Genomic DNA, 136,162 nt, shown 5'->3' with positions numbered 1-136,162 from the left:
ATCATACTGGGCAAGGTGACAAAACATCCCACAACATTTATTTTGAAAATCTGGATGGAAATGGAAGTTATTGAGAGATTTTATTGTCCTTTAATTGGACAGGAAAAAGAAGATGGGTAATGTTTCCACGTATCTAACCTCCCTGCATAGCAAACCAACACACCTCATCAACATTATTTCACTTTATTATTGGAAAACAATTGTATTTGGATCGTGAAGCCCATAATAAGTATCTCTGAAGGACTAACTACTATTCTTCAGTTTCTTGCAGCCATCTTTACCACTCTCATATATTTGTTGAATTCCAACGTGCTTAGAGTTGTAAAGAATGTGAAATAGACTTGATCCCTGCCCCAAGGAGCTTACAATGTAAAATGGCTAACAACAGACCACATGTAATACAGACAACATGTAATCTTTAGGTGACCAGGTGATGACTCCTTATACAGAGGTGAAGAATATATATATATATATATATTATAGGGGAGAGCCAGCTCCACTGTAATTTTGATTGAGCAGCACTTTATGTTTAAAGGAAGACTCATTTAAATGCTCTAAAATCTACATGCTTATTTAGATTATTTTGAAATTTACTGTACCTCATGGGGGAGATGGGCAGTGTCGGGGGTAATTCGAACAATGGGTCTTGAGTTACAACCTACCCCCCAAAAAGCGTTTTACAGACTCAACTATGTTTATAATTATATAAAATAGGTATGTGCCAAACACTCACATGCCAAAGAGATTGAAACATGCATGTTCAGCAGACTAGGGCAAGCAATTCCAGGCAGCCTGTTATCACATTACAAGGGTGACTCAAGGGAACATGCTGGGCCCATTGAAACCTGAGCTAAACCCATGCACTGTAAATCTGAACAACCCTACCTTTGACAGAAGTCTGCAGGCATGTTGGTACTATCTGCCTCTGTTAAGGAGTTATGGTTTGTGAAATGTGTGCTACTAATTTGTACAGTGAATTTAGAAGGAGCTCTAAGTATTTTCTGAAAGATCATAAATTACACATGTTCTATGCACATGAGAGAATGATTGCTCGGCATTTGGCTACTTTTCCCACCTGTCGGATTATTACAGCGGAGCATCAGCACTAGGATTGCCAACTTTCTGATTGCAGAAAACCAAACACTCATGCCCCACCCCTAGTCCAAGACACTGCCCCTGCCCCTCCCCTTCTCCAATGCCCCGCCCCCACTCACTCCATCCCCCTCCCGCTGTCACTCACTCTCCCCCTCTTGCTCACTCACTCATTTTCAAAGGGCTGGGACAAGGGGTTGGGGTGCGGAAGAGGGTGAGGCCTTCAGCTGGGAGCACAGGCTCTGCGGTGGTGCCAGGGATGAAGGCTTTGGGGTGCAGGAGGGGGCTATGGGGCCAAGGGGTTTGGCATGTGGGAGGGGGTGCGGGCTCTGGGAGGGAATTTGGGTGTGGGAGGGGGCTCAGGGCTGGGGCAGGGGGTTGGGGTGTAGGAGGGGGTTCGGGCTCTGGGCAGTGCTTACCATAGGCGGCTCCTGGAAGCGGCCGGCATTTCCCTCTGGCTTCTAGGTGCAGGAGCGGGAAGGACTCTGCACGCTGCCCACGCAAGGAGGTCCCATCCCTGCAGCTCCCATTGGCCACAGTTCCCGGTTAATGGGAGTTGTGGAGATGGCGTTCAGGGTGTGGGCAGCGCACGGAGCTTCCGTGATCACATCTGCACCTAGGAGCCGCAGGGACATGCTGTCCGCTTCTGGAAGCTGCACGGAGCTGGGGCAGGGAGGGAGTCTGCCTTAGCCCTGCTGTGCCGCTGAGCGGACTTTTAACAGCCCAGTCAGCAGGGTTGACCAGAGCTGAAAGGGTCCCTTTTTGACCTGGTGTTCCGGTCAAAAACCGGATGCCTGGCAACCCTAATCAGCATTGATTAACTAGAGGGAAGCTGAAAGTCCCTTTCCCCATATACTAGACCCAGATCTGGGGTAGGGACTCTGCCTCTCCACTCTCCTACCCTTCCTGCCTCCAGCTGGTATACACACTCCTCCCAGTGCCGCCACCTTAACAGTGCATGGGGCAGGGCAGAGGTGAGGAGGGGACTTGGGGCAACGGGCACGATGGAGGAATTGGAGCAGTAGTATGGGAGTCTGAATAATTTGGGAGGATATGGGGGTTGGAGCAGCAAGGGGGAGTGTTGGAACAGCACAGGGGAAAGTGGGATGGAAAGGACAGTACAGTGGGGGATGTTGAGGAGGCTTCATCTGCCCCCCTAAAACTCTCACAGCCATCAAATCAATCAGTGATAGATACTTATATGGCACACATTACAGTAGTGCCCGAGCACCTCACAATCTTTAATGTATTTATCCTCATAACACCCTTGTGAGGCAGGGCAGTGCTATTATCCATGTTTACAGATGGGGAACTGAGGCACAAAGAGACTATGTGACTTGCCCATGGTCACACAGGAAGTCTGCTGCAGATCAGGAAACTGAATCCAGGTTTCCCAAGCCCTGGTCCTATCCACAGGATCACCCTTCTTCTCATGCTACCCCATATCAATGCCCCCCTTCAAAAATGTCCCCACTGACCCATGCTAGTCTCTGCAATATTCATACATTCTCTCCCCAGTTTCTCAACCTGTGGGTCCCATGCTGATGCCTGCCTCTCCCTGGGGTGAACAGCTGGGGAGAGAGAACGAGGCTGTGCTGGACCAGCAGAGAAAAGGCAGTGAGAAGATGATGCAGAGGCAGCAAAGTGGCCATTATATAGCCAGTCCCTTTGGTGGTTAATCATTGCGAAGGAGCAAGGGGCAGCAGAGGGGGAGAATTGGGCTGTGGTACATAGGGGTGCTGAAAATTAAAAAAAAAAAAAAATCAAGGAAATTAAATGCCCCCAAAATTTAATTAACACAGAGTTGAGGTTGCCTAGTGGCCTTCCAGAATGTGGAGAGTAGCTAAACTTCAACCTCTGAAAGCCAAGAAATACAATGTTAAAGTACACATCATCCCCATGTGGGGTTAGGGCAAGCCAGAATGGAGAATGGAGGGAGCCAGCTTGGAGCAGGGTTAGATTGGGTGAACCAGGAACATGACTGGGGAGGTCTGGCCAGAGTGAGGACAAGGGGCCAACTGGGGGTGGATAGTAGGGGAGTGGTGCTTGGCATGGTGTACAGGCCAGCCTACATAACCTTCAGCAAGCTGCTACCTGTGACATGTGTACACAGCAACAGTGGGTGCCAAACAGAGAGAGCAACTTTATACATGCTAATGGCTTCTCAAGTGATAGTGACTTAATGAGGTGGGAAGAGGAAGGTTAACAAGAAATGTTGGAACGGGGGCTCTATGTTGCAGGGGATGGTGGAAGAGGAAGGTGGAGAGAGAGACCCGTCTTCTCTCACATGCTTGGTTACTGTAACTAACAGGGAATAAAAATGTCAAGATTTTGGGACATAGGCCATAGCTGAGATTTCTCTTCCTGCCATCAGTAACTTCAGCTTCCAAACATTTCAAAGCATGACCATTATCATAGGCACCGACTTCCCCTCTTTCATGTGGGTGCTTGACCCCCATTCTGCCCCTGTCCCTGCCCCCGCTCCACCCCTTCCATGAGGCCCCACCTCTGCCCCACCTCTTCCCACCCCTTCCCTGCCCCCATTCCAACCCCTTCCCCAAAGTCTCCGCCCCAACTCCACCCCCTCCCTGCCCCTATTCCAACTCCTTCCCCAAATCCCCGCCCCAGCCCCGCCTCTTCCCCGCCTCCTCCCCTGAGCGCGCCACATTCCCACTCCTCCCCCACTCCCGGAGCATGCTAATGCTGCCAAACAGTTGTGTGGCGGCAGCCAGGCGGGAAGCGCTGGGAGGTAGGCGGAGGAGCAGGGATGTAGCACGCTCAGGGGGGGAGGAGGAGGAGGTGGGGTGAGCGGAGCTTGGCTGCTGGTGGGTGCAGAGCACCCACTAATTTTTCCCCGTGGGTGCTCCAGCCCTGGAGCACCCACAGAGTCAGTGCCTATGACCATTATATGCATAGTGTACAGGAGGGGGGGGGAATCACATAGCATCCTTTACCTTTAGCTAACCACATCAGTGCCTCAGTGTAAACCTATGTGATAACGACGGCTGCCTAAATAAAGACTGTATCCAGTTTAGGTTAATCTGATTTTAAGTGAACTAAGCTAAACTGTATGAAGGCACTCTTAGTGTGGAATACAAATGACCACAGGGAGTTAGTGCTGAATAGCCATTGCACTTGTTATTCTGGATTAACTTGCCTTTGTAGACAAGCCTTAACTCCTACAAAAAACGTTTCTGTTGAAAATACTGGGAAATTCACTGACAAAAAACTTCATTAATGTAAGAACTCAAGTGGCCTCGTGCTCCTTCCAGAATGTCAAGTTCAGCAAAATTCAGACATCAGGAAATCAGGAAATACAGGAGCTAAGGTACATACCAAGGCAACCTTAACTCTGCCTTCTTTGAGTGATGCCCTGTAACACCCAGACTCATACTCCGCCTTTGCAGACAGTGCAGAACACGCAGTGAAAGAGCACATGATAACTTTGGCACCGAGTGTAATGCCTTCTCTTTGCTAAGGCAACACTTGTGTTTAGGTGTTCAGCTGTACTGAACAGGAGCTACCTATGTGTGCCCTACACTCAAATACTTAGCCCACTCTCCAGAAACACCACCACGCCTGCTACATTTTATGATACCTTCATCTTCTTTTACAACCCCTTCACCCTTAGGCACAAGTTGCCATCTAACACTCTACTTTCACTTAGCCATCATTACACCTACAGATCATTCTTACATTCCACCTTGCTGCTGACAATCCTCATGGTAAGAAGACCCCTGTGCACTGCTTCTGACACAACCTACAAAACTCAGCGCCAAGATAAGGTCTACAGGACCCTTCAAGGTACATGTGTATGTCTTTCCTTTGAACACACAAACAAGGGGAGGGGAGGGAATGGGGCTCAGACCCCCCAAAGGGCAGGGCCCCCCAGATAATTTCAAATCACAATCACAGCTCCTGCCAAGCTGCTCCACTAATCCCTCCACCATTCAATACAGCTACACCTACCATAGTGACTGCAGCTGGAGTGCATGTAGATAATTCCTAGCGGTTATTGCCAGTTCCAAGGAGCAGAGTTAAGGTTGCATTGATGTGTACCTTAAAACTGCATTTCTAGCTGTGAATGGAAGCCCAGGACTTTGAAATCGTCTCTCTCTGCCACTTCATCTGACCTTAATTTGGTTAGCTTCAGGGTAAGCTAGAAAGTCTGTGGGTCACCTCCTCAGTTGATGAGTCAGAGTAGCTCTCTGAAGTTAATGGTTCTATGTGAATTTACAGCAGCTGAGGATCTGGCTCTATTTGTTTAGAGACATTTGATGGTTTTATAATTAGAGTCAGAGATGGGTTTTTTTAATTATATCCCATTAATTCGCAATGGATTGCATTTAACCCACCTTTCCTGGTAATGGGAACCAATATAAAAATCTACATACAGTTACAAAGGAAAATGTGCATGTTTGTTGCATGTTTGGGCTGAAATGCCTTTGAGAGTTCAGTTTTCAGCTCGTCACTGTCTTCTTTTGTATATTTTGAAGAATCTTGTCACAGTACTAAACACTCTATTTATCATTACAATGGGCTGACATTAACCAGTGTGTCTTTTTCTTCTTCACGCATGGTACATTAGCTGACTCATAGTCCCTTAGTCCCAATGACAACGCTGCATGGCATGACATGGGAGGTCTGGTTCAGGAATCACTTCTGGTGTGTCTGTCTGTATCCAGGTTGTGGAGGGTGTCTGCTCCTCACTCAAGCCCTTCCTACATTTGCTGAAGTGGGAATTGTATTAGTGTCGGCATAGGGGATGCTCTTTTCCTGCCCTTCAGCTTTTGGGGCATTTGAAACTAAAGGATCTTTGGATTTTGGCCAAACATCTTATTTGATCTGGTTAGGTGGAGACAAAGTTTGTAGAAGAGTCCTAAATATAATAGAAGATGGTGCGGTCTGTTGCTCTCTGGGTGCATTGATCAGCACTGTAGTAACTGGGCCTAGTCTGAGCAGAGCCAAGCTAGAAGTGATTGTTAGGGTCCTCTCTGATAGCTCCCTCTGGTAAGGGATCCCGCTGGCATGACTTCTCCTTCCTTCTGACCAATGGGGGAGAAGAGGGGCCAGGAAGGAAAGCTAGCTCATCCCTGCTGTCTTCCCAGCCATATTGAAGGTACAGGATCAGTAGAGGAAAAGGAGGAGAGGTTTCCACAAAGTTGATTGGTTTGAATAAAAGTGAGTGGCCAATGGACTGTAGAATTTTATTTAAATTAAACATAGCTGGTTTGAGTTAGAAATGCAAAAGAGCAACTGAAACATAATATCTACTCATGTCTTCCACACTCTTAACTACAGTCTGGACACACCTTTTTTTTTTTTTTAATAGTCCCAGGGCTGAGATAGTTAGCAAAATGTTATGCCTAGTTTATAAAAGTTTACCAGGTGAGCAGCACTGCTAGGCACTGTTGAAATGAGGGTGACTTTTATGACACTGTCTCTGATAAGAGCGTCCTGCACCTGCACACCTAACTAGAATACATCCATTATACGTGTCTTTTGTATCATACTTAGAACATCCAGGTTGTATGGCCCCAAGGTGAATGCTAGAATGAACAATGAAATGTATTTGCTATAATATTTTAAGAATGAAGAGATACCAGGCTATGATTATCTTCCATTAAGATATAAGCAGATGAAACACTTTATAATTTATGGTTTCTGTATTAAAATTATATTTTGTACAAGTTGCTGTGCTAGATGTTTTAAGATCAGGTGTCAGGCAGCAGCATGCAAAACAGTTTATAGCAGGCATCAGAGATAAGATCTTCCAGGAATGCTTACAGGCAGGAATGCCTCCTTCCTTTCCTTTCCCCCTAGTTTTGGATGAAGTTTGGTGTAGTGTAGTGCTCTTCTGCAAAATCCTGGCCCAATGAAGACAAAGGGAGCTTTGCCATTGACATCAATGGTGCTGGAATGTCACTCCCATGACCAGATTTGCCCATTACTTTGGGGTATGCTCATTTATTAGGGTTACTCTTCTGGGGTGTGTGTGTGTATGTTCTGTAATTCTATCAATGTACTGCTTGTGTCACTTGTGTTTTCATATGGAGCTCTACTTCTCCCTGCTGCAAGTTCCCTCCCAATGGACCAAGTTCCCTCCCTGCAGGACCTAGGTTTCCCGGGGCTGGGTTACTCCAGTCCAGAATCAGATGAGAACACACACCAGTCTGAGAGGACCGGGTTAATCAGCACTCCCAAGCTGAGCCCTTTGGACTCAGCAGGCTGGGTCGAATAGCACTTCCAAACTGCCACCTTCATATGCCACAGGCACCGCACTGGAATAGAGTATGCCTGAGGAGGCTGGGTCAAGCAGCACTTTCAAGCTGCCACCCTCCTATGTCACAGGTTCAGCATGTCCCTATCCCCTTTCAGCATGTCCCTTTCACGTTACAGTTGTTCTGGTAGTAACCCACTTGATGAGCAAACCCTACAAGATTTTTGGGCGCTACAGGGATCTTTAGCTTAGGTAAGAGGACCGTTGCTGCAGAGCAAATACAGAAGCCAAAAACACACACACAAAAAGAGGAGACAAAGAGAGAGAGAGGGAGGGTAGTAACCACCTTAACCATAAAAGTTATTTATTGCCACGTAATAACCATGGAAGCAGAGCTGAACAAACAAAACAGTTACAATATTAAATCTAGCTTAAATTTGATTACAAAAGTCAGGTTTAGAAAACTATAACTGATCACACAGGTCAGGGCACAGCATTCTACTTGTCCCTGTAGTCTGTCAATTTGCAAGGGAACATCCTGCCAGACTGGAGCTTCCTGGATATCTCCCCCATACCCTCTGAGCTGAACCTGTTTAGCAGTGGGTCTCCCTCCAGAGAGCCACCGGGGACTTAGAATATTTACTGATGCTCCGATGTCCACTAGCAATTGGGCTAACATCCCTGGGTTCCCCACTGTAGCTCTCACAGTGGGTCTCCCCCATACATTGCACTGAAGTCTTGTGGTCAGCTGGGGAGGCCCACGGGAAACTGGGCGTCCCTACTGACTGGCCGACTCCACCGAGAACCTCCACTCAGAAGAGAGGGCAGGGATCTGGTTTTGACATGGAGTGGGCGTAGGGAACACACTCCGTACCAGGGCAGTGGGCTGAGGGGGGGCTCCCTGCATTAACTCTGTTCTCCGCATGACCTGAGACAAAGCATTAGTCAGGATGCTGAGAGGCTGGCGATCATATTTTCCTATATCCTCCTCTAAGTTCACCAGTTCCTTCCAAATCATGTTCTTAGGGGTCTCCTTGTGTCGGCGCTGCCCAGGGTTGTGGAAGGTAGGGGGATTAGAATTGGGATGGTGCCGGGCTGTTCCTAGCTTCTCTGGGGCTCTACGCAGCACCCCCATGGGGTGTGTGTGTGTGGGGCCCCAGGCCTCTGCTGGGTGGGGGGTGGGGCTGGCTTGGGGAGTAGGGGGAGAACTGCCCCCAAGCACTCACTAGTGGCGTGGCTGGGGCCAGGTCGCTACACTTCCCGCCGACGGTGAATGCAGACCCAGCCCTGCTGCAGTCCTCAGGGGACTGTGGGTGGGGCTGGGGCGGAGCAGGGCGGGAAAAGGCGGGGCTGGGGTGGAGCAGGGCAGGAGCTTTGGGGAAGGGCTGGAGTAGGGGCAAGGCTGGGGCAGGGCAGAGGTGGGGCAGGGTGGAGCAGGGGTGGGGCTTTGAGGAAGGGGTGGAGTGGGGGCAGAGCAGGGGTTGGAAGAGGCGAGGCTGGGACTGGAACAGCACGCAGCTGCACAGGGCACCAGGAAATTTGGTGCCCCAGATTTCCTGGTGCCTTACGCAGCTGCGTACTTTGCGTATGGGTAGGGACAGCCCTGGGAGGGCGACTGGCAGAGTGAGGTCCATTATTCGCAAATATGATAGCCTACACGGGCTCTGAGGTAGTCTTTTTGCTGATTTGTCTTTTTAAGACACCAGTCTCTCGCAGCAAATCCCCTGCCTGTTTGATTTTTGCCACTAGTTCATTCCAGGTTAGGTGTTCTATAGCCACAGCCCCCATGATCATTTTTGCTGAGAATTTTGTCCTACCTAAGTGCTCTGTACTAATTTGGGTCCCTGATAATGGGAAGTGATAACCCCATTTTCTTCTGTCTGGGGTAATGAATCAGACAGAGCTGCCAGCATCTTCTTTCAAATTAGGTAAGCTTCAGGGGCCTCTCCTGGTTTCTGCTTTTCCATTATATATAGTTTTTTAAGGGAAGAAGCAGGCAGTAATATTTTAAGAGCACTTATCCATTCCTAGGGTCTAGCAGCAGTCTGCTCCCAAGAACCTATACCTATGTCCAGAGCATCTGAATTACAAGGAGAGGCGCATAACTGAACCAATGGGTTAAGTCCATGCCGTCAGCAGAGGGATACATTTGCCAAATGCGAGCCATTGCACGCAACGATGGTGTCACAGTTTAGTGGCCCCAGTCTCTCAGCAATAGCCTTGGCCTGACTAGGAGACCATCTTACTATGTCCGTGACCAGCTCTGTTGTGGGAAGATCGACTCCTGCAACTATGTCTTTAACCTCCCTGGTGGAAACAGGGGCAACATGATGCATGTGTGGCCAATCGGGGACAGCATCAGGGGTCTCTATTTTCCTAGGGGGCTCCAAATCACAATCCTCTCTCAATCTTATAGCTGCTACCACCCCCTTATGGGCACTAAGTTGGGCATGCAATTTACTAATCTTTGCCTCACACTCCTGATGGCCTACTGCTGCCTTGGCTGCCTTATTTTCATCTGCCAGGAAGCGAGTTGCTGCTCTCGCTTCTTCTAAAACAATTTTTGTGTGGGTTAACTCTTTCCTATACTGTTCTGCATTTCTGCTTGCCTTGTCTCTCTCCTCTTGCATATTTCTAAGTACAGTCACCATTTTAAGCTTTTCTGCTATAAATTCACACCCGTCTGTCTCACATTTGTACAAACGCTGTTGTAACTGCTTTTTTCCAGCTCCAGTTCCTGCCTTCCCTTTACCATTTCAACCATTTGCAGACATGCATAAAATAATGCCGATGTAACAGCCGCAACTATGTGGTTTAATAGTTGTGCAATATTGTTCAAAACTCAGACTCGCTTCAATCAGGGGATTCTCACCCTTAAAGCACCCCCTTTCTCAGGAGCATTTCCCCTTCTTCATTACCCATCTCTCTAACTTGTTGGTTTTCTCCTCTCTCAAGCGAGCAGCCAAGGTTTTTTTTTCAGCCATCTCTACTTCCCTTTTCTCACTAATGATCCCAACCAAAAACCCTTTCATGCAGTCACAGTATTGCGCTGTAGTCCACGAAAGCTTATGCTCTAATAAATTTGTTAGTCTCTAAGGTGCCACAAGTACTTCTGTTCTTTTTGCAGTATTGCCCTAAAATCTTTACTTTTAAGGCACAACTCTTTAACTCCTTATTGCATGGTCCTACAGTTATTCTAAGCACGATTCTTAACTTAAAAGTTACAGGACGTTACCAAATATTCTATGAGAGAGGGACCTCGCTAAAGGAGCTTAGTCTGAAAAAGGAAGAGAGAGTTTGCTCAGGTCCATGCCTCAGTTTTCCCACTCTGCAGCAACTACTGAACAATTATCACGTGATTAGGGTCACATGCTCCCTGCATTCTCCACCATTTATTACCAGATTTGCCCGTTACTTTGGGGTATGCTCATTTATTAGGGTTACACTTCTGGGGGCGGGGGGAGGGAAGAGGGATTTTGTGACACAAGCAGTACTATCAATGTACTGCTTGTGTCACTTGTATTTTCATACGAAGCTCTACTCTCTTTTCTGCAAGTTCCCTCCCAGTGGAGCTATCTTGCATGACCTAAGGTCCCCAGGGCTGGGTTCCTCCTGCCCCAGAATCAGATGAACACACACACACATTAATAGAGCGTGTCTAAGCAGACTGGGTCAATCAGCACTCCCAAGCTGACCCTTTATACGCCCCTGGACTCCGCAGGTTGCGTCGAACAGCACTTCCAAGCTGCCACCCTCCTATGCCACAGGTTCAGCATGTCCCTATCCCCACTTTCATGTTACAGTTGTTCTGGTAGTAACCCACTTGATGAGCAAACCCCACAGGATTTTTAGCTTAGGGATCTGTAGCTTAGGTAAGAGAAGCGTTGCTGCAGAGCAAATAGGGAAGCCAGACACGCACACGCACACACACACACGTACACACGCACACACACTAGTAACCAGTTATTTATTCCCATGTAATAACCACACAAAGAAAGCCAAACAAAAACAGTTGCAATATTAAGTCTACCTTAAATATGATGACAAAAGTCAGGTTTAGAAAACTATACCTGATAACACAAGTCAGGGTTAGAAAGCTATACCTAGAGTAGGAAAAATAAAAAAACAGAGAGAGAGATGGATTCTCACCACTCTGTGAAGCTTCAACCGGTTGGGGTTCCCATGTGGTGGTGGTAGCTGAGGGTCTAGAGTGCTGGAGACAGGCAGAGCCCCCAGCACGATCAGTCAGGAGAAGATGAAGTCCCAATGGAACTGATGCAGATTTTGGATCCAGGCATCAGAACACTTACTTGAGCATGGGTAGGGAGTTTTGGTAGGGAAACAACAGTGGTTCAAGGGAGAACACTAGATTTGTTTGTGGGTAAACTGATGGCTCAAGGGAGTATACCAAAGTTGTTTTGTTCAGGCTAGACAATAGGAACTGATCATTCCTGGCTATGGGCGGTGTTCCTTCAAGAGAGCTCACAATGCAATTAGGCAGCTTCAGTATTTTGGATACCAATAAAGGATTTATTACTAGAATTGGTCTGATAACTACTGAGCTGGTTATGTGCAGGCGTGGGTTCATTAACATCTGGAGCAGCGATCCCCCATCATGCAGTGCTTCCCTGCTTTTCTGGTCCCAGAGTTCCGTGCGGTTCTTGTCTTGGAATCTCTGTTCTCCATTCTGTATGCTGATGGAGATGCCTCCCTGTCCCATCTTCAATGCAAATGAGGCTAGGGGAATTGCCTTAATCCTGTCACCCTTGTTCAGAGAGGTTTAGGTGTGTCTCCCACTGCCTTTTCATTGATTTTTGTAGGTCTTTCTTCTGATCGGTTTTAGTTCAAGCAGAGGCTAAAGGGCGGGGGGGGGGGGGTCCTTTGTGAGTCAGACTGGCTGGATACTGTGCCCTGGTTCCCCAAGAACACAGAGCTAACAGGTAACACCCTTTTATCTTCAAGGGACTCAATGGTTCAGGATACTTAAAAGATCGCCTGAAACTCCAGGATGAGGACCATGTCAACAACTCTGTTTCTTAGGTACAATGAAGCTGTCCACGACCAGCGTAAATCTCTCTGAATAGGAGACAGCTTTCTTTGGGTCTGTTCCAGGCTGTGGAATGTACTCCCACAGGATAGAAGAACCGTATCAAACACCAACACTTACCATTCTAAGGGTAAGAAGTACTTTGACATGACCTTCGATAACTGAGATTCACAGCACGGCTGACATAAAAAACCAAACAACTTCTCAATTTTCCCCTTGGTGAGAAAAAGGGAGGAGAGAATCACACATGACAGATGTTAGCCACAGTGTTTAATACACTACTGGAAGGCTCTCAGGTACTTTGGTTATTAGGGTGTCATCAGAACCTGAATAGAATAGTGTGCAGGATAATCACATAAAAGCAGAAAGCTATGACACTTCGTATGAAGATACAGCAGGGAGGCATGGCAACCATTCTACTTAGTTATTTCATTAGCAAATAGTGAAGCTGAACACACATTAAGATGAACAAATGGAACTTTATTAAACCCTTTGCTCTACTCTGTCCATGTGGCCAAGTTGTTTCCAGCCTAATTCCATGTGTTCCCCTGGTGTCCCCTCAACAACAGTCCCTCCAGGGAACATAGGCCCTCTGATTCCCATTCCACTGCTCATGAGACACACGGGGAAAAACACACATTAGCTTCTAGTCCACATATAAGGTATGTTAGTAGGTACATTATAATGGAACATTCGTGTTTCAAAGGAATGCCACTATACTGCTTTGTAGCAAGGAACGGGTTAAAATTCCTATGGGGGGAATGATAACAAATATAGAGAATGTAGTTCTTGCAGCACTGTATACATAATTGTCAGCCTAATTAAAGCCTGGTGATTAGAAATGTTATTCTCTTTATTCTTTAATTATGAGGTAGCACTTTATTTCTGAGGGCAGAAATAACCCTGGAATTACCTTTTAAAATTACTCAGTTATTATATATTGATGCTGCAGATGCAGCTGAAAATCTGGCTAGAGCCTTTGAGAACTGACTCTCTAGCTTGTCAGAAGGGGATGCAAGAGGCAGTGTGGAACACTCAGGAAGAAGCAGGCTACTTCCCATCTCTACCACTTGCAAGTACCATGACAATGACATAAGACAGTGTAGTGTAAATCTGTAGATGAATTTTCACATCTTTGATTTTATGAGCTCCAGGAAAGCATTAGGAAAATGTATTGCCTTATTAAATGAAAAAAAATAGGCATGATTTTCAAATGAAGGCAGATTCAGAAACTGATAAGCCAGGTCTGTTATACATAGCAACCTTAGGACTGAGGATATATATAGTCTTTCAGTGTAAAGTTACTCGGCCTAATGATCTCCATAGATTCCAGCTCTCACTATGGAACACTGGGAAAGCTACTCTGAATATACACTACAGTCAGGTTCCTTCCTGTGTCAGATTAGCAACTATATGGCCACTTACCCAATGGGGTTTAGGTATCTGTGGCTCTGCAGCTGCACTGGGTCCAAAGTAAAGAACCGAATCTTATTGGTAAAGACTTAGGGGAGGCTGCCAAAGAGTTCTCAAGCAGCCATCCTGCTGTGTCCTAGGAGTTCAGATTCCTCTATGGTGAGAGGGGGTGTAGGGGCCTTCCCTTTAGCTTCACTTCTCAGTCTCCTGCAGAGGCTCCTTAGGGCCTCAGTAAGTTCACTCTTCTTGGAGGGGAAGATTTCAACTCAGACACTATTTGGCCCCCCAAACTCCCCTCTCCAGACAGCTATTGCAGATGCTGCCTCCTCTACAGGCCACCTGTGTACAGATCTTTAAACCAGTTTGGGAACAGGGTATAAACACCCTTCAATGTGAACCAGTTTCTAATGTGGTTTGGCCAGCCAGTATGCATGGGGGGACTGAACCATGTTAGAGCTCTTTTAAATCCCTAAATCCATATTGCAGCCTACCTGATTAGGAATCGAGACTGAGGCCTGGTCTACACTAGGCGTTTATGTCGAAGTTAGCGCCGTTACATCGAATTAACCCTGCACCCGTCCACACCGCGAAGGTATTTAGTTCGACATAGAGGTCTCTTTAATTCGACTTCTGTACTCCTCCCCGACGAGGGGAGTAGCACTAAATTCGACATGGCCATGTCGAATTAGGCTAGGTGTGGATGGAAATCGACGCTAATAGCTCCGGGAGCTATCCCACAGTGCACCACTCTGTTGACGCTCTGGACAGCAGTACGAGCTCGGATGCTCTGAACTGCCACACAGGAAAAGCCCCGGGAAAATTTGAATTTGAATTCCTTTTCCTGTCTGGCCAGTTTGAATCTCATTTCCTGTCTGGACATCGTGGCGAGCTCAGCAGCACTGGCAACGATGCAGAGCTCTCCAGCAGTGATGGCCGTGCAATCTCAGAATAGAAAGAGGGCCCCAGCATGGACTGATCGGGAAGTCTTGGATCTCATCGCTGTGTGGGGCGATGAGTCCGTGCTTTCCGAGCTGCGATCCAAAAGACGGAATGCAAAGATCTACGAGAAGATCTCTAAAGACATGGCAGAGAGAGGATACAGCCGGGATGTAACGCAGTGCCGCGTGAAAATCAAGGAGCTGAGACAAGGCTACCAGAAGACCAAAGAGGCAAACGGACGCTCCGGATCCCATCCCCAGACATCCCGTTTCTACGAGGCACTGCATTCCATCCTCGGTGCGGCCGCCACCACTACCCCACCAGTGACCGTGGACTCTGAGGATGGGATAGTGTCCACGGCTGGATCCTCGGACATGTTAGCGGACGGGGAAGATGAGGAAGGAGATGAGGAGGACGAGGCAGTCGACAGCGCTCACAACGCTGATTTCCCCGACAGCCAGGATCTCTTCATCACCCTTACAGAGATCCCCTACCAACCCTCCCCAGCCGTTACCCCGGACACAGAATCTGGGGAAGGATCAGCCAGTAAGTGTTGTAAAAATCTAAACATTTATTTGTAACAGAACAGGAATATTAACAATTTAAAAAATGGGTTTCTCATGATTAGTTTGATTAGCTTAACGGTTCAGTCATGGGCAGTGCAACTATTGAAAAAAAATCTAGCAATGTCCGGTTTTGCATGATTGTCCTGCCCAAGCCGCTCTACTGGTTAGTCACTGCTACAGCAGCTACAGTAAAATGCGGTCTATATGTCCGGGGATGGAGCAGAAATCCTCCTGTGACATCTCGAGGAAGCTCTCCTGGAGGTAATTGGAAATCCGCTGCATTAGGTTCTTGGGGAGAGCGGCCTTATTGGGTCCTCCGTAGTAGGACACGTTGCCACGCCACGAGACTATCAAGTACTCTGGAATCATTGCTCTGCACAGCATGGCGGCATACGGCCCTGGTCTTTGCAGGCTTTCCCGGAGCATTCTCTCTTTCTCGCTGTCAGAGATCCTCATGAGGGTGATGTCGCTCATGATGACCTGCTTTGAATGAGGTAGGGGAATGTTAGTGTTGGGACTGCTTTGCCGTTCCTTTACAGAACTGTAACCGCTGGTTTGCAGCCACGCGGTGGAGGCGGGAGAGGGGCAGCCGAAAGGGATCGTTCCCGGGGACAGCCGCGAGGGTGTGGGACAGGAGCAGACTTCCTGCTTGCCGAATTGCTGGCAGCAGGGACCGACATTGATTTCAATGTGAAATGAGGCCATTGCTAATATTAAAGTTTTAAGCTGCCACAAGTCTACGGCTTACCATGTCTGCCTGCAACAGAAATTCCGTTCTCCTGAGAGGCTTCTCAAATGTGCTGTAGAAGACCCCAGGCACTGAATGCGAAGGCCGAGAATTCGACCTTGTGCTGAGTGCGCATGTGATAGGTGCTGTGCATGGTCTTGTTAACAGAGAAAGACTATGTTCTTTGTTCACAACTACATTTATCTTTCTGAGGAATTCACTCCCTTTTTCCCATTCCCACAGCCCCATCTGCGACTGTCTCACAACCTAGCCTGTCATCACACTCCCAGAGGCTAGCGCGGATTAGGCATAAGAAGAAGAGGACACGGGAGGACATGTTCTCGGAGCTTATAGCCTGCTCCAGAGCCCAGGCAGCACAGCAGACCCAGTGGCGGGAGAACTTGACCCGAATGCACCAAGCCAACATGGATCGGGAGGAGAGGTGGCGTCAGGAAGACCAGCAGGCGACTCAAACCCTGCTTGGACTAATGAGGGAGCAAACGGACACGCTCCGGCGCCTTGTGGATGTTCTGCAGGAACGGAGGCAGGAGGACAGAGCCCCGCTGCAGTCCATCTCTAACCGCCCTCCCCCGCCACCAAGTCCCATACTCCCCTCACCCAAAGTGCACAGAAGGAGAGGCGGCAGAGTCCCTGCTAACTCTCACTCCACCCCTGCAGAGAGCTCGAGCAGCAGAAGGCTCTCATTCCCCAAAATTTGACAAGTTCTTTCCTTCCCGCCTGACACAAGCCCCCATCCAAGTTTCACTTTCCCAGTTCCATGTTTGGTTGATAATAAAAAATACGTTTCTGTTAACTACTGTTTCCATCATGTTCTTTTGGAGGAGGGGGGGATAGGGGGTTGGTAATTCGACAGGACAGTCACCTTTGGCAGGGTATATAGTCGGGGGCAGGCACAGCAGCAGGGCACATACATAGTGCAGTGATGCAGTGACTAGTTACCCTGGTTAGTCTGGGAGGTTGTTTTCATGTTATGTGGGGGGGGGTGGGTTGCTCTGTGACTTTGTGGCAGGGGAGGGCAGTTACAGATCTTAAGCGGCGGTCCTTAGGCAGGATCACAGAGCCACACAGCAGGGGATCTGTAACCGTCCTCCCCCTGCCACAAAGTCACATAGACCCCCCCATACACACAGTCCCTATCAGGAGGGGTGACAGGCTCCGTTGAAACAACCATCCCACCGCAGCGGAGCCTGTCAATCCTTGAGTTTAGAAGCTGCATTCGCGCCACTACAGTACACCCGCTCCGCACCACAGTCTGCGTCCCAGTTTTAAAAAATTCCCGCGAATACAGTATTAAAGAAAACGGTGTGCTTTAACAAAGTAGAACTATTTTTATTTTGAAACGTGTGTTGGAAGTGGGGTGAAGGGGGTATGTAACTGGATAGGATAGTCAACATTAACTGGGCAAAGAAACGGGGGCAGGTTTAGCTTCTCAATACACAAACTTTAAAGTCACAGGTTACCCTGCTCACTCAGGAACTTTGCTTTCAAAGCCTTCCGGATGCACAGCGCTTCCCGCTGGTCTCTTCTAATCGCCCGGCTGTCTGGCTGTGAGTAATCAGCAGCCAGGCTATTTTCCTCAACCTCCCACCCCACCATAAAGGTCTCCCCCTTGCTCTCACAGAGATTGTGGAGCACACAGCAAGCTGCAATAACAATGGGGATATTGGTTTCGCTGAGATCACAGCGAGTCAGTAAGCTTCTCCATCTCCCCTTGAGACGGCCAAAAGCACACTCCACCACCATTCTGCTCTTGCTCAGCCGGTAGTTGAAGAGTTCTTTTTCAGTGTCCAGGGCGCCAGTATAGGGCTTCATGAGCCAGGGCATTAGCGGGTAGGCTGGGTCCCCGAGGATGACTATAGGCATCTCCACATCCCCAAGAGTTATTTTGTGGTCCGGGAAGTAAATACCTTGCTGCAGCCGTCTAAACAGACCAGAGTTCCTGAAAACACGAGCGTCATGAACCTTGCCCGGCCATCCCACGTAGATGTTGGTAAAACGTCCCCTGTGGTCCACCAGTGCTTGAAGCACCATGGAAAAGTAGCCCTTTCTGTTAATGTACTGGCTGGCCTGGTGTTCCGGTGCCAGGATAGGGATGTGAGTTCCATCTATGGCCCCACCGCAGTTTGGGAATCCCATCGCTGCGAAGCCATCTATGATCGCCTCCACGTTTCCCAGGGTGACTACCTTTGGCAGCAGTACATCAACGATTGCCTTGGCTACTTGCATCACAACAACCCCCACGGTAGATTTGCCCACCCCAAACTGGTTCGCGACTGACCGGTAGCTGTCTGGCGTTGCAAGCTTCCACAGGGCTATGGCCACTCGCTTCTGGACAGTCAGGGCTGCTCGCATCCGGGTGTCATTGCGCTTCAGGGCAGGGGACAGCAACTCACAAAGTTCCAGGAAAGTTCCCTTCCGCATGCGAAAGTTTCGCAGCCACTGGGATTCATCCCAGACCTGCAGCACTATGCGGTCCCACCACTCAGTGCTTGTTTCCCGTGCCCAGAATCTCCTTTCCACGGCATCAACATGACCCATTGCCACCGTGATGTTGAGAGCCTACAAGTCCACTCAGTCCTATTTCTTGTGCAGCCAATTGCTAAGAGAAACAAGTTTGTTTACATTTACGTGAGATAATGTTGTCCCTTCTTATTTACAGTGTCACCTGAAATAGACCAGACGTTTGCATGGCACTTTTGTAGCTGGCATTTCAAGATATTTACGTGCCAGATATGCTAAACATTGGTATGCCCCTTCATGCTTGGCCACCATTGGTTACACAAGTCAAACTGTTGTGTTTATTTACTGATTTTGATTTATAAAACAAATAAAATAAAAATGTATCTGTCACAGTTATGGGGCTACTTGCACCTCAGTTCCCTTCCTGGTGTCTCCGAGTGCCACCCCCCCTCCTTGGGTGTCAGGCCTTGTGCCTTTACCTGTTTGGTGAAATTTTGCAGTTCTCTCACTCTTAGACTGGGATGTGTGTACATCACCCCACCTATGTCAATAGCTTATTAACACACAGGTCCAACTGGACACTTCCCTTTCAGAGCCTGTGACCAATGCTGTAGTGAAAAGCAGCCCACCTAAAACAAATATGTTTATTAGCAAATAGAACAAAGTATAAGATTTTTTTTTAAATGCCAGCCTATGTGCATGTTTAGCCTCATCTAATTGGATGCCTCGCTACAAGGTATGTTAGGTGGGCTTCCCTCGAGTTACAGGAATGGAACAGACTTAACTTATGTTCTTTTTGGAAGCCAAGGAGCTCTTGGGATCCAGTCTGGTCTCTGTTTACCTTTCTTAGAGAGATGTTCCCAGACTGCTCTCTCCTCTCAGGGAAACACCCTGTTCTCAGAATCCCACCCTCCCTGGTTGTGCCTGAGCCCATTTATCCTATTGATCAACTATTTTTGTTTGAGGGGCTCTCTCTGAAGTCTCTCTTTTGCCTCAGCTGGATTTTTCCCGGTTGGTCAGCCAGGTCACCTAAGATGGTAGTTCCATTGTTTGGCAGTTAAACCCATCCAGCCTTACTGGCCTCCAGCCTCTGGTCTTGTGATGGTGGGAGGAGTGCGCTGAAACTTTGCTGCCCCTGACATTCCATCCCTCCATCTCAGGAGACATATATCCTAAAGCACAGTTTGGGCTCCAGATCAACATTCATTTCCATTCACTACAGCACCTCTCCTAAGTGCTCAACACCTTTACCAGATATTTGAAATCAAGTTCTTATAAACAGTAGCCCTGGGTTTTCACTGCCTAGAGAATGTGTTCATTCTGTGTTACTTGGGTGGCATAAAATAGATGGGTTCTGACTGTAGCTGGCCAGGGGAAACTTACCCTGATGAAGGGCAGCTTTCTATTGATAAAGGGCCCGCAGAGGCAGCAGAACCAGCTCCTGTGCAGTCACCCTTCTGGTGTGCAGGGAGGGATCAGACATGGCAGGATTGTTTTGGGGGGTGTGTGTGTGTGAAGGAGTGGAGTTCTGCTGTACCAATCCTTCGCTGGTTAAGTTAAGTTAGCTGGAGACCTACTCTAATGTACTCTATGACTGTGCAACACAGGTCCCTGCTGTGACGGTGTACCCCAGGTGTAGGCAACCTAAGGCACGCGTGCTGAAGGTGGCACGTGAGCAGATTTTCAGTGGCACTCACACTGTCCGGGTTCTGGCCACCAGTCCGGGGGGCTCTGCATTTTAATTTAATTTGAAATGAAGCTTCTTAAACATTTTAAATACCTTATTTACTTTATATACAACAATAGTTTAGTTATATATTATAGACTTATAGAAAGAGACCTTCTAAAAACGTTAAAATGTATTACTGGCATGTGAAACCTTAAATTAGAGTGAATAAATGAAGACTCGGCACACCACTTCTGAAAGGTTGCCTACACCTGCTGTACCCCATAATGCTTTATGGGAGTATGACATAACTGGAATATGTTTTGTGCTGCCTGTGCCATGTAACATCTCTCTGTAAAGGTTATGGTCTACTATATCTATTCATCCTATTTGTACACATATATCATTTTTGTACTTGAGGTTAAGAATATTGGCTATATACTTGCTTGATTTCTAAGTAAGCTTTGTGAGGCATTTGGTCAACTTCTTTAGAAAGGAATTTGCAAGGTTAAATGCCCAATCAGGAAGCACTTGGGGAACAATACATCTTGGAATGCGCCAGGCCACATAAGAAGTCTTCCTGGAGACATACAAGATACCATGTGGGCAAGGGGGGAAGGAGAGCTCAGTGGTTTGCACACTGGCCTGCTAAACCCAGAGTTGTGAGCTCAATCCTTGAGGGGATGATTTGGGGCAAAAATCTGTCTGGGGATTGGTCCTGTTTTGAGTAGGGGGTTGGACTAGATGACCTCCTGAGGTCCCTTCCAGCCCTGATATTCTGTGATTCTAATGGCTTCTGCCTGTAAAGACTGAGTCATGCATGGACATGTGACTTGCCCAGGTGACTCCAAAACTCCATCTTGGAGCTGGACTTTGCATAGGAGAGAGGAGGGGGTCTCCACCCACAAGAGAAAGTCTATTTAAGACTGTGGGAGACCCCTCCAAAGGTCTTCAGCTGGCTAAAGAGAGGGCCTCTCCACCCCCAAAGATACCTGAAAGAAACTGGAACAAAGGGCAGTGACTTGCAAGGGGTGTGAGTGATTGCGGGACCCAGACGAAAAGGAGATTAGTTTGTAACAGGAAGCATTCTGGAACTGGTGAGGATCTTAACTGTATTCAGTTTCTTACTGTATTATACATAGATTTGAATGTTCTATTTTATTTTACTTGGTAGTCCACTTTGTTCTGTCTGTTACTACTTGGAACCACTTAAATCCTAATTTCTGTATTTAATAAAATCACTTTTTACTTATTAATTAACCCAGAGTATGTATTAATACCTAGGGGGCGGGACAAACAGCTGTGCATATCTCTCTATCCGTGTTATAGAGGGCAAACAATTAGGAGTTTACTTTTTATAAGCTTTATACAGGGTAAAATGGATTTATTTGGGTTTAGACCCCACTGAAAGTTGGGCAGCTGAATGTTAAAGATAAGAACACTTCTGTAAGTTGCTTTCAGTTAAGCCTGCAGCTGTATGGGGCAAGTAATTCAGACCCTGGGTCTGTGTTGGAACAGATGGGCGTGTCTGGCTCAGTAAGACAGGGTGCTGGGACCCGAGTGGACAGGGAAAGCAGGGGCAGAAGTAGTCTTGGCACATCAGTTGGCAGCTCCCAAGGGGGGTTCTTTGATCCAACCCATCACACCTGCTGTGCCACTTTAACTTTCCTGCAGAGTTTGAACGTGATGGAGAATAGAGCCTCTGGTGAGACATTTACACCAGTGCAAGTGAGTTGTGCTTTGGGTATAAAACTCCACCCATCTGATTTAGTAGCATTTGGCACCCACTTTGCACAAGGCATAGAACACCTAGCTTCACTCACATTACTAGAAATAACCAACTGAAAGCTATGCCATCCTCCTTCAAAGATCCACCCTCACCACACACCTCCTTCCCCCAAAGATGGGGGAAATAGATTGGCTCTGCAATACTTATGCCTAATTTCAACATAAACAATGGCCAAAACACATTATACCAGTGTAGTGCATCTGCTAAACAGGGGACTACTATTCCCATCAGAACTCCTCTCCCCACTACACACCTCTCTTCCTCCTGGCCAGGCAAGGGGAAAGGTCCTGACCCAGGAAAGGATTATGCCCTGTGATAGAGCCTTTGGTGGCCAAGTGTCCAGATGGTTGGTCAGAGAAGATAGTAGGGGGACCTGGGCCCTCCCTCTCCACCAGGTCTCAGCCCAAGGCCCTGTGTCGTTCAATCCCTAAGCAGGGGAGATGGGTCTTCCTCCTGGCAGGGGTGAGAAGTCAAGACCAGTTTCTCTGGGCTTCTTCCTACTAAAGTCTCTTTAGTTTGGGGCATGGCCCTGATAGTCCAGTTGCCCCATAGTTGGGACTTATCTACAGACTCCCCTTGGCAGGGGAAGGCTTACTTGCCTCCAGTGGCTGCATTGGCTGGCAGTCACTGACCCATCTCTTCAGGCAGGCCAACAGAGAGCTCCTGCTTCCACACCAGTCAGTCTCCAACTGAGCCAGGCTCCCTTCTTTTCTCCCCATTCCAGGCCCAGCATTGGCCGTAGGTATAGTGGGACAGGGCTAGCTGAACCCAAAGATTTCTTTAACTCCTGCTGTGCCAGGCAGCAGTTTCCCTGCTCCATCGCAGGCTCTTTTGGGAAGTAGCAGCTGCATGGTGAGCTAGGAGCTGCAGAGAAGCCAGAGGCAGAGAGGAACTCTTGGAACTGTATGTAGAGCTGCTTGTAGAACTGTCTGTGAGTGCCAGACATCACAGCTAGGTGCAGATCAGTGTGGGACTTATAGGGGAGCAGCAGCAGCTGGGCAGTGAGCCAGTGCAGAGGGCCCCCAATGAGAGACCCTAACTGAGTGTGGCCTGGAAAACCACAAGCTCCTATTTGCTTGACTAGAGACTGGACTGGAGCGACACCCCTAGCACTAGGCCTAAAGAGCCATGACTCTGGATTAGACTTCCCTAGGGGCCCATACAAGAGCAACTATTGCCCCTTTGAATTGTAACTGTTGAAGCCTCTGTACCTCAGGTCTTTGCAACCTTTTCCTTTTCTGCCAGCCCTAGTAAAATACCCTTTCCGTTAGCCATACGTCTGAGTGGCTATTGTGACCCATCAGGGCTAATGTCTACAAAGCCTTGCTGCTGAAACACCTACAGTGCTTGCCTCCGAATTGTGGAACAAGAGGCATATTTCTGGCACTCTGTGCATTTCAGGTACTCCAGCAGGAAGCAGCCCAGTAATTACATCAGGTTAAAGAAGAAAGAAATCATGCTCTAGCCCAGGAAGAAATCTAAGGCAAAGTCAACTACAAACCATGGTCTGGCCTCTCCATACCGTCTGGTCAAATCTTGTCATAGTGCCGTTGAGCTACAGCCATGTTTAAATTCTCCAGCACAGGGATTAAACGTGATTTTTTGTCTTATGACAACAGGTTCCTAATTGGTAGAAATTCTGTTCTTTAAATCAGCTGGAGCTGCAGTTGGGACAGGGCCTTGGTCACCAACCAAGCTTCTCCCAGCAAGATGAATTTTGTTGAGACCTGGTCAAGACCTCCTCTGATTCCTGGATGCTCACAGTGACCAGTGAGAATAGCACCAGCACCTGGAGTGCCTTTTGGGCCCCAGGCTCTCAGCTCATAAATTCTCCTTCCATTCCCCTGAAGGCTGTTACCTGAGGTGAAACTCCTGATATCTGCTGTGCACCAGCAAGGACCTGAGACAACTGTATCCTCTGCACAGCCTCTCCAAGGCTGTGAAAGTCACCAGCCCCACAATTCCAGCAACTTTTGTATGCGCCACCGCTTTTGTTTTTAAATTAAGGCATTTACCAAGTTAGTGGCTATTAAATATGGTCATTAATTGTTCATAAAAAAATAGTCATTTGATCTTCACTTACGAGTCATTCACTACATAGGCACGGGGCTTTCCTGCAGTATATCATTTGTTACGTTCATTTATTATGCAGTGCCCCGAGCCATTGAAGAAATTAGTGAATGATTTATGGAACAGTTTAAGTGATTGAGGTTTTTTTCCACTGACATGGCTGCAAACTTGGTCTGCCCAACTCACTTGTGCTGTGACTGGGTAAGTGACAGAAACCTGGGCCATTATAAAATCACCACTTTGTAAACTGTGGAAATCAAATTGTTGGGCCAAATTCTGCTCTGGGTTACATCATTGTAAATCTGGATTGACTCCTCTGATTTCTACAGAATCACTCCAGATTTACATTGGTGTGATCCAGAGCTGAATTTGGCTCACTGTATATAAAGTGAGCTAAACTTCCCCAGTTTCCTTCCTCCCCCCAGTTCTAGTGAATGGTCTCCCTCTCCAGTTCTTAGGATGCTCATGCACAGGCCTGGCTTTTGACTGTGCACTGGTAAGGTAAGTAAAGGGATTTCTTGAAACATTGTATTAGATATTGAAGGGAGGTGTATGTCTTTTAGAGAAAAAAATGCTAGTAGGGGAAAAGCATTTCTATGCCATTCACCTTTGAGGAAACGGCGTATGAAAATAGCAAAGCCAAAGAACACCAAACTGTCCACTATCATACAGGCATCTACTCACACTGCCCTTCAGAGCTGATGGATTGTGGGGAAAGTGAAAAACCTCCCTGGGGCTTCCATGTTCTTGCTTTCAAAGCCCTTTCCAGCTCTGCCCTAACCCTCATCTTAGATCTGATCTCCTGTTGTGCATCCCCCCTCAATGCCTCCACTCTGCATTTGATGCCAGTTTCATTGCCTCATGTGAGTGCGGGGAATGACCCCATACATTGCTGGGGGAGTAGGGTGACCAGACAGCAAGTGTGAAAAATCAGGACAGGGGGTGTGGGGGGTAATAGAAGCCTATATAAGAAAAAGCCCCCAAAATCAGGACTGTCCCCATAAAATTGGGACATCTGGTCACTATATGGTGGAATGGCTGCTTATATACTGTGTGCCAAGAAAAAACCCTGCTTTTAATATGTAAGCAGAGTCAGGATGAGCTCTACACTGACATCTGGTGGTGAATTATGGCGAGTATAGAAAAGAACTCCAGGGGCTGATCTTGTTTGCATAGGCACACCCACTCGCCTGGCATGAAACAACAGCAACTCAAAGTGGTTACTTTGGCTGGTGTGGGATCCCCAGTTTTCTCTGTTATTGGGGCAGGAAAAATAAAGTTTTGTTACCCTGATTCTGTGAATCAAGGCCAGTGGAACTGTTGTATGACAGAAGGACTGAGTGAGTCCTTCACCATTACCTAAGTAGCACTTGCTTGACAAGGGGCATGGGTTACAAAACCCAGTGAATTGAGAGAGGGAGGATAGAGATGGGGTCTTTGTACTTGATGGTATGGGCCCCTCTGAGGGTTTGAAACACCAATTGTACTATTGCCTCTCCCCACTGTTGAATGTCAGAGCTAATTTTGATTCCTTTAGGAGTCTAGTTACAGACTGCTGTGCTGAATTCACTTTGGGCTGATGGTGCACTAGCACTGGGGCTCCCTTACTATGAGCTGAAATTGCTAAGAGCTGAAGTTATTAAGAGCTGAGATTACTGAGTGCTGTGTTAACTAGTGGGGGAGCCTGAACCTATATTGCTAAGCAGCTGGCAGAGCAATTTGTGGGGCCAGTTGGAGCGGCCCAAGGAACGGCGAGCAGAGCTGTTTGTGGGAATGACTGGAGCGGCTCACAGGTCGGTGAGCGGAGCAGAGAAGCTTGTAGAGTGGAGCAGTTTGTGGGACGGCAGGAAGTGGACTGGCTCGTGGTGAAGGCTGTGGCGGAACCCCACGGAGAGACGGCCGGCCGGCCTTGGATCACGTAAGGTGTCCCTTAACACCCTGTGTGTTCCCCCTCCCCCCTTTTACTCTGGGGCTGCACTGACCAGGACAGAGTCTTTGGGGTCTGTTGGACTTTTGGGACTTTGGGTGGTTGCTGGACCCAAGAGATTTTGGGGGTGTAGGACTTTGGGGACTCTGGGTGATTTTTGGGTTGCTGGATTCAAGAACCAAAGGGAAAGGACACAGTCCAATTTGCTGGGGTGGGTTTTTTGTTCATGATTTGTGTTATGAATCCTGTTTGTGGTGTTTTTCCAATTTAATGCTGATGTCGTTTACCTCATGTTATTAAACATTTTCTGTTACACTCAGACTCCGTGCTTGCGAGAGGGGAAGTATTGCCTCTTAGAGGCACCCAGGGGGTGGTATGTAATTGTCCCAGGTCACTGGATGGGGGCTCGAGCTGCTTTTGCATTGCGTTATTGAAACGGAACCCCTAGATACAGAACCTGGCCCTTGTTGCTGCCAATTTAGATGGGCAGAAGGGTTACAAATAAATTGGGCCAAACTCAGGTTTGTTGACAGCAGGTGCCACTCCAACACTGGGTCTGCACTGGGCCCTGTGTGTTTTCCTTTAGAAACAGAAAGGTTCCAATTTCTGAGGCAACTGAAAAGCTAGGAAGTAACCATACCCAAAGCCCTTTGGTGCTGTTGTGTAGCATTATCTTTCATTTCTTCTGTCCACACCTTCACAATCACCAATAATTGGCAGCCCTGTCAGAAAGATCAAGAAGTGAATGGGCATGAAGACTGAATTGCCGTCTCATCCACAGATGTGGCTAGTCCTTTCAAATCAGAATTTAGGTATATTGACAGGGCAGAGGTGAACATGTTACCTCTGCATGTTCTGTAGCTAAACAGAGGACTTCATTTTCTGGGGCTGTCAACCAGCTGCTTGTATCAACATTACATTTATTTCTTATGGCTGGGATTTCCAAAGAAGCCTAAGGGAGCTAAGTGCCTGACTCCTATTGACTTTTAATGAGGGAGGGGTGCCTAAGACCCAGAGATCCCTTCTTGAATCCCAGTGAAAAGCATTTGTGATTCTTTTTTATATCAAGCCTTTAACATTTAAGAGGTGGCAGGGGAGTCTCACTCCGTGGCATGTGAGGATGAGCATTTTCAGAGCAGTGCATGGAATTTTAGTTCCATGACTCCCAGTGACTTCTTTTAATAGGGAGTCATGTGGCTCAAATTCTGTGCACAGCTTTGGAAATTCAGGGGGGGCGGGAGTTGTTACAGATTGCAGAGTCACATGTCAATGTACAGAAATGGAAATACTAATAGTTTAGCATCAGTAGGTGGCAAACCTGAATCACAGTATTAGATTCCTTGCCAACTGCAATAATGTAGCAGTGATTTCTGAGCAAGAAATAACAAAAAGTACTTGCAAAACTGAAAAGCTTTTGTGGCGAATGAAAATGTTTATTATAATTTAGAAGGATTGTTATATAGATTAGGCTTAGAAAACTCTTAGTGTCAAAATTACATGCAGCAAGCTGTAATAGGCATAAAGATTGCAGAATAAAAGAAACAGAAGCAGTTCACTTGACAAATGTGAAAGCTTTCTTGGTATTATAGAAAGGCTAAATGATCTTAATCATATCAACTACTGGCTTGCAGCCAGAATCTTTGTGAAAGGTATGAACAATGTACTAAATTATCCACAACTTTAAAAACCTCCATAAGACTAAATAGGGTTCAGATAGTCTTTTTATTTTTTTAAGAGATGAAAGTTATCACCAGCATATTGTTGCCACGTTCGATTTAGTTTCAAATATGAAACACTCGTTAGGTTGAAAATGTATCCAGGTTGTAAAAATTACTAGTAGGTAATTCGTTTATGGTTAATAATGATTTCAAATACATGCCATACTTCTTTTGCCTAGTCTTATCCATCCTAAGAAACGTATTTCAATTCTTCATATATAATTAGTTTATGGGATCTATGACAAATCATGCCTACGAGGGAAAAAATGGTTTAGTGGGAGAAGGATACACAGTGGTATGGTGTATAGTGTGGGCGGGGCCAAGGTTTTCAGAAGTGGCTACTGGTTGGGTGTGTGGCCTGAGACGTATTGGGCTTGCATGTCTGAATTGCTGAGCACCTACCACTCCAGTTTAGGTCAATAGAAGCTGTGAGTGCTCAGCACTTCTGAAAATCTGGCCCATGCTATTACCAACTGAGCTCTCAGAATTACAATCTGCTTTTGAAAATGTTACCCTAGGGTAGTAGGCAGTTCATACCAATATACAGCAAGACTTATTTGCGCATGTTAATGTTGGTTGGAGATGAAAGTAGTGATCTTATGTTGCTAGAGGGTGGGGCTGTTGTTGTTTTTTTCTTTCCACAAGCCAAAACCCAAAGTATTTTATCCAAATAAAGGTACTAGGCCAGAAACTGATTTTTAAAACCAGATAAGTGTCAGATTACATTAGTGGGTTTGTATATATGAAAAACAAACACCCAACCGTATAATGGATCAAATAAACTTAACTAAAAATGTCAGGCAGGAGTTTCCAGTTCTAAGCAGTAACAGGAATCACAAGCATATGTCACTTAATGTCTTCTTCTGAGTCCCTTGTTGTAGCTCTGCAGACTGGTGAGAGTCTGTAAGTCTGCGTTGGCCGCTATAATGGCCAACACTAGAAACTGGACCAGGACCTTCTGAACTAAAAGCGTGAATTGCTACAGCTTGAGCTAAAGAGGTAGGCAGTCAAGCCGAGAGCTGTACCAGCCCCATATCCTGTGGGGATCAGGCACAGAGCTGGGGGGCAGAGGAGCTGGGAGCATAGGGAAGGGTCCTCCAGAAGCTGGGGCATGGGGTCAGGACCCTGTAAGACAGTAGTTCTCAAATTTTTGTACTGGTGACCCCTTTCACATAGCAAGCCTCTGAGTGCAACCCCCCTTATAAATTAAAGACACTTTTTATATTTTGTGGCAGAGCTCCGACCTCGTCCCCATGGGTCCCGCGCTTCTAGGTGGTTTATGCTAGCCTTGGAGGCTCACTGCAACCCTTCACATAGACCTTCTGTCTCTAGGGCCAGGGTACAGTCTACTGAGCCCTTTTCATCATAAGCCAGCAAGGAGGTTGGTGAGAGAACTCCCAGTCTCTGTTGTCCCTACACGCTTATTCAAGAACAGTTGAGTCCCGTCCTGACAGGGGCCTGTCTTCCCTTCCCAGGGCACGTTTCTGTAGTGGCAGGTTGGGGGGACGACGCAGGCCTGCCCTGTACTCCGGGTTCCAGCCCAGGAACCTTAATGGCAGCAGCTATTGGCAGCTGACCTTTCACTGCCAGAGTTGCTACATTTCCCTGGGACACTTCCCCACAGCTCCCCGACTTCTCTCTATCAACACCTTCTTCACCCTTATTTTAGGGCTCCCTTTCCAGTGGTTTCAAGGTGTCTTCATTGCCCAGCCCTTCAGTCACACTTCCTCTCCCCTGGCTCTCTTTGGCCTGACTGGAGTGAGCCCTTTTATAGCATCAAAGGGGCCTTAATTAGAGTCAGGTGCTTAACAGCCTCACCTGACTCTTTGCAGGTTAATTGGAGTCAGGTGTTCTCATTAGCCTGGAGCAGCCCCTGCTCTGGTCAGTCAGGGAACAGAAAACTGCTTATCCAGTGGCCAGTATATCTGCCTTCGATTACTCTGCTGTTTTTTTTTTTTTTTAAATTACTCTGCTGTTCCCAACTGGCGTGGGTCTATCACATAATTTAACACCGCTATAAATTGTAGAGATGCATAGCTCCCGAATCGCCAGTCCACAGGCGCGGCAAACTGCTCCCATGGCTACGAGGCAGGAGTGACCTTCAATCCAGCGTTTGTGTTTGGGAAACTTATTTGGCTGATTTGATTGTACCCTCGCAGCTGGTGTTCACGCGCTCAAGAGATGGGTTCGTTATCTTATGTGCATGTATACTGCCTGGCTCTTCTATGCGCAAGAATGTAACCACTAAGAAGAGTTGTAAACAAAGTAAGGAGAGAAATAAAAACCCCAGGAAAAGTTTTCCTGGGAGGCTTTTTGCAAGAGGCTTGTAAAGCTCTCTAGCTACCACAGACCTGGCGTTCTGTTTCCTTTCCTGCGTCGTCACCACAGCTGGTGACCCCGACGTGATACCCCTCTACTCACCGGCTGGATACGCCGAGCGCGCCCGCGGCTGTTTGCCGCCCCTTATTCGTGAGTATGGGGGGGAAACTTTCCAGTGCCCAGAAGGAGCACGCAAGAGAGTTACAAGAGATTATACGACAGCGATCATGTGTCGCTGTCCCGGTCGCTCATATTGAGGACCTCCTAAGGGAAATAGATCGCCAGTGCCCCTGGTATCCAGACTGCGGGTCATTGCAGCTTTTTGATTGGATACAGATTGGGATCACCTTGTATAGTAAACCCCGTGCCCCAGTTCAGTGCCTGCTGCTCTGGCAGCGTTGTAAGGAGGCACTGGAGGGGATCGGCCCCAACAGCCCCAAGCCGGTCCCCCTTTTGCCCCCAGGTGATGGGCCACCCCCCTCCTGCCCACAGCTGACCCTCCCTGCGCCGCCGCCCGTGGCGGCGCCCCCCTGCCTACCGGTCGGGCAGGGGGGCGCTGTCGCCGCGGCGGTGCGGCAAGCGCGTGAGGCCGGTCTCTTGACCGATGAGGAATCCAAGTGTGGGTTCGAGGCGTTTCCCGTCTCTTGGCGGGATAATGGAAATGGGGGGCAGATAGTGGACTGGGAGGCTCTCCCCTACTCAGTTCTGCGCGAGCTCCGCAAGGCAGTTCGTGAGACCGGGGTGCGGTCCACTTTCACCCTGGGGATCTTGGAAGGTGTGTCAAACGGTTACTTCTTGCTCCCCCAAGATTGGAAAGACATGTGTCGCATGGTGCTGTCTCCCGCGCAATACGTTGTGTGGGATAGCGAGTACCAGCGAGAGGCGCTTGCAGCAGCAGCGCAAGGTGGGGGGGCTTATCTTGCTGAGCAGTTATATGGCACAGGGCAGTTTTCGAGCATCCCCGAGCAGGCGGCGGGCACGCCCCGGGTAGCTTTTCCCATCATTGGCCAGTGTGTCCGTCGCGCGTTCCGCAGGGTCCCCGCTGCAGGCGAGTCCTCTAAGTCCTTTGCGGTTACTCGGCAGGGTGCCACCGAACCATTCCACCAGTTTATTGACCGCCTCCAAGAGGCAGTCCAGAGGCAGATTGATAACCCGCAAGCCCAGACTGAACTAATGATAAAATTGGCTTACGAAAATGCCAATGCAGACTGCCGCCGTGCCATGCAGGCAGTGGTCGGGCGCCCCGGGTATACCCTGGCAGAATTGCTGCAGGCGTGTGCTGACGTAGGCACTCAGACCCATCAGATGGCCCTGCTGGCAGCTGCCCTGCACAAGGGGCAGAAGCCTCAGGGGAACTGCTTTAACTGCCAGAAGCCCGGACATTTTTGGCGGGAGTGTCGGGCCCCTGCGGGGGGCATGTGTAAAAACAAACCCAAGCCCCGGACAGACCAGAGGCCCCGCACGCTGTGTCCGAAATGCAAAAAGGGCTACCATTGGGCTGCGCAGTGTCGCTTGGCCGGGGGTGACAGCCGGGTCTTGGCTGCTAACCGAGACAACCCCCCGGGAAACTAGTAGGCGGGCCTGCGACCAGCCCGAGACCCAAGGCCGCGCCCCTCTCCGTGCACGCCGCCCCCGCCGCCACAAGGGGCAGTGCGGGGATTGACCTTGTTAATCAGGAAAATATGGATATCACTCTCCCCGGGGAGGTCCTCCTCATGCCGTCCCAGATTCAGGGCCCGCTGCCGGAGGGCATGGTGGGCCTTGTCCTACCCCGCTCGTCCGCCAGCAAGCAGGGCCTGTTTGTGGTGCCTGGGGTGGTGGATTCGGACTATGGTGGAATTATCCATGTTCAACTGTGGAGTCATCTCCCGAAACGGCTGTTTCAGGGAGATGCCTGGGCGCAACTCATACTTGTGCCCTACTCCCTTCCGGCAGGGGGAAGAAACGTTCCCCGAACCGGAGGCTTCGGGTCCACCGACCAGCGCACTATTCACCCACAAGTGGCAGCAGTTGTTAAAGACATTGGAGCACCCCAACCCAAACGCATTTACTGCCTCAACGATCAGCCGTTCGAGGGTGTTATCGACTCTGGGGCAGACATTACCGTCATTGCCGCTGCGCAGTGGCCCGCCCATTGGCCCACAGAGCAGGCTCCGGCAGTTTGGGGTGTGGGCGGGGCACAGGACTCACAACGAAGTGCCCGATGGTTGGAGGTTAGGGCGCCCCAAGGCATCCGCCGCGCCCGTATCCGGCCTATCATTCTCCCCATCCACCTCAACCTGTGGGGCCGTGATTTATTGACACAGTTCACTGCCACCATCCATATCAATGATTAGGCATACGGCCCTCCCCCTCCGTTGGCTCACTGACGAACCCGTATGGGTTGCGCAGTGGCCGCTTCCTTTAGAAAAGCTGGAGGCCCTCCAGCACTTGGTTAATGACCAGCTGAAGGCAGGACGTTTGGAGGAGTCCACTAGCCCCTTTAATACCCCCGTGTTTGTGATTAAAAAGAAATCTGGCAAGTGGCGCCTCCTGCAGGACCTTCGCGCCATTAACAAAATTATACAGCCTATGGGTCCCCTGCAGTGTGGTACCCCTAATCCCAACCTTATTCCCTGTGATTACCGGTTATTTGTAATAGATTTAAAGGATTGTTTTTTTACCATCCCCTTGCACCCTGAGGACCGGGTGCACTTTGCCTTCACTGTTCCGGTTTTGAATCACTCCCAGCCCACTCCACGCTATCAGTGGAATGTGCTCCCTCAAGGCATGTTGAATAGCCCCACCTTGTGTCAGCATTTTGTTGCGCAGGCCCTACGGCCCTTCCGCGCAGCACACCCAGATGCCTTAATTTACCACTACATGGATGACATCCTGGTGGCTCACCTCCCTGATGACTGGCTGGACGAACTGCGCCACCAGCTTGCGGCGTGTGGCCTGGTTGTGGCACCGGACAAGATCCAGCGTCAGCCACCCTTTTTGTATCTTGGTCACCGCATGCTCCAGTCATATGCCCGTCCAGTTTGTCCCGAGTTGGTATTGCCCAACCCTCTTACGTTTGTACAGCTTCAACAGTTATTGGGGTCCCTTAATTGGATTCGTCCTTTTTGCCCTCTGACTACCTCCATGCTGTCCCCTCTTTTTTCTGGCCTTCGGCAGGGCCGTCTCCCCGGAGATATCATTCCCGTTTCCCAGGAACAGCGCCAAGCGGTCACCCTCATTAACCAGACCCTGGCCCAGGTGTGGGTCGACCGCCGAGAAAGGGAACAGCCCCTTTTTGCCATTTTGCTTCCCACACTCTCACAACCGACAGCTGTCCTCGCCCAGGAGGGGGCGGCAGCGCGTCTTCGTTTAATTGAATGGATTTATTTGACCCACTCCCCTCCGCATACTATTTAGACACTCCCTCAACAGGCCGCAGAGCTGATTTTTAAAGTGCGAGAACGGTCCCGTACCCTCTTGGGTTGGGACCCCGTTGCCATTATTGTCCCCATCCCGGCTAAAGACTGGGAACGCACTGTCTCTTGCAGTGCCACCCTCCAATTGTCTCTTGCTGACTATGTTGGGGAAGTTAAATATCACATTCCCCCTGACCCCCGTCTTTCATTCCTACAACAACGTTGCCTTCACCTCCGGCCGTCCTTGTCAACCGTCCCCATTAAGGATGCACTTACCCTTTTTACGGACGGCGGCCCAACACGAGGTGCGGTCAGCTGGCAGGTGCAAGGCACTTGGCAAGTCCGCTTTACCCTGCCTCAGCGCTCCCCACAGCGCGCAGAGTTGGCTGCTGTCATCCTGGCCTGCTGATGCTTCCAGGATGACCCTTTTAATTTGATTACTGACAGTCTTTATGTTACTAATGTTCTTAAGTCTCTTCCAGGTTCCTATGTGTCGCCCTCCTGTGATGACAATTTGTTGGCCCTTTTTCTTACCCTGCAACAGCTCCTTTCCTCCCGCTCTAGCCCACTGTTTGTGGCACACATTCGCAGTCACACCACACTACCGGGCCTATTAACAGAAGGCAACACGGTGGCCGACCAGGCGGTCAAATCGGTGGCCTCAATTTTTTCCTCCCCAATCGAAAGCCACGCCTTTTTTCATCAATCCGCCAAGGCCCTTGCCAAGCAGTTCACTCTCCCATTGTATCAGGCGCAGGCCATTGTTCGCCAGTGTGACCTTTGCGCTTCTCTCTCCAATAGCCCGGAGGTAGGGGTTAACCCTCGTGGAACCTCGGCCAACCAGCTCTGGCAAATGGATGTTACACATTTCCCTCCCTTTGCCCCCTGGCAGTATCTTCACGTGTGTGTAGATACCTTTTCCCATTATGTGTGGGTCACCCCCCAGAAGGGTGAGGCCTCTCGTCATGTTATTAATCACATGATTCGCGCTATGGCAATCATGGGTCACCCATCCCATCTTAAGACCGACAACGGCCCCGCCTACTGTAGCTCGGCCTTTGCCTCCTTCTGTACCACGTGGGACATTGTCCACACGTTTGGTATCCCGTATAACCCCACAGGCCAGGCCATTGTGGAACGAGCCAATCGTGCGCTCAAACAAGCCCTGGTCCGCCAAAAACAGAAAGGGGGGATTCCCGTAGGCCTTCCTCCCTGCCAGGAATGGCTGGCTGCAGTGCTTTTTACCCTGAATCATTTGAATTTGACTGACAACTACTCTGCAGCAGAATGTCATTTTCGCAGCTACCAGGCCTTGCCCCGCCCCTTTGTTAAATATCGCAAGGCCCCAGACCCTCAGTGGCATGGCCCAGTGCCCCTTATAACGTGGGGACGAGGGCATGCTGCCGTTTCTCTTCCTACAGGTCCGTTGTGGGTCCCGGCGCGTAACGTCCGCCCGTGGCACGGCGATGGCCTGGCACCAGGGACTATCGAACCCCATTCCACAGTTCAACCTACATCTGCAGGATCCCGAGCGTCCTCGCCAGCGCCCCCCGCGGGGGCCCCCGCAGCGCATAACCTGGGGACAGGTTAAAGCCCTTTCATTGCAGGCCGAGCAGCTGCGAGTGCAGCAGCAGCTAGAACCTACCGCAGAAAATTACCTTGTGACATTGTTAGCTTGCCTTAATGCTAATTCACTCCTTATTTTGTGTGTATTGGGGAGTTTCCTGTTGGCCCCTAGCTGCCAAGGCGAACCCCAGATGGAGCAGCGGCTGCAGTTTAACACCTGGGTCCACCTGGCAGAAGTATTAAATCAATTTGATTTCTGCCTGGCCGTTGCCCCGGAAATGCAAGGTCTGTTAAGTACCTGCCTTGTTCCTGTCTGTAAACCACCCAGCAACATCTGGGGTGTGAGACAGTGAAAGAAATGTGCTGTTTTAAGCTTGCTGATAATAGTTTTGTATGCAATAGCAAATTGATATGCTGAAATGCTATGCTTAAGTCATCCGCCAAGACGTTTTTCTTTCTTGGTAGGATTATATTTAGTTATAGCCACCCTTAGAGTGGATGAAGACCCTTTTATAGTATGGGGTCCTAGTTTTGATGTTTGACGTTTTACTTTGCTGCTTTGTTTAATGTATACCCAATCTAGTGGCATTGTGTATGCTACCCTGCGAGAGTGTTTTGTTTAAACACCGCATTTATAAAATAAAACAGGGGGAGATGTAGAGATGCATAGCTCCCGAATCGCCAGTCCACAGGCGCGGCAAACTGCTCCCATGGCTACGAGGCAGGAGTGACCTTCAATCCAGCGTTTGTGTTTGGGAAACTTATTTGGCTGATTTGATTGTACCCTCGCAGCTGGTGTTCACGCGCTCAAGAGATGGGTTCGTTATCTTATGTGCATGTATACTGCCTGGCTCTTCTATGCGCAAGAATGTAACCACTAAGAAGAGTTGTAAACAAAGTAAGGAGAGAAATAAAAACCCCAGGAAAAGTTTTCCTGGGAGGCTTTTTGCAAGAGGCTTGTAAAGCTCTCTAGCTACCACAGACCTGGCGTTCTGTTTCCTTTCCTGCGTCGTCACCACAATAAATGTTAGAGGCAAAGCGGAGTTTGGGGTGGAGGCTGACAGCTCATGACCTCCCCTGTAATAACCTCATGAGCACCTGAGGGGTCCCAACCCCCAGTTTGACAACTCCTGCTCAATTATTGGTCTCTCTACCCAGCAGTTTTAGTTCCCAGTACTTTCCCTTTCCGACCTGGAAGAGGCCAGCAACTTCCAGTTCCCATTGGCTGTCTAAGACACAACACACACCTTCCATTGGGAGGAATGGCTTTCATTCAGCCACCCATTAAAAGAGGAATGGGAGGGCTGGGCCAGTCTGGGGGGAAAAGGAGAGGAAGAGCCCACTGACTCACAGTCACAGAGTGCAGAGGCAGGACTTGGAGCCGGGCTGGGACACAAGGTGAGGGGGCGAGAAGGTGGCTTCTGTGAAGGAGCAGAGAAGCGAATGCTCCTGCCATGACAGGTTACACCCTGCAGGCAGAGAGGGGAAGCCAGAGACTCTGGCCTCTGCATGACATTGCCCACTGGAAACAGCATCTTGGATGGGTGCCCTGATTGCCCTCTCCGAAGACCAGATCTGGGCTTAACCGACTGCGTGCGCTGCTGACTATGGGCTATTATGCTCATCGTTGTAGCAACGGGTGCGTTTCAATGGTTTGCTCTCTCTTTGTCCATCTTTCCTCCGCGTCATAGAGCTCAGTTTATGGAGTAGGGTGAGGGTGCGGCTCCATTTCTTTCCTTTTTAGGCTTTTGTCCATCACATTTGTAGAGCTGGGATTTCTTCTTGGGCAACCGTGATTGCACAGAGTGTGTAAAAGGCTTCTGGCGGAGAATGGCTACAAACCCGATCGCGCGGAATTTCTGTCAAGGAGCTGCCGGGCTATCCGTAGATAATCTGAAGCTTTGCTGTCCTTGGCCTGTGCACCGAATAGGCGCCGTGAGGCAAGGAGGCAACTCGACCCCTTTCTTTTTCTGTTTTTGCTCTTCTTGTTGTCATGAACGGAGGCGTTAGATACGTGTGGGTGTGCAAGGCATGGGCGTGTGTGAGTTTCTCTGATGGTCTCTGGAAAGGTGTATTTTGTTGAAAGGCAAGAAAGGGGAGCAGCGTTTTTTGCTCTGTCCCGTGTCCTTGTTGAGTGGAGGTCCTTTCCCAGGTGCTGGTCAAGCGTAAAGGTAATTTGCTTTGCGGTGTGAAGAGATCTCTGGATGGAGTTTGCGCTGAGTTGACAGTGGGTGGTGGAGGGGGTGGGGCACCTTGTGGTTGCAGGGGGAATTAGCTCAAGTGGTAGAGTGCTCGCTTAGCATGTGAGAGGTAGCGGGATCGATACCCGCATTCTCCAAGCTGCTGCTCTTTCCTGCCTCTCTATTTCTCTCTCTGGCTTTTTTTACCACTCATCCCCACCCGCTTGCATCCACATACAGCCTTGAAGTCTGCGCAGAAAGGAGCGTTCCGGTCCACTCTTAGCTTTGGGGCAAGCCTTTTGTCCTCAGGCAGCCAAAGGGGCAGCTTCTTTTTAAGAAACCTGCGTGTCTGAGTTCTTTTCTTTTGCGAGTCTCTTTGTGTTTGTTTTTCCTGAGGTAGGCGTGGGAGGCCGCGTCGGGTGTGAAAGGGTGGGAGTGGGAATGTGTCAATTATTGACGAAGGGGAAGGGAAACGGGCTGAGAACATGTAGTGTTTGCAAAGGCCCCTTTCGAGCCAGGCAGGAGGCTCCGGCGTCGGACCGGTTTCCCGTTGCACCACCGTCCCTATTCTGGGTGCGTTCCGTTCTTCCCTTGCGGCGTTGTCTTCGTGCCATGCCTGTTAGGGAGCCTTTGAGCGGTATATGTGTGCGGGCTTCCCGTTGGGTGAATTGAGAGTAGACTAGGCGGCCACCCGGGGCAGCCCTGAGGATGAAGGGATAGGTGTGTGTGGCTTAATCCTTTGAAGGGCTGGGCACGGGCAAGCCTATAATTAGCAGTTAGTGCCAGTGGCGCTTCTGCCTGACTCCTTGAGTCACTCTGGGCCCTTTGTTCCTGTCTTCCTTCGATAGCTCAGTTGGTAGAGCGGAGGACTGTAGGCTTAATTCTCGGGGGAATCCTTAGGTCGCTGGTTCAACTCCGGCTCGAAGGAAGTGGCTTTTGTTTCCTTCGTTACACGCTCTTCTTTTGAGCTCCCACTCTGGCCATTGCCGTGTTTTACTCCATTCGTGCGAGACCGGCCGTTGTAAATCTGCGCGCTGCATTTAAAGCACCGCTTGCCGCTACTTTCATCTACCACACCTGCTTCCAAGGACCTAGGCCACAGTTTACGCCTTTATAGGCCGAGTTCCTTTTTCTTCGCCCTCCCGCACTCACAGCGTAGACATCTAGCTATCGATGTCAGGCTTCAGAAGAGCCATTCATCACCCTGGTAGCGGGGCGCCTTTGTCATAAAATAGCCTGGCCGTAGCTATGACCCCAAGCTGTCTTCGGTGTTTTTCGCATGGGGCAGAGGTGCCGGGGGGACTGAGTTTCTGGTGGCAGAGAGGAGGGGAACGTAAGGGGAAAAGAAAAGGCCCTTTAGTCGCTGAGAGTTCCTTGTCCTTCAGGCTCAACCGATTGCGTGAGCTGCTGAGGGCGGGCTATTATGCTCATCGTTGTAGCAACGGGTGCGTTTCAATGGTTTGCTCTCTCTTTGTCCATCTTTCCTCCGCGTCATAGAGCTCAGTTTATGGAGTAGGGTGAGGACGCGGCTCCATTTCTTTCCTTTTTAGGCTTTTGTCCATCACATTTGTAGAGCTGGGATTTCTTCTTGGGCAACCGTGATTGCACAGAGTGTGTAAAAGGCTTCTGGCGGAGAATGGCTACAAACCCGATCGCGCGGAATTTCTGTCAAGGAGCTGCCGGGCTATCCGTAGATAATCTGAAGCTTTGCTGTCCTTGGCCTGTGCACCGAATAGGCGCCGTGAGGCAAGGAGGCAACTCGACCCCTTTCTTTTTCTGTTTTTGCTCTTCTTGTTGTCATGAACGGAGGCGTTAGATACGTGTGGGTGTGCAAGGCATGGGCGTGTGTGAGTTTCTCTGATGGTCTCTGGAAAGGTGTATTTTGTTGAAAGGCAAGAAAGGGGAGCAGCGTTGTTTGCTCTGTCCCGTGTCCTTGTTGAGTGGAGGTCCTTTCCCAGGTGCTGGGCAAGCGTAAAGGTAATTTGCTTTGCGGTGTGAAGAGATCTCTGGATGGAGTTTGCGCTGAGTTGACAGTGGGTGGCGGAGGGGGTGGGGCACCTTGTGGTTGCAGGGGGAATTAGCTCAAGTGGTAGAGCGCTCGCTTAGCATGTGAGAGGTAGCGGGATCGATACCCGCATTCTCCAAGCTGCTGCTCTTTCCTGCCTCTCTATTTCTCTCTCTGGCTTTTTTTACCACTCATCCCCACCCGCTTGCATCCACATACAGCCTTGAAGTCTGCGCAGAAAGGAGCGTTCCGGTCCACTCTTAGCTTTGGGGCAAGCCTTTTGTCCTCAGGCAGCCAAAGGGGCAGCTTCTTTTTCAGAAGCCTGCGTGTCTGAGTTCTTTTCTTTTGCGAGTCTCTTTGTGTTTGTTTTTCCTGAGGTAGGCGTGGGAGGCCGAGTCGGGTGTGAAAGGGTGGGAGTGGAAATGTGTCAATTATTGACGAAGGGGAAGGGAAACGGGCTGAGAACATGTACTGTTTGCAAAGGCCCCTTTCGAGCCAGGCAGGAGGCTCCGGCGTCGGACCGGTTTCCCGTTGCACCACCGTCCCTATTCTGGGTGCGTTCCGTTCTTCCCTTGCGGCGTTGTCTTCGTGCCATGCCTGTTAGGGAGCCTTTGAGCGGTATATGTGTGCGGGCTTCCCGTTGGGTGAATTGAGAGTAGACTAGGCGGCCACCCGGGGCAGCCCTGAGGATGAAGGGATAGGTGTGTGTGGCTTAATCCTTTGAAGGGCTGGGCACGGGCAAGCCTATAATTAGCAGTTAGTGCCAGTGGCGCTTCTGCCTGACTCCTTGAGTCACTCTGGGCCCTTTGTTCCTGTCTTCCTTCGATAGCTCAGTTGGTAGAGCGGAGGACTGTAGGCTTAATTCTCGGGGGAATCCTTAGGTCGCTGGTTCAACTCCGGCTCGAAGGAAGTGGCTTTTGTTTCCTTCGTTACACGCTCTTCTTTTGAGCTCCCACTCTGGCCATTGCCGTGTTTTACTCCATTCGTGCGAGACCGGCCGTTGTAAATCTGCGCGCTGCATTTAAAGCACCGCTTGCCGCTACTTTCATCTACCACACCTGCTTCCAAGGACCTAGGCCACAGTTTACGCCTTTATAGGCCGAGTTCCTTTTTCTTCGCCCTCCCGCACTCACAGCGTAGACATCTAGCTATCGATGTCAGGCTTCAGAAGAGCCATTCATCACCCTGGTAGCGGGGCGCCTTTGTCATAAAATAGCCTGGCCGTAGCTATGACCCCAAGCTGTCTTCGGTGTTTTTCGCATGGGGCAGAGGTGCCGGGGGGACTGAGTTTCTGGTGGCAGAGAGGAGGGGAACGTAAGGGGAAAAGAAAAGGCCCTTTAGTCGCTGAGAGTTCCTTGTCCTTCAGGCTCAACCGATTGCGTGAGCTGCTGAGGGCGGGCTATTATGCTCATCGTTGTAGCAACGGGTGCGTTTCAATGGTTTGCTCTCTCTTTGTCCATCTTTCCTCCGCGTCATAGAGCTCAGTTTATGGAGTAGGGTGAGGACGCGGCTCCATTTCTTTCCTTTTTAGGCTTTTGTCCATCACATTTGTAGAGCTGGGATTTCTTCTTGGGCAACCGTGATTGCACAGAGTGTGTAAAAGGCTTCTGGCGGAGAATGGCTACAAACCCGATCGCGCGGAATTTCTGTCAAGGAGCTGCCGGGCTATCCGTAGATAATCTGAAGCTTTGCTGTCCTTGGCCTGTGCACCGAATAGGCGCCGTGAGGCAAGGAGGCAACTCGACCCCTTTCTTTTTCTGTTTTTGCTCTTCTTGTTGTCATGAACGGAGGCGTTAGATACGTGTGGGTGTGCAAGGCATGGGCGTGTGTGAGTTTCTCTGATGGTCTCTGGAAAGGTGTATTTTGTTGAAAGGCAAGAAAGGGGAGCAGCGTTGTTTGCTCTGTCCCGTGTCCTTGTTGAGTGGAGGTCCTTTCCCAGGTGCTGGGCAAGCGTAAAGGTAATTTGCTTTGCGGTGTGAAGAGATCTCTGGATGGAGTTTGCGCTGAGTTGACAGTGGGTGGCGGAGGGGGTGGGGCACCTTGTGGTTGCAGGGGGAATTAGCTCAAGTGGTAGAGCGCTCGCTTAGCATGTGAGAGGTAGCGGGATCGATACCCGCATTCTCCAAGCTGCTGCTCTTTCCTGCCTCTCTATTTCTCTCTCTGGCTTTTTTTACCACTCATCCCCACCCGCTTGCATCCACATACAGCCTTGAAGTCTGCGCAGAAAGGAGCGTTCCGGTCCACTCTTAGCTTTGGGGCAAGCCTTTTGTCCTCAGGCAGCCAAAGGGGCAGCTTCTTTTTCAGAAGCCTGCGTGTCTGAGTTCTTTTCTTTTGCGAGTCTCTTTGTGTTTGTTTTTCCTGAGGTAGGCGTGGGAGGCCGCGTCGGGTGTGAAAGGGTGGGAGTGGGAATGTGTCAATTATTGACGAAGGGGAAGGGAAACGGGCTGAGAACATGTAGTGTTTGCAAAGGCCCCTTTCGAGCCAGGCAGGAGGCTCCGGCGTCGGACCGGTTTCCCGTTGCACCACCGTCCCTATTCTGGGTGCGTTCCGTTCTTCCCTTGCGGCGTTGTCTTCGTGCCATGCCTGTTAGGGAGCCTTTGAGCGGTATATGTGTGCGGGCTTCCCGTTGGGTGAATTGAGAGTAGACTAGGCAGCCACCCGGGGCAGCCCTGAGGATGAAGGGATAGGTGTGTGTGGCTTAATCCTTTGAAGGGCTGGGCACGGGCAAGCCTATAATTAGCAGTTAGTGCCAGTGGCGCTTCTGCCTGACTCCTTGAGTCACTCTGGGCCCTTTGTTCCTGTCTTCCTTCGATAGCTCAGTTGGTAGAGCGGAGGACTGTAGGCTTAATTCTCGGGGGAATCCTTAGGTCGCTGGTTCAACTCCGGCTCGAAGGAAGTGGCTTTTGTTTCCTTCGTTACACGCTCTTCTTTTGAGCTCCCACTCTGGCCATTGCCGTGTTTTACTCCATTCGTGCGAGACCGGCCGTTGTAAATCTGCGCGCTGCATTTAAAGCACCGCTTGCCGCTACTTTCATCTACCACACCTGCTTCCAAGGACCTAGGCCACAGTTTACGCCTTTATAGGCCGAGTTCCTTTTTCTTCGCCCTCCCGCACTCACAGCGTAGACATCTAGCTATCGATGTCAGGCTTCAGAAGAGCCATTCATCACCCTGGTAGCGGGGCGCCTTTGTCATAAAATAGCCTGGCCGTAGCTATGACCCCAAGCTGTCTTCGGTGTTTTTCGCATGGGGCAGAGGTGCCGGGGGGACTGAGTTTCTGGTGGCAGAGAGGAGGGGAACGTAAGGGGAAAAGAAAAGGCCCTTTAGTCGCTGAGAGTTCCTTGTCCTTCAGGCTCAACCGATTGCGTGAGCTGCTGAGGGCGGGCTATTATGCTCATCGTTGTAGCAACGGGTGCGTTTCAATGGTTTGCTCTCTCTTTGTCCATCTTTCCTCCGCGTCATAGAGCTCAGTTTATGGAGTAGGGTGAGGACGCGGCTCCATTTCTTCCCTTTTTAGGCTTTTGTCCATCACATTTGTAGAGCTGGGATTTCTTCTTGGGCAACCGTGATTGCACAGAGTGTGTAAAAGGCTTCTGGCGGAGAATGGCTACAAACCCGATCGCGCGGAATTTCTGTCAAGGAGCTGCCGGGCTATCCGTAGATAATCTGAAGCTTTGCTGTCCTTGGCCTGTGCACCGAATAGGCGCCGTGAGGCAAGGAGGCAACTCGACCCCTTTCTTTTTCTGTTTTTGCTCTTCTTGTTGTCATGAACGGAGGCGTTAGATACGTGTGGGTGTGCAAGGCATGGGCGTGTGTGAGTTTCTCTGATGGTCTCTGGAAAGGTGTATTTTGTTGAAAGGCAAGAAAGGGGAGCAGCGTTGTTTGCTCTGTCCCGTGTCCTTGTTGAGTGGAGGTCCTTTCCCAGGTGCTGGTCAAGCGTAAAGGTAATTTGCTTTGCGGTGTGAAGAGATCTCTGGATGGAGTTTGCGCTGAGTTGACAGTGGGTGGCGGAGGGGGTGGGGCACCTTGTGGTTGCAGGGGGAATTAGCTCAAGTGGTAGAGCGCTCGCTTAGCATGTGAGAGGTAGCGGGATTGATACCCGCATTCTCCAAGCTGCTGCTCTTTCCTGCCTCTCTATTTCTCTCTCTGGCTTTTTTTACCACTCATCCCCACCCGCTTGCATCCACATACAGCCTTGAAGTCTGCGCAGAAAGGAGCGTTCCGGTCCACTCTTAGCTTTGGGGCAAGCCTTTTGTCCTCAGGCAGCCAAAGGGGCAGCTTCTTTTTCAGAAGCCTGCGTGTCTGAGTTCTTTTCTTTTGCGAGTCTCTTTGTGTTTGTTTTTCCTGAGGTAGGCGTGGGAGGCCGAGTCGGGTGTGAAAGGGTGGGAGTGGGAATGTGTCAATTATTGACGAAGGGGAAGGGAAACGGGCTGAGAACATGTAGTGTTTGCAAAGGCCCCTTTCGAGCCAGGCAGGAGGCTCCGGCGTCGGACCGGTTTCCCGTTGCACCACCGTCCCTATTCTGGGTGCGTTCCGTTCTTCCCTTGCGGCGTTGTCTTCGTGCCATGCCTGTTAGGGAGCCTTTGAGCGGTATATGTGTGCGGGCTTCCCGTTGGGTGAATTGAGAGTAGACTAGGCGGCCACCCGGGGCAGCCCTGAGGATGAAGGGATAGGTGTGTGTGGCTTAATCCTTTGAAGGGCTGGGCACGGGCAAGCCTATAATTAGCAGTTAGTGCCAGTGGCGCTTCTGCCTGACTCCTTGAGTCACTCTGGGCCCTTTGTTCCTGTCTTCCTTCGATAGCTCAGTTGGTAGAGCGGAGGACTGTAGGCTTAATTCTCGGGGGAATCCTTAGGTCGCTGGTTCAACTCCGGCTCGAAGGAAGTGGCTTTTGTTTCCTTCGTTACACGCTCTTCTTTTGAGCTCCCACTCTGGCCATTGCCGTGTTTTACTCCATTCGTGCGAGACCGGCCGTTGTAAATCTGCGCGCTGCATTTAAAGCACCGCTTGCCGCTACTTTCATCTACCACACCTGCTTCCAAGGACCTAGGCCACAGTTTACGCCTTTATAGGCCGAGTTCCTTTTTCTTCGCCCTCCCGCACTCACAGCGTAGACATCTAGCTATCGATGTCAGGCTTCAGAAGAGCCATTCATCACCCTGGTAGCGGGGCGCCTTTGTCATAAAATAGCCTGGCCGTAGCTATGACCCCAAGCTGTCTTCGGTGTTTTTCGCATGGGGCAGAGGTGCCGGGGGGACTGAGTTTCTGGTGGCAGAGAGGAGGGGAACGTAAGGGGAAAAGAAAAGGCCCTTTAGTCGCTGAGAGTTCCTTGTCCTTCAGGCTCAACCGATTGCGTGAGCTGCTGAGGGCGGGCTATTATGCTCATCGTTGTAGCAACGGGTGCGTTTCAATGGTTTGCTCTCTCTTTGTCCATCTTTCCTCCGCGTCATAGAGCTCAGTTTATGGAGTAGGGTGAGGACGCGGCTCCATTTCTTTCCTTTTTAGGCTTTTGTCCATCACATTTGTAGAGCTGGGATTTCTTCTTGGGCAACCGTGATTGCACAGAGTGTGTAAAAGGCTTCTGGCGGAGAATGGCTACAAACCCGATCGCGCGGAATTTCTGTCAAGGAGCTGCCGGGCTATCCGTAGATAATCTGAAGCTTTGCTGTCCTTGGCCTGTGCACCGAATAGGCGCCGTGAGGCAAGGAGGCAACTCGACCCCTTTCTTTTTCTGTTTTTGCTCTTCTTGTTGTCATGAACGGAGGCGTTAGATACGTGTGGGTGTGCAAGGCATGGGCGTGTGTGAGTTTCTCTGATGGTCTCTGGAAAGGTGTATTTTGTTGAAAGGCAAGAAAGGGGAGCAGCGTTGTTTGCTCTGTCCCGTGTCCTTGTTGAGTGGAGGTCCTTTCCCAGGTGCTGGGCAAGCGTAAAGGTAATTTGCTTTGCGGTGTGAAGAGATCTCTGGATGGAGTTTGCGCTGAGTTGACAGTGGGTGGTGGAGGGGGTGGGGCACCTTGTGGTTGCAGAGGGAATTAGCTCAAGTGGTAGAGCGCTCGCTTAGCATGTGAGAGGTAGCGGGATCGATACCCGCATTCTCCAAGCTGCTGCTCTTTCCTGCCTCTCTATTTCTCTCTCTGGCTTTTTTTACCACTCATCCCCACCCGCTTGCATCCACATACAGCCTTGAAGTCTGCGCAGAAAGGAGCGTTCCGGTCCACTCTTAGCTTTGGGGCAAGCCTTTTGTCCTCAGGCAGCCAAAGGGGCAGCTTCTTTTTCAGAAACCTGCGTGTCTGAGTTCTTTTCTTTTGCGAGTCTCTTTGTGTTTGTTTTTCCTGAGGTAGGCGTGGGAGGCCGCGTCGGGTGTGAAAGGGTGGGAGTGGGAATGTGTCAATTATTGACGAAGGGGAAGGGAAACGGGCTGAGAACATGTAGTGTTTGCAAAGGCCCCTTTCGAGCCAGGCAGGAGGCTCCGGCGTCGGACCGGTTTCCCGTTGAACCACCGTCCCTATTCTGGGTGCGTTCCGTTCTTCCCTTGCGGCGTTGTCTTCGTGCCATGCCTGTTAGGGAGCCTTTGAGTGGTATATGTGTGCGGGCTTCCCGTTGGGTGAATTGAGAGTAGACTAGGCGGCCACCCGGGGCAGCCCTGAGGATGAAGGGATAGGTGTGTGTGGCTTAATCCTTTGAAGGGCTGGGCACGGGCAAGCCTATAATTAGCAGTTAGTGCCAGTGGCGCTTCTGCCTGACTCCTTGAGTCACTCTGGGCCCTTTGTTCCTGTCTTCCTTCGATAGCTCAGTTGGTAGAGCGGAGGACTGTAGGCTTAATTCTCGGGGGAATCCTTAGGTCGCTGGTTCAACTCCGGCTCGAAGGAAGTGGCTTTTGTTTCCTTCGTTACACGCTCTTCTTTTGAGCTCCCACTCTGGCCATTGCCGTGTTTTACTCCATTCGTGCGAGACCGGCCGTTGTAAATCTGCGCACTGCATTTAAAGCACCGCTTGCCGCTACTTTCATCTACCACACCTGCTTCCAAGGACCTAGGCCACAGTTTACGCCTTTATAGGCCGAGTTCCTTTTTCTTCGCCCTCCCGCACTCACAGCGTAGACATCTAGCTATCGATGTCAGGCTTCAGAAGAGCCATTCATCACCCTGGTAGCGGGGCGCCTTTGTCATAAAATAGCCTGGCCGTAGCTATGACCCCAAGCTGTCTTCGGTGTTTTTCGCATGGGGCAGAGGTGCCGGGGGGACTGAGTTTCTGGTGGCAGAGAGGAGGGGAACGTAAGGGGAAAAGAAAAGGCCCTTTAGTCGCTGAGAGTTCCTTGTCCTTCAGGCTCAACCGATTGCGTGAGCTGCTGAGGGCGGGCTATTATGCTCATCGTTGTAGCAACGGGTGCGTTTCAATGGTTTGCTCTCTCTTTGTCCATCTTTCCTCCGCGTCATAGAGCTCAGTTTATGGAGTAGGGTGAGGACGCGGCTCCATTTCTTTCCTTTTTAGGCTTTTGTCCATCACATTTGTAGAGCTGGGATTTCTTCTTGGGCAACCGTGATTGCACAGAGTGTGTAAAAGGCTTCTGGCGGAGAATGGCTACAAACCCGATCGCGCGGAATTTCTGTCAAGGAGCTGCCGGGCTATCCGTAGATAATCTGAAGCTTTGCTGTCCTTGGCCTGTGCACCGAATAGGCGCCGTGAGGCAAGGAGGCAACTCGACCCCTTTCTTTTTCTGTTTTTGCTCTTCTTGTTGTCATGAACGGAGGCGTTAGATACGTGTGGGTGTGCAAGGCATGGGCGTGTGTGAGTTTCTCTGATGGTCTCTGGAAAGGTGTATTTTGTTGAAAGGCAAGAAAGGGGAGCAGCGTTGTTTGCTCTGTCCCGTGTCCTTGTTGAGTGGAGGTCCTTTCCCAGGTGCTGGGCAAGCGTAAAGGTAATTTGCTTTGCGGTGTGAAGAGATCTCTGGATGGAGTTTGCGCTGAGTTGACAGTGGGTGGCGGAGGGGGTGGGGTACCTTGTGGTTGCAGGGGGAATTAGCTCAAGTGGTAGAGCGCTCGCTTAGCATGTGAGAGGTAGCGGGATCGATACCCGCATTCTCCAAGCTGCTGCTCTTTCCTGCCTCTCTATTTCTCTCTCTGGCTTTTTTTACCACTCATCCCCACCCGCTTGCATCCACATACAGCCTTGAAGTCTGCGCAGAAAGGAGCGTTCCGGTCCACTCTTAGCTTTGGGGCAAGCCTTTTGTCCTCAGGCAGCCAAAGGGGCAGCTTCTTTTTCAGAAGCCTGCGTGTCTGAGTTCTTTTCTTTTGCGAGTCTCTTTGTGTTTGTTTTTCCTGAGGTAGGCGTGGGAGGCCGAGTCGGGTGTGAAAGGGTGGGAGTGGAAATGTGTCAATTATTGACGAAGGGGAAGGGAAACGGGCTGAGAACATGTACTGTTTGCAAAGGCCCCTTTCGAGCCAGGCAGGAGGCTCCGGCGTCGGACCGGTTTCCCGTTGCACCACCGTCCCTATTCTGGGTGCGTTCCGTTCTTCCCTTGCGGCGTTGTCTTCGTGCCATGCCTGTTAGGGAGCCTTTGAGCGGTATATGTGTGCGGGCTTCCCGTTGGGTGAATTGAGAGTAGACTAGGCGGCCACCCGGGGCAGCCCTGAGGATGAAGGGATAGGTGTGTGTGGCTTAATCCTTTGAAGGGCTGGGCACGGGCAAGCCTATAATTAGCAGTTAGTGCCAGTGGCGCTTCTGCCTGACTCCTTGAGTCACTCTGGGCCCTTTGTTCCTGTCTTCCTTCGATAGCTCAGTTGGTAGAGCGGAGGACTGTAGGCTTAATTCTCGGGGGAATCCTTAGGTCGCTGGTTCAACTCCGGCTCGAAGGAAGTGGCTTTTGTTTCCTTCGTTACACGCTCTTCTTTTGAGCTCCCACTCTGGCCATTGCCGTGTTTTACTCCATTCGTGCGAGACCGGCCGTTGTAAATCTGCGCGCTGCATTTAAAGCACCGCTTGCCGCTACTTTCATCTACCACACCTGCTTCCAAGGACCTAGGCCACAGTTTACGCCTTTATAGGCCGAGTTCCTTTTTCTTCGCCCTCCCGCACTCACAGCGTAGACATCTAGCTATCGATGTCAGGCTTCAGAAGAGCCATTCATCACCCTGGTAGCGGGGCGCCTTTGTCATAAAATAGCCTGGCCGTAGCTATGACCCCAAGCTGTCTTCGGTGTTTTTCGCATGGGGCAGAGGTGCCGGGGGGACTGAGTTTCTGGTGGCAGAGAGGAGGGGAACGTAAGGGGAAAAGAAAAGGCCCTTTAGTCGCTGAGAGTTCCTTGTCCTTCAGGCTCAACCGATTGCGTGAGCTGCTGAGGGCGGGCTATTATGCTCATCGTTGTAGCAACGGGTGCGTTTCAATGGTTTGCTCTCTCTTTGTCCATCTTTCCTCCGCGTCATAGAGCTCAGTTTATGGAGTAGGGTGAGGACGCGGCTCCATTTCTTTCCTTTTTAGGCTTTTGTCCATCACATTTGTAGAGCTGGGATTTCTTCTTGGGCAACCGTGATTGCACAGAGTGTGTAAAAGGCTTCTGGCGGAGAATGGCTACAAACCCGATCGCGCGGAATTTCTGTCAAGGAGCTGCCGGGCTATCCGTAGATAATCTGAAGCTTTGCTGTCCTTGGCCTGTGCACCGAATAGGCGCCGTGAGGCAAGGAGGCAACTCGACCCCTTTCTTTTTCTGTTTTTGCTCTTCTTGTTGTCATGAACGGAGGCGTTAGATACGTGTGGGTGTGCAAGGCATGGGCGTGTGTGAGTTTCTCTGATGGTCTCTGGAAAGGTGTATTTTGTTGAAAGGCAAGAAAGGGGAGCAGCGTTGTTTGCTCTGTCCCGTGTCCTTGTTGAGTGGAGGTCCTTTCCCAGGTGCTGGGCAAGCGTAAAGGTAATTTGCTTTGCGGTGTGAAGAGATCTCTGGATGGAGTTTGCGCTGAGTTGACAGTGGGTGGCGGAGGGGGTGGGGCACCTTGTGGTTGCAGGGGGAATTAGCTCAAGTGGTAGAGCGCTCGCTTAGCATGTGAGAGGTAGCGGGATCGATACCCGCATTCTCCAAGCTGCTGCTCTTTCCTGCCTCTCTATTTCTCTCTCTGGCTTTTTTTACCACTCATCCCCACCCGCTTGCATCCACATACAGCCTTGAAGTCTGCGCAGAAAGGAGCGTTCCGGTCCACTCTTAGCTTTGGGGCAAGCCTTTTGTCCTCAGGCAGCCAAAGGGGCAGCTTCTTTTTCAGAAGCCTGCGTGTCTGAGTTCTTTTCTTTTGCGAGTCTCTTTGTGTTTGTTTTTCCTGAGGTAGGCGTGGGAGGCCGAGTCGGGTGTGAAAGGGTGGGAGTGGGAATGTGTCAATTATTGACGAAGGGGAAGGGAAACGGGCTGAGAACATGTAGTGTTTGCAAAGGCCCCTTTCGAGCCAGGCAGGAGGCTCCGGCGTCGGACCGGTTTCCCGTTGCACCACCGTCCCTATTCTGGGTGCGTTCCGTTCTTCCCTTGCGGCGTTGTCTTCGTGCCATGCCTGTTAGGGAGCCTTTGAGCGGTATATGTGTGCGGGCTTCCCGTTGGGTGAATTGAGAGTAGACTAGGCGGCCACCCGGGGCAGCCCTGAGGATGAAGGGATAGGTGTGTGTGGCTTAATCCTTTGAAGGGCTGGGCACGGGCAAGCCTATAATTAGCAGTTAGTGCCAGTGGCGCTTCTGCCTGACTCCTTGAGTCACTCTGGGCCCTTTGTTCCTGTCTTCCTTCGATAGCTCAGTTGGTAGAGCGGAGGACTGTAGGCTTAATTCTCGGGGGAATCCTTAGGTCGCTGGTTCAACTCCGGCTCGAAGGAAGTGGCTTTTGTTTCCTTCGTTACACGCTCTTCTTTTGAGCTCCCACTCTGGCCATTGCCGTGTTTTACTCCATTCGTGCGAGACCGGCCGTTGTAAATCTGCGCGCTGCATTTAAAGCACCGCTTGCCGCTACTTTCATCTACCACACCTGCTTCCAAGGACCTAGGCCACAGTTTACGCCTTTATAGGCCGAGTTCCTTTTTCTTCGCCCTCCCGCACTCACAGCGTAGACATCTAGCTATCGATGTCAGGCTTCAGAAGAGCCATTCATCACCCTGGTAGCGGGGCGCCTTTGTCATAAAATAGCCTGGCCGTAGCTATGACCCCAAGCTGTCTTCGGTGTTTTTCGCATGGGGCAGAGGTGCCGGGGGGACTGAGTTTCTGGTGGCAGAGAGGAGGGGAACGTAAGGGGAAAAGAAAAGGCCCTTTAGTCGCTGAGAGTTCCTTGTCCTTCAGGCTCAACCGATTGCGTGAGCTGCTGAGGGCGGGCTATTATGCTCATCGTTGTAGCAACGGGTGCGTTTCAATGGTTTGCTCTCTCTTTGTCCATCTTTCCTCCGCGTCATAGAGCTCAGTTTATGGAGTAGGGTGAGGACGCGGCTCCATTTCTTCCCTTTTTAGGCTTTTGTCCATCACATTTGTAGAGCTGGGATTTCTTCTTGGGCAACCGTGATTGCACAGAGTGTGTAAAAGGCTTCTGGCGGAGAATGGCTACAAACCCGATCGCGCGGAATTTCTGTCAAGGAGCTGCCGGGCTATCCGTAGATAATCTGAAGCTTTGCTGTCCTTGGCCTGTGCACCGAATAGGCGCCGTGAGGCAAGGAGGCAACTCGACCCCTTTCTTTTTCTGTTTTTGCTCTTCTTGTTGTCATGAACGGAGGCGTTAGATACGTGTGGGTGTGCAAGGCATGGGCGTGTGTGAGTTTCTCTGATGGTCTCTGGAAAGGTGTATTTTGTTGAAAGGCAAGAAAGGGGAGCAGCGTTGTTTGCTCTGTCCCGTGTCCTTGTTGAGTGGAGGTCCTTTCCCAGGTGCTGGGCAAGCGTAAAGGTAATTTGCTTTGCGGTGTGAAGAGATCTCTGGATGGAGTTTGCGCTGAGTTGACAGTGGGTGGCGGAGGGGGTGGGGCACCTTGTGGTTGCAGGGGGAATTAGCTCAAGTGGTAGAGCGCTCGCTTAGCATGTGAGAGGTAGCGGGATCGATACCCGCATTCTCCAAGCTGCTGCTCTTTCCTGCCTCTCTATTTCTCTCTCTGGCTTTTTTTACCACTCATCCCCACCCGCTTGCATCCACATACAGCCTTGAAGTCTGCGCAGAAAGGAGCGTTCCGGTCCACTCTTAGCTTTGGGGCAAGCCTTTTGTCCTCAGGCAGCCAAAGGGGCAGCTTCTTTTTCAGAAGCCTGCGTGTCTGAGTTCTTTTCTTTTGCGAGTCTCTTTGTGTTTGTTTTTCCTGAGGTAGGCGTGGGAGGCCGAGTCGGGTGTGAAAGGGTGGGAGTGGGAATGTGTCAATTATTGACGAAGGGGAAGGGAAACGGGCTGAGAACATGTAGTGTTTGCAAAGGCCCCTTTCGAGCCAGGCAGGAGGCTCCGGCGTCGGACCGGTTTCCCGTTGCACCACCGTCCCTATTCTGGGTGCGTTCCGTTCTTCCCTTGCGGCGTTGTCTTCGTGCCATGCCTGTTAGGGAGCCTTTGAGCGGTATATGTGTGCGGGCTTCCCGTTGGGTGAATTGAGAGTAGACTAGGCGGCCACCCGGGGCAGCCCTGAGGATGAAGGGATAGGTGTGTGTGGCTTAATCCTTTGAAGGGCTGGGCACGGGCAAGCCTATAATTAGCAGTTAGTGCCAGTGGCGCTTCTGCCTGACTCCTTGAGTCACTCTGGGCCCTTTGTTCCTGTCTTCCTTCGATAGCTCAGTTGGTAGAGCGGAGGACTGTAGGCTTAATTCTCGGGGGAATCCTTAGGTCGCTGGTTCAACTCCGGCTCGAAGGAAGTGGCTTTTGTTTCCTTCGTTACACGCTCTTCTTTTGAGCTCCCACTCTGGCCATTGCCGTGTTTTACTCCATTCGTGCGAGACCGGCCGTTGTAAATCTGCGCGCTGCATTTAAAGCACCGCTTGCCGCTACTTTCATCTACCACACCTGCTTCCAAGGACCTAGGCCACAGTTTACGCCTTTATAGGCCGAGTTCCTTTTTCTTCGCCCTCCCGCACTCACAGCGTAGACATCTAGCTATCGATGTCAGGCTTCAGAAGAGCCATTCATCACCCTGGTAGCGGGGCGCCTTTGTCATAAAATAGCCTGGCCGTAGCTATGACCCCAAGCTGTCTTCGGTGTTTTTCGCATGGGGCAGAGGTGCCGGGGGGACTGAGTTTCTGGTGGCAGAGAGGAGGGGAACGTAAGGGGAAAAGAAAAGGCCCTTTAGTCGCTGAGAGTTCCTTGTCCTTCAGGCTCAACCGATTGCGTGAGCTGCTGAGGGCGGGCTATTATGCTCATCGTTGTAGCAACGGGTGCGTTTCAATGGTTTGCTCTCTCTTTGTCCATCTTTCCTCCGCGTCATAGAGCTCAGTTTATGGAGTAGGGTGAGGACGCGGCTCCATTTCTTTCCTTTTTAGGCTTTTGTCCATCACATTTGTAGAGCTGGGATTTCTTCTTGGGCAACCGTGATTGCACAGTGTGTGTAAAAGGCTTCTGGCGGAGAATGGCTACAAACCCGATCGCGCGGAATTTCTGTCAAGGAGCTGCCGGGCTATCCGTAGATAATCTGAAGCTTTGCTGTCCTTGGCCTGTGCACCGAATAGGCGCCGTGAGGCAAGGAGGCAACTCGACCCCTTTCTTTTTCTGTTTTTGCTCTTCTTGTTGTCATGAACGGAGGCGTTAGATACGTGTGGGTGTGCAAGGCATGGGCGTGTGTGAGTTTCTCTGATGGTCTCTGGAAAGGTGTATTTTGTTGAAAGGCAAGAAAGGGGAGCAGCGTTGTTTGCTCTGTCCCGTGTCCTTGTTGAGTGGAGGTCCTTTCCCAGGTGCTGGGCAAGCGTAAAGGTAATTTGCTTTGCGGTGTGAAGAGATCTCTGGATGGAGTTTGCGCTGAGTTGACAGTGGGTGGTGGAGGGGGTGGGGCACCTTGTGGTTGCAGAGGGAATTAGTTCAAGTGGTAGAGCGCTCGCTTAGCATGTGAGAGGTAGCGGGATCGATACCCGCATTCTCCAAGCTGCTGCTCTTTCCTGCCTCTCTATTTCTCTCTCTGGCTTTTTTTACCACTCATCCCCACCCGCTTGCATCCACATACAGCCTTGAAGTCTGCGCAGAAAGGAGCGTTCCGGTCCACTCTTAGCTTTGGGGCAAGCCTTTTGTCCTCAGGCAGCCAAAGGGGCAGCTTCTTTTTCAGAAACCTGCGTGTCTGAGTTCTTTTCTTTTGCGAGTCTCTTTGTGTTTGTTTTTCCTGAGGTAGGCGTGGGAGGCCGCGTCGGGTGTGAAAGGGTGGGAGTGGGAATGTGTCAATTATTGACGAAGGGGAAGGGAAACGGGCTGAGAACATGTAGTGTTTGCAAAGGCCCCTTTCGAGCCAGGCAGGAGGCTCCGGCGTCGGACCGGTTTCCCGTTGCACCACCGTCCCTATTCTGGGTGCGTTCCGTTCTTCCCTTGCGGCGTTGTCTTCGTGCCATGCCTGTTAGGGAGCCTTTGAGCGGTATATGTGTGCGGGCTTCCCGTTGGGTGAATTGAGAGTAGACTAGGCGGCCACCCGGGGCAGCCCTGAGGATGAAGGGATAGGTGTGTGTGGCTTAATCCTTTGAAGGGCTGGGCACGGGCAAGCCTATAATTAGCAGTTAGTGCCAGTGGCGCTTCTGCCTGACTCCTTGAGTCACTCTGGGCCCTTTGTTCCTGTCTTCCTTCGATAGCTCAGTTGGTAGAGCGGAGGACTGTAGGCTTAATTCTCGGGGGAATCCTTAGGTCGCTGGTTCAACTCCGGCTCGAAGGAAGTGGCTTTTGTTTCCTTCGTTACACGCTCTTCTTTTGAGCTCCCACTCTGGCCATTGCCGTGTTTTACTCCATTCGTGCGAGACCGGCCGTTGTAAATCTGCGCGCTGCATTTAAAGCACCGCTTGCCGCTACTTTCATCTACCACACCTGCTTCCAAGGACCTAGGCCACAGTTTACGCCTTTATAGGCCGAGTTCCTTTTTCTTCGCCCTCCCGCACTCACAGCGTAGACATCTAGCTATCGATGTCAGGCTTCAGAAGAGCCATTCATCACCCTGGTAGCGGGGCGCCTTTGTCATAAAATAGCCTGGCCGTAGCTATGACCCCAAGCTGTCTTCGGTGTTTTTCGCATGGGGCAGAGGTGCCGGGGGGACTGAGTTTCTGGTGGCAGAGAGGAGGGGAACGTAAGGGGAAAAGAAAAGGCCCTTTAGTCGCTGAGAGTTCCTTGTCCTTCAGGCTCAACCGATTGCGTGAGCTGCTGAGGGCGGGCTATTATGCTCATCGTTGTAGCAACGGGTGCGTTTCAATGGTTTGCTCTCTCTTTGTCCATCTTTCCTCCGCGTCATAGAGCTCAGTTTATGGAGTAGGGTGAGGACGCGGCTCCATTTCTTTCCTTTTTAGGCTTTTGTCCATCACATTTGTAGAGCTGGGATTTCTTCTTGGGCAACCGTGATTGCACAGAGTGTGTAAAAGGCTTCTGGCGGAGAATGGCTACAAACCCGATCGCGCGGAATTTCTGTCAAGGAGCTGCCGGGCTATCCGTAGATAATCTGAAGCTTTGCTGTCCTTGGCCTGTGCACCGAATAGGCGCCGTGAGGCAAGGAGGCAACTCGACCCCTTTCTTTTTCTGTTTTTGCTCTTCTTGTTGTCATGAACGGAGGCGTTAGATACGTGTGGGTGTGCAAGGCATGGGCGTGTGTGAGTTTCTCTGATGGTCTCTGGAAAGGTGTATTTTGTTGAAAGGCAAGAAAGGGGAGCAGCGTTGTTTGCTCTGTCCCGTGTCCTTGTTGAGTGGAGGTCCTTTCCCAGGTGCTGGGCAAGCGTAAAGGTAATTTGCTTTGCGGTGTGAAGAGATCTCTGGATGGAGTTTGCGCTGAGTTGACAGTGGGTGGTGGAGGGGGTGGGGCACCTTGTGGTTGCAGAGGGAATTAGCTCAAGTGGTAGAGCGCTCGCTTAGCATGTGAGAGGTAGCGGGATCGATACCCGCATTCTCCAAGCTGCTGCTCTTTCCTGCCTCTCTATTTCTCTCTCTGGCTTTTTTTACCACTCATCCCCACCCGCTTGCATCCACATACAGCCTTGAAGTCTGCGCAGAAAGGAGCGTTCCGGTCCACTCTTAGCTTTGGGGCAAGCCTTTTGTCCTCAGGCAGCCAAAGGGGCAGCTTCTTTTTCAGAAACCTGCGTGTCTGAGTTCTTTTCTTTTGCGAGTCTCTTTGTGTTTGTTTTTCCTGAGGTAGGCGTGGGAGGCCGCGTCGGGTGTGAAAGGGTGGGAGTGGGAATGTGTCAATTATTGACGAAGGGGAAGGGAAACGGGCTGAGAACATGTAGTGTTTGCAAAGGCCCCTTTCGAGCCAGGCAGGAGGCTCCGGCGTCGGACCGGTTTCCCGTTGCACCACCGTCCCTATTCTGGGTGCGTTCCGTTCTTCCCTTGCGGCGTTGTCTTCGTGCCATGCCTGTTAGGGAGCCTTTGAGCGGTATATGTGTGCGGGCTTCCCGTTGGGTGAATTGAGAGTAGACTAGGCGGCCACCCGGGGCAGCCCTGAGGATGAAGGGATAGGTGTGTGTGGCTTAATCCTTTGAAGGGCTGGGCACGGGCAAGCCTATAATTAGCAGTTAGTGCCAGTGGCGCTTCTGCCTGACTCCTTGAGTCACTCTGGGCCCTTTGTTCCTGTCTTCCTTCGATAGCTCAGTTGGTAGAGCGGAGGACTGTAGGCTTAATTCTCGGGGGAATCCTTAGGTCGCTGGTTCAACTCCGGCTCGAAGGAAGTGGCTTTTGTTTCCTTCGTTACACGCTCTTCTTTTGAGCTCCCACTCTGGCCATTGCCGTGTTTTACTCCATTCGTGCGAGACCGGCCGTTGTAAATCTGCGCGCTGCATTTAAAGCACCGCTTGCCGCTACTTTCATCTACCACACCTGCTTCCAAGGACCTAGGCCACAGTTTACGCCTTTATAGGCCGAGTTCCTTTTTCTTCGCCCTCCCGCACTCACAGCGTAGACATCTAGCTATCGATGTCAGGCTTCAGAAGAGCCATTCATCACCCTGGTAGCGGGGCGCCTTTGTCATAAAATAGCCTGGCCGTAGCTATGACCCCAAGCTGTCTTCGGTGTTTTTCGCATGGGGCAGAGGTGCCGGGGGGACTGAGTTTCTGGTGGCAGAGAGGAGGGGAACGTAAGGGGAAAAGAAAAGGCCCTTTAGTCGCTGAGAGTTCCTTGTCCTTCAGGCTCAACCGATTGCGTGAGCTGCTGAGGGCGGGCTATTATGCTCATCGTTGTAGCAACGGGTGCGTTTCAATGGTTTGCTCTCTCTTTGTCCATCTTTCCTCCGCGTCATAGAGCTCAGTTTATGGAGTAGGGTGAGGACGCGGCTCCATTTCTTTCCTTTTTAGGCTTTTGTCCATCACATTTGTAGAGCTGGGATTTCTTCTTGGGCAACCGTGATTGCACAGAGTGTGTAAAAGGCTTCTGGCGGAGAATGGCTACAAACCCGATCGCGCGGAATTTCTGTCAAGGAGCTGCCGGGCTATCCGTAGATAATCTGAAGCTTTGCTGTCCTTGGCCTGTGCACCGAATAGGCGCCGTGAGGCAAGGAGGCAACTCGACCCCTTTCTTTTTCTGTTTTTGCTCTTCTTGTTGTCATGAACGGAGGCGTTAGATACGTGTGGGTGTGCAAGGCATGGGCGTGTGTGAGTTTCTCTGATGGTCTCTGGAAAGGTGTATTTTGTTGAAAGGCAAGAAAGGGGAGCAGCGTTGTTTGCTCTGTCCCGTGTCCTTGTTGAGTGGAGGTCCTTTCCCAGGTGCTGGGCAAGCGTAAAGGTAATTTGCTTTGCGGTGTGAAGAGATCTCTGGATGGAGTTTGCGCTGAGTTGACAGTGGGTGGCGGAGGGGGTGGGGCACCTTGTGGTTGCAGGGGGAATTAGCTCAAGTGGTAGAGCGCTCGCTTAGCATGTGAGAGGTAGCGGGATCGATACCCGCATTCTCCAAGCTGCTGCTCTTTCCTGCCTCTCTATTTCTCTCTCTGGCTTTTTTTACCACTCATCCCCACCCGCTTGCATCCACATACAGCCTTGAAGTCTGCGCAGAAAGGAGCGTTCCGGTCCACTCTTAGCTTTGGGGCAAGCCTTTTGTCCTCAGGCAGCCAAAGGGGCAGCTTCTTTTTCAGAAGCCTGCGTGTCTGAGTTCTTTTCTTTTGCGAGTCTCTTTGTGTTTGTTTTTCCTGAGGTAGGCGTGGGAGGCCGAGTCGGGTGTGAAAGGGTGGGAGTGGGAATGTGTCAATTATTGACGAAGGGGAAGGGAAACGGGCTGAGAACATGTAGTGTTTGCAAAGGCCCCTTTCGAGCCAGGCAGGAGGCTCCGGCGTCGGACCGGTTTCCCGTTGCACCACCGTCCCTATTCTGGGTGCGTTCCGTTCTTCCCTTGCGGCGTTGTCTTCGTGCCATGCCTGTTAGGGAGCCTTTGAGCGGTATATGTGTGCGGGCTTCCCGTTGGGTGAATTGAGAGTAGACTAGGCGGCCACCCGGGGCAGCCCTGAGGATGAAGGGATAGGTGTGTGTGGCTTAATCCTTTGAAGGGCTGGGCACGGGCAAGCCTATAATTAGCAGTTAGTGCCAGTGGCGCTTCTGCCTGACTCCTTGAGTCACTCTGGGCCCTTTGTTCCTGTCTTCCTTCGATAGCTCAGTTGGTAGAGCGGAGGACTGTAGGCTTAATTCTCGGGGGAATCCTTAGGTCGCTGGTTCAACTCCGGCTCGAAGGAAGTGGCTTTTGTTTCCTTCGTTACACGCTCTTCTTTTGAGCTCCCACTCTGGCCATTGCCGTGTTTTACTCCATTCGTGCGAGACCGGCCGTTGTAAATCTGCGCGCTGCATTTAAAGCACCGCTTGCCGCTACTTTCATCTACCACACCTGCTTCCAAGGACCTAGGCCACAGTTTACGCCTTTATAGGCCGAGTTCCTTTTTCTTCGCCCTCCCGCACTCACAGCGTAGACATCTAGCTATCGATGTCAGGCTTCAGAAGAGCCATTCATCACCCTGGTAGCGGGGCGCCTTTGTCATAAAATAGCCTGGCCGTAGCTATGACCCCAAGCTGTCTTCGGTGTTTTTCGCATGGGGCAGAGGTGCCGGGGGGACTGAGTTTCTGGTGGCAGAGAGGAGGGGAACGTAAGGGGAAAAGAAAAGGCCCTTTAGTCGCTGAGAGTTCCTTGTCCTTCAGGCTCAACCGATTGCGTGAGCTGCTGAGGGCGGGCTATTATGCTCATCGTTGTAGCAACGGGTGCGTTTCAATGGTTTGCTCTCTCTTTGTCCATCTTTCCTCCGCGTCATAGAGCTCAGTTTATGGAGTAGGGTGAGGACGCGGCTCCATTTCTTTCCTTTTTAGGCTTTTGTCCATCACATTTGTAGAGCTGGGATTTCTTCTTGGGCAACCGTGATTGCACAGAGTGTGTAAAAGGCTTCTGGCGGAGAATGGCTACAAACCCGATCGCGCGGAATTTCTGTCAAGGAGCTGCCGGGCTATCCGTAGATAATCTGAAGCTTTGCTGTCCTTGGCCTGTGCACCGAATAGGCGCCGTGAGGCAAGGAGGCAACTCGACCCCTTTCTTTTTCTGTTTTTGCTCTTCTTGTTGTCATGAACGGAGGCGTTAGATACGTGTGGGCGTGCAAGGCATGGGCGTGTGTGAGTTTCTCTGATGGTCTCTGGAAAGGTGTATTTTGTTGAAAGGCAAGAAAGGGGAGCAGCGTTGTTTGCTCTGTCCCGTGTCCTTGTTGAGTGGAGGTCCTTTCCCAGGTGCTGGTCAAGCGTAAAGGTAATTTGCTTTGTGGTGTGAAGAGATCTCTGGATGGAGTTTGCGCTGAGTTGACAGTGGGTGGCGGAGGGGGTGGGGCACCTTGTGGTTGCAGGGGGAATTAGCTCAAGTGGTAGAGCGCTCGCTTAGCATGTGAGAGGTAGCGGGATCGATACCCGCATTCTCCAAGCTGCTGCTCTTTCCTGCCTCTCTATTTCTCTCTCTGGCTTTTTTTACCACTCATCCCCACCCGCTTGCATCCACATACAGCCTTGAAGTCTGCGCAGAAAGGAGCGTTCCGGTCCACTCTTAGCTTTGGGGCAAGCCTTTTGTCCTCAGGCAGCCAAAGGGGCAGCTTCTTTTTCAGAAGCCTGCGTGTCTGAGTTCTTTTCTTTTGCGAGTCTCTTTGTGTTTGTTTTTCCTGAGGTAGGCGTGGGAGGCCGAGTCGGGTGTGAAAGGGTGGGAGTGGGAATGTGTCAATTATTGACGAAGGGGAAGGGAAATGGGCTGAGAACATGTAGTGTTTGCAAAGGCCCCTTTCGAGCCAGGCAGGAGGCTCTGGCGTCGGACCGGTTTCCCGTTGCACCACCGTCCCTATTCTGGGTGCGTTCCGTTCTTCCCTTGCGGCGTTGTCTTCGTGCCATGCCTGTTAGGGAGCCTTTGAGCGGTATATGTGTGCGGGCTTCCCGTTGGGTGAATTGAGAGTAGACTAGGCGGCCACCCGGGGCAGCCCTGAGGATGAAGGGATAGGTGTGTGTGGCTTAATCCTTTGAAGGGCTGGGCACGGGCAAGCCTATAATTAGCAGTTAGTGCCAGTGGCGCTTCTGCCTGACTCCTTGAGTCACTCTGGGCCCTTTGTTCCTGTCTTCCTTCGATAGCTCAGTTGGTAGAGCGGAGGACTGTAGGCTTAATTCTCGGGGGAATCCTTAGGTCGCTGGTTCAACTCCGGCTCGAAGGAAGTGGCTTTTGTTTCCTTCGTTACACGCTCTTCTTTTGAGCTCCCACTCTGGCCATTGCCGTGTTTTACTCCATTCGTGCGAGACCGGCCGTTGTAAATCTGCGCGCTGCATTTAAAGCACCGCTTGCCGCTACTTTCATCTACCACACCTGCTTCCAAGGACCTAGGCCACAGTTTACGCCTTTATAGGCCGAGTTCCTTTTTCTTCGCCCTCCCGCACTCACAGCGTAGACATCTAGCTATCGATGTCAGGCTTCAGAAGAGCCATTCATCACCCTGGTAGCGGGGCGCCTTTGTCATAAAATAGCCTGGCCGTAGCTATGACCCCAAGCTGTCTTCGGTGTTTTTCGCATGGGGCAGAGGTGCCGGGGGGACTGAGTTTCTGGTGGCAGAGAGGAGGGGAACGTAAGGGGAAAAGAAAAGGCCCTTTAGTCGCTGAGAGTTCCTTGTCCTTCAGGCTCAACCGATTGCGTGAGCTGCTGAGGGCGGGCTATTATGCTCATCGTTGTAGCAACGGGTGCGTTTCAATGGTTTGTTCTCTCTTTGTCCATCTTTCCTCCGCGTCATAGAGCTCAGTTTATGGAGTAGGGTGAGGACGCGGCTCCATTTCTTTCCTTTTTAGGCTTTTGTCCATCACATTTGTAGAGCTGGGATTTCTTCTTGGGCAACCGTGATTGCACAGAGTGTGTAAAAGGCTTCTGGCGGAGAATGGCTACAAACCCGATCGCGCGGAATTTCTGTCAAGGAGCTGCCGGGCTATCCGTAGATAATCTGAAGCTTTGCTGTCCTTGGCCTGTGCACCGAATAGGCGCCGTGAGGCAAGGAGGCAACTCGACCCCTTTCTTTTTCTGTTTTTGCTCTTCTTGTTGTCATGAACGGAGGCGTTAGATACGTGTGGGTGTGCAAGGCATGGGCGTGTGTGAGTTTCTCTGATGGTCTCTGGAAAGGTGTATTTTGTTGAAAGGCAAGAAAGGGGAGCAGCGTTGTTTGCTCTGTCCCGTGTCCTTGTTGAGTGGAGGTCCTTTCCCAGGTGCTGGGCAAGCGTAAAGGTAATTTGCTTTGCGGTGTGAAGAGATCTCTGGATGGAGTTTGCGCTGAGTTGACAGTGGGTGGCGGAGGGGGTGGGGCACCTTGTGGTTGCAGGGGGAATTAGCTCAAGTGGTAGAGCGCTCGCTTAGCATGTGAGAGGTAGCGGGATCGATACCCGCATTCTCCAAGCTGCTGCTCTTTCCTGCCTCTCTATTTCTCTCTCTGGCTTTTTTTACCACTCATCCCCACCCGCTTGCATCCACATACAGCCTTGAAGTCTGCGCAGAAAGGAGCGTTCCGGTCCACTCTTAGCTTTGGGGCAAGCCTTTTGTCCTCAGGCAGCCAAAGGGGCAGCTTCTTTTTCAGAAGCCTGCGTGTCTGAGTTCTTTTCTTTTGCGAGTCTCTTTGTGTTTGTTTTTCCTGAGGTAGGCGTGGGAGGCCGAGTCGGGTGTGAAAGGGTGGGAGTGGGAATGTGTCAATTATTGACGAAGGGGAAGGGAAACGGGCTGAGAACATGTAGTGTTTGCAAAGGCCCCTTTCGAGCCAGGCAGGAGGCTCCGGCGTCGGACCGGTTTCCCGTTGCACCACCGTCCCTATTCTGGGTGCGTTCCGTTCTTCCCTTGCGGCGTTGTCTTCGTGCCATGCCTGTTAGGGAGCCTTTGAGCGGTATATGTGTGCGGGCTTCCCGTTGGGTGAATTGAGAGTAGACTAGGCGGCCACCCGGGGCAGCCCTGAGGATGAAGGGATAGGTGTGTGTGGCTTAATCCTTTGAAGGGCTGGGCACGGGCAAGCCTATAATTAGCAGTTAGTGCCAGTGGCGCTTCTGCCTGACTCCTTGAGTCACTCTGGGCCCTTTGTTCCTGTCTTCCTTCGATAGCTCAGTTGGTAGAGCGGAGGACTGTAGGCTTAATTCTCGGGGGAATCCTTAGGTCGCTGGTTCAACTCCGGCTCGAAGGAAGTGGCTTTTGTTTCCTTCGTTACACGCTCTTCTTTTGAGCTCCCACTCTGGCCATTGCCGTGTTTTACTCCATTCGTGCGAGACCGGCCGTTGTAAATCTGCGCGCTGCATTTAAAGCACCGCTTGCCGCTACTTTCATCTACCACACCTGCTTCCAAGGACCTAGGCCACAGTTTACGCCTTTATAGGCCGAGTTCCTTTTTCTTCGCCCTCCCGCACTCACAGCGTAGACATCTAGCTATCGATGTCAGGCTTCAGAAGAGCCATTCATCACCCTGGTAGCGGGGCACCTTTGTCATAAAATAGCCTGGCCATAGCTATGACCCCAAGCTGTCTTCGGTGTTTTTCGCATGGGGCAGAGGTGCCGGGGGGACTGAGTTTCTGGTGGCAGAGAGGAGGGGAACGTAAGGGGAAAAGAAAAGGCCCTTTAGTCGCTGAGAGTTCCTTGTCCTTCAGGCTCAACCGATTGCGTGAGCTGCTGAGGGCGGGCTATTATGCTCATCGTTGTAGCAACGGGTGCGTTTCAATGGTTTGCTCTCTCTTTGTCCATCTTTCCTCCGCGTCATAGAGCTCAGTTTATGGAGTAGGGTGAGGACGCGGCTCCATTTCTTTCCTTTTTAGGCTTTTGTCCATCACATTTGTAGAGCTGGGATTTCTTCTTGGGCAACCGTGATTGCACAGTGTGTGTAAAAGGCTTCTGGCGGAGAATGGCTACAAACCCGATCGCGCGGAATTTCTGTCAAGGAGCTGCCGGGCTATCCGTAGATAATCTGAAGCTTTGCTGTCCTTGGCCTGTGCACCGAATAGGCGCCGTGAGGCAAGGAGGCAACTCGACCCCTTTCTTTTTCTGTTTTTGCTCTTCTTGTTGTCATGAACGGAGGCGTTAGATACGTGTGGGCGTGCAAGGCATGGGCGTGTGTGAGTTTCTCTGATGGTCTCTGGAAAGGTGTATTTTGTTGAAAGGCAAGAAAGGGGAGCAGCGTTGTTTGCTCTGTCCCGTGTCCTTGTTGAGTGGAGGTCCTTTCCCAGGTGCTGGTCAAGCGTAAAGGTAATTTGCTTTGTGGTGTGAAGAGATCTCTGGATGGAGTTTGCGCTGAGTTGACAGTGGGTGGCGGAGGGGGTGGGGCACCTTGTGGTTGCAGGGGGAATTAGCTCAAGTGGTAGAGCGCTCGCTTAGCATGTGAGAGGTAGCGGGATCGATACCCGCATTCTCCAAGCTGCTGCTCTTTCCTGCCTCTCTATTTCTCTCTCTGGCTTTTTTTACCACTCATCCCCACCCGCTTGCATCCACATACAGCCTTGAAGTCTGCGCAGAAAGGAGCGTTCCGGTCCACTCTTAGCTTTGGGGCAAGCCTTTTGTCCTCAGGCAGCCAAAGGGGCAGCTTCTTTTTCAGAAGCCTGCGTGTCTGAGTTCTTTTCTTTTGCGAGTCTCTTTGTGTTTGTTTTTCCTGAGGTAGGCGTGGGAGGCCGAGTCGGGTGTGAAAGGGTGGGAGTGGGAATGTGTCAATTATTGACGAAGGGGAAGGGAAATGGGCTGAGAACATGTAGTGTTTGCAAAGGCCCCTTTCGAGCCAGGCAGGAGGCTCTGGCGTCGGACCGGTTTCCCGTTGCACCACCGTCCCTATTCTGGGTGCGTTCCGTTCTTCCCTTGCGGCGTTGTCTTCGTGCCATGCCTGTTAGGGAGCCTTTGAGCGGTATATGTGTGCGGGCTTCCCGTTGGGTGAATTGAGAGTAGACTAGGCGGCCACCCGGGGCAGCCCTGAGGATGAAGGGATAGGTGTGTGTGGCTTAATCCTTTGAAGGGCTGGGCACGGGCAAGCCTATAATTAGCAGTTAGTGCCAGTGGCGCTTCTGCCTGACTCCTTGAGTCACTCTGGGCCCTTTGTTCCTGTCTTCCTTCGATAGCTCAGTTGGTAGAGCGGAGGACTGTAGGCTTAATTCTCGGGGGAATCCTTAGGTCGCTGGTTCAACTCCGGCTCGAAGGAAGTGGCTTTTGTTTCCTTCGTTACACGCTCTTCTTTTGAGCTCCCACTCTGGCCATTGCCGTGTTTTACTCCATTCGTGCGAGACCGGCCGTTGTAAATCTGCGCGCTGCATTTAAAGCACCGCTTGCCGCTACTTTCATCTACCACACCTGCTTCCAAGGACCTAGGCCACAGTTTACGCCTTTATAGGCCGAGTTCCTTTTTCTTCGCCCTCCCGCACTCACAGCGTAGACATCTAGCTATCGATGTCAGGCTTCAGAAGAGCCATTCATCACCCTGGTAGCGGGGCGCCTTTGTCATAAAATAGCCTGGCCGTAGCTATGACCCCAAGCTGTCTTCGGTGTTTTTCGCATGGGGCAGAGGTGCCGGGGGGACTGAGTTTCTGGTGGCAGAGAGGAGGGGAACGTAAGGGGAAAAGAAAAGGCCCTTTAGTCGCTGAGAGTTCCTTGTCCTTCAGGCTCAACCGATTGCGTGAGCTGCTGAGGGCGGGCTATTATGCTCATCGTTGTAGCAACGGGTGCGTTTCAATGGTTTGTTCTCTCTTTGTCCATCTTTCCTCCGCGTCATAGAGCTCAGTTTATGGAGTAGGGTGAGGACGCGGCTCCATTTCTTTCCTTTTTAGGCTTTTGTCCATCACATTTGTAGAGCTGGGATTTCTTCTTGGGCAACCGTGATTGCACAGAGTGTGTAAAAGGCTTCTGGCGGAGAATGGCTACAAACCCGATCGCGCGGAATTTCTGTCAAGGAGCTGCCGGGCTATCCGTAGATAATCTGAAGCTTTGCTGTCCTTGGCCTGTGCACCGAATAGGCGCCGTGAGGCAAGGAGGCAACTCGACCCCTTTCTTTTTCTGTTTTTGCTCTTCTTGTTGTCATGAACGGAGGCGTTAGATACGTGTGGGTGTGCAAGGCATGGGCGTGTGTGAGTTTCTCTGATGGTCTCTGGAAAGGTGTATTTTGTTGAAAGGCAAGAAAGGGGAGCAGCGTTGTTTGCTCTGTCCCGTGTCCTTGTTGAGTGGAGGTCCTTTCCCAGGTGCTGGGCAAGCGTAAAGGTAATTTGCTTTGCGGTGTGAAGAGATCTCTGGATGGAGTTTGCGCTGAGTTGACAGTGGGTGGTGGAGGGGGTGGGGCACCTTGTGGTTGCAGAGGGAATTAGCTCAAGTGGTAGAGCGCTCGCTTAGCATGTGAGAGGTAGCGGGATCGATACCCGCATTCTCCAAGCTGCTGCTCTTTCCTGCCTCTCTATTTCTCTCTCTGGCTTTTTTTACCACTCATCCCCACCCGCTTGCATCCACATACAGCCTTGAAGTCTGCGCAGAAAGGAGCGTTCCGGTCCACTCTTAGCTTTGGGGCAAGCCTTTTGTCCTCAGGCAGCCAAAGGGGCAGCTTCTTTTTCAGAAGCCTGCGTGTCTGAGTTCTTTTCTTTTGCGAGTCTCTTTGTGTTTGTTTTTCCTGAGGTAGGCGTGGGAGGCCGAGTCGGGTGTGAAAGGGTGGGAGTGGGAATGTGTCAATTATTGACGAAGGGGAAGGGAAACGGGCTGAGAACATGTAGTGTTTGCAAAGGCCCCTTTCGAGCCAGGCAGGAGGCTCCGGCGTCGGACCGGTTTCCCGTTGCACCACCGTCCCTATTCTGGGTGCGTTCCGTTCTTCCCTTGCGGCGTTGTCTTCGTGCCATGCCTGTTAGGGAGCCTTTGAGCGGTATATGTGTGCGGGCTTCCCGTTGGGTGAATTGAGAGTAGACTAGGCGGCCACCCGGGGCAGCCCTGAGGATGAAGGGATAGGTGTGTGTGGCTTAATCCTTTGAAGGGCTGGGCACGGGCAAGCCTATAATTAGCAGTTAGTGCCAGTGGCGCTTCTGCCTGACTCCTTGAGTCACTCTGGGCCCTTTGTTCCTGTCTTCCTTCGATAGCTCAGTTGGTAGAGCGGAGGACTGTAGGCTTAATTCTCGGGGGAATCCTTAGGTCGCTGGTTCAACTCCGGCTCGAAGGAAGTGGCTTTTGTTTCCTTCGTTACACGCTCTTCTTTTGAGCTCCCACTCTGGCCATTGCCGTGTTTTACTCCATTCGTGCGAGACCGGCCGTTGTAAATCTGCGCGCTGCATTTAAAGCACCGCTTGCCGCTACTTTCATCTACCACACCTGCTTCCAAGGACCTAGGCCACAGTTTACGCCTTTATAGGCCGAGTTCCTTTTTCTTCGCCCTCCCGCACTCACAGCGTAGACATCTAGCTATCGATGTCAGGCTTCAGAAGAGCCATTCATCACCCTGGTAGCGGGGCACCTTTGTCATAAAATAGCCTGGCCGTAGCTATGACCTCAAGCTGTCTTCGGTGTTTTTCGCATGGGGCAGAGGTGCCGGGGGGACTGAGTTTCTGGTGGCAGAGAGGAGGGGAACGTAAGGGGAAAAGAAAAGGCCCTTTAGTCGCTGAGAGTTCCTTGTCCTTCAGGCTCAACCGATTGCGTGAGCTGCTGAGGGCGGGCTATTATGCTCATCGTTGTAGCAACGGGTGCGTTTCAATGGTTTGCTCTCTCTTTGTCCATCTTTCCTCCGCGTCATAGAGCTCAGTTTATGGAGTAGGGTGAGGACGCGGCTCCATTTCTTTCCTTTTTAGGCTTTTGTCCATCACATTTGTAGAGCTGGGATTTCTTCTTGGGCAACCGTGATTGCACAGTGTGTGTAAAAGGCTTCTGGCGGAGAATGGCTACAAACCCGATCGCGCGGAATTTCTGTCAAGGAGCTGCCGGGCTATCCGTAGATAATCTGAAGCTTTGCTGTCCTTGGCCTGTGCACCGAATAGGCGCCGTGAGGCAAGGAGGCAACTCGACCCCTTTCTTTTTCTGTTTTTGCTCTTCTTGTTGTCATGAACGGAGGCGTTAGATACGTGTGGGCGTGCAAGGCATGGGCGTGTGTGAGTTTCTCTGATGGTCTCTGGAAAGGTGTATTTTGTTGAAAGGCAAGAAAGGGGAGCAGCGTTGTTTGCTCTGTCCCGTGTCCTTGTTGAGTGGAGGTCCTTTCCCAGGTGCTGGTCAAGCGTAAAGGTAATTTGCTTTGTGGTGTGAAGAGATCTCTGGATGGAGTTTGCGCTGAGTTGACAGTGGGTGGCGGAGGGGGTGGGGCACCTTGTGGTTGCAGGGGGAATTAGCTCAAGTGGTAGAGCGCTCGCTTAGCATGTGAGAGGTAGCGGGATCGATACCCGCATTCTCCAAGCTGCTGCTCTTTCCTGCCTCTCTATTTCTCTCTCTGGCTTTTTTTACCACTCATCCCCACCCGCTTGCATCCACATACAGCCTTGAAGTCTGCGCAGAAAGGAGCGTTCCGGTCCACTCTTAGCTTTGGGGCAAGCCTTTTGTCCTCAGGCAGCCAAAGGGGCAGCTTCTTTTTCAGAAGCCTGCGTGTCTGAGTTCTTTTCTTTTGCGAGTCTCTTTGTGTTTGTTTTTCCTGAGGTAGGCGTGGGAGGCCGAGTCGGGTGTGAAAGGGTGGGAGTGGGAATGTGTCAATTATTGACGAAGGGGAAGGGAAATGGGCTGAGAACATGTAGTGTTTGCAAAGGCCCCTTTCGAGCCAGGCAGGAGGCTCTGGCGTCGGACCGGTTTCCCGTTGCACCACCGTCCCTATTCTGGGTGCGTTCCGTTCTTCCCTTGCGGCGTTGTCTTCGTGCCATGCCTGTTAGGGAGCCTTTGAGCGGTATATGTGTGCGGGCTTCCCGTTGGGTGAATTGAGAGTAGACTAGGCGGCCACCCGGGGCAGCCCTGAGGATGAAGGGATAGGTGTGTGTGGCTTAATCCTTTGAAGGGCTGGGCACGGGCAAGCCTATAATTAGCAGTTAGTGCCAGTGGCGCTTCTGCCTGACTCCTTGAGTCACTCTGGGCCCTTTGTTCCTGTCTTCCTTCGATAGCTCAGTTGGTAGAGCGGAGGACTGTAGGCTTAATTCTCGGGGGAATCCTTAGGTCGCTGGTTCAACTCCGGCTCGAAGGAAGTGGCTTTTGTTTCCTTCGTTACACGCTCTTCTTTTGAGCTCCCACTCTGGCCATTGCCGTGTTTTACTCCATTCGTGCGAGACCGGCCGTTGTAAATCTGCGCGCTGCATTTAAAGCACCGCTTGCCGCTACTTTCATCTACCACACCTGCTTCCAAGGACCTAGGCCACAGTTTACGCCTTTATAGGCCGAGTTCCTTTTTCTTCGCCCTCCCGCACTCACAGCGTAGACATCTAGCTATCGATGTCAGGCTTCAGAAGAGCCATTCATCACCCTGGTAGCGGGGCGCCTTTGTCATAAAATAGCCTGGCCGTAGCTATGACCCCAAGCTGTCTTCGGTGTTTTTCGCATGGGGCAGAGGTGCCGGGGGGACTGAGTTTCTGGTGGCAGAGAGGAGGGGAACGTAAGGGGAAAAGAAAAGGCCCTTTAGTCGCTGAGAGTTCCTTGTCCTTCAGGCTCAACCGATTGCGTGAGCTGCTGAGGGCGGGCTATTATGCTCATCGTTGTAGCAACGGGTGCGTTTCAATGGTTTGTTCTCTCTTTGTCCATCTTTCCTCCGCGTCATAGAGCTCAGTTTATGGAGTAGGGTGAGGACGCGGCTCCATTTCTTTCCTTTTTAGGCTTTTGTCCATCACATTTGTAGAGCTGGGATTTCTTCTTGGGCAACCGTGATTGCACAGAGTGTGTAAAAGGCTTCTGGCGGAGAATGGCTACAAACCCGATCGCGCGGAATTTCTGTCAAGGAGCTGCCGGGCTATCCGTAGATAATCTGAAGCTTTGCTGTCCTTGGCCTGTGCACCGAATAGGCGCCGTGAGGCAAGGAGGCAACTCGACCCCTTTCTTTTTCTGTTTTTGCTCTTCTTGTTGTCATGAACGGAGGCGTTAGATACGTGTGGGTGTGCAAGGCATGGGCGTGTGTGAGTTTCTCTGATGGTCTCTGGAAAGGTGTATTTTGTTGAAAGGCAAGAAAGGGGAGCAGCGTTGTTTGCTCTGTCCCGTGTCCTTGTTGAGTGGAGGTCCTTTCCCAGGTGCTGGTCAAGCGTAAAGGTAATTTGCTTTGCGGTGTGAAGAGATCTCTGGATGGAGTTTGCGCTGAGTTGACAGTGGGTGGTGGAGGGGGTGGGGCACCTTGTGGTTGCAGAGGGAATTAGCTCAAGTGGTAGAGCGCTCGCTTAGCATGTGAGAGGTAGCGGGATCGATACCCGCATTCTCCAAGCTGCTGCTCTTTCCTGCCTCTCTATTTCTCTCTCTGGCTTTTTTTACCACTCATCCCCACCCGCTTGCATCCACATACAGCCTTGAAGTCTGCGCAGAAAGGAGCGTTCCGGTCCACTCTTAGCTTTGGGGCAAGCCTTTTGTCCTCAGGCAGCCAAAGGGGCAGCTTCTTTTTCAGAAACCTGCGTGTCTGAGTTCTTTTCTTTTGCGAGTCTCTTTGTGTTTGTTTTTCCTGAGGTAGGCGTGGGAGGCCGCGTCGGGTGTGAAAGGGTGGGAGTGGGAATGTGTCAATTATTGACGAAGGGGAAGGGAAACGGGCTGAGAACATGTAGTGTTTGCAAAGGCCCCTTTCGAGCCAGGCAGGAGGCTCCGGCGTCGGACCGGTTTCCCGTTGCACCACCGTCCCTATTCTGGGTGCGTTCCGTTCTTCCCTTGCGGCGTTGTCTTCGTGCCATGCCTGTTAGGGAGCCTTTGAGCGGTATATGTGTGCGGGCTTCCCGTTGGGTGAATTGAGAGTAGACTAGGCGGCCACCCGGGGCAGCCCTGAGGATGAAGGGATAGGTGTGTGTGGCTTAATCCTTTGAAGGGCTGGGCACGGGCAAGCCTATAATTAGCAGTTAGTGCCAGTGGCGCTTCTGCCTGACTCCTTGAGTCACTCTGGGCCCTTTGTTCCTGTCTTCCTTCGATAGCTCAGTTGGTAGAGCGGAGGACTGTAGGCTTAATTCTCGGGGGAATCCTTAGGTCGCTGGTTCAACTCCGGCTCGAAGGAAGTGGCTTTTGTTTCCTTCGTTACACGCTCTTCTTTTGAGCTCCCACTCTGGCCATTGCCGTGTTTTACTCCATTCGTGCGAGACCGGCCGTTGTAAATCTGCGCGCTGCATTTAAAGCACCGCTTGCTGCTACTTTCATCTACCACACCTGCTTCCAAGGACCTAGGCCACAGTTTACGCCTTTATAGGCCGAGTTCCTTTTTCTTCGCCCTCCCGCACTCACAGCGTAGACATCTAGCTATCGATGTCAGGCTTCAGAAGAGCCATTCATCACCCTGGTAGCGGGGCGCCTTTGTCATAAAATAGCCTGGCCGTAGCTATGACCCCAAGCTGTCTTCGGTGTTTTTCGCATGGGGCAGAGGTGCCGGGGGGACTGAGTTTCTGGTGGCAGAGAGGAGGGGAACGTAAGGGGAAAAGAAAAGGCCCTTTAGTCGCTGAGAGTTCCTTGTCCTTCAGGCTCAACCGATTGCGTGAGCTGCTGAGGGCGGGCTATTATGCTCATCGTTGTAGCAACGGGTGCGTTTCAATGGTTTGCTCTCTCTTTGTCCATCTTTCCTCCGCGTCATAGAGCTCAGTTTATGGAGTAGGGTGAGGACGCGGCTCCATTTCTTCCCTTTTTAGGCTTTTGTCCATCACATTTGTAGAGCTGGGATTTCTTCTTGGGCAACCGTGATTGCACAGAGTGTGTAAAAGGCTTCTGGCGGAGAATGGCTACAAACCCGATCGCGCGGAATTTCTGTCAAGGAGCTGCCGGGCTATCCGTAGATAATCTGAAGCTTTGCTGTCCTTGGCCTGTGCACCGAATAGGCGCCGTGAGGCAAGGAGGCAACTCGACCCCTTTCTTTTTCTGTTTTTGCTTTTCTTGTTGTCATGAACGGAGGCGTTAGATACGTGTGGGTGTGCAAGGCATGGGCGTGTGTGAGTTTCTCTGATGGTCTCTGGAAAGGTGTATTTTGTTGAAAGGCAAGAAAGGGGAGCAGCGTTGTTTGCTCTGTCCCGTGTCCTTGTTGAGTGGAGGTCCTTTCCCAGGTGCTGGGCAAGCGTAAAGGTAATTTGCTTTGCGGTGTGAAGAGATCTCTGGATGGAGTTTGCGCTGAGTTGACAGTGGGTGGCGGAGGGGTTGGGGCACCTTGTGGTTGCAGGGGGAATTAGCTCAAGTGGTAGAGCGCTCGCTTAGCATGTGAGAGGTAGCGGGATCGATACCCGCATTCTCCAAGCTGCTGCTCTTTCCTGCCTCTCTATTTCTCTCTCTGGCTTTTTTTACCACTCATCCCCACCCGCTTGCATCCACATACAGCCTTGAAGTCTGCGCAGAAAGGAGCGTTCCGGTCCACTCTTAGCTTTGGGGCAAGCCTTTTGTCCTCAGGCAGCCAAAGGGGCAGCTTCTTTTTCAGAAGCCTGCGTGTCTGAGTTCTTTTCTTTTGCGAGTCTCTTTGTGTTTGTTTTTCCTGAGGTAGGCGTGGGAGGCCGAGTCGGGTGTGAAAGGGTGGGAGTGGGAATGTGTCAATTATTGACGAAGGGGAAGGGAAACGGGCTGAGAACATGTAGTGTTTGCAAAGGCCCCTTTCGAGCCAGGCAGGAGGCTCCGGCGTCGGACCGGTTTCCCGTTGCACCACCGTCCCTATTCTGGGTGCGTTCCGTTCTTCCCTTGCGGCGTTGTCTTCGTGCCATGCCTGTTAGGGAGCCTTTGAGCAGTATATGTGTGCGGGCTTCCCGTTGGGTGAATTGAGAGTAGACTAGGCGGCCACCCGGGGCAGCCCTGAGGATGAAGGGATAGGTGTGTGTGGCTTAATCCTTTGAAGGGCTGGGCACGGGCAAGCCTATAATTAGCAGTTAGTGCCAGTGGCGCTTCTGCCTGACTCCTTGAGTCACTCTGGGCCCTTTGTTCCTGTCTTCCTTCGATAGCTCAGTTGGTAGAGCGGAGGACTGTAGGCTTAATTCTCGGGGGAATCCTTAGGTCGCTGGTTCAACTCCGGCTCGAAGGAAGTGGCTTTTGTTTCCTTCGTTACACGCTCTTCTTTTGAGCTCCCACTCTGGCCATTGCCGTGTTTTACTCCATTCGTGCGAGACCGGCCGTTGTAAATCTGCGCGCTGCATTTAAAGCACCGCTTGCCGCTACTTTCATCTACCACACCTGCTTCCAAGGACCTAGGCCACAGTTTACGCCTTTATAGGCCGAGTTCCTTTTTCTTCGCCCTCCCGCACTCACAGCGTAGACATCTAGCTATCGATGTCAGGCTTCAGAAGAGCCATTCATCACCCTGGTAGCGGGGCGCCTTTGTCATAAAATAGCCTGGCCGTAGCTATGACCCCAAGCTGTCTTCGGTGTTTTTCGCATGGGGCAGAGGTGCCGGGGGGACTGAGTTTCTGGTGGCAGAGAGGAGGGGAACGTAAGGGGAAAAGAAAAGGCCCTTTAGTCGCTGAGAGTTCCTTGTCCTTCAGGCTCAACCGATTGCGTGAGCTGCTGAGGGCGGGCTATTATGCTCATCGTTGTAGCAACGGGTGCGTTTCAATGGTTTGCTCTCTCTTTGTCCATCTTTCCTCCGCGTCATAGAGCTCAGTTTATGGAGTAGGGTGAGGACGCGGCTCCATTTCTTTCCTTTTTAGGCTTTTGTCCATCACATTTGTAGAGCTGGGATTTCTTCTTGGGCAACCGTGATTGCACAGAGTGTGTAAAAGGCTTCTGGCGGAGAATGGCTACAAACCCGATCGCGCGGAATTTCTGTCAAGGAGCTGCCGGGCTATCCGTAGATAATCTGAAGCTTTGCTGTCCTTGGCCTGTGCACCGAATAGGCGCCGTGAGGCAAGGAGGCAACTCGACCCCTTTCTTTTTCTGTTTTTGCTCTTCTTGTTGTCATGAACGGAGGCGTTAGATACGTGTGGGTGTGCAAGGCATGGGCGTGTGTGAGTTTCTCTGATGGTCTCTGGAAAGGTGTATTTTGTTGAAAGGCAAGAAAGGGGAGCAGCGTTGTTTGCTCTGTCCCGTGTCCTTGTTGAGTGGAGGTCCTTTCCCAGGTGCTGGGCAAGCGTAAAGGTAATTTGCTTTGCGGTGTGAAGAGATCTCTGGATGGAGTTTGCGCTGAGTTGACAGTGGGTGGCGGAGGGGGTGGGGCACCTTGTGGTTGCAGGGGGAATTAGCTCAAGTGGTAGAGCGCTCGCTTAGCATGTGAGAGGTAGCGGGATCGATACCCGCATTCTCCAAGCTGCTGCTCTTTCCTGCCTCTCTATTTCTCTCTCTGGCTTTTTTTACCACTCATCCCCACCCGCTTGCATCCACATACAGCCTTGAAGTCTGCGCAGAAAGGAGCGTTCCGGTCCACTCTTAGCTTTGGGGCAAGCCTTTTGTCCTCAGGCAGCCAAAGGGGCAGCTTCTTTTTCAGAAGCCTGCGTGTCTGAGTTCTTTTCTTTTGCGAGTCTCTTTGTGTTTGTTTTTCCTGAGGTAGGCGTGGGAGGCCGAGTCGGGTGTGAAAGGGTGGGAGTGGGAATGTGTCAATTATTGACGAAGGGGAAGGGAAACGGGCTGAGAACATGTAGTGTTTGCAAAGGCCCCTTTCGAGCCAGGCAGGAGGCTCCGGCGTCGGACCGGTTTCCCGTTGCACCACCGTCCCTATTCTGGGTGCGTTCCGTTCTTCCCTTGCGGCGTTGTCTTCGTGCCATGCCTGTTAGGGAGCCTTTGAGCGGTATATGTGTGCGGGCTTCCCGTTGGGTGAATTGAGAGTAGACTAGGCGGCCACCCGGGGCAGCCCTGAGGATGAAGGGATAGGTGTGTGTGGCTTAATCCTTTGAAGGGCTGGGCACGGGCAAGCCTATAATTAGCAGTTAGTGCCAGTGGCGCTTCTGCCTGACTCCTTGAGTCACTCTGGGCCCTTTGTTCCTGTCTTCCTTCGATAGCTCAGTTGGTAGAGCGGAGGACTGTAGGCTTAATTCTCGGGGGAATCCTTAGGTCGCTGGTTCAACTCCGGCTCGAAGGAAGTGGCTTTTGTTTCCTTCGTTACACGCTCTTCTTTTGAGCTCCCACTCTGGCCATTGCCGTGTTTTACTCCATTCGTGCGAGACCGGCCGTTGTAAATCTGCGCGCTGCATTTAAAGCACCGCTTGCTGCTACTTTCATCTACCACACCTGCTTCCAAGGACCTAGGCCACAGTTTACGCCTTTATAGGCCGAGTTCCTTTTTCTTCGCCCTCCCGCACTCACAGCGTAGACATCTAGCTATCGATGTCAGGCTTCAGAAGAGCCATTCATCACCCTGGTAGCGGGGCGCCTTTGTCATAAAATAGCCTGGCCGTAGCTATGACCCCAAGCTGTCTTCGGTGTTTTTCGCATGGGGCAGAGGTGCCGGGGGGACTGAGTTTCTGGTGGCAGAGAGGAGGGGAACGTAAGGGGAAAAGAAAAGGCCCTTTAGTCGCTGAGAGTTCCTTGTCCTTCAGGCTCAACCGATTGCGTGAGCTGCTGAGGGCGGGCTATTATGCTCATCGTTGTAGCAACGGGTGCGTTTCAATGGTTTGCTCTCTCTTTGTCCATCTTTCCTCCGCGTCATAGAGCTCAGTTTATGGAGTAGGGTGAGGACGCGGCTCCATTTCTTCCCTTTTTAGGCTTTTGTCCATCACATTTGTAGAGCTGGGATTTCTTCTTGGGCAACCGTGATTGCACAGAGTGTGTAAAAGGCTTCTGGCGGAGAATGGCTACAAACCCGATCGCGCGGAATTTCTGTCAAGGAGCTGCCGGGCTATCCGTAGATAATCTGAAGCTTTGCTGTCCTTGGCCTGTGCACCGAATAGGCGCCGTGAGGCAAGGAGGCAACTCGACCCCTTTCTTTTTCTGTTTTTGCTTTTCTTGTTGTCATGAACGGAGGCGTTAGATACGTGTGGGTGTGCAAGGCATGGGCGTGTGTGAGTTTCTCTGATGGTCTCTGGAAAGGTGTATTTTGTTGAAAGGCAAGAAAGGGGAGCAGCGTTGTTTGCTCTGTCCCGTGTCCTTGTTGAGTGGAGGTCCTTTCCCAGGTGCTGGGCAAGCGTAAAGGTAATTTGCTTTGCGGTGTGAAGAGATCTCTGGATGGAGTTTGCGCTGAGTTGACAGTGGGTGGCGGAGGGGGTGGGGTACCTTGTGGTTGCAGGGGGAATTAGCTCAAGTGGTAGAGCGCTCGCTTAGCATGTGAGAGGTAGCGGGATCGATACCCGCATTCTCCAAGCTGCTGCTCTTTCCTGCCTCTCTATTTCTCTCTCTGGCTTTTTTTACCACTCATCCCCACCCGCTTGCATCCACATACAGCCTTGAAGTCTGCGCAGAAAGGAGCGTTCCGGTCCACTCTTAGCTTTGGGGCAAGCCTTTTGTCCTCAGGCAGCCAAAGGGGCAGCTTCTTTTTCAGAAGCCTGCGTGTCTGAGTTCTTTTCTTTTGCGAGTCTCTTTGTGTTTGTTTTTCCTGAGGTAGGCGTGGGAGGCCGAGTCGGGTGTGAAAGGGTGGGAGTGGGAATGTGTCAATTATTGACGAAGGGGAAGGGAAACGGGCTGAGAACATGTAGTGTTTGCAAAGGCCCCTTTCGAGCCAGGCAGGAGGCTCCGGCGTCGGACCGGTTTCCCGTTGCACCACCGTCCCTATTCTGGGTGCGTTCCGTTCTTCCCTTGCGGCGTTGTCTTCGTGCCATGCCTGTTAGGGAGCCTTTGAGCAGTATATGTGTGCGGGCTTCCCGTTGGGTGAATTGAGAGTAGACTAGGCGGCCACCCGGGGCAGCCCTGAGGATGAAGGGATAGGTGTGTGTGGCTTAATCCTTTGAAGGGCTGGGCACGGGCAAGCCTATAATTAGCAGTTAGTGCCAGTGGCGCTTCTGCCTGACTCCTTGAGTCACTCTGGGCCCTTTGTTCCTGTCTTCCTTCGATAGCTCAGTTGGTAGAGCGGAGGACTGTAGGCTTAATTCTCGGGGGAATCCTTAGGTCGCTGGTTCAACTCCGGCTCGAAGGAAGTGGCTTTTGTTTCCTTCGTTACACGCTCTTCTTTTGAGCTCCCACTCTGGCCATTGCCGTGTTTTACTCCATTCGTGCGAGACCGGCCGTTGTAAATCTGCGCGCTGCATTTAAAGCACCGCTTGCCGCTACTTTCATCTACCACACCTGCTTCCAAGGACCTAGGCCACAGTTTACGCCTTTATAGGCCGAGTTCCTTTTTCTTCGCCCTCCCGCACTCACAGCGTAGACATCTAGCTATCGATGTCAGGCTTCAGAAGAGCCATTCATCACCCTGGTAGCGGGGCGCCTTTGTCATAAAATAGCCTGGCCGTAGCTATGACCCCAAGCTGTCTTCGGTGTTTTTCGCATGGGGCAGAGGTGCCGGGGGGACTGAGTTTCTGGTGGCAGAGAGGAGGGGAACGTAAGGGGAAAAGAAAAGGCCCTTTAGTCGCTGAGAGTTCCTTGTCCTTCAGGCTCAACCGATTGCGTGAGCTGCTGAGGGCGGGCTATTATGCTCATCGTTGTAGCAACGGGTGCGTTTCAATGGTTTGCTCTCTCTTTGTCCATCTTTCCTCCGCGTCATAGAGCTCAGTTTATGGAGTAGGGTGAGGACGCGGCTCCATTTCTTTCCTTTTTAGGCTTTTGTCCATCACATTTGTAGAGCTGGGATTTCTTCTTGGGCAACCGTGATTGCACAGAGTGTGTAAAAGGCTTCTGGCGGAGAATGGCTACAAACCCGATCGCGCGGAATTTCTGTCAAGGAGCTGCCGGGCTATCCGTAGATAATCTGAAGCTTTGCTGTCCTTGGCCTGTGCACCGAATAGGCGCCGTGAGGCAAGGAGGCAACTCGACCCCTTTCTTTTTCTGTTTTTGCTCTTCTTGTTGTCATGAACGGAGGCGTTAGATACGTGTGGGTGTGCAAGGCATGGGCGTGTGTGAGTTTCTCTGATGGTCTCTGGAAAGGTGTATTTTGTTGAAAGGCAAGAAAGGGGAGCAGCGTTGTTTGCTCTGTCCCGTGTCCTTGTTGAGTGGAGGTCCTTTCCCAGGTGCTGGGCAAGCGTAAAGGTAATTTGCTTTGCGGTGTGAAGAGATCTCTGGATGGAGTTTGCGCTGAGTTGACAGTGGGTGGCGGAGGGGGTGGGGCACCTTGTGGTTGCAGGGGGAATTAGCTCAAGTGGTAGAGCGCTCGCTTAGCATGTGAGAGGTAGCGGGATCGATACCCGCATTCTCCAAGCTGCTGCTCTTTCCTGCCTCTCTATTTCTCTCTCTGGCTTTTTTTACCACTCATCCCCACCCGCTTGCATCCACATACAGCCTTGAAGTCTGCGCAGAAAGGAGCGTTCCGGTCCACTCTTAGCTTTGGGGCAAGCCTTTTGTCCTCAGGCAGCCAAAGGGGCAGCTTCTTTTTCAGAAGCCTGCGTGTCTGAGTTCTTTTCTTTTGCGAGTCTCTTTGTGTTTGTTTTTCCTGAGGTAGGCGTGGGAGGCCGAGTCGGGTGTGAAAGGGTGGGAGTGGGAATGTGTCAATTATTGACGAAGGGGAAGGGAAACGGGCTGAGAACATGTAGTGTTTGCAAAGGCCCCTTTCGAGCCAGGCAGGAGGCTCTGGCGTCGGACCGGTTTCCCGTTGCACCACCGTCCCTATTCTGGGTGCGTTCCGTTCTTCCCTTGCGGCGTTGTCTTCGTGCCATGCCTGTTAGGGAGCCTTTGAGCGGTATATGTGTGCGGGCTTCCCGTTGGGTGAATTGAGAGTAGACTAGGCGGCCACCCGGGGCAGCCCTGAGGATGAAGGGATAGGTGTGTGTGGCTTAATCCTTTGAAGGGCTGGGCACGGGCAAGCCTATAATTAGCAGTTAGTGCCAGTGGCGCTTCTGCCTGACTCCTTGAGTCACTCTGGGCCCTTTGTTCCTGTCTTCCTTCGATAGCTCAGTTGGTAGAGCGGAGGACTGTAGGCTTAATTCTCGGGGGAATCCTTAGGTCGCTGGTTCAACTCCGGCTCGAAGGAAGTGGCTTTTGTTTCCTTCGTTACACGCTCTTCTTTTGAGCTCCCACTCTGGCCATTGCCGTGTTTTACTCCATTCGTGCGAGACCGGCCGTTGTAAATCTGCGCGCTGCATTTAAAGCACCGCTTGCCGCTACTTTCATCTACCACACCTGCTTCCAAGGACCTAGGCCACAGTTTACGCCTTTATAGGCCGAGTTCCTTTTTCTTCGCCCTCCCGCACTCACAGCGTAGACATCTAGCTATCGATGTCAGGCTTCAGAAGAGCCATTCATCACCCTGGTAGCGGGGCGCCTTTGTCATAAAATAGCCTGGCCGTAGCTATGACCCCAAGCTGTCTTCGGTGTTTTTCGCATGGGGCAGAGGTGCCGGGGGGACTGAGTTTCTGGTGGCAGAGAGGAGGGGAACGTAAGGGGAAAAGAAAAGGCCCTTTAGTCGCTGAGAGTTCCTTGTCCTTCAGGCTCAACCGATTGCGTGAGCTGCTGAGGGCGGGCTATTATGCTCATCGTTGTAGCAACGGGTGCGTTTCAATGGTTTGCTCTCTCTTTGTCCATCTTTCCTCCGCGTCATAGAGCTCAGTTTATGGAGTAGGGTGAGGACGCGGCTCCATTTCTTTCCTTTTTAGGCTTTTGTCCATCACATTTGTAGAGCTGGGATTTCTTCTTGGGCAACCGTGATTGCACAGTGTGTGTAAAAGGCTTCTGGCGGAGAATGGCTACAAACCCGATCGCGCGGAATTTCTGTCAAGGAGCTGCCGGGCTATCCGTAGATAATCTGAAGCTTTGCTGTCCTTGGCCTGTGCACCGAATAGGCGCCGTGAGGCAAGGAGGCAACTCGACCCCTTTCTTTTTCTGTTTTTGCTCTTCTTGTTGTCATGAACGGAGGCGTTAGATACGTGTGGGTGTGCAAGGCATGGGCGTGTGTGAGTTTCTCTGATGGTCTCTGGAAAGGTGTATTTTGTTGAAAGGCAAGAAAGGGGAGCAGCGTTGTTTGCTCTGTCCCGTGTCCTTGTTGAGTGGAGGTCCTTTCCCAGGTGCTGGTCAAGCGTAAAGGTAATTTGCTTTGCGGTGTGAAGAGATCTCTGGATGGAGTTTGCGCTGAGTTGACAGTGGGTGGCGGACCTTGTGGTTGCAGGGGGAATTAGCTCAAGTGGTAGAGCGCTCGCTTAGCATGTGAGAGGTAGCGGGATCGATACCCGCATTCTCCAAGCTGCTGCTCTTTCCTGCCTCTCTATTTCTCTCTCTGGCTTTTTTTACCACTCATCCCCACCCGCTTGCATCCACATACAGCCTTGAAGTCTGCGCAGAAAGGAGCGTTCCGGTCCACTCTTAGCTTTGGGGCAAGCCTTTTGTCCTCAGGCAGCCAAAGGGGCAGCTTCTTTTTCAGAAGCCTGCGTGTCTGAGTTCTTTTCTTTTGCGAGTCTCTTTGTGTTTGTTTTTCCTGAGGTAGGCGTGGGAGGCCGAGTCGGGTGTGAAAGGGTGGGAGTGGGAATGTGTCAATTATTGACGAAGGGGAAGGGAAACGGGCTGAGAACATGTAGTGTTTGCAAAGGCCCCTTTCGAGCCAGGCAGGAGGCTCCGGCGTCGGACCGGTTTCCCGTTGCACCACCGTCCCTATTCTGGGTGCGTTCCGTTCTTCCCTTGCGGCGTTGTCTTCGTGCCATGCCTGTTAGGGAGCCTTTGAGCGGTATATGTGTGCGGGCTTCCCGTTGGGTGAATTGAGAGTAGACTAGGCGGCCACCCGGGGCAGCCCTGAGGATGAAGGGATAGGTGTGTGTGGCTTAATCCTTTGAAGGGCTGGGCACGGGCAAGCCTATAATTAGCAGTTAGTGCCAGTGGCGCTTCTGCCTGACTCCTTGAGTCACTCTGGGCCCTTTGTTCCTGTCTTCCTTCGATAGCTCAGTTGGTAGAGCGGAGGACTGTAGGCTTAATTCTCGGGGGAATCCTTAGGTCGCTGGTTCAACTCCGGCTCGAAGGAAGTGGCTTTTGTTTCCTTCGTTACACGCTCTTCTTTTGAGCTCCCACTCTGGCCATTGCCGTGTTTTACTCCATTCGTGCGAGACCGGCCGTTGTAAATCTGCGCGCTGCATTTAAAGCACCGCTTGCCGCTACTTTCATCTACCACACCTGCTTCCAAGGACCTAGGCCACAGTTTACGCCTTTATAGGCCGAGTTCCTTTTTCTTCGCCCTCCCGCACTCACAGCGTAGACATCTAGCTATCGATGTCAGGCTTCAGAAGAGCCATTCATCACCCTGGTAGCGGGGCGCCTTTGTCATAAAATAGCCTGGCCGTAGCTATGACCCCAAGCTGTCTTCGGTGTTTTTCGCATGGGGCAGAGGTGCCGGGGGGACTGAGTTTCTGGTGGCAGAGAGGAGGGCACCGCTTGCCTCTACTTTCATCTACGACACCTGCTTCCATGGACCTAGGCCACAGTTTTATTTTAGTTCACAGACTCGAGCCTGAGACCACTTTATTGCAATACATACCAACGCGTTGGGGTAAGAGTTCGAAAACTGTGACAAATAGCACGGCATGCAGGCTGCTTTTATTCCATCAAACTGGAAGCATAGTACAAATAATACATCATTTATGTGAAAATAAGAGTAGGGGTCTCTCCCTTTTTCCCGGTAGCTTCCTCATTATTTTCGAGAATTGGGTGCCTATTGGGTGGGGGGGTTTCCTCTTGGTTTTGACATGGGTGTTACTTGGCACCAGCGGGGGTCTTGTTTTTCATCAGGGTACATATTGTTTTCCGGGGGGGTTTATTACAGGACGCCCAAAATTGATATATGATTGGCTGGTGGCAGGTAGCTGGAACTATAGCAGGAGCTGCCCTTTACTAGAAGCAATTTCTTCATATAAGTCGTTACTATTTTTCATCAATAGCAGTTATCATGTTTTCCCATGAAGAAGCGGTTATCATGTTGCTAAGGCCTTTCGCATGGCTTCCTTCCCCTCCCTCCTCTGGTCATGGCCCATGACCGTATTTGGCAGGGAATTGCACAGCCTATTTTTATTCAGGTTCTGGCCTGTACTGTTTTATGTAAAGGCCATCTGTGTAGTCAGCTTCTGTCAGAGGGCCTGAATTTGGGCCTTCGGTGTTACTTTGGTTGTCATTAAGAAGGCTACCTAGTTCTTTTTCCCCACAATTTCCCTCCTCTGATGCTGTTGCCAGCACAGAGTGCCCGAGGCAAAGCAACAGCGGGTCCGTTGCCCGGTGTGCTTCGCGCCAATAAACACACCAGGGGGAGAAGCAAACAAAGTTTATTTGGGATCCCAAAGCGGTGCAAGGAGACTGGCAAGTCTCAAATCAAGCACATTAACAGGAACAGTTTTTCTTCTTTTATACATTTTGCAGTTAAGCCTCACCCCCCTCCCCTTTCCCCTCTAGCCCTCCCTTTCTCCCCCCCCCCATTCCCCCCTCTACCCCTCCCATCCCTGGTAATAGTTAAGTCATTCTTGGCAGCTATAAGCCTAGCTTGTTAGTAACTTCTTTAAACCGTTATCTTGTCCTTTTTCCCTTCAGCCAGAAACATGCAGGCCTCATTATTACTGCTTGAGCAGGGGGTTGCACACAGATAACTGGTTGCTTACATATTCCAATTGCACCTGGCTTTTGAGGTTGATTAGAGTTTAAACATGGAAGGATAGAGTTTGGTTCACTTAGGCCTAGTGCAGGAAGGCTTCATTGACACTTAGTGGCCTTCCACCCTCCCGAGTTACCTAGGGTGATGCCTAGTGACATCAACAACTCCCTCCTTTGAGAATACTCAACAAGCTTTTGGCTGAGTTTTCTCATATTCTGTGGACAAGATATGATTAAGTGCTATGAAGCTGGGGTTTTCAATGAGAGGGTATGCCGGGATTTTTGAGGAGCGGGGGGCACAAAGCTTACGGAGGAGCATTTTAAAACAAGCAATTAGGAGGAGGGTGACACAGTACCACACCTGTGAGGAGGAGATGCACAAGGCCACCCCCCAGTCCTCCTAGGTTGGGCAACCAACTTCAAAGGGAATCGAAACCTGTGGGTTCCCTTTCCTGGGCCTTCCACTGCTTGAAAGCCTGTTTGGCTGACAGGACGTGCTTGTTAATGTCCTGTGAGTTTTCCGGGACATAAGTACAACATTCATTCCCAATAAGGGCACACACCCCGCCCTGGGAGGCTAAAACATAATCTAAGGCCTGTCTGTTTTACAGGGACAGCAACCTGAGCTGGTATAGCTCTGAGTTAAGGCTTTTCTCTATGGCCAAGGTTTCATTGGTGATCTTGGTGAGAAACACAGAGAGCCTATGATAAAATTGGGTTAGCCGTTCCACCCCATAGGATGGGAGGAGGATCATACCCAACCTGTCTCCTTCCTTAATGGGCTCTGAGGTGGCATACAAAGATTTACGCTGCCTGGAGCGGCCAGGGGTTGTCCCTTAATGCATACTGGGATTCAATGGTACAGTTTTGTCACAAGGGGATACCCAAGGTATTTCTTCCCCTACTGAACCATCCCCAACAGATATCTGACCAATTTTGGGGGACCACCCTCCAGGGTAACCCTGCTGCGTGGTGCAGGATTTGGGAGCATACTCAGCAGTTAGAGAGGTTAAACTCTTGGGCAAAGCAAACCTTCAAGGACTCATATGTGTTTGTTTCCAAGTTAGTAGGGATCCCTTTCCATCCCACATGTGCCTGGGGGGAAACGGGAGGTAACGAAAGGAGTGTCCCTATGGCAAAGAGCACCACTGTGGCAGACCCTGGACCTGAACTCATGCTGGGCAGGTGACCCTAGGGCCTAACAATTACAATTCCCCAAATACCCACAAAATATCAATTACCAATAGTAGGCAGATTAAAAACAAAAGGACCAGGCCACCAGGTTAGGCCAGCCCTGTGAGAGTAAACACAACCAATGCTTAGAGTTTTCACGGGGAGTGCGCTGCGACTGTCCAAAGAGACCACAGGGCATTCCCAGCAGGCCTTATTGTCTTTTGAATAACAGTTTAAGTCTCAGGTCGTCGCTGGTAGTCTTTTTCCGTAGGCTGGATGGTCCACCGTTCAGGAGCGGGCACTGCCTTCAGACGGGAGTGATTGAATCCAGTTCTTGTGTCCCTTGACCTTTGCTGCTGTGTGGGAGACCAGCAGGACGGTGTGGGGTCCCTTCCACTTCTCTTGGAGAGGCTTGTCCTTCCAGGTCTGAATGAGAACGGAATTGCCTGGCTGCAAGGAATGGACAGGGGCATCCAGCGGGAGAGGCTGCAAATCTCTGGTACACCTGTGGAGAGAACAGAGAACAGCAGACAGAGAGCACATGTACTGAGATAAAAAGCCACACCCCATTTCCCACTCCCCTGCCAGAACCGGTGTACCATTCATAGGCCATGCCCTTCCAAACATAATCTCGAAGGGACTGAGCCCTAACCTGCCCTTTGGGAGAGCGCGAATGTGGAGCAAAACAAGGGGTAAGGCATCAGGTCATCCGCTGAATCGATCCACCAAGACGAAAAGGTATTTGAATCTTTGGGTCCGGGGGAACTCAGTAAAGTCTATATGCCAAACCAGCCCCGGGCCTGGGGTAGGTTCCAGAGTGGCTGATGGCACTGACACTCCTGGTCGAGGGTTGTTCTTTTGGCAGACTAGACATTCAGCCTGTACCTGGGAGGCCAGGGGTGTAAGAGCCTCCCTGCCAGCGTATAATTCTTTGTTTCTTCACCAGGGTCAGTTCTTAATGTCTTTTGTAGTCAGGAATTCCTGGACTTTGTGATTTCAGTGAAGCAAGTGTTCCTTCTTCTCTTTTCCTGAAACAGTGTGGTTCAGTATCATACAGGGGAGAGGTTACTAGCACATCACCCTGTCTTTAAATAGGCTTATCATCAGTCGGAGAGTCCTCCCGAGGTGGAGGGGTCTTTTTACAGTGAGAAGCCTGGGTCCAGGTGGGCAGTCCTTGGTACTTCACAGCGGTGTTGGTGGTGAACAGGACTTGGAAAGGGCCTTTCCAGTGTGGAGCCAAAGCAGTTTTTCGTTGATGGACTTTACGTAGACTCAGTCTCCTTGTTTCAATGAATGGCAGGGCTGCTAGGGTCTTTGGGTAGCACTTCTTTTATCTGTGAGAAAAGAAACCTAACACATTTCATTAATGCCTGACAGTGTTTTGCAGATTTTATAGTTGCTTGGGCCCATTCAGGCCCCCCCCCCATTTTTCTTGGCTGCCGGCCAAGTCTTAGGTCTGGGCAGTGTCCTTGGATGGTGCCAGCATCTTATCTTTGGACTGAGCTTGCTAGCTATATTTTTTCCCTCAGTTAACTCGTTCTGTTCTTTTTCCTTCTCTCCTTCTTGGCTTCTTTTAACTTACAAAGGAAACTTCCACTCTTCACTCATATACCTTTTCCCAACAATGAACACATACACATTGCCATTATGCACCCTTCCAGTAAAATAACTTCTATACAGAGCTTTGGAGCAACAAACCAGGACGAGCACACCCACTTTTGAGGAGTCCAACAAAGTTCAGGAGGCTCACAGTGGCTTTAAGGCAAGGGGTGAGACCCACAGCAGCAATTAACAAGTCATCCACATATTGCTGGAGGAGGAGCCTGTCCTCATTGTCCCACTCTTCCAAGTCTCTGGCCAGGGCCTGGCCAAAAAGGGTGGGGGAATTTTTAAATCCCTGGGCCAACACTGTCCAGCAAAGCTGCTTTTTAACCCTCCTTTTGTCTTCCCACTGGCTCCACTCTGGGGCTTGCATGGCTGAGGGCTCAGTTGCAAGAGTCATTATCCAGGCATTCTCTGGGGGTAAGGTGAGGGTTATTTCATCTTGGGTGAAATGCAGGGTGGCTCCTAAGCAACAAAGCAGGTCCCATCCTAGTAGAAGTGTTGGACAATCGGGGAGGTAAACCAGTCTGTGAGATAGTTCTGTTTCCCAAAGCACATTCCGCTGGGGCATATACTGGGCACTTGGTTCCTTTCCCTGTGGCACCCACCACAGTGAGGGACTCTGACACAGGCAGCTGCAGGGGTTGGTTTACGGCGGTTCGTGCAGCTCCAGAGTCTGTTAAAAAGTCTATGTCCGAATCTCCCACCCGCATTTTTACTCGGGGTTCCAGGGGCAGGATAGTCCATCTTCCCTGACACCCCTATTCTTGATCCTTCGCTGTCATCATAGTGGTAGCTTCCCTTTCGGGGCACTCATTTTTCCAATGTCCCTCCTTCCGGCATATGGCACACTGGTTGCGACCCAGACACCTTTCCTGTGAGCCAGGGCGCCCACGTCCTCTCATTCCCCAGCCCCTTCCACCTTCCTGGAATTTTCCCCTGCCACCGGCCTGTACTGCTGCGACCATCATTTTTGCTTGCCTCTTTTCCTTTTCTTTAGACACAACCTGATTACGCTCCACCTCAGACAGCAGGGTCCGCATAAGGACATTACAATCATCCCAGTCAGGCTTACAGCTAGCCAGGCACCCTTCAAAGACTGAGATAAACTTGCTTGGGTTCGTAGAGAATTCCCCTGCCTGTGCCTTAAAGGCTGCTAGGTCCACCGGGTTAAAAGGCACATGGGTGTAAACCTGCATAGTAGTGGCCTGATTCCTATCTGAGCCATGTCTGGACACCACGGTCTCAGTGATCAACGGATAAAATTCCACCGAGGGGGCAATCTCTGGGACCCGAGACACCTTGTCTTTATATGGTGGGGGTGATAGCCAAAGGGGACACCGGACCTGCCTTTACAGCTGTGGGGGGGGTTCTGGGGACTAACAATAGCTACTACCGAACCTGTCGGAGTCAAATTACACTTTTGCAAAATATCTAACCTATCTCTTAGCAACATAAACAACTGTACATACATATGTTCATTCCATTTACCCGTTTGCTGACAAAACAGAAGTAATTGAAGGATCGTGTTATAATTAAGTGATCCTTCCGGTGGCCACCTTTCCTGGTCCTCTAGCTGATATTGAGGCCAGTCTACTGTACAGAACCTTTTCAGTTTACTTTTAACCAACGGATCCGATCCAAACACTTTCCAGTTCACCAGAATGCATTCCAAGGGTGTACACCTTGCCCTGCCTGCCATACTCTGTCCCTGCCCCGTAGGGAGACACTGGGCGTCCCCAGGTCATAACAGGTAGACACTGGGCGTCCCCAGGTCAAGACAGATAAAGTCCCCACTGGACTGTTCCTACCTTATCCAAGGGTCCGGTTCTGCACCGTCGCCCTATCCACGGGACCGGTTCCCCACCGTCGCCCGCAGCTGCTTCTCCACTACTCGAGCGCGTTGCACCGTTGTGCCCTCCGGGGTCGACCAAACCACGTCTCCGCCGAGGCCCCCGGTAAAGTCACCGGTGCGCGCTGGGCGTCAGTCGTCGCCGCAATCTGTCGACCTCCGAGAGGGGTCCGGGCAAGGCTAAATTTCAGCCTCGAGCCCCACGTTGGGCGCCAAAACTGTTGCCAGCACAGGTGTGCTCGAGGACAGCAACAGTGAGTCCGTTGCCCGGTGTGCTTCGCGCCAATAAACACACCAGGGGGAGAAGCAAACAAAGTTTATTTGGGATCCCAAAGCGGTGCAAGGAGACTGGCAAGTCTCAAATCAAGCACATTAACAGGAACAGTTTTTCTTCTTTTATACATTTTGCAGTTAAGCCTCACCCCCCTCCCCTTTCCCCTCTAGCCCTCCCTTTCTCCCCCCCCCATTCCCCCCTCTACCCCTCCCATCCCTGGTAATAGTTAAGTCATTCTTGGCAGCTATAAGCCTAGCTTGTTAGTAACTTCTTTAAACCGTTATCTTGTCCTTTTTCCCTTCAGCCAGAAACATGCAGGCCTCATTATTACTGCTTGAGCAGGGGGTTGCACACAGATAACTGGTTGCTTACATATTCCAATTGCACCTGGCTTTTGAGGTTGATTAGAGTTTAAACATGGAAGGATAGAGTTTGGTTCACTTAGGCCTAGTGCAGGAAGGCTTCATTGACACTTAGTGGCCTTCCACCCTCCCGAGTTACCTAGGGTGATGCCTAGTGACATCAACAATGCCATGTAGGCATCATTATTATAATTTGCTAAAAGGGCCATAGTGCAGTACCCAGACTTAGTTGGTGATAAGGGGGGATTAGCGGACACGAGACTGGGGATACTGATGGATTTGACATTAAAATGACTTATTTCTGGGTCTGAGGGGGAATACAGTGTGGTTTCAGGGATATCTATGGGGAAAAGAAGGGCTTGGGGAGGAGGTTGAACCTGTAGCTGGGGTAAACGACATACCTTGCAAAGACAACAGAGGGTGGCAATTAATAAACAGCAACAGATTGCAAGAATTATACCAGCTAGTATTTTTAAGACTGAGGAAGTGAAGAGGCTGGGCGTGGCTTGGGTGATTTCTTTCGAGGCAAAACACAAAACGCCATGGGAAGAACATAGGGTACCCACCCCGTAGGCAGTTTGGAATGCTTTGGCCTCTCTGTTGTATTCGACCTCTATTAGATGTATTTGGTCTTGGAGGTGAGATATGTTGGAGAGGAGGGAAATTAGAAAGGTTAAATTTAAGAAGTGGTTTGGGATGAGGGAAGTCCAATCAAAGGTAAGAGGGACGGCTGGGTGGAGGGACACAGAGATTTGGGAATTAGCAGGCCAGGTGATAAAGCGGTTACCCTGAGCAGTGGTCAAATTAAGGTGAAAGGGAAGAGGGGTATGGGGATTTGATGGCAGGACACAACCACCCTTTTTGCTAAATAGGAGTTCTCCTCCTGGGGCCTTACCAACTGCTTCTCCTTCCCAACAAATTGTATTAAAGATGTTCAGTAATTCCCCAGGGTGTAATTTACGGAGACAAAACAACTGTGAGGGTTCCAAGGGCCGTAAGGATAACAAGGTTCCGATTCCCACCCAGACGTGCTGAGCAGCAAAACCATGGGGAGTGGTGATAAAACGGCTAGGTCCGTGGGGTGGCTTGACTTCCCATACCTGCCGGCTGATGATCCAGTCCCATAGACAGCCCACCCAGGGTCCCGGCAAAAGTAAGTGCACTGGGGCCCATGTGCCATTAACAGGCCCCGAAGCCTGAGGAGTCGCAGGTCCATCCTGACAATGCCCACATATGCCTCCATTTCCACAGCTTGGGTGGCACTCCTGCAGTAGTGTTAAGGGCTTTGGGTCATCGCTGACTGAGGACATCGCTCCGCATTTCTGCTAAGAGACCATTAAAGAAATCCTGCATTTGGCTGCAAGCTGAATCCCATCCAATGTCTTTCCCTATTAAAACGAGGGTGTTTGTTAATTTTGTTAAGAGGGTTTGGGTTGTGGTTCCCAATCCTGACAGGGCATGGAGGGTTTTTATATTTGAGTGGGTGCTGGTTAACCCTGCCTCAGTGAGGAGGCCTAATGCCCTTTCCAAATTTCCCAGGTGTTGTTCATGGTTCTGGGCCTTGTCTATAGTCCAGATAGCGGCTGCTCCAGTTAGACCATGCAAGGCCCCTTCCAGCAAGCCTCTTTTTCTTCGAAAATTTTCCCACTGCACAAGCTGGGCTAATCAAATGGCCACTCCTTGGGTACAATTGGGGTATAGGGTAGTTATTTGGAAGGCGGAAATGGGAAATGAGAAGGTTCCCATAGTTGCATTTAGCACCATCCACATTTACCACATTTGGTGATCCGAGACCTAAATTTCTCTCAGGCCACGATTAGACAGATCTGTATGGGAGGTGGGAAGGATACGAGGGGAAGTAGTTGGGGAATGGGGATTGTAGCGATTGGCTAGGAGACAGTCATGTAGAGTAGGGGTCCCCCTCCTGCAGGTGAAAGTAAACTTAGGGTGACAACCAGAATAAGTGGTAGGAATACCAAAAAGTAGGTAACTGATTACAAAACATTGCATGGAAGTTCCCGTACCAAAAGGCAATTCGCAGGTGCCAGCTGTTGCTAATATGTCAATCCCTGCATGGGAGTTTTCCTCCAGAGCCTCAAAGTTGGTGTCGGTAAGGGAAAAGGGAAAGGATGCCTTGGTGACGGTTTCAGTTTTTTACGCCACTTGATAGTGTGGCCCTACAGATGGCCGTCAGGTCCTGTTGAAAACAGGCCAGAACAAAATTTCCCAAGTAAAAAGGGACCTTCTGGCCTAGGCCAGTCGGAAGCATTTACAAAAGTATCTTGGGATCTAGCTTGGGGAGAGCCCACAGGGCTTAGAGGGGAAGGGGTGACAGTCTGACCGGTAACTGACTCGTCTACCCAGTTGGGGAGTGCAGTGCACCAGGGAGGAACCTGGGGGTAGCGGCAAGGGGCTTCCCCTGGTAGAAATCCTAGGTAATAGCGAGTCCCACATTTCCAGGAAGTCATACCATATGTCCCTCCCTGCCAGGGAATAATATTTCTTCATTGGTACCATGGCAAGTTTTTAATGTCCTCTGTTGTAACCAGCCTCTTTTCCTTCAGGGCATCCAAGGATCGGGCGACTCGGGTTCTTCAGGAAGCTTGGGTCTGGGATGTAGAGGGTGCCGGTTCGAGGGTTGAGACTGGAGCAGGAGTCAACCCGGAAGTCCAAAAGAAAATAAGCGAATCATGAAAGTTTAGGATTAGCAGCAATAGCATAGTCACGCACATAAACCAGATGGAAGGCATGAGCCATTTCCGTACTTTAGCAGACTTCTTAATTCTGTTGGCGGGGTCTGTCATGGTTACACGATTGTACCTGCGGGCGCTTGGCTCGCCATAGGATTTTTGGAAGGCTTTATTTTGGCCTTTCCTTTTCTTCCTCTTAATGAGTAGCGAGGGCTTTTACAGGAGAGGTCTTGGGCCTCCTCCGCGGCTTCCCAGAGTGGAGGTGAGATTCTGGGGCTGTGACTCGCTTGCACTGGGAAGCGTGGATCCAGTTGGGCAGATTGTGGCACTTGACAGCGGAGTGGGTGGTTAGCAATATCTGGAACGAGCCTTTCCAGCGAGGTTCCAAGCAATTCTTTCACTGATATTTTTTTATGTATACCCACTCTCCTGGTTGCAAGTCGTGACAGGAGGAGTCCACTGGAGCAGGGAAGGCATACTGAACCTGTTTGTGTAAACACTTAATACATTGCATGAGTTTTTTACAGTGTGCCAGGACCCTCTCATCTGTCAGCTGTGTATCTAGGCAGCTGTGTGTGATAGGAGGGGCCGCTGGTATCCTCATTGGCCTACCCATTAAAATTTCATGGGGTGAAAGACCATGCTTGCGAGCAGGGGTGCTCCTCATTTCCATTAGGGCCAGGGGTAAAGCAACTGGCCACTTAAGGTTGGTTTCTGAACACATTTTAGCAATTTTGTTTTTCAGCACCCCGTTTACCCGTTCCACTGCCCCAGCACTTTGGGGGTGGTGAGTGCAGTGAAAGTGCTGAGTGATTCTTAGGGTATGTCTATACTTATGCGCTGGTTCGGCGGCAGGCAATCGAACTTCTGGGTTCGATTTATCGTGTCTTGTCTGGACGTGATAAATCGAACCCGGAAGTGCTCGCTGTCGACTCCGGTAATCCTGCTCGGCGAGAGGAGTACACGGAGGCGACGGGGGAGCCTGCCTGCCGCGTCTGGACCGCGGTAAGTTCGAACTAAGGTACGTCGACTTCAGCTACGTTATTCACGTAGCTGAAGTTGCGTACCTTAGTTCGAATTGGGGGGTTAGTGTAGACCAGGCCTTAGTGTCTTGCAGATTTGTTGCACGACTTGGCCTGTGAAATGAGTACCCTGATCGCTGTTGATAGAAAGGGGCAGTCCCTACTGGGGAATGAATTCATGTAGCAGTTTCTTTGCCACCGTCAGGGAGTCGGCTTTGACACAGGGGTAAGCCTCAACCCACCCTGAGAATCTACAGACACACACCAATACATATTCGAATGAGCAGCATTTAGGCATGCTGATAAAGTCAATTTGTATATTTACAAAAGGGCCCCATGGGGAAGTATGGGTTGCATATTTGGGTTTCACAGGCTTCCCCACATTATGAGCAAGACACACCGGGAAGGTGTCGCAATACTGTTGAGCCATTGCTGCAAAATGCGGGGCAAACCAATGCTGTTCAATTGATAGTATCATTCCCCTGCTCCCTACATGGGTTAGCCTGTGGGCCAGGCGGGCCAAATAAGGGAGCAAGCCTCTAGGTGCTACCGGGCGACCATCCGGAGTGCGCCATACGCTGTCGGGAGACTTTTCACAACCCACTGTTCTCCAGTAGTCCTTTTCCACTTTTTCTGCCGACTCCTGCATGTCCGCCAACTCTCGTATGAGGGTTGGGGGCATGTCAGGAGAAGATGAGTCAACAAGGGTCAGGACTAGGTCGGAGCTAGCTAGGGATATATAACAAATGGAAGAAAATTCAGCCAGAGACCCGGAAAGGGCTGCTTGCTTGGCTGATCCATTAGCCAGAGCATTTCCTTGTGTGACCTCATCACAAGGAATTTGATGGGCAGCGCATTTTATAATGGCTATCTCAGAAGGGAGTAAAAGAGCATTAAGAAGTGCATCAACATAAGACCCATTTCAGATGGGAATCCCTGCAGAAGTGAGGAACCCTTGCTATTTCCAGAGTTGCCCATAATCATGCACTACACCGAAGGCATAGCGGGAATCGGTGTAGATGTTAACGGACCGTTTTTCCGCTAGGGAGCAGGCACGGGTAAGGACAATCAACTCAGCCACTTGGGCCGAGTTCACCCCTGGAAGGGAGTGAGCTTCCACTAAGTCGTGGGGTGAGCATGTAGCATATCCTGCTACAAGGATACCCTTGGGGTCCCTTAAACAGGACCCATCGACAAAATATACTAGTTCAGGGTTAGGTAAAGGAGTCTCTTTTAAATCTACTCGGGGAGAGCATAATTTAGCGGTCACCGCTTGGCAGTCATGCGGTTCCCCATCCCAAACAGTTGGGAGCAGAGAAGCTGGATTGAGAACGGGGCAACGGACTAGGGTTATGTTAGGGGCATTTAGAAGCAACATTTCATATTTAGTCAAGCGAGAATTGGACATGTGTTGGATTGCTCCTTTTAGGAGGAGTGCAGTTACAGCATGGGGGACCGAGACAAGGAGAGGGGACCCCAAAACGAGTGCAGCTGAGGTGTCCACCATAATTGCTGCTGCAGCTACTGCTCCAAGACATGGAGGCAGTCCTGCTGCCACGGGGTCTAGAGGGGTGCTGTAATAAGCGACAGGCCATTGGGAGTCCCCGTGTTCCTGAGTCAACAACCCCTGTGCTATTCCATCCTTCTCCTGACAAAAGAGGGTGAAGGTTTTAGAGTAATCGGGTATGCCCAAGGCTGGAGCACTAGCCAATTGTTCTTTAAGAGTTTTGAAAGCGGTTTCAGCTGTTTGGGTCCAGGTGAGGGGTTCCGGCACATCCTTGTGGGTTGGTTATGTAAAGGCTTGGCAATAGAGGCGTATTGAGCTATCCATTGCCGGCAATAGCCTGCCATTCCAAGAAAGCCACACAGTTGCCTTTTAGTAGTGGGTCTGGGAACCTGTAGCAGTGCTTTAATTTTATCGTGAAACAAGTGTCTCTCTCCTGCGGTCAAATCGTGCCCTAAGTAGTGGACTCGGGGAAGACAAAGTTGTAGCTTTGATTTGGAAGCTTTATGTCCCCTTTTTGCCAGAGCCTGCAGCAGGGTTAGAGAATCCACCTGATAAACCTCCAACGTTGGAGAGGCTATCAGGAGATCGTCCACATATTGGATTAAAGTGGACCTTTAGGAAGCGTAACATTCTCCAGGTCCTTCCTGAGGATCTGGGAGAAAATGGTAGGCGATTCCGTGTAATCTTGTGGCAGTCTGGTCCAAGTATACTGCAGGCCCTGAAAAGTAAAGGCAAACAGATACTGGCTTTCTGGGTGAATGGGGAAGGAGAAAAAGGCTGAGCATAAATCTACTACTGTGAAGTAGGTAGCAGAGGGAGGGATGCATAAGAGAATGGTTGCAGGGTTGGGCACAACCGGGAACAGGGGGTGTACTACTGCCTTTACAGCTCTCAAGTCTTGAACAAAGCGCCATTTCCCTGTACCAGGTTTTTGGACAGTATATGTGTGCGAACTTCTGGTTGGGTTAATTGAGGATAGACTAGGTGGCCACCCGGGGCTGGTTCAACTCCGGCTTGAAGGAAGTGGCTTTTGTTTCCTTCATTACATGCTCTTCTTTTGAGCTCCCACTCTGGCCATTGCCGTGTTTTACTACATTCGTGCGAGTAGCAATGGGTGTGTTTCAATGGTTTGCTCTGGGCCCTTTGCCTCTACCAACTGAGCTATTGAAGGAAAACAGGAGCAAAGTTCTCATGCAAATCCTTAGTTTGCTGGTTCCACTCTGGCTCGAAGGAACTGACTTTTGTTCTATGGGAGAACTGGGCCTAAGACACTGCAGGGTCATGTGATCATGTCACCTGGTAGTGGACACCATCTTTGACTGCTGGTATTTTTCCACTAGGAGAGGATGGGGGTCTAACTGGGAAACAAATTATTCCTGCCATATGCAAATCTTATTTAAGGCTGGGGTGTGAGTGAGTTAATCTTGGTTCTTCTCCACTGCCTCCCCACCCAAGAAGGAAGACTGCCAAAAACACCGGAATAAATGAACTAAGCTGGGGGCGTGGGGCTGAACTCAGGCGAGAAAGGTCTAATCTGTGAAAGGAGTATCTGGATATTTTAGCTGCATAGTGTACAACAACATAAAGGATGAGTAGAGACTGACACTAAACAGTACACAGAGGTTATGAAAGAGAACACGTGGTTTGGGAGTACTAACAGAGACAAACTCTAATATCATTTGGGCAGTTCAGGGCTTGTTCCAAAGCCCAGCAAAGTCAAAGGGAGGCCATTCTTAAAAAAAACAGAGTGAACTAACAATCTGAATAACTCAAGAGGAGGACTGATCAGATGCTGCATTTATGTGGCTAATGGGAACACAGCAGAAGCAGATTATGATTTATTGGGGCCCTGGGCACAAAGAATATGTGGGCCTTCCACAGCCTGGGGGCCTAGGAGCGTCAAAACCAGATGGGGACATGGGCTGGGGCTGCTCTCTGGCACCTGGGCCCCCGCCTAGGGCAGGCGGAGGGTCTGAGAATCCCCACAGCAGCCCAGGCTCCCTGGGAGGCTCTTACCACAGCCCAGCTCCAGCTTCTCGCCTGGCCAGGGGCAGGGCCTCGGAGGGAAGAGGAGGAGCAGGGTACAGGGATACATTTCTGGCACTGGTGGCCCCCCCACTTCTATTCAGGTTCCGGCACTCCTGAGGGGCCCCCAACTTGGCTGAGGTCCCTGGGCATGGGTGCCATGGGCCCGTGCATTAATCCACCACTGGAACATAGAGTTACAGTAGTGAGGTTTAAAAAAACAACAGATTTCATAAGCCAATGGTCTGAGCCACTGTGTTAGTTCCCATGCCCCTAAAAGAGTGTTCACAGACATAATTTGAATTCCATACTGCCTTTGTGACCTGCTGTTGATCAAGCTGGAGGGGTTACAAGCTCTTTTGGAGCCTAGTATTAGAATTCAAATTGACCTTTACAAATTGGAGAATTGGTCTGAAATCAACAAGATGCCATTCAATAGAGACATGTGCAAAGTACTTCCCTTAGGAAAGAAAAAAAAATTGAACGCCCAAACTACAAAATGGGGAATAAGTGGCTAGGCTGTAGTACTGCAGAAGAGGATCTGGGGGTTATAGTAGATCAGTGATTGAATATGAGTCAACAGTGATGCGGTTGTGAAAAGGGCAAAATAATTCTGGTGTGTATTAACAGAAGTGTAATATGTAAGACACGGGAGGTAATGGCCCCACTCTACTTGACAGTGGTTGGGCCTCAGGTGGAGTAGTGTGTCGTTTTTGGTGCCACACTTTTCGAAATATGTGGATAAATTGGAGAGCCTCCAGAGGAGAGCAACAAAAATGAGAAGTAGTTTAGGAAATACGACCTGTGAGGAAAGGTTGAAAGAATTGGTCATGTTTAGTCTAGACAATGGAAGGCTGAAGGGGGAAATCTGTTAACAGTCTTCAAATATGTAAAAGGTGAGGCTGGCGATCAACTCTTCTCCATGTCAACTTAAAGTAGGACAAGAAGTATTGGGCTTTATCTACTGCAAAGGAGATTTAGGTTAGATATTAGGAAAACCTTGTGTTGATCCCTATTATGGATTTCAGTCCCTTTATCTTACAGTCATTAATTAAACTATTGGGTGTCTGTGTGCAAATACATTTTAAAAAAATCCTGGGAATTAATGTAGGGCCTTGAACAGCCAATTAATTTATTTTTTCTTCCCTTCCTTTTGAAAATGGAGAGAGATGACACTTGAGCTTTATATGACATATTATATTACACTATGAGAGAAGGATTCCCAGATGAAATAAGTAGTTGCGTCATGCTTTTTGCAAACATCTCCCATTTATTAAAATATATTAGTTATGACTAGCTCTGAGGAGTAAATCTATAATTCCATTGCTTAAGGGTCAGAGATTTCATCAGAGTATTTTTAAGTTTAGTGTCGAGTAACAATATGACATGAGTATAAGACAGAATTCCTAGTGAAAATATTTTTTCATATACTGTCATAGAGCAGGGAGAATATAAAATGTATTATGCTTTTCAGGGCTGTGATATGTTTCGGGGTGCCCAGGACTGTGAGTCACCTAGTTGCCCTGTGCGTCCAAGGAAAAAGGGAGACTTGCATGTGCTTAACTGGGTGTCAGCTCCCTGACATCATCAGCCTGTTAGCCACCCAAACAATCTCCTCTGGGCTATGCTAGCCCTTACTTTGCTTTGGTTGCAGATCTCTCAAGACATTTAGACAGACTTCTGTGTAGTGCTGGGGAGGAGCTGATGGTTATGGTACATGTAGGTACCAATGATATAGGGAAGGATAGGTGAGAGGTCCTGGAGGCCAAATTTAGGCTGCTAAGTAAGAGATTGTTCAAGACCTCCATGGTAGCATTCTCTGAAATGCTTCCAGTTCCATGCACTGGGCCAGTTAGACAGGCAGAATTGTGGGGTCTCAATGCATGGATGAGATGATGGGGTTTGATTTATTAAGAACTGAGAAACCTTTTGGGAAAGGAGGAGCCTATACAGGAAGGATAGAATCCACCTAAACCAAAATGGAACCAGATTGCTGGCACGTAAAATTAAAAAAGTCATACAGGAGTTTTAAAACTAAGGGCTGAGGGAAAGGTAACATGTGGAGGAGCATATAGTTGGGACAGAGACATCTCTTAGGGGAGGATCTATCAATGGGGATTCTTTATATCCTAGTAAGGAGGAGAGGATGGAAGATGATAAAGTACAGGTAGGATCGGACAAGAAATAGTCAAATGAAAAGGAGTCCCATTCAATTACATCACATAATGGCAGCCAGCAAAAAAGTGACAAATGTTATAAGTTCTTATTTACAAATGATAGAAGTCTAAATACTAAGATGAGTAAACTTGAGTGCTTCATATTAAATAAGGATATTGATATAATAGGCATCACAGAAACTATGCGGAAAGATGATAATCAATGGGACGTGGAAATACCAGGGTACAAAATATATAGGAATGACAGAATAGGTCATGCTGGTGGGGGAGTGGCACTATATGTGAAAGAAAGCATAGAACCAAATATAGTAAAAATCTTAAATAATCCAAACTGTACCATAGAATCTCTATGGATAGAAATTCCATGCTTGAACAATAAGAATAGGGATATACTACCAACCACCTGACCAGGATGGTGATGGTGACTGTAAAATGCTCAGGGAGATTAGATAGGCTATACAAATAAAACACTCAATAATAATGGGGGATTTCAATTATCCCCATATTGATATGTTGCTCAGGACAGGATGCAGAGATAAAGTGTTTTGCCATCATAAATGACTGCTTCTTGGAGAGGCTAGTCCTGGAACCCACAAGAGGAGAGACAATTCTTGATTTAGTCCTAAATGGAGCATAGGATCTGATCCAAGAGGTGAATATATCTAAACCACTTGGTAATAGCGAACATAATATAATTAAATCTAACACCCCTGTGAGGGGAACACCAAAGAAGCCCACCACAGCAGCATTTAACTTCAGAAAAGGGAACTACACAAAAATGAGGAAGCTAGTTAAATGTAAATTAAAAGGTAAAACAGGACGCAGTACTCCAGATGTGTCCTCACCAGTGCCAAATAGAGGGGAATAATCACTGCCCTCAATCTGCTGGCAATGGTCCTACTAATGCAACCCAATATGCCATTAGCCTTCTTGGCAACAAGGGCACACTGTTGACTCATATCCAACTTCTCGTCCACTGTAATCCCCAGGTCCTTTTCTGCAGAACTGCCACTTACCCAGTTGGTCCCCAGCCTGTAGCAGTGCATGGGATTCTTCCGTCCTAAGTACAGGACTCTGAACTTGTCCTTGTTGAACCTCATCAGATTTCTTTTGGCCCAATCTTCAATTTGTCTAGGTTACTCTGGACCCTATCCCTACCCTCCAGTGTATCTACCTCTCCCTCCAGCTTAGTGTGTGACATTTCACTCCATATTCTTTATGAATATATGCTTATGATATGAATATGACATAACTGAGATGTACTTTATGCAAGATGGCTCATTGGAAACGTTATGATTTACCTAATGTGTTTATCCAATTTGTATACATGCATCACTTCTGTATCTGAAACTGGGAATATTGACCATGTCTCTGTATTTCAAATATGCTACGTTGGATGAGGCCAAACAATGTTAGTGGCTTATTGAAGAAATACACTCAAGCATAAGGGTCACCCCAGGAACTGTGTGGAATAGAAACCTCTCAGATATAGTTCTACACAATGGGAACTGTTTGACCTGGGTCAGATAGCTCTATACAATGGGAACTGTTTGACCCAGGTCACAGCAAAAAAGCTTTTCAGCAAGTGAGGGGAAAGATATAAAAGAGGGACAATGACAACATGAGGGGTCTTCACTCTCCCTACGACAACACACCTGATAACACCTGAGGAACAAAGACTGAACTGTGAGAAGTGATAGTCCCACTCTAAGATCTGTAGCCTGTGTAAGAAAACCTGGGAAAGCCAAGGAAACTTCTGCCTTAAGAACCAGCCAGCCTGTTTATCACTCAGGGTGAGAATTGGTCAATTTGTATCTTACCTATCTAGTGTGTTAAGCTCAGTCTTTTGTTTATTTACTAAGGTAATCTGCCTTGTTCTGTTTGTTATCCTTTGAACCACTTAAAATCCACCTTTTGTAGTTAATAAACATATTTCTTGTTTATAATATAACCCAGTTTATGTAATTTCTAACTGGGGGGGCAAGAAGTCATGCACATCTCACTTCACATTGATTCATAGATTCATAGATTCTAGGACTGGAAGGGACCTCGAGAGGTTATCGAGTCCAGTCCCCTGCCCTCATGGCAGGACCAAATACTTCTAGACCATCCCTGATAGACATTTAACCTACTCTTAAATATCTCCAGAGATGGAGATTCCACAACCTTCCTAGGCAATTTATTCCAGTGTTTAACCACCCTGACAGTTAGGAATTTTCCTAATGTCCAACCTAAACCTCCCCTGCTGCAGTTTAAGCCCACTGCTTCTTGTTCTATCTTTAGAGGCTAAGGTGAACAAGTTTTCTCCCTCCTCCTTATGACACCCTTTTAGATACCTGAAAACTGCTATCATGTCCCCTCTCAGTCTTCTCTTTTCCAAACTAAACAAACCCAATTCTTTCAGCCTTCCTTTATAGGTCATGTTCTCAAGACCTTTAATCATTCTTGTTGCTCTTCTCTGGACCCTCTCCAATTTCTCCACATCTTTCTTGAATTGCGGTGCCCAGAACTGGACACAATACTCCAGTTGAGGCCTGACCAGCGCAGAGTAGAGTGGAAGAATGACTTCTCATGTCTTGCTCACAACACACCTGTTAATGCATCCCAGAATCATGTTTGCTTTTTTTGCAACAGCATCACACTGTTGACTCATATTTAGCTTGTGCTCCACTATAACCCCTAGATCCCTTTCTGCCGTACTCCTTCCTAGACAGTCTCTTCCCAGTCTGTATGTGTGAAACTGATTTTTCCTTCCTAAGTGGAGCACTTTGCATTTGTCTTTGTTAAACTTCATCCTGTTTACCTCTGACCATTTCTCCAATTTGTCCAGATCATTTTGAATTATGACCCTGTCCTCCAAAGCAGTTGCAATCCCTCCCAGTTTGGTATCATCTGCAAACTTAATAAGTGTACTTTCTATTCCAATATCTAAGTCGTTGATGAAGATATTGAACAGAGCCGGTCCCAAAACAGAACCCTGCGGAACCCCACTCGTTATACCTTTCCAGCAGGATTAGGAACCATTAATAACTACTCTCTGAGTACGGTTATCCAGTTATGCACCCACCTTATAGTAGCCCCATCTAAATTGTATTTGCCTAGTTTATTGGTAAGAATATCATGCGAGACCGTATCCTTGAGGAAGAGGGCTGATTTTTATGAAGCTTGTGCTGTATAGATATTTCTATACAATGCAAGACACTATTATCTTGGGTTTGTCTCCCAGAAGGGGTGGGCATGTGACTGCTGGGGGAGCCATCTCACACAGAGCTGACTTCAGTCTGTGTCTGCAGTGGGGTGTGGCCCTACCTGTGAGTGTGTGCTGCGAAAGGCCGGAGAGCCTAATTCAGCAAAGCAGGGAGAGGGAACCCATCTGATTGAGCAGGGGAGGCTCAGGGGAGGAGCAGGGGAGGCTCAGTTAAACCCCAGCACATCAGGTGGCATCCAGGAAGGGCGGGGTCCACATAGTGTCATCTGCAAATTTATTGAGGGTGCAATCCATCCTATCATCCAGATCATTAATGAAGATGTTGAAAAACAACGGCCCCAGGACCGACCCCTGGGGCACTCTGCTTAATACCGGCTGCCAACTAAACATCGAGCCATTGATCACTATCCGTTGAGTGGGTGGGTGAGATTCTGTGGCCTGAGTTATGCAGGAGGTCAGACTAGAAGATCATAATGGTCCCCTCTAACCTTAAAAACTATGAGTCTATGAGCCCAATGATCTAGCCAGCTTTCTATCCACCTGTAAAGGCGTGGGACTCACCCCTGCGGCACCTCCTGCTGGCCATCCAGGGAATTAGCTCTTTTCCAGCCTCCGGAGTGCCCTCTGCAGGCCAGTGTCCCACTGCCACTTGGCCCCCGTATCCCTCCCGGACCCGGTGCCCCGTTATCTAGGGTGCTACCCCTTGGCAGTAACCCCTTTGTCTCAGGGTTGCCCCTCCCAAGGGAGCCCACTATCCCCACCTCACCTCAGTATAAGGTTACTGCCAGTCATTGTCTAGCCCCCGTGCTCTGGGGCAGACTGCAGTATCAGCCTACTGACCACCGGCAAGGTTGGGTTTGGACCTGCTGCCTTTGCCTACTCCTGGACTGCCCTTTACAACCCCCAGTACCCATTGGCCATTGCTGCAGCCTGGGCAAAATCTCAAGCCTTTATAGACCTCAGGGGCGAGCCTGCCCAGGAGCCAGCCGTGCCCAGGGGCTGCTCCCCAGACCAGGTTCCCCCCTCCCTGCCCCCTGAACTCCCCTGGAGGGTGCACAGCTCCCTGCGAGCCCTCCCCTCCCCTCTCCACCCCAGCGGCCCCCGCCCCAAGTCCACTCACTGGGTTTGCCGGGCTTGGCCCACTGCAGCAGCAGGGAGGAGCCGCCTTCTGGAGGCACTGGAGAGCCAGAACGTCCCGCTTGCAGCGGCGATGAGCCCCAGCCATGGAGGAGCCAGCATGGTTCAGGGGGACAGCAGTCCTGCAAAGGCGGCAGCGCGGCTAGCGGGGAGCAGCTGCGACCCCTGCCCAGCACTCCCCCCCCCGGGGCTCCTGCAGGCTGCAGCAGATGCATGCAGGCGCCGGCCCCCCATGCATCCTCCAGCTGCCCCCTCACCATGCTCAGGCTCTGCAGCTCCTGGGAGTGTGAGCCACTGCTGCCCCTCCCAGAGCAGGTTCAGGGCCCCACGACCTGGCGGCTCACATGCCCGGGAGCCGCAGAGCTCGAGCATGGTGAGGAGGGAGCTGGGGGGGCGCATGCATCCGCTGCAGCCTGCAGGAGCCCCCGGGAGGGTTGCTGGGCCACAGCCTGGGCAGGAGGGGCGGGGGGCTCAGCTGCTCCCCGCTAGCTGTGCTGCCGCCTTTGCAGGGCTGCTGCCCCCCGTACCATGTCGGCTCCTCCATGTCTGGGGCTCGCTGCCCCCACAAGCCAACGCTCTGGCTCTCCGGTGCCTCCGGAAGGCGGCTCCTCCCTGCCAAGCCAGGGCACCGGTTTTTTAGGGTTACCATATTTCAACAATCAAAAAAGAGCGTGGGGGGGGGGAAGAGCCCCGCCCCATCCACTCCCTCCCACTTCTCGCTCCCCTCAGAACCTCCAACCCCGCCCCCGCTCCTTATCCCTGACTGCCCCCTCCTAGGACCCCTGCCCCTAACTGCCCCCCAGGACCCCACCCCTTACCTAAGCCTCCCTGATCCTTGTCCCCTGACTGCCCCCTCCTGAGACTCCCCCACCCTAACTGCCCCACTAGGATCCTGCCCCCTACCTGTTCCCTGGCTGCCCCAACCCTTATCCACACCCCCACCCCCAGACAGACCCCTGGGACTCCCACACCCCATCCAACCACTCCCTGCCCCCTGACCGGACCCTCAGAACTCCCGACCCATCCAACCCTCCCCCCAACCCCTGACTGCCCCCCGGGACTCCCCTTACTACCATGCTGCTTGAGACGCTCGCTCCACGTGGAGCCAAACCAAACAGGCTGCGGAGCACACAGCCGCTCCCCTGCAGAGTGCTGGCGTCGCAATGCTGAGGTAGGGGGGAGCAGGGGAGGGACTCTGCCTGCTGGAGGCCAATGGAAGCAGCTAAATCAGGTCCAGGTGCCCAATCAGTTGCGCCGCACTCTGCGTGAGGGGAAGGGAGGGGAGGGAAGAAAAATCCCGGATGCCCCAACCACTTGGCGCCCTAGGCGACTGCCTAGTTTGCCTAGTGGTTGCACCGGCCCTGGCTGGGCCCTGATTGCTCTGGCTATAGCTGTTACTGCTTTCCCCATCAGCCCAGCTTTTCTGTGCCACAGCCCTCTCCCAGGCTGCTTTAAGCCCTTCAGGGCAGGAGCGGGGTAACCACACCGCTACACCACCTTATAGTCCATTCATCCAATCCATACTTCTTTAACTTGCTGGCAAGAATACTGTGGGAGACCGTATCAAAAGTTTTGCTAAAGTCAAGGTACATCACATCCATCATTTTCCCCATATCCACAGAGCCAGTTATCTCATCATAGAAGGCAATCAGGTTGGTCAGGAATGACTTGCCCTTGGTGAATCCATGTTGACTGTTCCTGATCATCTTCCCCTCCTCCAAGTGCTTCAAAATGGATTCCTTGAGGACCTGCTCCATGATTTTTCCGGGGACTGAGGTGAGGCTGACTGGTCTGTAGTTCTCCAGATTCTCCTTCTTCCCTTTTTTAAAGATGTGCCCCATATTTGCCTTTTTCCAATCATCCGGACCTCCCCCAGTCGCCACGAGTGTCACTGTATGAGGAGCTGCACCCCTGTCCAATCAATCCCCAGCTCAGCCTGCCCCTTCCCCAGCACTGCTCTGCCGAAGGTACCCTGTCTCTCCCAGGCAGGTAGGTCCTTCTCACTCCAGGGCTGGAGTGAAACTCTCCTAGCTCCTTACCCACAGCCCTCTTATCAGGGCCAGCTGTGCCCTGATTGAACGGGCCAGACCTGTGGCCTCCCTAGCTGCTCTCACTCCTTTTATCCCAGGAGTGGGGTAACCACTCCACAACACCCTTGATCATAGGTGCTGTTTGTGGTACATGATGTACCACATCATGTTTGTGGTACATAGTTCTATGGATGGCTGCTCCTAGAACTGGATATTGACCAGGCAGAGGTACCAGGCAATTATGGACCAATGAATATCCCAGAGTCAATTTGCTAGTTGAATTCCACATCTTCATCAACAATCTTTTAGACTTTAAACCCTTGGGGGCAGGAATTTTCATTGTCTACACAGCGCTCAGCATGGGGGGCCCCATCCCAGTTGGGACCTATGAGTACTACCGTATTACACATGCATGAAGCTAGCAGACCATGTGCCAGCTCTTGCCAAGACTGCAGGCTTTAGCTAATAACTGACAAGCTCATAGCTGGAGACCAGATCAATTCACCTATATGTTAGTTTTTCTCATAATAGGTATGAGTCCTATAAGATGTATTTAGTGTTTAGACTCTATGAAATGCTTGTAAATTGCTGGATTAATCTCACTTGTAATGTCTGTATTCCAGGCTGTAAGAAAATATGTAAGTTTTGCTTAATAATTTTGAAAATGTTTGCTCTCAATTTATCAACCCAGGCACAGGAATCATCCCCTCCCTCCCCTCAACCAGAACCATCAACATTTAAATGGGCCATTTATAAGACAAAAGTTTTGTTAAGTGCCACATTCACCCATGGAGAAGTACATGCAGAAGGCCTTGTCCCATCAGTTTAAATGTTGGAAGAGGGAAATAAGCATAGACCTTGTCTACACAGCCACTTTACAGCGCTGCAACTTTCTTGCTCAGGGATTGTGAAAAACACCCTCCTGAGCGCTGCAAGTTTCAGCGCTGTAACATGGCAGTGTAGATGCCCCTCGTGGAGGTGGGGTTTTTATAGCAACTACACAGCCAAATTAAAGCGCTGCCGTGGCAGCACTTTAACACTGCTAGTGAAGACAAGCCCCACAGTTGATGTGAAGATTTTTCATCTGTTTGAACTCTCACAGAGCCAGATAAACCAAACTAAAGCCAGAGATCCCCAGGGGTTATGTCCCGGGTTCAACCTGAAAGACACTTTGAATTGACAGAGCGCTACAACTCTGTCACTCTTAGGATTTAGATGATAGCTCATTTGTGTGTATATGTTTGCTTGCTTTAACCTGGAAATAACCTTTTTTTCCTAGTTAATAACCTTTTAGATAGTTTATTGCAGGATTGGCTACATTGTTTTTGGTGTAGGACAGGGGTCGGCAACGTTCGGCACGCGGCTCGCCAGGGTAAGCACCCTGGCGGGCCGGGCCAGTTTTATTTACCTGCTGACGCGGCAGGTTCGGCCGATTGCAGCCCCCACAGGCCGCGGTTTGCCATCCCGGGCCAATGGGGGCAGCGGGAAGCCGCGGCCAGCACATCGCTCGCCCGCGCCGCTTCTCGCCACCCCATTGGCCCGGGACGGTGAACCGCAGCCAGTGGGGGCCGCAATCAGCCGAACCTGCCGCGTCAGCAGGTAAATAAAACTGGCCCAGCCAGCCAGGGTGCTTACCCTGGCGAGCCGCGTGCCGAACGTTGCCGACCCCTGGTGTAGGATCTAGATTACCAGTGGATCTGGGGTAAGCGACTGGTCTCATAGGACTGGGAGCAACATGAATATAGTGAATATAGTGTGATTTTTGGTGTAAGTGACCATTTATCACAAAGTCCAGTTTGTCTGGGTGGCAAGATAGACTGGAGAGTCCCAGGGGACTGTCTGTGACTCCATGGTAAGACTGTTATAGTGATCCAGGAGTTCACATTTGTTACTGGCTTGGTGAAGTCTAATTGTAGAACACACCAGCAGTTTGGGGTCTCTGCCCTGTTTTTGACAATCTGTCTTGAGATAGGCACTCACAGTCATGAGCCACTTCAGACAATGTGACAACATGTTTACTGCTACCAATAACACCACTCAGCTCCTGGAGGGAAGCTGATTCCCCTAATTAGCTCAGAGAGCCCTGTATCTTCTTGCCACTCTGAGAAGCAGATATAGTCATTACTTCTCCATCGTGTTTAGACTCCTGCCTACAACAGTATGACTGGACATGTGTCGAAGATCGAGCTAGTCATGCACAGCAGTTCTTTTCAGCAATAAATCTAAGAAGCTGCAAAATTAAATTCTGTTTCTTCACTCTAAAATCCATAATATTTGAAATTTTTTAAAACATAGATTTTACTTCTCTCTCTAAAATGTCCCTGAAAATACTTTGCATTATTTCATACAATTTTTCAATCTGATTTTTAAAAGAATAGGGGCTAGATCTTCAGCTGGGGTAAATTGGTGTAGTTTTACTTATCTATACTAGCTGAGGATCTAACCTGTTGTTTTCAAATAGCTTGGTATAAAATATGTTTACTAGTAAATTTTAAATCTACAATATATTAGTGATTTGGGATCTTAGCTATTTAATTTATTTTTTTATTTGGGTAAATATTTGCAATTCATCTTTAAGATTATGACACTAACTAATACAAGTGTGTGTGTGTTAAGGTAGTCTCCCCTCAGCTCACTTTGTAGTGCCTAAATATTGCAGCACATGAAGCTCACACTTTACTTGGACCCTTACAGTACCTAAGCACTAACCTCTTGTGAGTTATCAGTCTCCTCTCTCATCATAATAAATATGAGTTATAACCAGTGGTAGGACCAAGCCAGCCTGTGGTAATATGGCATACCAGAAGTCTTTTGGGGCCCCCATCAATTTCTGCAAAATCTAAGCTTTCATTTCAAAACAAAAAAGCATCGATTGGTGTTCACTCTGAAGCCTAATAACAGAAATTGAAATACCAGCATTGTTCATTATGTTGTTTTTGCAGAAAGATCCAGTCACTCAGGGAGAATGGGTAGAGTTTAAATAGAATACAAACACGTCTTTTTTCCTGCTGTGAGCCATCTTTATAAAACACTTCACTTGCTTTTGCTCTGTTAGCAAGAGAAATACAAGAGACCATGGCACAATAAGAAATCCTAAAACAAGCTACTTGAAAGAAAAGACATAATTAAAGAGAATATGAAGCAATAAAAAGTGATATTACGATTCAGGCTGCAGGGTTGACAGTTAAAAGCACAATGTACCATTATTGTGTAACAGACATTGCTGGAATCAAGAAAAGGTCATTGAGCTCATTCCTTTTGGACATCTCATTTCCTTTTGGAAGCCATCTAACTGGTTCTTTAATTGTGTCTCAAGAATCTTGCTCGGGAGAGCGTGCAGTGGTTCTCAATCAGGGTATTACATGTGGCACAAAGTCTGCTCTGCATGTAATTCTCTTTCATTTCCTCAAATGCATTCATGTTTTTTCTTTGTGCTTAAAATAGCATCTTGACATTCCTTAAACTGTTCTATATTAAACGTTTTAATCAAATAGTCACTTAATTTAAAAAAACCCAACTTATGTGCATCTAGTGCTAGTGAAAGATACTAGGATGGCAGCCCTGGAAACCAGCATCCTCCTTTGAACCACAGAATAGGAACAACACAGGCAAGGCTGCACTGCAAACCTCCCCATATTCCCCAGCCAACCTGCCTTAGCCCTGATCTTGAGGCATCATTTCTAGGGATAAGAGAGTTCAGTCTTTACCCTCCTGTTCTTCTCAGAAAACTCGATACAGCCAGGTTACAGCTCATGGCAACTGCACCTGTATTCCCCCTCTGTGGTTCACCCAGGGCACCCATATTTAGGCTTCTGGCTCTCAGCCATCACCTCTCTTGGCTGGAGAGCTGTGTGTGTGTGTGTCTCTCTCTCTTCTGACCAGACTTCACAGTTCCCTGCCTACACTGTGATATTCCCAGCCAGCCAGCTTGTCAAGACAGGCCAGAACCTGCACTTTGTTTTGTCCTTGGAGACTATAAACAGCAGAATTGTCCACAGTTATGAGTTACTACACAGCTTTTTTTTTTTTTTTTTTGGGGGGGGGGGAGTACATTTATTCTTAAGGGGAAAGCATTATAGAGAAAACATATTAGAAACAATAAAAGAACCTATACACATGCTGAAAAGCTTGTCAGAGATAACCCCCAACTCCAGCAGGGCTCTTGCAGGAATCAGTCCTTCAAACTCCACCTAGGGTTTTTTATGTGGCTATAAGTTCAGAACCACCTCAGCTCAGAACATGGACACAGACTGTGCAGGTCAGCCTGTTTCTTTATATAGCTTAGGCCTTTGATCTCCAACCCTTGGAACAGGTGATCAGCAGACAATGGTTCTCTCCTCAGAGCATAGCTGCAAAAGGCTGGGTTTTTGAATAATTGAGGACAAGCTAAGGTCTTCCTTCATTTTGAGATTGAGGGCCACTGCCTATATTGCCTTGCAAAAGACTGCTAGACCAAGGAAATCTGAACTGAGCTTCTTGGTGCCCAAGCCCTACTGGAGGAAGGTCATGCAGTTGGCCCATGCCATACACGGTTCAGAGCACCTGGGGAGGGAGAAAACACTAGCTTGAATACTAGCCCAGTTTTTTTTGGTCTGCAGTCTATAACGATGCCCCCAACTTTTGTGGCTTATGCCCAGCATGCCAGTTTATGGCACCCTGACCAATGGAGAAGGCTCCCTGGTTCCCCTCCTGCTCATGAGCATCCCCTTTGAATGTACTGGGATGGTCACAGTCGGCCCGGCCAAAAGCCCTTGGTTGGATATTGGTACATTTTTGTGCTTGTGGACAAAGGATATTGGCAGATCCCCTTCACATCTGAATTCTGAGAAAAAACAGCCTTTTCCACCCCCTTTAGCCTTTTTCGATTCCAGACTATGCTGTTTGGATTACATGTGGCTCAGCCACATTCCAAAGGTTGATGGACCAGGTCCTCCAGCCCCATAATAGGTATGCTGTCGCATACCTGGACTATGTTGTATTCTATAGTCGGATCTGGGAAGACCACCTAAAACATGTAACTGCCATACTCCAGTCCCTCAAGGTGGCCAGCCTGACTGTGAACTCTACTGAATGCCACCTGGGCAAATATGAGATGACCTACCTCAAGTATACTCTGGGGATGGGATGCTGGATAAAGTCCAGGCCCTACAGACGTTCCCCCATGCCAACCTCAAAGAAAGAGGGACACCACTTCTTAGGACTGGCAGTATACTACTGCCAATTCTCCTCAACCATTGCCCCCCTCCCTGCCACTTTCAGATTTTTTTAAGAAAAATAGCCCAAAGAAAATTCAGTGAACCATTGATTGTGAAAAGGTCTTTCAAACCCTTAAGGCTCACCTCTGTCAAGGCCTGTCTTGTATAGCCCCAATTTAACCAGTGAATTCCTGATACAGACCAATGCCTCCGATGCTGGATTAGGGGCCATCTTAACCCAATTGGTGGAAGGCAAAGAATATCCCATCCTCTACTTTAGTCAGAAATTATTTCCAAGGGAGAAGGCCTATTTCATAATTGAAAAAGAGGTGCTGGTGATGTGGTGGGCAATGGACTCACTCACTACCTTCCTGGCAGTCATTTCAACTTAGTCACCAACCATGCCCCACTATGTTGTCTCCATACCTTGAAGACACCGCCCCACAAATTATGAGGTGGGGTACCTATCTCTCCAGCTCTTCTCCTTCTGCATCCAGCACAGGGCCAAGAGAGCTAACCGAATGCTGTTTTTTTTTATCAGGACGGGGGAGAATCGACAGGGGAGGGACATACCCCAAATGTGGTCATGCAGGCATGTGTGTGAGATGGAGCAGAAGGGCCCCATACCAGCAAGGAAGGAATTGAGGAGAGCCTATGGGCCCGGCTAGCCCCACCTCACTATATCTGCAGCCAGTGCCAAGCCTGGAGGGAGAATAAAAGGAGAGCTCCTAGCTCAGTTGAGGGGTGGCTGGTCAGGAAGAAGGACTGAGCTCTGCCTCAAGGGTGTTTTGCTTGCAGAGTTGCAGAGGAACAGACCTGCAAGCTGGAGTAGCCACTTGGGAGGAGCAGTTAAACCCCAGAAGTAAGCAACATGAGTAAGATACTGTTTGGGAAACAAGCCCAAAGGGAAGGATGGAGCACCCCACTGGAAGAATGGAGGATGGCTCAGTATTGAGTTGAATTTGCTTCTGTTTTGGAACTTTTCGGGGCTTGGCTCCCTCCCAAAGGTCGAGACTCTCCCAGGATGGAGACTTCCCTCCCTTCCCTGGGGAGACCCATGGCTGTATTGGAGCAGCTGGAAGGACCACAAGGGGGCACTGTTACCACCATGCTACCACAGCAGATCACATCCTTTTTCTTAGTTCAGACTCATTGGACTTTCTGGGGGACATTTGGGAGCAAAATATTTGCAATAGTGATCACAGCCATGAAGATCCCATCCTAAGGAAGTTTCAGTGACAGGCATTCTGTTTGACTAGCCTAGGCTTCCGTACCTGCTAGTTAGAGGCTCCTACAGTTGCTGGACAGGATTTTCAAGCTGCGAACCCATGCTGACTGTAAGTGTTGTTTTGGCCAAACTGTTAGAATTATAAATATTTGGATCATATATTTTTGCTGCAAGAAGAGATTTATGTCTTTGTTCCCTAAAGTGAATTAGTTTGATCAGTGTGTCAAAGCAGCTGAACTCAGACAGGGGAGTGTGGAGTTTATAGCATCGCTGCATTAAACAATGTGCAGACTGATCAAAAAACATGCTTACTCTGACAGAAAACTGGGATAGCTTGAAAATCAGGTACTGGACATGCCAGAAATGCAGAGCTCTTGAACTTTCTACAGAACAGTATAGATTACATGGACGAATACCAAAGAAGTTCATTTCTCTATTGCATGAAGATATCAAATGCCTTGTCAGAGGGAAATGAATAGACAGGATGATTCTTTGTTACCTTATCTCACCTGTCTTAGAAAGAGATATTGGGAGCAGGGGTGAATTGAAATGTGGAGTTGATAAAAATCTTCATTATTCTCTACTTTTGGTCTCCTCCCTTAACCTTGAAGAAAGGAGCCATAGACTTAGAAGCAAAACTCCTTGGCTGCAACTGGTTTGGCATCGAATTTTTACTCTCAAGCTGCCAGTAATAATTGGGAGGAGGAGGAGATTGTTTAGCAGGAACTGTGGATCTTCAAGCAGATTATCAGCATAGATGGGCAGTCTTGGGTGAGCATGCACACTTGGCACCAAAGTCAGAACCCTTTAGTTCATGACTGTTAAGGCTGCTCACACACTTCCTGGCTCTAGCAAATGTTCCTAGAGCCAGAACCCCGATCCCTCCAATTTCCTTTCACTTGCCTCAGTTTTTTTTTTTCCTCCCTGCCTTGTGATGCTGAAAGGGACGCTGGCACTAAGCTGTTCTGGGCCTTAGACTATTTTATTTTTATGAAAAACAGTAAATGGTGGCTCAGCCATAGGGCATGCAATTCACTTAGACGTCTCGCTGAAGTAATAGCTATCAGAAATATGGTCTTACTGGGCAGATGGAATGTACAGCTTCCCATTGTTTCAAAGGGAGGTGTCACCAATTGTGAAAGCACTACCCTGTTTCCCCAAAAATAAGACAGTGTCTTATATTAATTTTTGCTCCCAAAGATGCGCTAGGTCTTATTTTCAGGGGATGTCTTATTTTTCAGAAATGAAAAATGCCTTATTATCGGTGGATGCCTTATTATCGGGGAGGTCTTATTATCGGGGGGATGCCTTATATTACAACGAGAGGCAAAACTGTAAGTAGGCCTTATTTTCGGAGGATGTCTTATTTTCGGGGAAACAGGGTATTATTCAAATCCCAGTATGGCGTAGGATGTCTGATTGGCAGATAGTGCTTATTAAGATCTTTTAAGTACCTCTTAACTACATCACGAGTAAAGACCATTTTACTATCCAAAGAATCATGATATGTTGATATGTTTGAAAGGTGAATCTTCACCGAAGATAATGAAAGAACTGCTCTCTTAAGATAAATAAATATCCTAATATGTAACTAATAGGTGCTGTAAAAAGATCTATATCATACATGGAAACCCACAATAAAAAATGTTTCCATTTATGACCATAACATTTTCATATGGACTCTTCCCTTGAATTTATTAGCGCATTGTGCACCTTTAACGAGCAAGACTTTCCTAACAATCCCAGTCCTATTCCCCAGCCTTTTAAATGAAGAGATTGAAGAGATGGGTGCTAGACCTTCCCTGTTGTTGTGTCAGTTAGTCTGGTACTAACGATATACAGGTTCAAGTAACCCTCTGGGCATGTGAATCAAGTCCAGTTATCACTATTGTCTAGTCCAGGGTGGTGCTATTACATTTATCCTGGCAGTGTCTGATTTTTTTTATCGTTCTCTGAATGAGGGAAATGCATACACGAGACCTTGACACCAGTTTATCAGAAACACATCTGATATTGAGTCCTTGTCTTTGCCTTCTCTCGAGCAAACTCTCTGACTCTTCTTGTTGCTGTTGGATGCAAACAGATCTATTCCTGGCTTCCCCCACCACCTGAAGAGGTGTTACCACTTTGTTTTTTAAAGACCATTCATGCATTTGAGAGGTCAACCTGCTTAGACAATCTGCAAGGGTATTTTGTTCTTCTGATATATGAATCACTAGTGGCTGAATACCTTGTTCTATGCAACAGCCTTTGCACAATTGTAGAGAATGAGCCCCACCTTGTTCTCCTGTGACCATGCTCCTGACCACAAGATTGCTGTTTAAGTGGGCCCCCATCCCAGGATAGATGCATCAGAGGTAAGTATTACTGATGCTATAAGGGAGATTGAATGATATACACCCTTCATAACATTTAGCCTGTGTGTCCACTGCATCGGAGTTGTTAACACCTGCTCTGGAATTACCAATTTGCTATATGTAGTGTCTATGTCTGGTTTGTAACTTCTCGCTAACCAGTGCTGTAGAGCTGAACATGCGGGATCACTGACAGGCCCTCTCAGAGGTCCAGAGAGGCCTGGGCCACTTCCAGCTTTTGAGACCCCTAGCCATAATATATAAAAAAAAAAAGATGGCACATCGTCTAATCATGTGCCATCAGAACCGATATATTTTTAATGAATATTTACAAACATTTTAAACTCTTTAATATGACAAAATCTATATCAGTTAACAAAAAAATTGTCTTTTACCAAATTACATCTCTTATTTGCTTAAATTTGCATCTCTAAGCTGAGAGAGTGTGTCACATTTCGGTCCGATAGGGATGCGCATAAAGACAAGTTGCGAAACTTATCAAATGCCAAAAAATGAACAAGTGTCTACATTTGAGGCCCCCTTTGAGCTTGAGGTCCAGGCCAAATGACCCTCCTGGCTCCCCTTCTGATTGGTCCTGGTCACTGATGTAGTTGGTACTGAGAGACCCATTAATCAGAGACAAAAGAGTACTGACTGTTGAAACTGCAGCAAGAAATGTAAAGATTTTTATAAACCTTTCTTCCAGAATAAAGGCTTTTGCCACAGTTGAGTCCAATATCACCCCTAGGGAAGGGATCTTTTGAGTTGGATTTAGGGGTGATTTTTCCCAATTTATGCATAGTCCTAGACTGGCAAAAATTAAACATTTATTTTACATCTAACAGGGTCTTTTCCTTTGACAACACTTTTATTAACCAGTTGTCTAGGGAAGGATTTAAATATCTCTCCCCGCCTATTTTCTCAGATATGCTGCTACAACAGAGAGGCATTTTGTAAACACTCTTGGGGTTCTAAATAAACCAAAAGGGAGGACCTAGTACTGCAAATGGTCCTTTCCTACCATGAAACAGAGATATTTCTGAAGACATGGCTGTACTGAAATGTGGAAATACACATCTTTTAAATCCAGAACGGCAAACCAATCCTGAAAAGGAAGAGAAGAGATTATACAAATTAGAGATAATATGAGGAAATGAAACTTTTTTATAAAGGTGTTTCATTTCCTGAGATCCAAAATGGGGCAAAGGCCCTCATCTTTTTTTGGAATTAGAAATTAACATGAATAGAAACCTCTCCCTTGATATTTCCAAGTTACTTCCTCTATCACCCCTGATTTTAATAGGGACTGAACCTCTTCTTTGAGCAAACCCAAATGAACCAGGTCCTTGATTGATGATAGGATAGGGAAGAGGGGACTGGTGGGAGGAAGGGGTTTGAACCGTATCAAACAATAATCTCTAGAATTAACGCAATTATCCCTGGAATATACCTGTCTGGTGTTATTAGTTCCCACTGATAGTAAAAATGGGACAGGTGGTCCCCGAACAGAGAGACAACAGAATCTAACAAGACTGGTTTGAAGCTTTGTGTCCTTATGTCAAATATATCAGCTTGGAGGAGTAGCAGCAGAAGATGAAATTGAAGATTTTCCAATTATTGTGAGGTTTAAATTAGCTCTTCTTTTGCCGCTGCTGTTGTTGTTGAGAGGAATGATTTTTTTTATAATAATATTGGTAATATTATTGGTATTATTTGGTAATAATAATTCCTTCTCTAATAGGAGTAAGGTGCTGATGACAAAGAAGGTGGGTATTGTCTCTGGTATCAGAAAAATAGAACAGAGGATGATCTTATTGCATTAAACATCCCTAAAGATCTAGGTATAGAGTGACATTCTTCATTTTCTCTAGCATGCTGTCTGTCTGTATACTAAATGAACCATTTCCCTCAAAGGGAAGATCCTCAGTTCTCATCCTTATCTCCTGAGGAAGACCCACTGATTTCAGCCAAGCATGTCTTCTTAATACAATAGCTGAAGCTACTGCTCTAGTTGATACAACTGAAGACTCAAACGCTGCTCTCAACTGATATTTAGCAACATTTTGCCCTTCCACTAGAAGAGCACTTTTATGCTCCTCCAGTAGAGGATTCAGGAACATTACAATTTACCCCCCAAACGATATTGCTATCTAGCCACGACAGCTTTGTAATTTGCTATTCGTGTACCTAAAGAAGCCGAAGAAAATATTTTCCTCCCAAACACATCCAGTCTTCTTTTTTTATCAGAAGGAGTAGAGTGAACTTGTATACCCTTTGACCTGTGCAGTGCAACCTCTACTACTAACAGATTAGATGAGGATGAGTATGGAACATAGCAAGACCTTCCTGAGGAAACTGGTACAATTTGCCCGCGTTTTTGGACATAGGCTGAACAGATGAGGTGCATTCCAGATTGTTTAGATGGTTAAGACAATCCTTCCACTAAAGGGAGCCTGACCCTCTGTCTAGGAACTGCCCTCAAAATATTGAAACCAGAGTGAGAAGATTCTACCACAGAAACAGAGGGAATAACCAATGTTTTTATCATGAGATCCATGAGCTCATGAAATAATACCGCATCCTCTGATGGCCACAAGGCTGGCATGATCACCACATTCTCCTCCAGTCATTCCTCTACACTCTGGATCCCATTCTTGTACGTCTGCTAATTCTTCCTCTTCTGACAGTACATCTCTTACCACAGGAGGAGATCTACCCTGACTTCGGGGCATTATCAGATCTCTGTCTTTCAGATCAGGCACTTGAATGTCCTCTTGGTACCACATCAGTGAATGTCTATTCCCATACATAGGGACATCTCAGTGAGGAGCTGGAGATGACCAAAATGAGATCATTGTACCCAAGGAGGAACTTGCTATTGAGGCCAATACTATAAAGCCCATACTCTGCTGGGAATAAGGCCCTGCAGCTGCACCTGTTCTGTCTCCTGGTGGCCTAATAAGCACAGCTGGGTCACATCTGCTAGGCCGCCTGAGGGATTGCCCTGCCTTATTGACTGAGGAAGCTAGCAGACCTCTTCTTAATCCCAGCTGCAGTAGTAGCTCACTGGATGCTCAATGCACATGCCCACAGATTCTCTGTCTCTCTGCTTCTGCCCTGCTGCAGCCTAGACCCTCCTTGGCATCCAGACTTGTCCAAGTCCTGTCCCAGCATTGCTCCTGCCTTGAAACCACCCCTGCTCCTCCCTTTCCTGACTCCACGTAATCCAGTTCTGACCTTCGGTTCCAATTCCTGACTCTGACTCTTATTCTGACCTTTGCCCCCCGCTCACTACACCTGCCTCCTGCTCCAACCACTAGATCTGACTCCTGCTCCGACCACTAGGCCAGACCACTCAGGAGACAGTTGGAAATACCTTTGTCCATATGGATCCAATGCAAATGCATGAAATTGCTGTAATGGTCTTTTTTCCAGTTCCAACCTCTAATCTGTACCCATATTCTGCCATCTGAACGCATTCTTGGTTTGGATGGAAATGGAGATATCATTCTTCTAGGCTGAATAAAGGAGAGTGGAGAAAAAACTTTTTCTGGAGATCCAGAAGGGGGTTCAGGTAACGGGAATAATGGAGAAATCCTCACATCCTCAACTCTACTTCTCTTCCCGGGGGAAGCATCCAGTTGAATTAGTGCCAAAAAAAGTCTGATTCCTGCTCAGTTGCAACACATAGGTTAATCTCCGATGGAATCGGAGAAGCATTAGATTTATATTCTGCACTATAACTCTGTTGTTTGCAGTGCTGTGTCAGTACTGGTTATCAGATCCTTATATTTCCCTACAACCATCCTGAGCTTTAATTTTTGGAACTGGCTCAGCTGGATTTGACAGGATTGGACCCAAAGAAGCAAGTCTCCCGGTTCCACCATGAGAATCTGTACTCTCGGTAGATTCCTTGAAGATCCTATGGTCAGGTGCCTCCTCTCATGGATTGGCTTTTTTCAAAGCGGTTGCAACTGATAAGGATGGAGCTTTTGTACTCCCCAGAACATCTGAGTCCTTTTCTCATGGATTGGCTCTAGAAACAGAAGCGGACGTCGTGGTGAGAGAGGCTTTCGTCTTTGGATCCTTCCTGCTTCTGGATCCTTTAGTGCTGAGTTCTGGGGAGGAGGCTTTAGCTTTCTTCCTTGCTGTTTCACTCAGAGCCGAAGCCAGTCTCTGAGATGTGTTTGAACCTTGCACTCACTCGGTTCCAGATAGTTTTGCTGACAGAATTTATAGTAAAATCGCTTGAAGCACCATCTGCCTCTCTTGTTTTGCTCACATTGTAAAGGTTGAGCAACTTGAGGATTTTGAAGTGAGTGTCCCTCACCCAAACATCCCAGGAACCTGGCACATGTGTCAGATGCTGGGAAAACAGCCAGGCATGAAATGCACCTTTTAAATAGGCGCTTTTCAGTCTTCAGTTCCACCAGCTTTTCACCAAAGAACTTATAAGTAACTTGATCAAAATCTAAAACTATTAATGAACTACCAAAATATTAATTAAGATCAAACTAGCTGTGGATCTGGGAACAACCTAGAGTGGTTCCTAATCCATTCAGCTGGTCATGGCTGGAAGGAACCTAGGTGGCTGGCACACCACGCCTGTTATACCCTCACCCTGGAACATCTGACGTTCACTGAAGAGAGGGGCGAGGTGCACGAGTGCTCCAACAGCTACTACTAGCTAGAGTTTTTTGATACCTTGCTCAGGTCACCAGAAACAGAGTTACCGTGTACTGCTCTGCCTCAGCAAAAGTGAGCTTTGCTGCTGCTAAGCTGTGTGCCACTCCCCTGACACACCAGCTCATCTGCCTTGCCAGCAAACTCTACAGCCCGGGTTCTCAACCTTTTTCTTTTCAAGGACCCCCCAACGTGCTATAAAAACCCCACAGCCCACCAGTGCCACAACTGTTTTTCTACATATAAAAGCCAGAGCACACATTAGTGGGTAGCAAGCAGGGCAATTGCCCAGTGTCCCCTGCCACAGGGGGACCCACAAAGCTAAGTTGCTTAGGTTTTGGCTTCAGCCTGGATGGCAGGAGTTGGGGGCCCTGGGCTTCAGCCCCATGTGGCGGGGCTTCAGCTTTCTGCCCTGAGCCCCAGCAAGTCTAATGCCAGCTCTTCTTGGCTGACCCCATGAAACCTGCTCGCAGTCCCCCAGGGGGCCCCAGAGCGCTGGTTGAGAACCAATGCTCTACAAGACTCTGCCATTCCAAACCTTGCCTTGCACGTAACCATCAGTGAACCCCAGTTCCTGAGTTCACCAGAGATGTCTCCCTGCAGTGTCCAGTCCCTCTCACTGGACACTTAGGCCAGGTCTCCACTACAGACCTACATCGGTATAACTACTTTGCTCGGGGATGTAAAAAATCCACACCCCTGAGTGGCGTAGTTATCGACCTAACCGCCTGTTTAGACAGCGCTGTGACAATGGGAGAGCTTCTTCCATTGACATAGCTACCACCTCTCAGGGAGGTGGATTAACTACACCAATGGAAGAAACTCTCCCATCGGAGTAGTGGTGTCTTCACTAAAGCACTACAGCAGTGCAGCTGCACTACTATAGTGCTGTACGTGAAAGCAAGCCCTTACTGAAGTTATTAAGTTTCCTGCCTCCAAAGAGATAGAGTACACACCAGCCTGTTAGGTTAGCTGAAGACCCACACTTCAATCCAATATGACAGCACTGAGATGGTTTTGTAATAAAACAAGAATAAGTTTATTAACATAGAACATAGGATTAAGGGATTTAAAGTAAGAGATATGAAATGTTACAAACAAAACACACTTTCTAGTGATTAACGCTTAACTTCAGCAAATTACAATCTTTGTCTAAGCAGGTTTTTCACCTATAGTCAGTTCTGAGAGACTTCAACTCCTAGGTTGAAGGATCCATCTATAAAGTTGCCTGCAGTGACTCAAGTAGGGTGACCAGATGGCAAATGTGAAAAATCGGGACAGGGGGTGGGGAATAATAGGAGCCTATATAAGAAAAAGACCCCAAAATTGGGACTGTCCCTATAAAATCTGGACATCTGGTCACCCTAGACCCAAGAGCCTGAGTACCACCCTCAGGGCAGACTGTTAAGAACCAGGGCACAAATCCCAAACTGGTTGTGAGTTCTATACTTAGATTTCACCAACCACCAAGTGTAAACTCATCAGGAACTATAACAGACTGAATGTGGACTCACTGACAGTCCCCTTGTGTACTTCGATCTATCTTGCCATCCAGGGGACAATACCTTTGTGATAGTCACTTACACCAAGAATCACAGCAATATTTAGGTTATGTGAAGTGTGAATTGGGAGTGCTTTGTTCCAGCTGGGCCTTGAGTGGGCCTGACTGGTATATAAGGGCAGTCAGCAGCGAACCAGCTGAGCGGCGAACAGCAGAGGCTAACAGCGGGAGTTTGCCTGGGAGCTGTCCGAGAGGAGGTACGCTAAGTGCTGCATTAGGGGGGCTGTGTTGGTGAGTATCTGAGTGTCTGCTGCTGGGACAGTTGGTCAGTTTGACCGTGTGCTTGATTGCTTGCTTGTTTGTTTGAAAAGTGTGAATTGGGAGTGCTTTGTTCCAGCTGGGCCTTGAGTGGGCCTGACTGGTATATAAGGGCAGTCAGCAGCGAACCAGCTGAGCGGCGAACAGCAGAGGCTAACAGCGGGAGTTTGCCTGGGAGCTGTCCGAGAGGAGGTACGCTAAGTGCTGCATTAGGGGGGCTGTGTTGGTGAGTATCTGAGTGTCTGCTGCTGGGACAGTTGGTCAGTTTGACCGTGTGCTTGATTGCTTGCTTGTTTGTTTGAAAAGTGTGAATTGGGAGTGCTTTGTTCCAGCTGGGCCTTGAGTGGGCCTGACTGGTATATAAGGGCAGTCAGCAGCGAACCAGCTGAGCGGCGAACAGCAGAGGCTAACAGCGGGAGTTTGCCTGGGAGCTGTCCGAGAGGAGGTACGCTAAGTGCTGCATTAGGGGGGCTGTGTTGGTGAGTATCTGAGTGTCTGCTGCTGGGACAGTTGGTCAGTTTGACCGTGTGCTTGATTGCTTGCTTGTTTGTTTGAAAAGTGTGAATTGGGAGTGCTTTGTTCCAGCTGGGCCTTGAGTGGGCCTGACTGGTATATAAGGGCAGTCAGCAGCGAACCAGCTGAGCGGCGAACAGCAGAGGCTAACAGCGGGAGTTTGCCTGGGAGCTGTCCGAGAGGAGGTACGCTAAGTGCTGCATTAGGGGGGCTGTGTTGGTGAGTATCTGAGTGTCTGCTGCTGGGACAGTTGGTCAGTTTGACCGTGTGCTTGATTGCTTGCTTGTTTGTTTGAAAAGTGTGAATTGGGAGTGCTTTGTTCCAGCTGGGCCTTGAGTGGGCCTGACTGGTATATAAGGGCAGTCAGCAGCGAACCAGCTGAGCGGCGAACAGCAGAGGCTAACAGCGGGAGTTTGCCTGGGAGCTGTCCGAGAGGAGGTACGCTAAGTGCTGCATTAGGGGGGCTGTGTTGGTGAGTATCTGAGTGTCTGCTGCTGGGACAGTTGGTCAGTTTGACCGTGTGCTTGATTGCTTGCTTGTTTGTTTGAAAAGTGTGAATTGGGAGTGCTTTGTTCCAGCTGGGCCTTGAGTGGGCCTGACTGGTATATAAGGGCAGTCAGCAGCGAACCAGCTGAGCGGCGAACAGCAGAGGCTAACAGCGGGAGTTTGCCTGGGAGCTGTCCGAGAGGAGGTACGCTAAGTGCTGCATTAGGGGGGCTGTGTTGGTGAGTATCTGAGTGTCTGCTGCTGGGACAGTTGGTCAGTTTGACCGTGTGCTTGATTGCTTGCTTGTTTGTTTGAAAAGTGTGAATTGGGAGTGCTTTGTTCCAGCTGGGCCTTGAGTGGGCCTGACTGGTATATAAGGGCAGTCAGCAGCGAACCAGCTGAGCGGCGAACAGCAGAGGCTAACAGCGGGAGTTTGCCTGGGAGCTGTCCGAGAGGAGGTACGCTAAGTGCTGCATTAGGGGGGCTGTGTTGGTGAGTATCTGAGTGTCTGCTGCTGGGACAGTTGGTCAGTTTGACCGTGTGCTTGATTGCTTGCTTGTTTGTTTGAAAAGTGTGAATTGGGAGTGCTTTGTTCCAGCTGGGCCTTGAGTGGGCCTGACTGGTATATAAGGGCAGTCAGCAGCGAACCAGCTGAGCGGCGAACAGCAGAGGCTAACAGCGGGAGTTTGCCTGGGAGCTGTCCGAGAGGAGGTACGCTAAGTGCTGCATTAGGGGGGCTGTGTTGGTGAGTATCTGAGTGTCTGCTGCTGGGACAGTTGGTCAGTTTGACCGTGTGCTTGATTGCTTGCTTGTTTGTTTGAAAAGTGTGAATTGGGAGTGCTTTGTTCCAGCTGGGCCTTGAGTGGGCCTGACTGGTATATAAGGGCAGTCAGCAGCGAACCAGCTGAGCGGCGAACAGCAGAGGCTAACAGCGGGAGTTTGCCTGGGAGCTGTCCGAGAGGAGGTACGCTAAGTGCTGCATTAGGGGGGCTGTGTTGGTGAGTATCTGAGTGTCTGCTGCTGGGACAGTTGGTCAGTTTGACCGTGTGCTTGATTGCTTGCTTGTTTGTTTGAAAAGTGTGAATTGGGAGTGCTTTGTTCCAGCTGGGCCTTGAGTGGGCCTGACTGGTATATAAGGGCAGTCAGCAGCGAACCAGCTGAGCGGCGAACAGCAGAGGCTAACAGCGGGAGTTTGCCTGGGAGCTGTCCGAGAGGAGGTACGCTAAGTGCTGCATTAGGGGGGCTGTGTTGGTGAGTATCTGAGTGTCTGCTGCTGGGACAGTTGGTCAGTTTGACCGTGTGCTTGATTGCTTGCTTGTTTGTTTGAAAAGTGTGAATTGGGAGTGCTTTGTTCCAGCTGGGCCTTGAGTGGGCCTGACTGGTATATAAGGGCAGTCAGCAGCGAACCAGCTGAGCGGCGAACAGCAGAGGCTAACAGCGGGAGTTTGCCTGGGAGCTGTCCGAGAGGAGGTACGCTAAGTGCTGCATTAGGGGGGCTGTGTTGGTGAGTATCTGAGTGTCTGCTGCTGGGACAGTTGGTCAGTTTGACCGTGTGCTTGATTGCTTGCTTGTTTGTTTGAAAAGTGTGAATTGGGAGTGCTTTGTTCCAGCTGGGCCTTGAGTGGGCCTGACTGGTATATAAGGGCAGTCAGCAGCGAACCAGCTGAGCGGCGAACAGCAGAGGCTAACAGCGGGAGTTTGCCTGGGAGCTGTCCGAGAGGAGGTACGCTAAGTGCTGCATTAGGGGGGCTGTGTTGGTGAGTATCTGAGTGTCTGCTGCTGGGACAGTTGGTCAGTTTGACCGTGTGCTTGATTGCTTGCTTGTTTGTTTGAAAAGTGTGAATTGGGAGTGCTTTGTTCCAGCTGGGCCTTGAGTGGGCCTGACTGGTATATAAGGGCAGTCAGCAGCGAACCAGCTGAGCGGCGAACAGCAGAGGCTAACAGCGGGAGTTTGCCTGGGAGCTGTCCGAGAGGAGGTACGCTAAGTGCTGCATTAGGGGGGCTGTGTTGGTGAGTATCTGAGTGTCTGCTGCTGGGACAGTTGGTCAGTTTGACCGTGTGCTTGATTGCTTGCTTGTTTGTTTGAAAAGTGTGAATTGGGAGTGCTTTGTTCCAGCTGGGCCTTGAGTGGGCCTGACTGGTATATAAGGGCAGTCAGCAGCGAACCAGCTGAGCGGCGAACAGCAGAGGCTAACAGCGGGAGTTTGCCTGGGAGCTGTCCGAGAGGAGGTACGCTAAGTGCTGCATTAGGGGGGCTGTGTTGGTGAGTATCTGAGTGTCTGCTGCTGGGACAGTTGGTCAGTTTGACCGTGTGCTTGATTGCTTGCTTGTTTGTTTGAAAAGTGTGAATTGGGAGTGCTTTGTTCCAGCTGGGCCTTGAGTGGGCCTGACTGGTATATAAGGGCAGTCAGCAGCGAACCAGCTGAGCGGCGAACAGCAGAGGCTAACAGCGGGAGTTTGCCTGGGAGCTGTCCGAGAGGAGGTACGCTAAGTGCTGCATTAGGGGGGCTGTGTTGGTGAGTATCTGAGTGTCTGCTGCTGGGACAGTTGGTCAGTTTGACCGTGTGCTTGATTGCTTGCTTGTTTGTTTGAAAAGTGTGAATTGGGAGTGCTTTGTTCCAGCTGGGCCTTGAGTGGGCCTGACTGGTATATAAGGGCAGTCAGCAGCGAACCAGCTGAGCGGCGAACAGCAGAGGCTAACAGCGGGAGTTTGCCTGGGAGCTGTCCGAGAGGAGGTACGCTAAGTGCTGCATTAGGGGGGCTGTGTTGGTGAGTATCTGAGTGTCTGCTGCTGGGACAGTTGGTCAGTTTGACCGTGTGCTTGATTGCTTGCTTGTTTGTTTGAAAAGTGTGAATTGGGAGTGCTTTGTTCCAGCTGGGCCTTGAGTGGGCCTGACTGGTATATAAGGGCAGTCAGCAGCGAACCAGCTGAGCGGCGAACAGCAGAGGCTAACAGCGGGAGTTTGCCTGGGAGCTGTCCGAGAGGAGGTACGCTAAGTGCTGCATTAGGGGGGCTGTGTTGGTGAGTATCTGAGTGTCTGCTGCTGGGACAGTTGGTCAGTTTGACCGTGTGCTTGATTGCTTGCTTGTTTGTTTGAAAAGTGTGAATTGGGAGTGCTTTGTTCCAGCTGGGCCTTGAGTGGGCCTGACTGGTATATAAGGGCAGTCAGCAGCGAACCAGCTGAGCGGCGAACAGCAGAGGCTAACAGCGGGAGTTTGCCTGGGAGCTGTCCGAGAGGAGGTACGCTAAGTGCTGCATTAGGGGGGCTGTGTTGGTGAGTATCTGAGTGTCTGCTGCTGGGACAGTTGGTCAGTTTGACCGTGTGCTTGATTGCTTGCTTGTTTGTTTGAAAAGTGTGAATTGGGAGTGCTTTGTTCCAGCTGGGCCTTGAGTGGGCCTGACTGGTATATAAGGGCAGTCAGCAGCGAACCAGCTGAGCGGCGAACAGCAGAGGCTAACAGCGGGAGTTTGCCTGGGAGCTGTCCGAGAGGAGGTACGCTAAGTGCTGCATTAGGGGGGCTGTGTTGGTGAGTATCTGAGTGTCTGCTGCTGGGACAGTTGGTCAGTTTGACCGTGTGCTTGATTGCTTGCTTGTTTGTTTGAAAAGTGTGAATTGGGAGTGCTTTGTTCCAGCTGGGCCTTGAGTGGGCCTGACTGGTATATAAGGGCAGTCAGCAGCGAACCAGCTGAGCGGCGAACAGCAGAGGCTAACAGCGGGAGTTTGCCTGGGAGCTGTCCGAGAGGAGGTACGCTAAGTGCTGCATTAGGGGGGCTGTGTTGGTGAGTATCTGAGTGTCTGCTGCTGGGACAGTTGGTCAGTTTGACCGTGTGCTTGATTGCTTGCTTGTTTGTTTGAAAAGTGTGAATTGGGAGTGCTTTGTTCCAGCTGGGCCTTGAGTGGGCCTGACTGGTATATAAGGGCAGTCAGCAGCGAACCAGCTGAGCGGCGAACAGCAGAGGCTAACAGCGGGAGTTTGCCTGGGAGCTGTCCGAGAGGAGGTACGCTAAGTGCTGCATTAGGGGGGCTGTGTTGGTGAGTATCTGAGTGTCTGCTGCTGGGACAGTTGGTCAGTTTGACCGTGTGCTTGATTGCTTGCTTGTTTGTTTGAAAAGTGTGAATTGGGAGTGCTTTGTTCCAGCTGGGCCTTGAGTGGGCCTGACTGGTATATAAGGGCAGTCAGCAGCGAACCAGCTGAGCGGCGAACAGCAGAGGCTAACAGCGGGAGTTTGCCTGGGAGCTGTCCGAGAGGAGGTACGCTAAGTGCTGCATTAGGGGGGCTGTGTTGGTGAGTATCTGAGTGTCTGCTGCTGGGACAGTTGGTCAGTTTGACCGTGTGCTTGATTGCTTGCTTGTTTGTTTGAAAAGTGTGAATTGGGAGTGCTTTGTTCCAGCTGGGCCTTGAGTGGGCCTGACTGGTATATAAGGGCAGTCAGCAGCGAACCAGCTGAGCGGCGAACAGCAGAGGCTAACAGCGGGAGTTTGCCTGGGAGCTGTCCGAGAGGAGGTACGCTAAGTGCTGCATTAGGGGGGCTGTGTTGGTGAGTATCTGAGTGTCTGCTGCTGGGACAGTTGGTCAGTTTGACCGTGTGCTTGATTGCTTGCTTGTTTGTTTGAAAAGTGTGAATTGGGAGTGCTTTGTTCCAGCTGGGCCTTGAGTGGGCCTGACTGGTATATAAGGGCAGTCAGCAGCGAACCAGCTGAGCGGCGAACAGCAGAGGCTAACAGCGGGAGTTTGCCTGGGAGCTGTCCGAGAGGAGGTACGCTAAGTGCTGCATTAGGGGGGCTGTGTTGGTGAGTATCTGAGTGTCTGCTGCTGGGACAGTTGGTCAGTTTGACCGTGTGCTTGATTGCTTGCTTGTTTGTTTGAAAAGTGTGAATTGGGAGTGCTTTGTTCCAGCTGGGCCTTGAGTGGGCCTGACTGGTATATAAGGGCAGTCAGCAGCGAACCAGCTGAGCGGCGAACAGCAGAGGCTAACAGCGGGAGTTTGCCTGGGAGCTGTCCGAGAGGAGGTACGCTAAGTGCTGCATTAGGGGGGCTGTGTTGGTGAGTATCTGAGTGTCTGCTGCTGGGACAGTTGGTCAGTTTGACCGTGTGCTTGATTGCTTGCTTGTTTGTTTGAAAAGTGTGAATTGGGAGTGCTTTGTTCCAGCTGGGCCTTGAGTGGGCCTGACTGGTATATAAGGGCAGTCAGCAGCGAACCAGCTGAGCGGCGAACAGCAGAGGCTAACAGCGGGAGTTTGCCTGGGAGCTGTCCGAGAGGAGGTACGCTAAGTGCTGCATTAGGGGGGCTGTGTTGGTGAGTATCTGAGTGTCTGCTGCTGGGACAGTTGGTCAGTTTGACCGTGTGCTTGATTGCTTGCTTGTTTGTTTGAAAAGTGTGAATTGGGAGTGCTTTGTTCCAGCTGGGCCTTGAGTGGGCCTGACTGGTATATAAGGGCAGTCAGCAGCGAACCAGCTGAGCGGCGAACAGCAGAGGCTAACAGCGGGAGTTTGCCTGGGAGCTGTCCGAGAGGAGGTACGCTAAGTGCTGCATTAGGGGGGCTGTGTTGGTGAGTATCTGAGTGTCTGCTGCTGGGACAGTTGGTCAGTTTGACCGTGTGCTTGATTGCTTGCTTGTTTGTTTGAAAAGTGTGAATTGGGAGTGCTTTGTTCCAGCTGGGCCTTGAGTGGGCCTGACTGGTATATAAGGGCAGTCAGCAGCGAACCAGCTGAGCGGCGAACAGCAGAGGCTAACAGCGGGAGTTTGCCTGGGAGCTGTCCGAGAGGAGGTACGCTAAGTGCTGCATTAGGGGGGCTGTGTTGGTGAGTATCTGAGTGTCTGCTGCTGGGACAGTTGGTCAGTTTGACCGTGTGCTTGATTGCTTGCTTGTTTGTTTGAAAAGTGTGAATTGGGAGTGCTTTGTTCCAGCTGGGCCTTGAGTGGGCCTGACTGGTATATAAGGGCAGTCAGCAGCGAACCAGCTGAGCGGCGAACAGCAGAGGCTAACAGCGGGAGTTTGCCTGGGAGCTGTCCGAGAGGAGGTACGCTAAGTGCTGCATTAGGGGGGCTGTGTTGGTGAGTATCTGAGTGTCTGCTGCTGGGACAGTTGGTCAGTTTGACCGTGTGCTTGATTGCTTGCTTGTTTGTTTGAAAAGTGTGAATTGGGAGTGCTTTGTTCCAGCTGGGCCTTGAGTGGGCCTGACTGGTATATAAGGGCAGTCAGCAGCGAACCAGCTGAGCGGCGAACAGCAGAGGCTAACAGCGGGAGTTTGCCTGGGAGCTGTCCGAGAGGAGGTACGCTAAGTGCTGCATTAGGGGGGCTGTGTTGGTGAGTATCTGAGTGTCTGCTGCTGGGACAGTTGGTCAGTTTGACCGTGTGCTTGATTGCTTGCTTGTTTGTTTGAAAAGTGTGAATTGGGAGTGCTTTGTTCCAGCTGGGCCTTGAGTGGGCCTGACTGGTATATAAGGGCAGTCAGCAGCGAACCAGCTGAGCGGCGAACAGCAGAGGCTAACAGCGGGAGTTTGCCTGGGAGCTGTCCGAGAGGAGGTACGCTAAGTGCTGCATTAGGGGGGCTGTGTTGGTGAGTATCTGAGTGTCTGCTGCTGGGACAGTTGGTCAGTTTGACCGTGTGCTTGATTGCTTGCTTGTTTGTTTGAAAAGTGTGAATTGGGAGTGCTTTGTTCCAGCTGGGCCTTGAGTGGGCCTGACTGGTATATAAGGGCAGTCAGCAGCGAACCAGCTGAGCGGCGAACAGCAGAGGCTAACAGCGGGAGTTTGCCTGGGAGCTGTCCGAGAGGAGGTACGCTAAGTGCTGCATTAGGGGGGCTGTGTTGGTGAGTATCTGAGTGTCTGCTGCTGGGACAGTTGGTCAGTTTGACCGTGTGCTTGATTGCTTGCTTGTTTGTTTGAAAAGTGTGAATTGGGAGTGCTTTGTTCCAGCTGGGCCTTGAGTGGGCCTGACTGGTATATAAGGGCAGTCAGCAGCGAACCAGCTGAGCGGCGAACAGCAGAGGCTAACAGCGGGAGTTTGCCTGGGAGCTGTCCGAGAGGAGGTACGCTAAGTGCTGCATTAGGGGGGCTGTGTTGGTGAGTATCTGAGTGTCTGCTGCTGGGACAGTTGGTCAGTTTGACCGTGTGCTTGATTGCTTGCTTGTTTGTTTGAAAAGTGTGAATTGGGAGTGCTTTGTTCCAGCTGGGCCTTGAGTGGGCCTGACTGGTATATAAGGGCAGTCAGCAGCGAACCAGCTGAGCGGCGAACAGCAGAGGCTAACAGCGGGAGTTTGCCTGGGAGCTGTCCGAGAGGAGGTACGCTAAGTGCTGCATTAGGGGGGCTGTGTTGGTGAGTATCTGAGTGTCTGCTGCTGGGACAGTTGGTCAGTTTGACCGTGTGCTTGATTGCTTGCTTGTTTGTTTGAAAAGTGTGAATTGGGAGTGCTTTGTTCCAGCTGGGCCTTGAGTGGGCCTGACTGGTATATAAGGGCAGTCAGCAGCGAACCAGCTGAGCGGCGAACAGCAGAGGCTAACAGCGGGAGTTTGCCTGGGAGCTGTCCGAGAGGAGGTACGCTAAGTGCTGCATTAGGGGGGCTGTGTTGGTGAGTATCTGAGTGTCTGCTGCTGGGACAGTTGGTCAGTTTGACCGTGTGCTTGATTGCTTGCTTGTTTGTTTGAAAAGTGTGAATTGGGAGTGCTTTGTTCCAGCTGGGCCTTGAGTGGGCCTGACTGGTATATAAGGGCAGTCAGCAGCGAACCAGCTGAGCGGCGAACAGCAGAGGCTAACAGCGGGAGTTTGCCTGGGAGCTGTCCGAGAGGAGGTACGCTAAGTGCTGCATTAGGGGGGCTGTGTTGGTGAGTATCTGAGTGTCTGCTGCTGGGACAGTTGGTCAGTTTGACCGTGTGCTTGATTGCTTGCTTGTTTGTTTGAAAAGTGTGAATTGGGAGTGCTTTGTTCCAGCTGGGCCTTGAGTGGGCCTGACTGGTATATAAGGGCAGTCAGCAGCGAACCAGCTGAGCGGCGAACAGCAGAGGCTAACAGCGGGAGTTTGCCTGGGAGCTGTCCGAGAGGAGGTACGCTAAGTGCTGCATTAGGGGGGCTGTGTTGGTGAGTATCTGAGTGTCTGCTGCTGGGACAGTTGGTCAGTTTGACCGTGTGCTTGATTGCTTGCTTGTTTGTTTGAAAAGTGTGAATTGGGAGTGCTTTGTTCCAGCTGGGCCTTGAGTGGGCCTGACTGGTATATAAGGGCAGTCAGCAGCGAACCAGCTGAGCGGCGAACAGCAGAGGCTAACAGCGGGAGTTTGCCTGGGAGCTGTCCGAGAGGAGGTACGCTAAGTGCTGCATTAGGGGGGCTGTGTTGGTGAGTATCTGAGTGTCTGCTGCTGGGACAGTTGGTCAGTTTGACCGTGTGCTTGATTGCTTGCTTGTTTGTTTGAAAAGTGTGAATTGGGAGTGCTTTGTTCCAGCTGGGCCTTGAGTGGGCCTGACTGGTATATAAGGGCAGTCAGCAGCGAACCAGCTGAGCGGCGAACAGCAGAGGCTAACAGCGGGAGTTTGCCTGGGAGCTGTCCGAGAGGAGGTACGCTAAGTGCTGCATTAGGGGGGCTGTGTTGGTGAGTATCTGAGTGTCTGCTGCTGGGACAGTTGGTCAGTTTGACCGTGTGCTTGATTGCTTGCTTGTTTGTTTGAAAAGTGTGAATTGGGAGTGCTTTGTTCCAGCTGGGCCTTGAGTGGGCCTGACTGGTATATAAGGGCAGTCAGCAGCGAACCAGCTGAGCGGCGAACAGCAGAGGCTAACAGCGGGAGTTTGCCTGGGAGCTGTCCGAGAGGAGGTACGCTAAGTGCTGCATTAGGGGGGCTGTGTTGGTGAGTATCTGAGTGTCTGCTGCTGGGACAGTTGGTCAGTTTGACCGTGTGCTTGATTGCTTGCTTGTTTGTTTGAAAAGTGTGAATTGGGAGTGCTTTGTTCCAGCTGGGCCTTGAGTGGGCCTGACTGGTATATAAGGGCAGTCAGCAGCGAACCAGCTGAGCGGCGAACAGCAGAGGCTAACAGCGGGAGTTTGCCTGGGAGCTGTCCGAGAGGAGGTACGCTAAGTGCTGCATTAGGGGGGCTGTGTTGGTGAGTATCTGAGTGTCTGCTGCTGGGACAGTTGGTCAGTTTGACCGTGTGCTTGATTGCTTGCTTGTTTGTTTGAAAAGTGTGAATTGGGAGTGCTTTGTTCCAGCTGGGCCTTGAGTGGGCCTGACTGGTATATAAGGGCAGTCAGCAGCGAACCAGCTGAGCGGCGAACAGCAGAGGCTAACAGCGGGAGTTTGCCTGGGAGCTGTCCGAGAGGAGGTACGCTAAGTGCTGCATTAGGGGGGCTGTGTTGGTGAGTATCTGAGTGTCTGCTGCTGGGACAGTTGGTCAGTTTGACCGTGTGCTTGATTGCTTGCTTGTTTGTTTGAAAAGTGTGAATTGGGAGTGCTTTGTTCCAGCTGGGCCTTGAGTGGGCCTGACTGGTATATAAGGGCAGTCAGCAGCGAACCAGCTGAGCGGCGAACAGCAGAGGCTAACAGCGGGAGTTTGCCTGGGAGCTGTCCGAGAGGAGGTACGCTAAGTGCTGCATTAGGGGGGCTGTGTTGGTGAGTATCTGAGTGTCTGCTGCTGGGACAGTTGGTCAGTTTGACCGTGTGCTTGATTGCTTGCTTGTTTGTTTGAAAAGTGTGAATTGGGAGTGCTTTGTTCCAGCTGGGCCTTGAGTGGGCCTGACTGGTATATAAGGGCAGTCAGCAGCGAACCAGCTGAGCGGCGAACAGCAGAGGCTAACAGCGGGAGTTTGCCTGGGAGCTGTCCGAGAGGAGGTACGCTAAGTGCTGCATTAGGGGGGCTGTGTTGGTGAGTATCTGAGTGTCTGCTGCTGGGACAGTTGGTCAGTTTGACCGTGTGCTTGATTGCTTGCTTGTTTGTTTGAAAAGTGTGAATTGGGAGTGCTTTGTTCCAGCTGGGCCTTGAGTGGGCCTGACTGGTATATAAGGGCAGTCAGCAGCGAACCAGCTGAGCGGCGAACAGCAGAGGCTAACAGCGGGAGTTTGCCTGGGAGCTGTCCGAGAGGAGGTACGCTAAGTGCTGCATTAGGGGGGCTGTGTTGGTGAGTATCTGAGTGTCTGCTGCTGGGACAGTTGGTCAGTTTGACCGTGTGCTTGATTGCTTGCTTGTTTGTTTGAAAAGTGTGAATTGGGAGTGCTTTGTTCCAGCTGGGCCTTGAGTGGGCCTGACTGGTATATAAGGGCAGTCAGCAGCGAACCAGCTGAGCGGCGAACAGCAGAGGCTAACAGCGGGAGTTTGCCTGGGAGCTGTCCGAGAGGAGGTACGCTAAGTGCTGCATTAGGGGGGCTGTGTTGGTGAGTATCTGAGTGTCTGCTGCTGGGACAGTTGGTCAGTTTGACCGTGTGCTTGATTGCTTGCTTGTTTGTTTGAAAAGTGTGAATTGGGAGTGCTTTGTTCCAGCTGGGCCTTGAGTGGGCCTGACTGGTATATAAGGGCAGTCAGCAGCGAACCAGCTGAGCGGCGAACAGCAGAGGCTAACAGCGGGAGTTTGCCTGGGAGCTGTCCGAGAGGAGGTACGCTAAGTGCTGCATTAGGGGGGCTGTGTTGGTGAGTATCTGAGTGTCTGCTGCTGGGACAGTTGGTCAGTTTGACCGTGTGCTTGATTGCTTGCTTGTTTGTTTGAAAAGTGTGAATTGGGAGTGCTTTGTTCCAGCTGGGCCTTGAGTGGGCCTGACTGGTATATAAGGGCAGTCAGCAGCGAACCAGCTGAGCGGCGAACAGCAGAGGCTAACAGCGGGAGTTTGCCTGGGAGCTGTCCGAGAGGAGGTACGCTAAGTGCTGCATTAGGGGGGCTGTGTTGGTGAGTATCTGAGTGTCTGCTGCTGGGACAGTTGGTCAGTTTGACCGTGTGCTTGATTGCTTGCTTGTTTGTTTGAAAAGTGTGAATTGGGAGTGCTTTGTTCCAGCTGGGCCTTGAGTGGGCCTGACTGGTATATAAGGGCAGTCAGCAGCGAACCAGCTGAGCGGCGAACAGCAGAGGCTAACAGCGGGAGTTTGCCTGGGAGCTGTCCGAGAGGAGGTACGCTAAGTGCTGCATTAGGGGGGCTGTGTTGGTGAGTATCTGAGTGTCTGCTGCTGGGACAGTTGGTCAGTTTGACCGTGTGCTTGATTGCTTGCTTGTTTGTTTGAAAAGTGTGAATTGGGAGTGCTTTGTTCCAGCTGGGCCTTGAGTGGGCCTGACTGGTATATAAGGGCAGTCAGCAGCGAACCAGCTGAGCGGCGAACAGCAGAGGCTAACAGCGGGAGTTTGCCTGGGAGCTGTCCGAGAGGAGGTACGCTAAGTGCTGCATTAGGGGGGCTGTGTTGGTGAGTATCTGAGTGTCTGCTGCTGGGACAGTTGGTCAGTTTGACCGTGTGCTTGATTGCTTGCTTGTTTGTTTGAAAAGTGTGAATTGGGAGTGCTTTGTTCCAGCTGGGCCTTGAGTGGGCCTGACTGGTATATAAGGGCAGTCAGCAGCGAACCAGCTGAGCGGCGAACAGCAGAGGCTAACAGCGGGAGTTTGCCTGGGAGCTGTCCGAGAGGAGGTACGCTAAGTGCTGCATTAGGGGGGCTGTGTTGGTGAGTATCTGAGTGTCTGCTGCTGGGACAGTTGGTCAGTTTGACCGTGTGCTTGATTGCTTGCTTGTTTGTTTGAAAAGTGTGAATTGGGAGTGCTTTGTTCCAGCTGGGCCTTGAGTGGGCCTGACTGGTATATAAGGGCAGTCAGCAGCGAACCAGCTGAGCGGCGAACAGCAGAGGCTAACAGCGGGAGTTTGCCTGGGAGCTGTCCGAGAGGAGGTACGCTAAGTGCTGCATTAGGGGGGCTGTGTTGGTGAGTATCTGAGTGTCTGCTGCTGGGACAGTTGGTCAGTTTGACCGTGTGCTTGATTGCTTGCTTGTTTGTTTGAAAAGTGTGAATTGGGAGTGCTTTGTTCCAGCTGGGCCTTGAGTGGGCCTGACTGGTATATAAGGGCAGTCAGCAGCGAACCAGCTGAGCGGCGAACAGCAGAGGCTAACAGCGGGAGTTTGCCTGGGAGCTGTCCGAGAGGAGGTACGCTAAGTGCTGCATTAGGGGGGCTGTGTTGGTGAGTATCTGAGTGTCTGCTGCTGGGACAGTTGGTCAGTTTGACCGTGTGCTTGATTGCTTGCTTGTTTGTTTGAAAAGTGTGAATTGGGAGTGCTTTGTTCCAGCTGGGCCTTGAGTGGGCCTGACTGGTATATAAGGGCAGTCAGCAGCGAACCAGCTGAGCGGCGAACAGCAGAGGCTAACAGCGGGAGTTTGCCTGGGAGCTGTCCGAGAGGAGGTACGCTAAGTGCTGCATTAGGGGGGCTGTGTTGGTGAGTATCTGAGTGTCTGCTGCTGGGACAGTTGGTCAGTTTGACCGTGTGCTTGATTGCTTGCTTGTTTGTTTGAAAAGTGTGAATTGGGAGTGCTTTGTTCCAGCTGGGCCTTGAGTGGGCCTGACTGGTATATAAGGGCAGTCAGCAGCGAACCAGCTGAGCGGCGAACAGCAGAGGCTAACAGCGGGAGTTTGCCTGGGAGCTGTCCGAGAGGAGGTACGCTAAGTGCTGCATTAGGGGGGCTGTGTTGGTGAGTATCTGAGTGTCTGCTGCTGGGACAGTTGGTCAGTTTGACCGTGTGCTTGATTGCTTGCTTGTTTGTTTGAAAAGTGTGAATTGGGAGTGCTTTGTTCCAGCTGGGCCTTGAGTGGGCCTGACTGGTATATAAGGGCAGTCAGCAGCGAACCAGCTGAGCGGCGAACAGCAGAGGCTAACAGCGGGAGTTTGCCTGGGAGCTGTCCGAGAGGAGGTACGCTAAGTGCTGCATTAGGGGGGCTGTGTTGGTGAGTATCTGAGTGTCTGCTGCTGGGACAGTTGGTCAGTTTGACCGTGTGCTTGATTGCTTGCTTGTTTGTTTGAAAAGTGTGAATTGGGAGTGCTTTGTTCCAGCTGGGCCTTGAGTGGGCCTGACTGGTATATAAGGGCAGTCAGCAGCGAACCAGCTGAGCGGCGAACAGCAGAGGCTAACAGCGGGAGTTTGCCTGGGAGCTGTCCGAGAGGAGGTACGCTAAGTGCTGCATTAGGGGGGCTGTGTTGGTGAGTATCTGAGTGTCTGCTGCTGGGACAGTTGGTCAGTTTGACCGTGTGCTTGATTGCTTGCTTGTTTGTTTGAAAAGTGTGAATTGGGAGTGCTTTGTTCCAGCTGGGCCTTGAGTGGGCCTGACTGGTATATAAGGGCAGTCAGCAGCGAACCAGCTGAGCGGCGAACAGCAGAGGCTAACAGCGGGAGTTTGCCTGGGAGCTGTCCGAGAGGAGGTACGCTAAGTGCTGCATTAGGGGGGCTGTGTTGGTGAGTATCTGAGTGTCTGCTGCTGGGACAGTTGGTCAGTTTGACCGTGTGCTTGATTGCTTGCTTGTTTGTTTGAAAAGTGTGAATTGGGAGTGCTTTGTTCCAGCTGGGCCTTGAGTGGGCCTGACTGGTATATAAGGGCAGTCAGCAGCGAACCAGCTGAGCGGCGAACAGCAGAGGCTAACAGCGGGAGTTTGCCTGGGAGCTGTCCGAGAGGAGGTACGCTAAGTGCTGCATTAGGGGGGCTGTGTTGGTGAGTATCTGAGTGTCTGCTGCTGGGACAGTTGGTCAGTTTGACCGTGTGCTTGATTGCTTGCTTGTTTGTTTGAAAAGTGTGAATTGGGAGTGCTTTGTTCCAGCTGGGCCTTGAGTGGGCCTGACTGGTATATAAGGGCAGTCAGCAGCGAACCAGCTGAGCGGCGAACAGCAGAGGCTAACAGCGGGAGTTTGCCTGGGAGCTGTCCGAGAGGAGGTACGCTAAGTGCTGCATTAGGGGGGCTGTGTTGGTGAGTATCTGAGTGTCTGCTGCTGGGACAGTTGGTCAGTTTGACCGTGTGCTTGATTGCTTGCTTGTTTGTTTGAAAAGTGTGAATTGGGAGTGCTTTGTTCCAGCTGGGCCTTGAGTGGGCCTGACTGGTATATAAGGGCAGTCAGCAGCGAACCAGCTGAGCGGCGAACAGCAGAGGCTAACAGCGGGAGTTTGCCTGGGAGCTGTCCGAGAGGAGGTACGCTAAGTGCTGCATTAGGGGGGCTGTGTTGGTGAGTATCTGAGTGTCTGCTGCTGGGACAGTTGGTCAGTTTGACCGTGTGCTTGATTGCTTGCTTGTTTGTTTGAAAAGTGTGAATTGGGAGTGCTTTGTTCCAGCTGGGCCTTGAGTGGGCCTGACTGGTATATAAGGGCAGTCAGCAGCGAACCAGCTGAGCGGCGAACAGCAGAGGCTAACAGCGGGAGTTTGCCTGGGAGCTGTCCGAGAGGAGGTACGCTAAGTGCTGCATTAGGGGGGCTGTGTTGGTGAGTATCTGAGTGTCTGCTGCTGGGACAGTTGGTCAGTTTGACCGTGTGCTTGATTGCTTGCTTGTTTGTTTGAAAAGTGTGAATTGGGAGTGCTTTGTTCCAGCTGGGCCTTGAGTGGGCCTGACTGGTATATAAGGGCAGTCAGCAGCGAACCAGCTGAGCGGCGAACAGCAGAGGCTAACAGCGGGAGTTTGCCTGGGAGCTGTCCGAGAGGAGGTACGCTAAGTGCTGCATTAGGGGGGCTGTGTTGGTGAGTATCTGAGTGTCTGCTGCTGGGACAGTTGGTCAGTTTGACCGTGTGCTTGATTGCTTGCTTGTTTGTTTGAAAAGTGTGAATTGGGAGTGCTTTGTTCCAGCTGGGCCTTGAGTGGGCCTGACTGGTATATAAGGGCAGTCAGCAGCGAACCAGCTGAGCGGCGAACAGCAGAGGCTAACAGCGGGAGTTTGCCTGGGAGCTGTCCGAGAGGAGGTACGCTAAGTGCTGCATTAGGGGGGCTGTGTTGGTGAGTATCTGAGTGTCTGCTGCTGGGACAGTTGGTCAGTTTGACCGTGTGCTTGATTGCTTGCTTGTTTGTTTGAAAAGTGTGAATTGGGAGTGCTTTGTTCCAGCTGGGCCTTGAGTGGGCCTGACTGGTATATAAGGGCAGTCAGCAGCGAACCAGCTGAGCGGCGAACAGCAGAGGCTAACAGCGGGAGTTCGCCTAGGGAGAGCGCACTGAGGCTTTCATCTGCAGGTTTCTCCGAGTAGTTCCTGCAACAGTTGAGGAAGCTCCTAAGAGGACGGTGATATGGAAGGTGAGCGATCAGCTGTTGTAACCTGCACAGGTTGTGCCATGTTTGTCTTTCTTCCGCAGGACAGAAGCGACTTTGTCTGCACAAAGTGCAAGCTGGTCTCCATATTGGAGGAGAAGGTTCGAGGGCTGGAGAAACAAGTATCAACTCTGCGTTGCATAAGGGAAAATGAAGATTTCCTGGACAGACGTCAGGAGATGCTTCTACGGCCACAATGTTCTGAAGATTCAGAGCAGACGCAGCAGGGACAGAAGGATTGTGAGGAGGTTTGGCAGCATGTGACCTCCAGAAGAAGAAAGAGGAGCGTCCATGCACCAGCAATGGAGATACAGGTGAGGAATCGTTTCCATGTTCTCTCTACAGGTGCTAATGCGGAGAGTGGACTAGATGGCCCATCTGAGGGAAGGGAGCAGAAGGAGACTCCACCGATTGGAAGGCAAAAGATGCACTGTCCTAGGGATGGGGGTTCCACGACCACCACTCCCAAGAGGAGGAGGAGGGTGGTGGTGGTCGGGGACTCCCTCCTCAGGGGGACTGAGTCATCTATCTGCCGCCCTGACCGGGAAAACCGAGAGGTCTGCTGCTTGCCAGGAGCTAGGATACACGATGTGACGGAGAGACTGCCGAGACTCATCAAGCCCTCGGATCGCTACCCCTTCCTGCTTCTCCACGTGGGCACCAATGATACTGCCAAGAATGACCTTGAGCGGATCACTGCAGACTACGTGGCTCTGGGAAGAAGGATAAAGGAGTTTGAGGCGCAAGTGGTGTTCTCGTCCATCCTCCCTGTGCAAGGAAAAGGCCGGGGTAGAGACCGTCGAATCGTGGAAGTCAACGAATGGCTACGCAGGTGGTGTCGGAGAGAAGGCTTTGGATTCTTCGACCATGGGATGGTGTTCCAAGAAGAAGGAGTGCTAGGCAGAGACGGGCTCCACCTAACGAAGAGAGGGAAGAGCATCTTCGCCAGCAGGCTGGCTAACCTAGTGAGGAGGGCTTTAAACTAGGTTCACCGGGGGAAGGAGACCAAAGCCCTGAGGTAAGTGGGGAAATGGGATCCTGGGAGGAAGCACAAGCAGGAGAGCGCAACAGGGGAGGACTCCTGTCTCATGCTGAGAAAGAGGGACGATCGTTGAGTTATCTTAAGTGCCTATACACAAATGCAAGAAGCCTGGGAAACAAGCAGGGAGAACTGGAAGTCCTGGCACAGTCAGGGAACTATGATGTGATTGGAATAACAGAGACTTGGTGGGATAACTCACATGACTGGAGTACGGTCATGGATGGATATAAACTGTTCAGGAAGGACAGGCAGGGCAGAAAAGGTGGGGGAGTTGCGTTGTATGTAAGAGAGGAGTATGACTGCTCAGAGCTCCGGTATGATACTGCAGAAAAACCTGAGAGTCTCTGGATAAAGTTGAGAAGTGTGAGCAACAAGGGTGATGTCGTGGTTGGAGTCTGCTATAGACCACCAGACCAGGGGGATGAGGTGGACGAGGCTTTCTTCTGGCAACTAGCAGAAGTTGCTAGATCACAGGCCCTGGTTCTCATGGGAGACTTTAATCACCCTGATATCTGCTGGGAGAGCAATACAGCGGTGCACAGGCAATCCAGGAAATTTTTGGAAAGTGTAGGGGACAATTTCCTGGTGCAAGTGCTGGAGGAACCAACTAGGGGCAAAGCTTTTCTTGACCTGCTGCTCACAAACAGGGAAGAACTAGTAGGGGAAGCAAAAGTGGATGGGAACCTGGGAGGCAGTGACCATGAGATGGTCGAGTTCAGGATCCTGACACAAGGAAGAAAGGAGAGCAGCAGAATACGGACCCTGGACTTCAGAAAAGCAGACTTTGACTCCCTCAGGGAACAGATGGGCAGGATCCCCTGGGAGAATAACATGAAGGGCAAAGGGGTCCAGGAGAGCTGGCTGTATTTTAAAGAATCCTTATTGAGGTTGCAGGAACAAACCATCCCGATGTGTAAAAAGAATAGTAAATATGGCAGGCGACCAGCTTGGCTAAACAGTGAAATCCTTGCTGATCTTAAACGCAAAAAAGAGGCTTATAAGGAGTGGAAGATTGGACAAATGACCAGGGAGGAGTATAAAAATATTGCTCAGGCATGCAGGAGTGAAATCAGGAAGGCCAAATCACACTTGGAGTTGCAGTTAGCAAGAGATGTTAAGAGTAACAAGAAGGGTTTCTTCAGGTATGTTAGCAACAAGAAGAAAATCAAGGAAAGTGTGGGCCCCTTACTGAATGAGGGAGGCAACCTAGTGA

At 50.5% G+C, this 136,162-nt stretch overlaps 38 non-coding genes across 38 annotated transcripts; all 38 read left to right on the top strand.

Annotated features, from left to right (window-relative positions):
* The first annotated feature begins 37,203 nt into the window (after positions 1-37,203).
* On the top strand, positions 37,204-37,276 carry TRNAA-AGC (transfer RNA alanine (anticodon AGC)). The gene has a single exon. It is a non-coding gene; the product is annotated as a tRNA-Ala (tRNA).
* Positions 37,277-37,956: 680 nt separating this feature from the next.
* On the top strand, positions 37,957-38,046 carry TRNAY-GUA (transfer RNA tyrosine (anticodon GUA)). The gene is given in 2 exon segments: positions 37,957-37,993; positions 38,011-38,046. It is a non-coding gene; the product is annotated as a tRNA-Tyr (tRNA).
* Positions 38,047-39,189: 1,143 nt separating this feature from the next.
* Positions 39,190-39,262, top strand: TRNAA-AGC (transfer RNA alanine (anticodon AGC)). The gene has a single exon. It is a non-coding gene; the product is annotated as a tRNA-Ala (tRNA).
* Positions 39,263-39,942: 680 nt separating this feature from the next.
* Positions 39,943-40,032, top strand: TRNAY-GUA (transfer RNA tyrosine (anticodon GUA)). Its single transcript is given in 2 exon segments — positions 39,943-39,979; positions 39,997-40,032. It is a non-coding gene; the product is annotated as a tRNA-Tyr (tRNA).
* A 1,143-nt stretch (positions 40,033-41,175) lies between these two features.
* TRNAA-AGC (transfer RNA alanine (anticodon AGC)) lies at positions 41,176-41,248 on the top strand. Its single transcript has one exon. It is a non-coding gene; the product is annotated as a tRNA-Ala (tRNA).
* A 680-nt stretch (positions 41,249-41,928) lies between these two features.
* Positions 41,929-42,018, top strand: TRNAY-GUA (transfer RNA tyrosine (anticodon GUA)). Its single transcript is given in 2 exon segments — positions 41,929-41,965; positions 41,983-42,018. It is a non-coding gene; the product is annotated as a tRNA-Tyr (tRNA).
* Positions 42,019-43,914: 1,896 nt separating this feature from the next.
* On the top strand, positions 43,915-44,004 carry TRNAY-GUA (transfer RNA tyrosine (anticodon GUA)). Its single transcript is given in 2 exon segments — positions 43,915-43,951; positions 43,969-44,004. It is a non-coding gene; the product is annotated as a tRNA-Tyr (tRNA).
* Positions 44,005-45,900: 1,896 nt separating this feature from the next.
* TRNAY-GUA (transfer RNA tyrosine (anticodon GUA)) lies at positions 45,901-45,990 on the top strand. Its single transcript is given in 2 exon segments — positions 45,901-45,937; positions 45,955-45,990. It is a non-coding gene; the product is annotated as a tRNA-Tyr (tRNA).
* A 1,143-nt stretch (positions 45,991-47,133) lies between these two features.
* On the top strand, positions 47,134-47,206 carry TRNAA-AGC (transfer RNA alanine (anticodon AGC)). The gene has a single exon. It is a non-coding gene; the product is annotated as a tRNA-Ala (tRNA).
* Positions 47,207-47,886: 680 nt separating this feature from the next.
* TRNAY-GUA (transfer RNA tyrosine (anticodon GUA)) lies at positions 47,887-47,976 on the top strand. Its single transcript is given in 2 exon segments — positions 47,887-47,923; positions 47,941-47,976. It is a non-coding gene; the product is annotated as a tRNA-Tyr (tRNA).
* Positions 47,977-49,119: 1,143 nt separating this feature from the next.
* On the top strand, positions 49,120-49,192 carry TRNAA-AGC (transfer RNA alanine (anticodon AGC)). The gene has a single exon. It is a non-coding gene; the product is annotated as a tRNA-Ala (tRNA).
* A 680-nt stretch (positions 49,193-49,872) lies between these two features.
* TRNAY-GUA (transfer RNA tyrosine (anticodon GUA)) lies at positions 49,873-49,962 on the top strand. The gene is given in 2 exon segments: positions 49,873-49,909; positions 49,927-49,962. It is a non-coding gene; the product is annotated as a tRNA-Tyr (tRNA).
* Positions 49,963-51,105: 1,143 nt separating this feature from the next.
* On the top strand, positions 51,106-51,178 carry TRNAA-AGC (transfer RNA alanine (anticodon AGC)). Its single transcript has one exon. It is a non-coding gene; the product is annotated as a tRNA-Ala (tRNA).
* Positions 51,179-51,858: 680 nt separating this feature from the next.
* Positions 51,859-51,948, top strand: TRNAY-GUA (transfer RNA tyrosine (anticodon GUA)). Its single transcript is given in 2 exon segments — positions 51,859-51,895; positions 51,913-51,948. It is a non-coding gene; the product is annotated as a tRNA-Tyr (tRNA).
* Positions 51,949-53,844: 1,896 nt separating this feature from the next.
* Positions 53,845-53,934, top strand: TRNAY-GUA (transfer RNA tyrosine (anticodon GUA)). The gene is given in 2 exon segments: positions 53,845-53,881; positions 53,899-53,934. It is a non-coding gene; the product is annotated as a tRNA-Tyr (tRNA).
* Positions 53,935-55,830: 1,896 nt separating this feature from the next.
* On the top strand, positions 55,831-55,920 carry TRNAY-GUA (transfer RNA tyrosine (anticodon GUA)). Its single transcript is given in 2 exon segments — positions 55,831-55,867; positions 55,885-55,920. It is a non-coding gene; the product is annotated as a tRNA-Tyr (tRNA).
* A 1,143-nt stretch (positions 55,921-57,063) lies between these two features.
* Positions 57,064-57,136, top strand: TRNAA-AGC (transfer RNA alanine (anticodon AGC)). The gene has a single exon. It is a non-coding gene; the product is annotated as a tRNA-Ala (tRNA).
* Positions 57,137-57,816: 680 nt separating this feature from the next.
* Positions 57,817-57,906, top strand: TRNAY-GUA (transfer RNA tyrosine (anticodon GUA)). The gene is given in 2 exon segments: positions 57,817-57,853; positions 57,871-57,906. It is a non-coding gene; the product is annotated as a tRNA-Tyr (tRNA).
* A 1,143-nt stretch (positions 57,907-59,049) lies between these two features.
* Positions 59,050-59,122, top strand: TRNAA-AGC (transfer RNA alanine (anticodon AGC)). Its single transcript has one exon. It is a non-coding gene; the product is annotated as a tRNA-Ala (tRNA).
* Positions 59,123-59,802: 680 nt separating this feature from the next.
* Positions 59,803-59,892, top strand: TRNAY-GUA (transfer RNA tyrosine (anticodon GUA)). Its single transcript is given in 2 exon segments — positions 59,803-59,839; positions 59,857-59,892. It is a non-coding gene; the product is annotated as a tRNA-Tyr (tRNA).
* Positions 59,893-61,035: 1,143 nt separating this feature from the next.
* TRNAA-AGC (transfer RNA alanine (anticodon AGC)) lies at positions 61,036-61,108 on the top strand. The gene has a single exon. It is a non-coding gene; the product is annotated as a tRNA-Ala (tRNA).
* A 680-nt stretch (positions 61,109-61,788) lies between these two features.
* TRNAY-GUA (transfer RNA tyrosine (anticodon GUA)) lies at positions 61,789-61,878 on the top strand. The gene is given in 2 exon segments: positions 61,789-61,825; positions 61,843-61,878. It is a non-coding gene; the product is annotated as a tRNA-Tyr (tRNA).
* A 1,143-nt stretch (positions 61,879-63,021) lies between these two features.
* TRNAA-AGC (transfer RNA alanine (anticodon AGC)) lies at positions 63,022-63,094 on the top strand. The gene has a single exon. It is a non-coding gene; the product is annotated as a tRNA-Ala (tRNA).
* Positions 63,095-63,774: 680 nt separating this feature from the next.
* On the top strand, positions 63,775-63,864 carry TRNAY-GUA (transfer RNA tyrosine (anticodon GUA)). The gene is given in 2 exon segments: positions 63,775-63,811; positions 63,829-63,864. It is a non-coding gene; the product is annotated as a tRNA-Tyr (tRNA).
* A 1,896-nt stretch (positions 63,865-65,760) lies between these two features.
* On the top strand, positions 65,761-65,850 carry TRNAY-GUA (transfer RNA tyrosine (anticodon GUA)). The gene is given in 2 exon segments: positions 65,761-65,797; positions 65,815-65,850. It is a non-coding gene; the product is annotated as a tRNA-Tyr (tRNA).
* Positions 65,851-66,993: 1,143 nt separating this feature from the next.
* TRNAA-AGC (transfer RNA alanine (anticodon AGC)) lies at positions 66,994-67,066 on the top strand. Its single transcript has one exon. It is a non-coding gene; the product is annotated as a tRNA-Ala (tRNA).
* Positions 67,067-67,746: 680 nt separating this feature from the next.
* Positions 67,747-67,836, top strand: TRNAY-GUA (transfer RNA tyrosine (anticodon GUA)). Its single transcript is given in 2 exon segments — positions 67,747-67,783; positions 67,801-67,836. It is a non-coding gene; the product is annotated as a tRNA-Tyr (tRNA).
* Positions 67,837-69,732: 1,896 nt separating this feature from the next.
* On the top strand, positions 69,733-69,822 carry TRNAY-GUA (transfer RNA tyrosine (anticodon GUA)). The gene is given in 2 exon segments: positions 69,733-69,769; positions 69,787-69,822. It is a non-coding gene; the product is annotated as a tRNA-Tyr (tRNA).
* A 1,143-nt stretch (positions 69,823-70,965) lies between these two features.
* TRNAA-AGC (transfer RNA alanine (anticodon AGC)) lies at positions 70,966-71,038 on the top strand. Its single transcript has one exon. It is a non-coding gene; the product is annotated as a tRNA-Ala (tRNA).
* Positions 71,039-71,718: 680 nt separating this feature from the next.
* TRNAY-GUA (transfer RNA tyrosine (anticodon GUA)) lies at positions 71,719-71,808 on the top strand. The gene is given in 2 exon segments: positions 71,719-71,755; positions 71,773-71,808. It is a non-coding gene; the product is annotated as a tRNA-Tyr (tRNA).
* A 1,143-nt stretch (positions 71,809-72,951) lies between these two features.
* Positions 72,952-73,024, top strand: TRNAA-AGC (transfer RNA alanine (anticodon AGC)). The gene has a single exon. It is a non-coding gene; the product is annotated as a tRNA-Ala (tRNA).
* A 680-nt stretch (positions 73,025-73,704) lies between these two features.
* On the top strand, positions 73,705-73,794 carry TRNAY-GUA (transfer RNA tyrosine (anticodon GUA)). Its single transcript is given in 2 exon segments — positions 73,705-73,741; positions 73,759-73,794. It is a non-coding gene; the product is annotated as a tRNA-Tyr (tRNA).
* A 1,143-nt stretch (positions 73,795-74,937) lies between these two features.
* On the top strand, positions 74,938-75,010 carry TRNAA-AGC (transfer RNA alanine (anticodon AGC)). Its single transcript has one exon. It is a non-coding gene; the product is annotated as a tRNA-Ala (tRNA).
* Positions 75,011-75,690: 680 nt separating this feature from the next.
* Positions 75,691-75,780, top strand: TRNAY-GUA (transfer RNA tyrosine (anticodon GUA)). The gene is given in 2 exon segments: positions 75,691-75,727; positions 75,745-75,780. It is a non-coding gene; the product is annotated as a tRNA-Tyr (tRNA).
* Positions 75,781-76,923: 1,143 nt separating this feature from the next.
* TRNAA-AGC (transfer RNA alanine (anticodon AGC)) lies at positions 76,924-76,996 on the top strand. Its single transcript has one exon. It is a non-coding gene; the product is annotated as a tRNA-Ala (tRNA).
* Positions 76,997-77,676: 680 nt separating this feature from the next.
* On the top strand, positions 77,677-77,766 carry TRNAY-GUA (transfer RNA tyrosine (anticodon GUA)). The gene is given in 2 exon segments: positions 77,677-77,713; positions 77,731-77,766. It is a non-coding gene; the product is annotated as a tRNA-Tyr (tRNA).
* Positions 77,767-78,897: 1,131 nt separating this feature from the next.
* Positions 78,898-78,970, top strand: TRNAA-AGC (transfer RNA alanine (anticodon AGC)). The gene has a single exon. It is a non-coding gene; the product is annotated as a tRNA-Ala (tRNA).
* Positions 78,971-79,650: 680 nt separating this feature from the next.
* TRNAY-GUA (transfer RNA tyrosine (anticodon GUA)) lies at positions 79,651-79,740 on the top strand. The gene is given in 2 exon segments: positions 79,651-79,687; positions 79,705-79,740. It is a non-coding gene; the product is annotated as a tRNA-Tyr (tRNA).
* Positions 79,741-136,162: the final 56,422 nt, after the last annotated feature.

This window comes from Malaclemys terrapin, chromosome 2 (genome assembly GCF_027887155.1).
Source record: "Malaclemys terrapin pileata isolate rMalTer1 chromosome 2, rMalTer1.hap1, whole genome shotgun sequence".
Taxonomy (NCBI): Eukaryota; Metazoa; Chordata; order Testudines; family Emydidae; genus Malaclemys; species Malaclemys terrapin.
The sequence above is the reverse complement of the archived record's forward strand: the minus strand, read 5'-3'. Positions and strand labels throughout refer to the sequence as shown.